This window comes from Rhinolophus sinicus, chromosome 5 (genome assembly GCF_057876585.1).
Source record: "Rhinolophus sinicus isolate RSI-liver-muscle chromosome 5, RSI-T2T, whole genome shotgun sequence".
Classification (NCBI taxonomy): Eukaryota; Metazoa; Chordata; class Mammalia; order Chiroptera; family Rhinolophidae; genus Rhinolophus; species Rhinolophus sinicus.
The window spans coordinates 110,054,843-110,176,738 of NC_142505.1; the positions used below are offsets into that span (position 1 = coordinate 110,054,843).

At 50.8% G+C, this 121,896-nt stretch overlaps 1 protein-coding gene across 4 annotated transcripts; it reads left to right on the top strand.

The window, feature by feature from the left end:
- Positions 1–28,533: 28,533 nt before the first annotated feature.
- On the top strand, positions 28,534–121,474 carry CARD11 (caspase recruitment domain family member 11). Of its 4 annotated transcripts, none has more exons than XM_074313986.2 (25): positions 28,534–28,674; positions 87,076–87,198; positions 90,177–90,389; positions 92,061–92,198; positions 93,246–93,571; positions 96,366–96,545; positions 97,358–97,510; positions 97,978–98,103; positions 98,652–98,849; positions 100,622–100,798; positions 101,645–101,696; positions 103,270–103,352; positions 104,428–104,525; positions 105,459–105,511; positions 107,510–107,642; positions 108,244–108,445; positions 108,821–108,947; positions 111,154–111,394; positions 111,901–111,997; positions 112,424–112,519; positions 114,097–114,232; positions 114,995–115,174; positions 117,493–117,617; positions 119,131–119,246; positions 120,837–121,474. In XM_074313986.2, exons 2-25 carry the CDS (start codon positions 87,192–87,194, stop codon positions 121,039–121,041), a joined length of 3,462 nt encoding a protein of 1,153 aa, XP_074170087.1. In that variant the 5' UTR covers positions 28,534–28,674; positions 87,076–87,191; the 3' UTR covers positions 121,042–121,474. The 4 variants fall into 4 exon arrangements, with proteins under 4 accessions (XP_074170087.1, XP_019613127.2, XP_019613124.2 ...); XM_019757568.3 differs by having other exon boundaries at positions 28,656–28,674; positions 90,175–90,389; positions 104,425–104,525; XM_019757565.3 differs by lacking the exon at positions 28,534–28,674 and adding an exon at positions 71,747–71,878 and having other exon boundaries at positions 104,425–104,525.
- The last annotated feature ends 422 nt before the right edge of the window (positions 121,475–121,896 follow it).

The window sequence follows — 121,896 nt, forward strand, 5'->3', positions numbered from 1 at the left end:
GGCCCCATTTCCAAAGAAGGTCGCGGTCACAGGTACTGGGAGTTAGGACTTTGCCGTCTTTTGAGGGGAGGATAGTTCAGCTCATAACAGGGCCCCTCCTTTTTGCCCCTCCCCACCCCAGTGCAAACCGCTGGCTCTCCTGGCCTGCCTGAGGGACTCCATCTCCTCACCGCTTCCCGTCCCCCACCTGCACCCTCTCTCGTCCCTTCTCCTGCTGTGGGATCACAGGTTGGGTGACCCAGGAAGTGACTCAGAGAGGGCACTGAGCGTGCAGGAGCTCTACCAGGGGCTGGTCTTGGGGACATCGCCTGTGGAAGGGGTGCAAGCACGCAGGCTTGGGCAGGGGCATAATATAATGGAGCTTTGATCTGGCCTCAGGAAGGCCTCAGACAGTCCCACTGGATTCTGGAGGTGGGGTGACCCCGCAGAGCTGGCCTGGGCTTCATCAGGTGCCAGAGGCTGGCTCTCCTGGGGAGCAGTGACATGGGCCAGCACCCTGGCTAACAGACGCCGTCCCTGAAGGGATTAGGTGCTGAGGGCCTTCTGCCAGCACCCTCCCGGGATCTGGGAGAACGGGCCTTTTTTCCGCAGGGCCCTCTGGACGGCACATGGCAGAGCCCACCGCAGGTAGCGGGACTGGTCGTGCTAGCAGGCTCATTGGACCACATCACCCCCTTTATCCACAGGGTTCCCCCTGCTCGTGGCATAAAGACTAAAACTTCTCAGCTAGGTCCCCGCCGCCTGTGCAGCCCCACTGTGCACCAGTCTCCACCCCGCTCCACTCTGACCTTGTGCTGCTATGTGCCCTCTGGCCACAGGGCCTTTACACATGCTGGCCCCAGGCCTGAATCGCTCTTCCCCCTTTTCACCTGCCTGTATGACCCCATCTCATCTCCAAGTGTCACTTCCTCCACAAGCACCCCAGCTCCTTGAAGTCACATCCTCCGGCTGGAGGCTGTTAGAGCGTGTGCAGCTGCCCAGGAACAGTCTGCAGTCCTCCATTCGCTTATGTGATTCTTTGGCTATTGTCCAGCTTCCCACTGGGTTGTAAGTGCCGGGAATATAGCGGCCAAGTCTGGTTTCTTTTCACCATTGTTTCCCTAGAGCCCAGCACAGCCTGGCACATAGTAGGTATTCAGTAAGTACCTACTGAATGAATCAGCCCATTTATAATATAATGATAAGTATTATTAAGGTATAATAATGTTAATACCATAATACCAGTGAATTAATGAGTATATACGTCCACCCACCAATCAATTACCCCCCACAATGGAGGGTTTTGCAGAAAGCCAGTGATGCATTCACATGCTCTGCTTTAAAAAAAGAAAAGAAAAGCAAGAGCTGCTGTGTTTTGGTCCCTGGAAGCTGTGAAAGATTGGCCCTCCAACAGGTTATAAACAGCAGAGGGCCTTGGAAGACGCGAGGGAGCCATTTTTCCAACAAGGACACAATTCACGGGTGGTGACGATTTAATAAACAGCCCCCTGGCGGACTGAAAACGAATGTGCTTTCCCACGTTGGGCCTGACCTGGCCACCTGGCGGGGCTCTGCTTGGAGGCTGTCAGCCTGGCTGCATGCTGGGATTCTTCTCTAGCACGTTTCCATCCCATGTATGCCCTGGACTAACGTTTCAAGAGCCAGAAGGAGAGAGGATAGGCCTTGGGGGTGACACAGTGGCCTTAGCATAGTTTCATGGCAAGTGACTCACGTGGCGTCTCCTTCATGTATCGCAGCAACAGGAGTTAGCCTTGACCGGGGCAAGGTGCCAAGGAGCTGACCTGTGGTTTTTCCTCTCTCAGCAGAATTCTTCCCATTCCATCAAATCCCATTGTTCCTGCCTCTTCCAGGGCCCCAAACCTTTCACTAACTGACAGCTCCAGCTCGTGGCTCCTGTGTGCCACCCCTGAGCTCCAAGTGCATTCTCTTATTTTAATGTTGGCAGCAACCCAGCAAGGTCAGCTCTGTCTCTCCCACTGTACAGAGGGGAAACTGAGGCTAAGCCACTTGCCAGAGCTTGAATTCCATTTGGCCTGCGGTCATCTCAAAAATCTCCCCTAGGGACTAGCCCACCCACGTGAAAAGTGCAGAGGGCAGAGGGCTGGCAGAAACGAGAGGATCCAGGGCAGGTCCACAGAAACACGGAGACACGTGGGGCATTCGAGCTTAACGTCTGCCCTCAGCAACCATTGTGCCTTCCCGGGAGTCCGGCGGGGAGGAAGGCGAGTGACCCGAGGCTCCCTGCCCATAGCAGCAAGCTCGCAGTGCAGGTGCACAGACAGGGCCCACGCATGGCCCATTTCTTTTCATTTTTAGATGTTGTTGTACCAAGATAAGGCTTCAGCCCTTCAGAGGCTGCTGGCCCCACTCCGGGGCCTGTTGTACGGTGGAGCCAGCCCCAGGCTGCAGGCCTCGCTGCTGCTCCTGGCCCGGGCACAGCTGCAGACGCAGAGATGCCTCTGCAGGCCCAGTGTTCTCACATCCAGGTCCTAACGGCAGGTCAAGTTAGGGGGCACCAGATGGAGACGAAGCGCACCGTGCCCCCCCCCCCCCGGCCTTCTGTTCCCAGAAGGTGCCTTCTGTGCGAAGGTAAATGTTATGCAGTCAGTTCTTTCCTACCAGCAGTACATGACCATAGTATTTCCCCCCAACCGATAGCATCATCCATCAATGCCAGTAAGTGGGATGCAGGTTTCCTGAGCTTCTGGCAAAAAACTGCAGCGAAAAGCACACACCTGTTTCAGGGTGGTTCTGCCAGGGCCGAAGGATGACAGCATTGGCCGAGAGAATTCCACTGAGGAGAGCAGTCTGGTCTGCGCAGCTCTTGCTCATGGTGAGAAGAGAAGGGTCTTTCTTACCCCAGGGGTGACCTGGGCTGGTGAGGCCTGGACAGGGTTCCTGGTTCTTCTTTGAGGTTTCAAGGACTTTAGTGTCAGCTAATTAGGGTTAAGGGTCAAGTTCTCTGTTTCCAGATACGTTCAAGCCACCTATCGGGGTGTGCTTAAGTCACGGAGGAGAACCTGTATCTCCTGCCACCCCATTAGGGGTCACCCCAATAGCCCACCCCAGCTTCCCCGGGGTGGGGGGGAATGCAAGTCAGGCGCCAAAGAACCCGCCATTGCAATCGAAGACACCTCAGCTTTTCTCCGGGAGAGAGGCAGCCTCGGCTAATGAGCGCAAGCAGACATGAGCTCCCAAAACCCCAAATGAAAACTGACAATCTTCAGCTCAGCAAAATAGAAAAGAAAGACCCCTCCTGAATCTCTCTGAATGCCTGCTTTGTAGCCTCCAGGCAAAGCTGTCATTCCAGACTAAACTCAGTCAAGGAGGAACGAATGCTGATGGGTCCTCGTTAGCTCCCTTTGTCCTGACTGTTCTGCCTTGTTAATACATCCAGAGCCATTCTCGCCAGAGTTAACAATGGCTTGTTTCCTGCCTGGGCCTTTCAATCCCGTGACATTGTGTTCCTTGGGAGAAAGTTCCCCTGTCAGGGTTAAATAAATAACTAAGGTGAAATCGTCCACTTTCCCTGGCCCAACACCCCATCTCAAAATATTAAATCCCTTGCTTTTCAAATATATGGTCGGCACCTCTGTACTCTGCAAAGACAAAATAGTAAATACTGTCTCTTTTCTGGCCATCAGCTGCGGACACAAGGGAAAGAGCGTCGTAATTCTTCTCTTTATGAAGGTGGACTGCCTTCCCCAAGGAGACTAGCTAAGTCTGACCTTGACTCTCCAGTGCTTTTGGCTCCATTGGTCTTTCAGTCATTTCAGTAAGGGCCTCTGAAGTGTCCACGTAGGGACCTGTGTCCCCGCTGCTGGCGGCAGCTCAGTAGCCAATACCCCTAGGCTCGTGGCTGGGACGCTTGCAGTTTCCTGATACTTTTAAAAATGAAAACGGACTGAACTTAATAGTAGTCAGAACTGTGTGGGCTTGATGAGAGTCAAAAAGAATAATAATAAGCCCAATAGAAGACACAAGGGTTGTATCAGTCAGTTCATAGGGTTTCTGTTTGGGTTGGTTTTCTTCTCTCGCTCTTTTCTAATTTTTGATCTGTTAGATGCCGCCAACTGTTTGGACTGATGTCCTCTATTATTTCCAGAATGCCTTGGACAGACACATGGGCGTTTGTACATTGATTTCTATTTCCGCTCACAGTGACTTCATTTCAGATCCATGTACCAGGCTGAGCAGGCAGTTCTCTCCATCCTGAGAGCCCTGGGCATAGAAGCAGGGACCTGACTGTCTTTCCAGCAAGTCCCCTGTTCGGAGCCCCAGTTTGTGTGCCTCCCTCTGGCCGCCATGTCCTCCCCTGGGTGGCCTTTCAGCTCCCAGTTAATGGGACTGGCAGCCCTCTCCTTGGCTGGAATGGGGCTTTGTCTGGCCCCCATCTCTATGACTGTCCTGTATCTCCGCATTCCATCCGTTTGATGAATTATACACTACAGACTCTGCTTATATTTGCATAGAAAGTCAGTAATTAGCTGTGGAGCTTTTTGTTAAACTTCCATGTGAAATGCTAGAGAAAAATAAATTGCACCGTGTTATACCGTACTCCTGAGCAAGCTGCACTGTCTGCCCCAGCCCTGCGTGCTTGCTGCCATCCTGAAAATTGCTATTCTTGTCTTGATTACCAGGTCTTTCAGCCTCAGAATTAGTTTGCAGGGTACAGAGCACTTTCTACCAACTCCGTCCTTTCTCAGAAGGGTCTTATTTACCAAAGTTAATTTTGCTCATATTGCAACGTGCTTGAAAATAAGTATGAATCTTGTTTATTTTCGTTTGCAGTGTTCCACCAGCAAGTAGCAATTGGAACTAAATTACAAGTGTTCAAGGAATGTGCTCACATATTTCAGAGCTGTTGAGAAACATCTAGCCAGACAAAGCCGGGTTCAAACAAAGCTATAAACCAAAGCATTGTTAGCTTTAGGACCCCCCCAGAGAGTGAGGCCATTGGTGCCACCACAGGCCTGCTGCTGGGGGCGGCGGAGGAGGCGTTTGTTTTAGTTGCAAAAGCCAGTCACAGTTCTACCGCATCTGTCTCTCTCTCATCCCTGGCAAGGCGGGCTAGGGATGGCATCAACTTAATGGTTCCTAGCCCATTAGAAATGCAAACCTTTTTATTTCCTTGGAAATAAATCTCCGCTTATTTCCAAGGCTGCCTGAAAGGAAGAGGGCCGCCAAGGAAGGACTTTGTACTTGCTCATTGTACAAGGTTACTCTCCACGTCTTCCCAGGAAGCAGGAGTTCTCTGCGCTGGGGGGGGGGAGGGGGCGGGGGGGGCAGGAAGTCAGCCAGTCTTGACTGCATGCTGGGAGAGCAGCCCAGGCATGATCCCTGTCCCCCAAGAGGTCTGAGCCCACAGAGCCACACACGTGACCAGTGCGGGAAATGCCGTGGGGTCTCAGAACCCATAGCAGGGACACCATTAGGCTGAGGCCCCAGACAAAGGCTTTCTGAGGAAGTGACACTTCAACAGGAGCCAGAAATCTCAACTCTAGCAGCCAAGGTTAGGGTTTTTCTGTTGGACTCAAACCAGGGATACCCACTGGCTTCATTATTTAGCAGATCTCCTGGGGTGCACCACAAACCTTAAACATCATGTCAGTAGAAATTTCGTGGCTCAATTCTCATTTTTCCACCCGACTTCATGTCAGGGTGCCTTATCTACATCTCTGATTCATAGCTGCTTGGGAGGGACCCCTAACTCTTTATTGCTAAGTGTTTCTGTCCCTTTTAACCAACTCTAAATTACTCAGACTTGAAGTTCAGATTTTTACATTCAAAACAAAATGTTTAGGAATCCTCTAGGTTAATTGCAAAAATGACCCTATTTCTCTACCCCTGCCTAAATCCACGCCTTTTGCCTCTCAACTCTGCAGTATCTCCCATCAAGAAGTAGGGACTCCGTCCGCTTCTCTGGAAGTGAGGCTGGTCACATGGTTTGCTTTGGCCGAGGGGATGCCCAGAAGTGACACCAGGCTTCTTGCCAGCCTGGAGAGACTCGTGCACTAATGCCGGCCCTCTCCCCTCTCCCCCGCCCTCTCCCCTCTCCCCTCCCTTGCTGTCACCGTGAAAACAAGCCTGGGCTCCCTGCCAGAGCATGAGTGACCACGAGGAGCACAGCCACTTGGCTCATCCCCTCTGAGTCCACTGAGGACCGCAGACGGCCCAGCCCTGACACAGGTGAGCTCAGCTCCAGTCAACAGAACCGCCCAACCCTCCTGCAGACCCCTGAGCAGTAACGGTACTCAGGTGTGTGTCAGTCAGCGGGAGCAGCTGTGACAAAGTACCACAGGCAGCGGCTTGGACAGCGGACATTCGTTTCCCCTGGTCCTGGAGGCTGGACGTCTGGTGTGGGCAGGTCTGGTCCCCTCCGAGGCCTCTCCTTCTCCCTGTGTCCCCACATGGTCGACCCTCTGTGTTCGTCGGGGTCCTCATCTCCTCCCATAAAGATACCTGTCAGGTGGGATCAGGGTCCACCTGTGACCTCATTTTACCTCATTCCCTCTTTAAAAGTCCATCTCCAAATACAGTCACATTCTGAGGTCCTGGGGGTAGGGCCTCAACGTCTGAATTTGTGGGGGACACACTTCCACCCATCGCAGGATGTTTCCTTTCATAGCATTATTGTGGCAGTTAGGTATGGACACCGTGCGTGGGTACCAGGCCGTGTGTTTGCACTGGGGTTACAGACAAGCAGCGGACAGGCTTTGTGCCCTGCCCAGGAGCTCAGGTCTGTGGGGTTTGCTTCCTGTGTAACCCATACCCATGGCCGACCACACACATGTGCACATACACATCTCAGTCTGGAACCAGCCATCCCCAGCTGGCCGGCTCCTGCTCTGTCTTCGCCAAACGGGGAGAGAGAAAACATTATACTCCCCTTGTATCTTAATATTCAGTCACATAATAAGCAGTTACATTTTGCTGCCCCAGGCAGTAGCTTGTTCTGTTTTAATTAACTTGCCTTTTATTGAATTTCCACATCCATCACCAAACACCAATGCACCTTTACGAGCATCTGTAAAGTCGGCGATCACACTGTGTGGTTCTCTGGGGCACGCAGGACCTCTGATCACAGGGAGGAACTCTGTGGCTCACATTCGGGACTTTATTTGTGGTTTGATCCTATTAAGCACGATTGGGGTAGTGGCTGCAGGGAGGGGAGGGAAGGGGCGAGGCGGGGAGGGGAGATGAATGGAGGGGAGGGGACGGGAGGGGACAAGAGGAGATGGGAGGGGAGGCCAGGCGAGGAGTCCAGCTTCAGCGTCCGGAGTGGCATGAGGCAGTGTTTGCGCTCGGTCATGCTGTGTGAAGGACAAGAGCCGCATCACACTGGTGACCATGTGTGACGTACTTCATTACTGCTTGTAAGAGCAAGACGCCAGTGGCAGTGGAGAGACACACTATGTACAAATCAAACTGAAACTGAGGGTCACCTTCTCCGGGATCTACCACGGCCTCGTGGGGATAAGGCTGGACTGACAGGAACAAAGTCGAGGCAGACGCAGGCGTTCTACCCCTAGCTCAGAAAACCCTGCTGGTTCCCGCAAGATGGCAGATGGCAGTGGCACGTGTAGAGGGATCTTTGCCTGTTTGCATCTCTGCTCTGCCCCCAGTGTGTGTGTGTCATGGTGGGCACAGAGCAGGTGCTTGGTGAATATCTGTTTGAATGAATGATGTGACGGCATCATTGCTCCTCGCTTCACGTGAGGGTCTCCTTAGGTTGGGTTTTCCAAGATGAGGATTCAGGGCTTGCAGGAGAAACTGGTGAGGGAGGAGGGGCAAGTGGGGAGCAGGCAGGAAGAGGGAAGGCAGAGCAAGGTTGGGCTGGAGAGTCGCTTCTGCCTGACCCCCTGGGGAGGGCTGGGGGTAAATCAGGCCTCCAGCTGTCTCAACGCCAGGAGAGAGGCTGGGCTGCCCACTGCTGTCCTCTTCGTCCACAGGCTAAGGGCCACTCAGGGGAAGGCAGACCCCCACGTGCTCCAGTCTCTGGGGCTCAGGCAATGAGCTCCAGCAGCCTGGCTGAGGTGAGGTGAGGTGAGGCGTGTTAGAGGCAGCAGCACGCTGGAGCTGGGACAGAGCCGCCAGGAACGGAAAAGCGTGCTGAGGGGCCTGGGTGAAGCATAGGTGGAAGGGTAGTTTGGGAGCCTGCGTGCCAATTGGCGGGTCACTCACTGTCAGTTCATTGCCCGCCATGAGGGTTTTTTATGTGCCAGCTGCCTGGGCCATGGTACCCAGATATGCAGTCAGACGCCAGGCTAGATTGCTGTGAAGGTATTTTCGAGATGAGATGGACATTGAAATCAGTAGATTTTGAGTAAAGCAGGTGACCCTCCATAATGAGAGGAGGCCACATCCAATCAGTTGAGGGTCGTAAGGAAGAAGGCTGACATCTCCTGAGAAAGGGGAAGTTCTGTCAGTCAACTGCCTTCAGACTTGAGCTGCAAAATCAACCCTTCCCTAAACTAAAGTCTGGCGGCCTGTTCTGTAGATTTTGGACTTACCAGCCCCCACAGTTGTGTGAGCCAATTCATGATAGATTAATTAGTTAGTTAGTTAGTTAGTGAGTTAGTTAGTTAGTTAGTTATAGATAGATAGATAGATAGATAGATAGATAGATAGATAAAAGAAAAGAGGAATTATGTTTACAGTTGACCTTTGAACAACGTGGGAGTTAGAGGTGATGACCACCTGTGCAGTTGAAAATCTATGTATAATACGTTGGCTATCTGCATAGGTAGATTTCTAACAGTGGGTCAAAACTACAGTTGACTGTGTATGTACCTGTATCTATGTATCTGGATACACAGACAAGTGTAGCTGTAGATACATAGAGTATATACATATTTATATCTATATCAAGAGATTATTATAGGCACAGCTACATGTGTCTGTCCGTATATTTATATGTATACAAGACCTCCACGAGCTCCGCGAGAGGGGAGCTGGGGGCACTAATGGCTTGCACGTGCCCATGGCTGCTGGGCAGCGTGGGCTGCTGCCCGGGGCTCCTCCAGGTGCCCTCATGTAGCTTGGCCTTTCTCACTGCATGGAATCTCGACTCTGAGAGGGAGCATTGTGTGAGCATTCCAGACATGGAAACTGCAGATGTCTTAAGATCTAGCACTGCAAGTTCCATAGTGTCACTTCTGCAGCCGCTGTGGTCACAGTCAGTCACGGGGCCAGCCCAGTGAGAGGGGCTGCGTGGGGCACGAAGAGCAGGGGGTGTGGCTTATTGGGGGAGGGAGGCGCATCTGTGCAGACTAAGAAAGACTCAGGATTTTTTAAAGCATTGCTTCAAATTTAGAATTTTTTAAAGAAAAGAAATTCAGGTTTAGAATTTTTTTAAGCATTATTTAGGCCCAATTAATCATCAGCTGGCCAAATTTGGTCTGCAGCTTGTGAGTTTGTAATCTGTTTCTGGTCCAACACCCTAATTTTCCCAGATGAAGACCCCCAACATCTGGTGGAGGTAGGAATAGGAAGAAGAGGAACTTTTCTTTCTTTTAATAGAGATGAAATTTACATAATATAAAACTCATCATATTAAAGTGAGCAATTCAACGGCCTGTAGTTATTCAGTGTTGTACAACCACACCTCTAATTCCAAACTGTTTGTATCACCCCAAAAGGAAAGCCCGTCCCCATGAAGCTGTCACTCCCCATTCCTTCCTCCCCCCACAGCCCTGGCTCCCACCCGTCTGCTCTCTGTCTCTGGATGTACCTATCCTGCGTCTTTCCTATGAAAGAAGCCGTACGACACGTGGCTTTTTGTGCCTGGCTTCTCTCACTGAGCGTCATGCTTTCGCGGCTCATCCACGTGGTACCTGTGTCAGTGCTCCCTTTTCATGGCTGAGTAGTGTTCATTGTGTGGCTACGTCGCAGAGCCACCCCATCCACGGTGGCATCTGAGTTGTTCCCATCGCCTGGCGATTGTGCGTGGTGCTGCTGTGAACATGCTCATATACATATTTGAGTCCAGGAGTTATTTCTGAGACGGTGCAGGCAGTTAGAAGCAGATTTTACACAGGAATTTGGGCTCTCTGGCTCCCAATCTAACACGTATCCCTAGACTGTGTGAGAGTTAGATGCAGCCAAGAGCCGTAAGGATGGAGGTGGGCAGTGTGCCTGCTCCTGGCTACTATTTCTGAGGTGATTCTGACAATGAATCAGAATCAGAAAATTGCTAGTGAGTCCATCCTTCCCAGGTGTTCTTACAAATGAAGCCATACAAATAGCTAATACGTAAACATCACACACAGAAAGACTCCTGGTGATGAGGATTCAAAGAACCTAAGGGGCTTTTATCTTATTCTTTCCTTTAAAACGTAATCTCTCTCTCTCTCCCTCCCTCCCTCTCTGTCTCTCTCCTACACTAATCTAAGCCCTGAAACAGCAGCAAACATTTGTCATACTTGGGAGCGGTTCTCAAAAGCTCCCTCCGAGCAGAGCCCCTCCAGGATGTTCCCCTGGGCCTGACAATCCTTTTCATCTTCCTCGACCCAGGAGAAATCCTACAGTAAATGACAGCTACTGACAACATATGAGCATTGTGGCCAGAACAGAAAACAACAGCATTTCCAGCTTTAAAACCTCTGCATTTCATGGGCCCCTGGAACTGGCTTTGTTGCTATATTTTTTAAAGAAACATTATCACCCCCAGAGGCCCAAGCAGGTTGCAGACTTTGAGTTATGGCTTTGGATCTTGCTATACGTTGGTTGTTATGCAAAATTAATTATCTTGGTCATTTGAATGTTTTCCCCAAAACGTAATATAATCTCATTACAGACTACTCCGTACCAGAGTGAATCTCAAGCCAAATTCCATTTAGGAAATTGAAGGTAATTTAGAATTATATGATTTGCAACAAAAAAAAACACAAAGAAGAAGAAGCCCCTTTCCCTGCTAAATGCTAATTTGGTCTGTCTCTCTAATGTAGAAGTGACATTCACTTGGCTGGGTAAGTATGCAGGGAACGGAGGCAGCAGGAGGGGTAGGTTAGAATTTTTGAGTAAATTATCTAGAAATAGCCTGTGCATAAGAATTCTGGAGTACAGGCTGCAGAGGACAGAGGACATTTGTCTGCTGGTGAGCAGGCAAGTCCATGGGAAGTATAGCCCTTATCTCCGAGAGTCAACTGTGAACAGAGGGAAGGCAAGGCATTTGAAGAGAGCAGAAGGGGACGAGACAGAGCCTGGGCCACTGGGGCTGGCCCGATTTTAGCTTCCATAGTGTGTATTAGCGTGTGGGAGCTGCCATAACAAAGACCACAGACCAAGCAGCGTAAACAACAGAAAAAGTGATTTTCTCACAATACTGGAGGCTGGCAGTACAAAATCATGGTGTCGGCAGGGCGGGTTCCTCCTGCGGCCTCTCCCGGGCGTGTAGACACCATCTTCTGCCTGTGTCCTCACATGGTGTCCTCTGTGTCCTCACATGGTGTCTTCTGTGTCCTAATCTTCCTCTCATAAAGACACCCATCAGGTAGGATTAGTGCCCACCCTAGTGACCTCATTTTCCCTTAACCACCTCTTTACAAACCTGTTCAAGCCAATTAGCCCTTCCACCTTGGAATTAGTGTTGTCAGTTAATAAATATCAAGGAATATAGCAACTTTATTCAGACTTGTGTAAGGATGACTGAGTATAACAAATTAGCGATTCCTTGAAACAGTGAATTTCTTCCTCTGTGAAATGAGCCTGTCAGAAGTGAGGTCCCCACAGAAGCAGACCCTGAGAGAAGGAGGTGAGTGTGACTAGTTTCCTGGGAAATCGATTCCAGGAAGCATTGACGAAGACCAGTGTGGTAGGTCGAATAGTGCACCCCCTAAATGTGTAAGTCCCAACTTCCGGAACCTGGGGGTGTTACCTATTATGGCAGAAGGGACTTTGCAGATGTGGTTCAGTTAAGGACCTTGAGATGGGGGTTCTGATTATTTGGGGGGCCCTTAATGCAGTCATGTGTATCCTTATAAGAGGGAGGCTGAGGGAGATTTGACTACAGAAGAGAAGGCCATGTACAGAGCAGAGATTGGAGTGTCGGGCCACAGCCAAGGACTTCTGCCAGCCGCCAGAAACCAGAAGAGAACAGATTCTCCCTAGAGCCTCCGAGGGCACGAGGTCCCGCTGACACTTGATTTCCGTCGCCCAGTGGTACTGATTTTGGACTTCTGGCCTCCAGAACTGTGAGAGAATAGTGTCTGTTATCTTAAGCCAGCAAGCTTGTTATGGCAGCCACAGGAAACCAGGACAGAAAGAAAGCCAGTGCTGTGCATGTCACCAAGCAGTACACCCATGTGGGCCACTGGGCTCCGTCCTGCAGGGGGACCATGGCGCACAGTGTGGGTCCCGTCTCAGATCCATCCCAGCTGGGAGATGAGGAGCTGGGGTATTTGCTCGCTGACTCTCATCAGCCACGGGTAGAAGGCTATTCCTGGGGCTCCATCCTCTGTCCCTTATGCAAACCACGCTGGTGCCCGCAACCAGAGAGAGCTCCCAGAAAGAGTTGTAGCTGCTGCAGTTTTAAGTCAGTGGGGTATCAGTGTGTGTAGACACAAGGCATTCCAGGAGCATGTGGGCAGGGCACCAACAATGTCCGCCACACATATGAAAATCACAAAAGTGAACACCCGACGGGCACCAAGGCTGAACCCACATTAAGGCCTCTTCCAGTGAATAAATCGGGAGGCCGACAGAGGGAGCTGAACACCAGCCCACAGCTCCACCGCTATACATTTAAACAGCACTAGTGGGGCCTTCACGTTGGTCACACTCGTGCATCCATCTTTTCATCTGCTGTTGCCACCCTTCTCCTCAGGGCAATGTATTTGCTTCCTAGGGATGCCATCACACACTGCCACAAATTGGGTGACTTGAAGCACGAGAAATACATTCTCCCACAGCTCTGATGTCAGAAGTCCAAGATGGAGGTGCTGTGAGGATTGGTTCCTTCTGGAGCCCCCAAAAGGATCTGCTCTCCCTTCTCCCCTAGCTCCTGGTGGCTGCCTGCAGTGCCTGGCATTCCTTGGTTTGTAGACACATCACTCCAATGTCTGCTCCTGTCTTCAAGTGGCCTTCCCTGGGCACGTCTCTCTATGTCCTGTCCTCTTCTTATAAGGACACCGTCACTGGATTTAGGGTCCATCTCATCTCAGATCCTTACATAAGTACATCAGCAGAGACCCTATTTCCAAACAAGTTCATGAATTTTGGATGGACATGAACTTGGGGGCGTCCATTTAACCCATTACATATAGTTGCTAGTATCTCCATTTTTACAAATGAGGGGACTGAGCTTGCTCAAGATCACAGAGCTGGTAGATGGGAGACGGGTGATTCCAGCCCGGGTTTACAGGGCATTGAAGTACTTGAGCTTTCCCTGGGCCCGTTGTATAGAGGCCGTGGAGCTGTTTGAAGCCTCTGAGAGATGCTCCAAGCAAAAGTGGCTCAAGGAGGGCCAGGCACATTTCGGGCTCAATATTTGTTGCATAACTGAAATGAATATTCCCAAAGACCCCCAAGACACCAGGCTCTAGTCACAAATAGTGCGTTTCTGTTTCGTGTCTACCTGATGGGGACTTTTGCCCTGGAAAACTGGGAGGGGAGGACTGAGCTGGCCAAGATCAATGGTTCATAGTTCGTGCTTCTGTCTGCTGCTCTTGTCCTTGGCATTAGAAAAACCCTCCGGCACAATCAGTTTCATATTTTATTGCCTTTTTAACCTGGTTCTCAAGCAGTTTCAAGTACACTGGAGTATCTTTTATCCTTAATGGTCTGTCCTCCCCAAATTTATTTTTGGAAACAAATGAGTAAACAAAAGAAACCAAACCCATCTTGATCCCAATAACTCTGAAGCAAACAAACTTCTTTTTAGTTTCTTTGTTGCTTCTAAGGTTTTAAAGGGTCTTATGAGTGATTATTTGTTGGCTCTTGTGGAAGGATTTACGCAGAGCCATTATATGGCACAAACTATGGAGGTAGGTTGGGATTCTTTAGGAATACGGCCTCTGACGCTGACTGCCCACCTCCTCTTAAGAGGGAGACACAGACAGGCTCTGGGGCTGCCAGTTCACTGTGGCCTGGTTTTCGATCCCCAGACAATCATTTTCCACCACTATTCTTCTCTTTAGTCAAAAACAGAAAACACAGGATCACAATTCAAAATCTAAGGGGAAAACCTGGGTCCCAGAGTAACGCTTAGCACCCCAAACAGTGATTTCTACAAACAAAAATGACAAATTCTCATCTATACTGTATCATGTTAGCCACGGCACAGGGAGAAAACACGTTGCAATACAATTCTGAGGCTGACTTCCCAGAGCTAGGTCAGATTTGGCGAGTTAAGACTTCCTCACTTCAGACACAGCCACAAGCTCAGAAGTCCCCAGGCCACCTGCACTCCCTACCATCAAGCTGCAGACTCAGGGCCCCCACTCAGGTGTAATAATACACGCGAACAAGTCCCAGAACTCAGGAAAGCACTGTTGCCAACTATTGCTTGTGTTATTATAAAGGATACAAATTAGGACCAGACAAAGCAAGAGACCCATAGGGCTAGGACTGAGAGACCCCAAAAGACAAGCTTTCCTGTTCTCAGATGCTTCATGCTGCCCACACTTAGATGTCAGCCAGCCAGACCTCATCTGAGCTTCAGTGTCCAGAGTTTTTATTGGGTTTTCACCAAGTAGGTATGATTGATTGGATCACTGGTTACATGATTGAACTCAATATCCAGGAACGAGCTGGCTGGGGGAAGTTTGGCAAGAGGGCCTTCAGAACAGCTGGAGAGTGGGGACAGGAGGGAGGGGCTTTAGGACGTGTTCGTGAGGGTTTTAAGGTGATCTTCCTGTAAGATGCTGGGAGGCACGATGTAGGAATGAAATTCATTTGTATTTCTTTTGACTGTGGCCCTGTGCTTTTAAATACCTGCTCCTTGCAGAGACTGAACTGCAAGGCTCATCCCCCTGGGGTGGATCATGATTTTATCCATATATCAATCTTCGTTTTCTGATAGTGAACTTTTCTTCTTTCACACGCCATCCTCATGTTACCAGTAGGGCCAGTTCAAATTCGTCAGGTGCTTCAAGCTCCAAGTACAGCAGGAAAGTCATGTGCCAGGCCAGGCAGAAGCCCAAGCATGAGAGAGCGAAGGCCCGGGGGCCTTGGGGGCTGGCAGTTTGGTCGTGGATGCTCTTTCACTTATAACACTGTTCCCGCGGTGCTTGAACATGACGCACACAGTGGAGGGGAGAGCCCACATCTACGGGACAGTGGAACCGCCATTAGGAGTCAGTGGCCCTGTTCTCATGACTGAACTCAGGCAGCATCAGTTTCCTGACCTGAAAAATGGGGACTGACTCATGTGGAGCACGCGGTAGACAGAGTCTGCAACCTGCCCTGGGACCAGACTGTTTTAGTGAGCACCTGCTGGCTCCCTTAGCAATATGTGTCTGCATTTCTGTGCCTAAGGGTGTTTTCTAGACACTCAGAGAGCCGGTATGTAAGTAACTCCAGTGCCCAAAGGTAAGGTCGTCCTGATGCTATTCTAAGCCGTCCCCCAGGATCCCCCGTGGGACAGAGCTCCCCAAGCTTACTGTGCTCAGTCTTCCCTTCCTGGCCTCGTTTCCCTCATCCCTACAGGTTTTTCCTGGGATCACCTCCCAAATAAACACTTGCACAGAAATCCTTGTCTCAGCATCAGCCTCCAGGGAAGCCCAAACCAAGATACGAAGTGATTGTGAGGTGAATTGAGATCCTGTGTAAAGGGCTTCCGTGGCGCTGGCACTCAGGAAGGTGGATGAAATGACAGGAGCAGTCAGAACCTTTGGACAGGCCAGATTTGGAGGGGACATCGCCCTTGGAGAGAGTTGGGAGTGGTCCAGGTGGGAAGGACCTGTGGGTGAGTCACCAAAGATGGCGCCGTGGTGGGAGGAAGAGCAGCACTGGGGTGGGAGGAAGACCCAGGAGAGGCAGACGAGGTTTGGCCACTGTCACTCAATGCAGCTGCTCATCTCCTCACTCCCAGTGGGAATGGACTTCATTTCTCCAAGTCTTGGTCCCCTAGCTCTGTGCAGCTCGGTCCTGCTGGTGGAAGGATGGGTCTAGCATTGTCCCCAAGCCCCAGTTCAGGTAGGACGGTGGACTCCTTCACCTACACTACGTCTTTGTTTTCCTTTCTGTACTGTTGTTCCTGTCATTCATATCCGTTTGGGCACAAAGCTCTATTGTAATCAGCAGCATTTTCTATCTATAAGCCGCCTTTCATCTGACACACCTGACACTCACCAAAGACTCTGGAAAATTTAAAGAAGCCACACAAAGCTGTGCTTGGCTCCACCTTAGTGTCAGGGGCAAGTGTGGGTGCAGGGAGGACACCGATCACACACTCACCATCCTCACTGACTTCTCACAACAAACCAGGTAGGAAGGAGTGATCAGCCCCATTTCACAGATACAGAAAAGAGCTGCCTGGCCGCAAATGGACTGGTTTCTCAGTTCCACGTCATGTGACCCAGACCTCACATTTCCCAACGGCTTCCCACACAGACTTGTGATGTTATCTGCACATGAAGCACATTGACGTCGTAGACAGAAGACAGCGTTCCTTGTGCAGCTGTAAATCCATCCTGTGGAATGAACCAACGGACGTCGTTTTAAAATAATCCTCCAATCAATTTGCAAAAATCACGACTGTTCTGCACTGTGTTAAAAGGGTTAATTTCTTTCAGGAAAATATTTTAAACGTGTAATTTTGTAACTGTTTGCATGTTGTCACATATTAAGAACAGTGGGAACTTTAAAAATGGAGGTGTAAAAATACTGTATTGTCTGTTTGGAAGTTGCTAAGAGTCTATCTTACAAGTTCTCTTCACAAAGAGAACAATCTGTGACTGTGAGGCGATGAATGTTCCCTAAAATTATTGTGATCATTTCACAATATAGACATATACCATGATGTCTCACAACTTAAACTAATGTACGGTTGTATGTCAGTTACATCTCGATAAAACCAGGGGGGAAGAACTTCAGTGAGATTCTCTAAGAGTGAACAGCTCCGTATTGTGAGATCATCAAAAAGAACAAAACAGAAAAGTGAAAACGCCTCTCAGCTCACAGACTGTACAAAATAGACCACGGGTCCGCTTGGGTCAGTTTGCTACCCCTCACCCCCACCCCCGACTATCGTAGATGATGAATTCTCAAGAAAAAAGATGGAGGCGGCCTGGCCTCTCCGATTTCTCACAGACCCTCTCTTAGACCACTTCCTTTTGCCCTTTATTCTATCATGGGTTGGGTACCCCTGAAACAAAGTTTTGAGGGCAAGTCACTTATATGGGGGGTGGCCTCAGAGCTCTCAATAGGGGAGTGAGGGAGTGGTGGGTGAGGGGAGGTGATGAGTGAAGGGTTTCAATCGATCCAGTTACATGGGGCAGCTGGAGCTGGGCCTGCTGGGACCTCTGGGAAACAGGTGGCACACACCCCCGAGTTACCCTGCTAGACAGGAGAGCGACTTGGGGACTGTCCCCCAGTTCCACCTGTTACTCGCGGAGAGCTGCTCCGGCTGCTAGGAGAATGCTCTCCCTTATTCAGAGCGATCCTTCTTTTTCTCCTAGAAATAGCTCATCTCAATTAGCGGGCTCACGTAAGGGAACCATACCCTCTCCGTTTCCCCCTAATCCGTGTGAAAAAATGAAACCTTTACATATATATTTTTGACAAGCCCAAGGGTGTGAGCTCCTAGAGGGCAGGAATGATATAAGCAGGTTTTTTTCTCTCTTTATTCAAAACACTCCTTCCAAAAGCTCAGTAACCAAAGCACATTAACAAAACTTTCCACGCTGAGGTGGCCAATGAGAGGGGAAGGAGGCCGAGGTGGTGGCAGCAGGTCAGACGGCGTCATTATCCCTTTCTGCAGAAAAGAAACTGAAAGAACTGTAGCCGTGGACTCAGGGTCCCATGATGAGTCACGGTAGAACTGTGTCATTCTCACATGCCTCTGCTCACCCAGGGGTGTGTTGACCCAGCACTGCAGCCCCCCCACCCCGGCACCGTTGTCCTGCGTGCTCCTACCACAGGCCCCCAAAAGCAGTGTGGAGACACAGCAGGGAATGCCACTCAGTGTGTCCCCAAACCATCTCAGAATTAAAATTTTTGTGTTGCAAACAATCCCCTCAGGAAAGTGAAAGGACAACCCACAGAATGGAAGAAAACATTTACAAACCAAATCTGATAGGGAACTTGTATCCAGAACACATAAAGAACTCTTACAATTCAACAATCAAATGACAGCCCCATCTTTTAAACGGGCAAAGGACTTGAGTAGACATTTCCCTACAGAAGACATACACATGGCCAAGAAGCACAGAAAGCAGTGCTCAGCATCACTAGTTGTTAGGGACAAGCAAATCAAAACCACAATGAGACACCACTTCATATCCAACAGAGCGGCTGTAACAAAAAAGACAAACAGTAACAAGTGTCAGCAAAGAAATGGAGACAGCGGAACCCTCACACACTGCTGGTGGGAACGTAAAATGGTGCAGCTGCTTTGGAAAACAGTGTGGCAGGTCCTCAAAATGTTAAACACAGAGTCACCATGTGACCCAGAAATTCTACTCTTAGGTATCTACCCAAGAGAAATGAAAACATGTCAACACAAAACCTGTACATCAATGTTCATAGCCTTATTTGTGATAAAAGTGGAAACAAAATGTCCGTCAACTGGTAAAAAGTTAAAACGTATCTTTATAGAAAGGAATACTACCCTGTTTCCCCGAAAATAAGACCTAGCTGGACAATCAGCTCTTATGTGTCTTTTGGAGCAAAAATTAATATAAGACCTGGTATTATATGGAGCTGTGTCCTACACAATTAGACTGAGAAACAACGGCTTGAACCGGAGTTGGGGGGGCGGGAGGCGGAAGAAGGGGGAAAATTATTATATGAAATATTAATTATCATATGAAAATAAACTTGAAATACAGAGATTATTAAAAATTACTTGCTCCAGGTGTCACATAGGCTGGTGCTACTACTGGAGGTGGGACGCGTCATGAAGGGTGGAATGCCACACTTTCAAGAAACTAACTGCACCGGGGCAATACTGATGTATTTCATGTTTCTGGTCAGGTCCTCTAGCACCGTCTGAGCCATCTCCACGTCAGAATTCCATCTCAGCGGTCCCGATATAAAGCCAGTGCTGGATGGACTCCATCACTGGCACGTGTCGAGTGTGTGTGCTGGCTTGCCGGGTTGTTGTTTTGTGTAGGTTTTGCTCTGTGTGTGTCCCCGCTCGCTGGGTGCCTCCGACAGTTGCCGAGTGAATCCTTCCACACTGACAGTACTTAGGGTACTCATTCCAGGTGTTTCTGTCGGCCTCGGTACTTTGGGCTGAGTATTATTGAAGCGTATGGATTATTGCCGGCATTTGCTTCTGTCTGACCAATCCTAGGGCTGTTGGTTCTCACTCTCATTTCCAATTAGGGTTTTTCTTTCTTCAGCACTCCAGTCTGACTTCCTCCTTCCCTTCTATTTGCTCTCTCAACTCATGCTTGATTGCAGCTTGCACCGTTTCTCCACATTCTACACATGGAACCCAGCCATTTTAATATGAGCATGTCAAATGAACACAGTTCTTTGATTAAGAAACTCAAAGGTCAGAAACACAAATCTTCCAAAAACTCTGTGCATGGTTAAGTTCCAAGTAGATAACAATGCGCTTAATTTTACAGAATGTAAAATATTCAAAGGCTTAAGCTAAAAGGATTAAATAATTGCATACTCAAAACTGCATATACTTCTAAACAGTCATGCATATCTGTCACATTTGGTGTCAACATGCATAAACAAGGCTTACTTCTTCACTGGCTGGAGTGGTCTTGTGCGTGCCATGCCCAGCTAAACCTCAGGGAAATAGACTGAAGTGCGTGATATACATATGTACTGAGAGACGCCTCATAAAAACCCAGCGGTTTGAGAACTACTGGTGTGTAGACAACCGTGTTTAAAGTGGCTAATTCTATAAGCTACAGCATTCATATTTTTAATGAGCCCTGACTTTCCTGCTCTAACATTGTATGCTAAAAACAGACATAACTCAGAGCCATTTATATTGCTTGGGTGTTTCCAGTTGCTTTCTCTAAAAGCAAAGGGAGGGGAAAAAAGCAGTTGGCAGGCATGGTGATTGATGAGCAGAGCTAACTATTTTCCATTTTTAAACAGGAGGACTGAGCGCAAATACTGGGCCACTCTTCAGTTCTGTGTGGAGAGAACAAACTCAGAGGTGATGGAGCACCTTTCCGGCCTCAGGTAACCCAGAGCGTTTTAAAGCCTAATCGGTTGCATGCTGGTAATACAGTTCCCGAAGACAAACAAAGCATCTATTATGTTCTCATTGCAATAGCTCGCCGATTTCTGCTCATTACTGCGATTATTCATTATTTATGGGGAGCCCCAAGCACGAAACCGCACGGTAAAATGGATGTAATGTGATAGTTGCCCTGATGTTGATTCACTGAGAAAGAAAATGGTGGTCAACTTTCAGAAACTGTCATCTATCCCCTTGGAAAAGAAAAAGGGACAGGGCACAGCATTCTGCAGTGAGTGCGCTCCGTCCACGTCTTCTCCACGTCTGCCTGCCACCCGAGTGGCGCCTCTGTGGCCCGACATGAGCCGCCGCCCTGGGCTGAGACCAGAAAGCCCTCAGTACCCAGCCCAGCGGCACCAGCATCCGCCTGCCATTGTTGTGCACGTTTGATGCAGAAATGCCTCCCCATCAGTACTGTGGTGGAGTGGATTTCAGGGTATCTTTCCCCCGTGAAATGTATAGACGCTATCATCGTATGTCATAGCTCGAGCAGCTGAAAGCTGTTGAATGTATATTACTAGCCTCCAGATGGGAACATTTCCCTCCTGGATTTAAGCCATGCTTTCGGCAAGCATTTTTTTTTTTTTTTTTTTTTTTGTAAATCAAGGGTCATTTAAGGTGTTCAGCATACATGAAAGTAAATGGACCTTTCAGTGGGTTGTTTTTTACTATGTGGGGAAATGTAGACACATTGATGCCTTTCTGGAATCGTCTCTGCACAGGGACACGACATGGAAACAATCTGAAGTTAAGATGAACGAGCTTGAGGGGAGAGAGAGCAGTAACAGCATAAAATTATAAAGCACGTAAAACATAACTAAGGACCTAGAAGGCTCTGTTTTGCTCTTGATGCTATTTTGGGGCGTACTAATATATACAATGGCAGTGAGGTGTGGCATCTGGGAAAAAAGCAATATATTAATTCTCAGATCAATAGTTTGTGAAATGCCTTTTCGCTGTCCCAAGTGGGTGACTGTTCCACTGATAAGGAGTGATTTTCTTGGAGTTGAAGGCAGCCGACACAGGATGAGATTGCTCTCTGGGGTAGGGGGGAGCAAAGGAGGGGTCATTTAGGAGACAGAACTACCTCAGCCCCCTCTCCTCGTTCCCATTCTCATTCCATTTCATTCTCAGTGCAGCACAGAAATGTCTCCAAACACAGCATGGTGACTGGGTCCAAGGCTTGGCTCTAGGTAAAAGCAGCCTCTCATTTTTTCCCCTTTCTGATCTTTTGCCAGGGCTCAGGCAAACTCTTAAGCTGCTGTCTAGAGCTAACATTTTTCAGGGGGAGGAAAATTGAAGTCGGGGAGCGTTGGTAGACATATGGAGGAGACCTGTCGGGGAACACGGTGAGAAGGGGTGTGGGGCGGAGCAAAGAGCTGACAATTTCAGGAATGAGACTAATTTAACGAACCAGATCCTGTTCTGCAGCTGTGACATAGATCCATGCTGTGTATGTCCATTTTGTTTCTAAGATGCCAGTTCAGGATGACCCGTCTTGAGAGAAGCCTTGTTCTGCACGCCTCCCCCAGACAGCCCTCAGTCCTGGGGTGATCAGTGCAGAGACTGTCGCTCAAGGGGGCACCACTGCCTTCTCCACCCTTCTGCTCTACTCTCCTTCCTGAAAGCACCCCCTCCTGAAATCACATGCACCCAAATCCCCACCTCAGTGTCTGCTTCTCATCTCTGTTGAGACCGGAAAACACCACGCAGACATCTGTGCGTGGATGTGCATGGGCACTGGGGACAGACCACTCTCCTTCCCCAGGACCCTGACAGTGAGGAGGGTGGGGTCTCCTGGAGCTCTCCCAGTGGTTGGACAAAGGGGACAGAGAGAGGATCCTGAGAGAACCAGACATGAGTTCGGGCTGCCCCCAGAACCTGTGTGCCACCGCGTGTCCTGCAGGGGAGGCCAGAGCCACGGGCTTTTGCAAGCTGGTCAATTCCCCAGTGCGCGAGCGGGAGCCTGCTCAGCACGAGAGATGACCCCGCACAGAGGCTGCAGGTGGACACGATGGCCACTGCTCACTGAAGCCAACAGAGCAGACCAGGGGACCTGTAGGAGGGGGTGTTACCCACCCATGGATCCCAGCAGGCCAGAAAGTCGTCCGACACCCAAGGGACCAGCAGTCAGAGGCTTGGGACCCACGTCTTCCCATGGCTGTCCAGGTCCTACAAGCCACCATCCCCTCCCACACCCTCAGATCCATCTTGAGGGGAGCAGAGGCGGCAGCCACAGGAGAGACTAAACAGTTTTAATTCCAGAACCCCACAAGGCCTGCCGAATCACTGGATGGGGCTACATATTAAGCCAGGTAGAGCTCAAAGTTTTAATTTGTCCTATTAACAGGGAGGAGGGGCCCAGAGGAAGACACGATTGCTTCCAGATAAAGGAGAGGTTTCCTCTGAACACACGTTCAGGGGTGCACAGATCATGGGAATAGATCATGGGAACTTGAATGCGGGAACTAAACTGATTCTCTCCCTGGGTTTTATTATTCAGGCCCCCTCCCAACACCCTATCCTGTAGAGATGATTTCTTTTTATTGTTAAAGAATTAGATGGATATGGAAATATACGTTTTCCACTATAGGATATCACGTGAAGAGAAGATACACCCCTTTGGCCCTTCTCTCTCCTTTCCTAGTTCAGTGCCTTAGCAATGACCATTTATGACCAAATAAGACTTTCAGATCAATCTGCCATCAAACTTAGTAAAATCCAGTAATTTCACAGCCATTTTCAGTTCTTTTGGTAGCGAGGCTCTTTTCTGGATGCGCACTGGCTTTCCCTTGGGCTCCCGCACAGTTACCCTTCCTTTGTATTGTTCTCGTGGATTCGTTTCAGTCTTTCTTCAATCCCACGTCTTCTTCCTCTTCCTTAGATTTCTTTTTCATGTGGTTGTAGTACATTCTCAAGTAATTTTTTTCTTGACAAGTGCTTGGGAAGTAAATTTCCCAAAGTCCCCGCATGTCTGAGGCTATGTTTATTTTGCTCTCACACTTGCTGGGTAATTTGGTTGGACACAGGACTGTGCATGTAAATACGTTTCCCTGCGACCATGGAGCCATCACCTCTCCCCTCCTTGCTGCCGACAGAACCCTGGATCCCATCTCACCCTCAGCATCAGCGTGCGTTAGTTGGCCTCTCTTCTAGGACCTTCTCATCGCCCATCCTTTTTTCTTCCTCCCTGAAATTTCATGAGGATATGTCTAGGAGCAGCTCTTTCATTATTGATCACATTGGTTCTCTGGGGTCCTCCCATTACAGAGAACCATGTCTCTCTTTGGCTCCGACAAATACTATTATCATTTCACGATGAACTCCTCTTCCATGTTCTCTTTTTCTGCCTGGAATGATTTTCAAATGGACACTGTTGGTTTGTTTTTTTTTTGTTTTTTTCTAGTTGATCATTTATATCTCAACTTTTCTCTCACACTTTTCATTTCTTTGTGGGCTTTATTTCATTTTGGCTTTTCAGCCTAGAAGATACCCATGACAGACATCTTTCTCCAGCCCTTCTATTGCATTTTACTTATTTATTCTGTTATTTTGGCAAGCACGTTTTGAATTTCCATTAACTGTTCCTTTATTCAAGAATCTTATTTCATAGCAATCCTCTCTTACTTTGTAGGTATGATTTCTGCTTGACTCTCACCAAGGATGCTCATTAGAGGGCTTTTGGGATCTCGTGCCCATTGCTTTCCCAGTATCCTCTGTGCCCTCTCTACCCATGGGAGACAGTCATTCTGTGTTCATCTAAGTCACACTCTTTCAAGCTTTTGTTTCTGCCCATGTTTGCGAGGTTAACTGGCTGGGCTCTCTGGGGACGACGTGGTGCCTCAGCAGCCCACCTTTATTCCAGGACAGCACTACACAAAACCTTACCTTGGACCCGTGTCCTTCCGAGCACCAGTCCTCAATGAGATAAGAACAGAAATGGAGACTGAGCATTTAGAAAATTGTACAGCATGCTGACATTGCCACAGTAACCAGGTGTGACCAGCGGGCTTGTATCTTGAATATCTTTTTTTAAGTTCCACTTTCTAGTACTTCATTTTTATTATATTTTATAAAAGTATCAATCCATAACAGATTAGAACTTTTTATAAGTGGTGGGTTTGGCGGGTGTCTTTCACTACAGCTAGATCAGAGGCACTGCTTTAGAGGGTCCAGGCAGAAAGAGGCCCCATGTGTAGACAAGCTGCCCCTCTGCCAAAGGTCACATGAGGGGTGTCTCTTTGGGCCACTGTCCTATTCTGAGAACCCTGGACCTTCAGCTGGGGTAAAAGTTAAAGCCACACAGTGAAAGTTTAGGGGAGGAAGTGCCCGGGGAATTAATTCTCCGGTCAGCCCTTCCACTCAGATGCGGCAAGTCTGAAGGGTCAGCAGTAGAGAACACTCCCATCTTGGCTGGCCCCGCTCCCGTGTGCGCAGAGCTGGGCTTCTGTGCTCCTGCCTTCTGTCTCTGCATCCTACCTCCAGTACTCACGTGCTTGCTTTCCAGACACCTCTGTTAACTTACCGCCCACTGTGCTTTGCTGTCATTTTAGCAGGTTTTCAAAAGAGAAGGCAACTGTGTGCATTTACTGGCTCACTGTCTTGAACCAGAAGTCCTTATTCAAAGACTTTCGAATCACCTTCGCTCTGGGGTCACAGAGGGATCAATGGCTGGGCAGGAGGTAACTTTCTCGGTAATGCTAATGTCCTGTAGTATATCAACACTGTCCCATAAAAGTGTAATGTATGATTTAATTTGTTCTAGTAGCAACATTAAAAAAGAAACAGATGAGATTCATTTTAATAATATATTTTACTTAACCCAACATATCAGGAATATTATTTCAACATTCAATCAATATCATAATTATGAATGGGGTATTTTGCATTCTCTTTTATGAAGGGATTCAGAACAGCTCTCCCCCAAGACGTGCCACTTTGGCACGTAAATTATTTTGAGCTGAAGGCAGTTGAGACCCTGTGGGCTCATGAGAAACATTTACCTCTCCCTTAAAGAATTTAAATTCTTGGTCCTTGGTCATAATAAGAGCTATCACCAGAAATAATGTCTTATGACCTATCTATAGGGCAGGTCCCCATCTAATCACTGGACATCTGCTCTTCTTATAGTCCTGCAATGACCTTCCTCAGCTCCCAAGCCACAAAGTGAGTTACCTCATCCTTAGCTCAGAATGTCACCTATATTTCACTTTCCCTGTCTGTCTCTGAACTGCTCGTGCATGTGGGTCTCTGACTCGGTCTTGTGTGTGGAGTTCCATATGTACGTATGTCATTAAACTTGGTCATTTTCTCTTGTTAATCTGTGTCATGTCTATTTGATTCTTGGACCATCCCAAAGAACCTTGAAGTGTAAAGGAGAGTTTGTCTCCCCCATATTTATATACCATGTTTTCAAAATCTGGTACATCTTTTATACTTGCAGTACCTCAAGTCAGACACTAAATTTTCCTTGAAAATATGTTACCTATATTTAGATTTTGTAAAATTTACAGTTGAAAAGTAGATTAATATACAGATGCTCCTCAACTTGTGATAGGGTTATGTGCCAATAAACTCATCATAAATTGAAAATATTAAGTCAAAATGCATTTAATATACCTAATGTGCCAAACATCATAGCTTAGCCTCACCTACTGTAAACATGTTCAGAACATTTACTTCGCTGAAAATTGGGCAAAAGCATTTAACACAATGAATATACAGTATTGGTTGTTGACCCTCATGATTGTGTGGCTGACTGGGAGTTGCAGCTTGCCGAGACTATCGTACTAAATATCGCTAACCTGGGAAAAAGATCTAAATTCAAAATTTGAAGTACTGAACGTGTATCCCTTTCACACCATCATAAAGTCAAAAGTTACGAATCTAACCCTCATAAGTCGGAGACCATCTGTGCTAAAATTGTTCCCAAAAACATACCTGAAAGTTTTCCAGTAGCAGAGTCACGGATCAGTTTTTAGATATAAATTAATTAAAATGAAATGAAATTTAGAATTTGGCTCCTTATTCCCATCAGTCACATGTCAAGCTCTCAATAGCCAGGTGTGGCTGGTACCTGCCGTGCTGGACCACACAATTCTTTATCTTCATAGGGGTTGGGTTACACGGTGTGCACAGTTGTGAAAACTCATTTCATGGTATCATTAAAATCTGTTATAAATTTTACCTTAAAAAACCCCTCTCTAGTTAATGATATGTATGAGGACGTATTGAAAGGTGAAGTAAACTGATGTCTTCAACTTACTTTGAAACGCATTTTAAAAAAACTGAAAATGAGGATTGATGACGAGAGGGCTAGATGGATTCATACGTGCAAAAGCAAACATCATAGAACATTCATTGTAGAATCAGGTCGTGAGATACATGGGTGTTCACTATACAGTCCTTCTAACTCTTCTGAATGTTTCAAAGTTCTAATAAGACGTGTCTTCAAGGAACTATACCTGCATGTAATACTACTGCTAAATCTCAAAAATAGACTGTTGAGTGAAAGAAGCCAGGCTCCAAAGAGAACCTATGCATGGCTCCAATTATATGGTTTTTAAACTTAATAGTCAATAGATCAGGCAAAACTGATCTATGCTGTTAGAGGTCAGAACATGGTTATCCTTGATGGGTGGCAGCAAGGAGGCAGAAGAGGGAGTTGGGGTGCAAAGTTCTATTTTTTGAAAAGGGTGTGGGTCTCATGGGTGTGTTCGCTTTGTGAAAATTCCTCCAGCTTTGAGCAGAACGTGTACACGTAACTGTCTGTGTACGTCAGCCGCCAGTTTTGTTGACTTAAGGCATGCCTATGCTTCACCCCCTGCGTGAAGGAAACCAGAGTTCTTCTTTAAAACCACACTGCCTGATTTAAAGGTTTTGCCGAGTACAAGGGAGATTCCTCGCTGGGCCGGCGAGTCACTGGGGACGGAGCACTTACATGCTGTGGGCCTGCGATTTATTTTAGGGACTGTCTCCCTTTGCGGTTCTTGATTCCGTTTTAGAACACGCTTTGCAGAAAGCCACCTCGCGTCTCCCTCGGCCCCCAGCCCCTGGGCATCAGTATAACTGCACTCCTCAATATTGCCAAGACCAAATTCTCCTGGGCTTGGCCCACATGCCGCTCGTTATGTCCGTGCTTAGCTGTTTCGTTTAGAGAATGGCACTTTCTCCAGGAGCTCAAGGAACTTTCCTTAGAGAACTTAAAACAGGAAAAGGAGGGTACGTTTCAGGGAGAAGAGTGGTAGACTAAGGCACAGTAGACCGAGAGCTGTGGGGCTGGGGACACAGTGGCAAATCGGCAGTGGGAAGACTAGAACCCAGGATTCGCTGGAGGTCCCAGTTCATCCAGATTTTTAAGTTCACAATTCAGATAAAGCTTCGGGACCTCGCCACCCATATAGTGCTTGTGAAAGAGCGACTCACCCAGGGGCCTACCTACTGTCAGCTTTGGGGATAAGTTATTAAAATGACGACATCCAGAAATCACAGTTTCTCTTACTGTACAAGTGAGGGTCACTAGAACCCTGAGAACACTCGTGGGGGAGTGGCGGTGGTGCTGCAGCCAGAGGCAGTGCCGAGGAAAGTGCAGGCCGCTCTGTCACCAGGAAGTGTCCAGGAGGGTGTCAGAGGCCTTAGAGGTCTACTGACCCATCCAGCCCCAGGAAGCTTGCAGAACAAAGGCTGAGGCAGTAAGAGGCCTGGGGTTCCTCAAGGCTGCAGGATGGCTTCCCACCCCTCGGTGCATCACTTCCCAAGGCCATGCCTGGGCTCTGGAAGGCTCTCAGAGCTGGTGGGAGCTGACGTGTGCAGGCTGGGGTCCAGCTTCTCCCCACCTGGGGCAGGTGGTGGCAGCCAAGGTCTGCGGATCTCCCCCACTTCCCATCCCTGGTCCACCAATCCCCTCCCTTTAGCGCCCCCACCCCAGGGCCCATCCCACCACACCCACTTCTTACCACCCTCCTCCCAAGGCCTTAGACCCAAACCCCGCCTCTCCCCCTCTTCCTTATCTCTTTTTCTAACCTTTTGCATTTTTTGCCTCATTTCCTGTCGGGTTTTGCATTTCCCTCCCCCGCCCCTCCCAGCCTGTGACACACTTTCTCTCTTTTTTTCTCTCTTTTGCCCTCCTCTGGTCTCCAGACTCCTGCGGGAAGCACATAGCCCCCTCCTGGCCCTGCAGCCCCCAGACGGGCGCGGTAGGTGAGGGCGGCGGGGACTAAGAGCCTGGGCAGCGAGAGAGAGGAAGCCGGCGGCCTGCGCGGAGGAGGTGCCCCGGGGCTGGCAGAGCATGAGCACCCCAGGTAGGTGCGGCGGACGCGCTGGGGTGTGGGGGGAAGATGGGGGAGGGGAAACGGTACTGGGGTGAGGATGGGGAACACACTGAGGGAAGGGGTGCAGTCGTGGTGGAGGAAGCGACTTGCAGGGAGAGTAGACACCGGCGGGTACAGGGGTCCGCGGTGTGGGGGATGCTGTGGGGGGTCGCGGCTGTGAGGGGCTGTGGCGGGAGCGTGGTTGGGGGACGGGAGTGATGACTCCGTTCGCCCGGGGGTGCTGGGCTCCCATCCCTCTCCCAGTATCTCTTTCCCCCTTTCCACTCCTTCTATTTCTCTCTCCTCTGTCCCCCTTTCCCCTTCCAAACCTTTCTCTTTCTTCCACTTTCCACATCCCCGTATCTTTCTCCTCTGTTTCTCCGGGACCGTCTCTGAGTGTCTCCATCTGGCGAAGTCCCCACTCCCCTCCGAGAGAAAAGGGATAAATGGGGGGTCGGGTGTTAGGGGCCCGCCAGGGCAGCCCTCTTGCACCTGCCCCAGAGGGAGGAAAAGAACCTTTTCTAACACCTGAAAGGACCGGAAGTTTCCAGACCACAGCCAGGCCTGACTCAGAGGCTCCTGAGAAGGTGGTGCCTCTGGGGTAGGGAGGGAGGGAGGGAGGGAGGAGAGGACAGCCCCTCCCAGAGGGGCCTAGGCAGAGCCCAGGTTCCCAGCCAAGCCAGGATGAGAATGAGGTCCTCGTGGGCTGGGGCCTGAGGCCACCTGCGCAGGACAGTGCCCATACCCAGCTTTGGAGCACCGGGGGTAGGGTGGGCTCAGCGCTCTGTTGCTGGGGCCGCAGGGCTGCAGTCATGCTGAAGGAGCAGCTGGCGCAGCTGGGCCTGGGCGTCATGCGAGTGGGTTGTCTGAGCCGGGGCTTCTGTCATGAGCTCACGAGTGGACGACCGCTCGCGCAAACTTGGTCTTGGACCAACTGACCTGTGTGCCTGGCCTGCTCTCAAAGCCTCTGATTTGTAGTTGAAAAAATTTCTCCTGACATTTATGACTCCTTGTGAAGGTATAAGGTTATCAACCCACCAGAAAGGAATTGAACATTGGTCAGCCCCTGGGCAATCCCTGAGCACCTTCTCGGGGTATAATGTGTGCTGGAAACCCCATGCACAGGAATTGACGCGAGGACAGGAATTTGCCTCCAGTTGGGCACGTCTGTCCTTTCCCTGAATCTGCACTTCCCTCCACCCTCACCGTAGCTGTACAGAAATAATGGTTCCGCCGTGGGCCGTGGTTCTGGGCAAGGGGAGCCGGGGACTCTGCCTTTCACGTCGCAAAATGGTTTGGACTTACGGGGATTGTATCAGCAGCGGTGTCAACAAGGGAGGCTGGTAGCCCACCAGACCAAACGGCATGGAGACTGCATGCAGCGATCCTTTCTGTGATTGTTCTTAAATTGTGGTACAGTACACATGAGAGTTAGCATCTTAACCACTGACAAGTATGCAGTTCATTAAGGTTAGGTGCATTCTCACTGGTGTGCAGCCATCACCACCGTCCGTCTCCAGGACTTTCCATCTTCCCAAACTGATACTCTGTCCCCGTTAAACACTCACTCCCAGCCCCTCCGCCAGCCCCTGGCACCACCATCTACTTCTGTCTCTATGAATTTGATGGCTCTAGGTCCTCATATATGTGGAATCATATACTGTTTGTCCTTAGGTGTCTGGCTTATTTCACTCAGTGTAATGTTCTCAGGGCCCATCCACGTTGTAGCCTGTGTCAGAATTCCTTTCTTTTTAAGGCTGAAGCATAATCCTTTGTCTGGATGGACTATGTTTTGTTTGCCCTTCCATCCTTTCTGTAACCTTTTAAAATGACTGTAACTCTTCTAAAGGTGATGGCTCTTGTCTGAATTAGTCAGCGGGCACCATCAGGCACACAGAAGGGATGGGAGACCCAGATGCCCTTGCCCTAAGCAGGTCGTGCCATGCGGGCTGTGTATGCCACCACCAGAGTGTGGCTGAGACTCAGACTAGATGGAAAAGAATTTCGGGAAGGGAAGACTACAGGAAGCAGGTAGGGCGCAGAGGACCCAGAGATGGGTAGAAGATTCCAGGCTGAGATTGTAGCCCCCTGACGTCCGTCTCCACTTTCCTATGTAGTGTTTCTCCACCCTTTTGAAACAAGACTTGCTTCCCAGGACTGAAGGACTGTGTGTGTGGTTGTGGGAGGACTCAGGGAGTGAAGGTGCCCCTGTGAGTCCAGCCCCTTGTGGCGCCTCATGTGTGAAAGGCCAGACTGAGCCCTGGTGTTCCGGTGATTCTGATGAAAAGGAGCATCAGTTGCTGAAAACAGAGCCTCCTCCCATTGGTTTGAACACGCCTGTGCTCTGTCTTGCCTGGCCCCTGCACTTGGCCTCGAAGACAGTGTCTCCTGGTAATCAGTGCGGGGGTTCATCCCTGTGGGCCAGAAGTCCCAGATGCCCACCCGGGCACAGCCTGACTGCTGCTGGTTTTCAAACCAAGATGGCAGCAGGAGGTCCATGCTCCACCCATCGGGCCTGAGGCTGCGTGAGAGCAGGTTCAAGTTGCCACGGCTCATCTGTGCTTGCCCTGTGACCTTGGACAGGCCTGTCGTCCCTTCGGCGCTCTGGGAGTCGTTTCTCCCTGGTGTGATCTGGATGTTAATACTGATTATTTTCAGGCTTGTCAGTTACACCAAGCATAAAATGAGAAAACGCGAGATGTGACATATTATTACCTTTGCTGTCATTCCTGAGATCTGGGGAGGGTAAGAGGTTGGGCCGTGAGTCCCAGTCTGGGTGTGGAATCGGCCTTCCCACACATGCCGGGTGGGCTCATTACTGGTCTCCTGGTCTGCAACCCCAGCCTTCCAGGATTGTGAGGATGAAGGGAAGCCCGCCCCGTGCATGTGCTCCATCGTCCGGAAACACTTGAATTGATTTAAATGCGAAGATGGAAAGGAAAGGAAAGCACAACTTTCAAGGAAGCCCCTTAAAAATGCTTTTCTAAAGAAAACTTACACCAGCAGGTTCCCAGAGGCCACCCTCCTCATGTGCCACCCTGGTCAGGAGGAACACGGCCCGTGCGTGTTACATGCAGAGAGCACAGCCCATGCAGCTTCCTGCAACCTCTTCTTGAGCCACTCCTGCTCTGGGTCTGTGGTTTTACAGAGTGATGATTTTCAGGGGGGTAGTTTTTTTGGTTGTGATTTGTTCAGGACTCTGAGATTATGATGGCCACTGTCAGATTTGTGGAGTGATGTCCATGGCGTGGGGGCAGGGGTAACAAAAGTTCTGTGCCTGCCTCAGGCTCCTGCTCGCTCTTTCCCCAGGCATTTCTGTTGTGTCACAGTTCTCAGCTCCTCCCTGCTTCGCTGGGGAGCCCCTCACAAGTGGGTGAGCTGGAGAGATGGGTGTGCAAACTCCATCCCCAAGAGAGGGCTCCATCCTCCCATGTGGTTTCTGCTTGGTGGGTGTAACCTTCCTTCCTGCCCCGACTCCAGCTCAGGAATGCGCAGTCTTCACACACAGTATGACGGTGACAAGGCGGGGGCTCCCCCATCCTCTGCCTGTGTCCCTCACAGATCCTGGTGGTGACAAAAGCAACACCCATCAGACTCTGCTTTTTACCATCACTGCCATCCCTGGGGCTGGCAGCGTCTATTAAGAGGCAAGATGCTCTCGTGGGGAGATCTGTGGCCTTGGAGCCAGACAAGCAGGGCATCCATCCTAGCTCCAGCACCTCTGGAAAGTCACCGGTGGCCCTGAGCCTCGATTGCCACATGTGTGAAATGGGTATAAAATACCACCCTAACTAAACTCACATAGACAGAGTGTTCGCAAAGGCACCATGTGCACACACCTGCACAGCGGTTTCTGCTGTTACGCTTGACCTTAGGTTGGTGTTGGGGGGTGGGAGGGAGAACAGAGAACTGAGTGATGAGTTAAATGCAAAGCAGAAACTATCTGACACAGAGCTATTTCCTTAACTTCCAAAGAACTCTTCCAAAGAAATCAATTAGATGCGGCGGTCAGCACGCTTTTTCTGTGAAGCTCCGCACAGTACAGGTTCTAGGCAGCCACTGCCGGCGCTGCTCAACGGTCTTGAAGTGTGAAAGCGGCTGCAGACGCTGATGGCGCTGATGGGTGAGGCCGCACCTGGGCCCAGGTGGAACATAGGCAGAGCCACTGCGCCCTGGATGAAGAGTACAACTCCAGAATGAGGGAATTCCTAATTCCACCCAAAAGATAGATAAATGCTTAAAGGATTTGAACAAAGACAATGTGAACCCACCAGTCAACGCACTTTGTTTTAGTTAAATAAGTGGAAAGTAACACAACAGGGACAAACCATTTTTTCACCTGTCAGACTGGCACAGATCAAACAATTTGACTTTGGCAGGGGTGAGGGGAAGCAGGCACTCATACAACGATCTGACCAGACGTATCACCAACGTGATAAATGAATAAAGCCTAGGGCCCAGGAAGTCCACTGCTAAGAAATTATAGCACAGATAGACTTAGCCATTTTGTTTTGCATGCATGCTGAGGTTAATTGCCGCATTGTTTATTCTGGGTAAAGCTTGAAACCACACAAAGGCACCTCAAGAGCAAGGTCCGTCTATACAGTGGAATTCTGTGAGGCCATGAATGAGACGGAGGTAGGTCTAGGATATACAGGGGTGCTAAAAAAATATATATATACACATTTTAAGAGATGTTAACACTTTGGACAACGTTGCTCAAGCAGTAGTTCGCTATAATCAGATGTATCTAAACGCTGATGGGAACCACTTTGAGCACTTCTTGGAATTGCAGATGTCAGACGTGACTTATAGTCGTCTTTTGTTATCAGTTCATATTAATACCATTTTTTCCTTTCTTAAAACGTGTATACAATTTTTGGCACCTTCTGTATATGGGGAGTTTCTGCTAGATAACTCTGGCACGAATAAGAAAATGCTTCCAGTTGGGACATCTGGGGAATGGGGGCTCGGTGGTTGAAGGAGGAAGAATTGGGGACTTATTTTGCGTCCTTCTCTTTTGTTTGTTTTTACCATGAGCGTCTACTATTTTTATGATTAAGAAAACAAGGGGAACCAAGGCTAAGAAGAGAGTGGCAGGCTGCTTGCTCCCGTCTCCTTCTGCCGGCCCCATCGTAGCTTTCCTGGTTCCCAACCTTCCAACTCGCGGGAAAAGGTGACTTCCAATTTCAGCCATTTCCCACCCAGGAAGAGATAGCACAGGGCCACAGTGCTCCTGCTGAAAGGCAAATCGATGGGTTAAGGAAAGGATTTTTAGGTGCTGAGGTGTATAGCACACACAGTCCACGCCCCAGATGGGATGAGTGTTTACACACACCCACATAAGCAATCACCCAGGTCAAGACACTGGTCCTTTCCAGGCCCCCACGGAGCCCTCACTGCCCTTCCCGGTTGCTAACCCCCAACGCCCTTTCCTGTCCTTGACTCTCACACGAAAGGCACTGCCCACTTGTTCTCTTTTGTCTGCAGCTCCAGTTCCGTTCGGGTTGTGTGTAGCCGTCGTTTGGGGTTTTTTCTTTGCCGCGTAGTATTGTGTTGTGTGGACGTAACCACAACGTAGTTATCCATTCTCCCCTTGATAAGCGCTTGGGGCGACTGTGCTGAAGCTGCTCTGAACACCCTTGGAGGAGTCTTGGTGGCCATGGTGACCCATTTTTTAAATCTGAGGACAAACAGAAACCCTGCGCCAGCATTATTTGAGGTGTAGTAAATGGTTATTTCAGTGGATAAATGTTGGTAGGAAGTAAAACCGAGTCTTATCGGCATTAGCGCTTCATTCCCTGCCTCTGAGTAAGGATTACGTGATTCACTGAAGTTTTCTCAGAAGAAATGGCCTTTTTTAAAGGGATTCAAGTCCAGTTGGTTCCGGGGAGAACGTTCAGTTGAATAATAATGATACCTCGCACTACTCTCCAGGCCTCCTGTTTTCAGTTCTCAGATGCTTTTCAGAAGCCAACTTGTTAACCTGCATTGAGCCTTAGGAGCTGAGCCCAGGGTCATCCCTACTTGGGGGTGAAAGAGGCGTGTGGAGAGCCCCCATTCCTGGGGGCATGGTCCATCTTTGGAAAGCGTGTCTTCCCACACTCTTAGGCACTGCTCTTCGTCAGGGGCTGGGAGGCACGAGGCTTCTGGGTTTGGGGAGCTTTGGGGTTGCAGGGGAAAGTGGCCTAGGCGGGAAGCAGTGCTTTTCTCTGGCTGCTCCCTGTAGGGAGACCACTCCACGGAAGCAGAAGCAGAAGCAGGGGGCTGTTCCCAGGGAATGGAGCCTTCGCTTTTCCCCTTAATTTTGTAGTTTTGTATCATTTTTAATGAATTTTAAAATACACTTTTTAAACCCAACCTTTATGTCGGTGGCAGACCAGACTGGCTGGGTCCACGAGGCCCTGCTGCCCTATGCCAATGACCAGCCTGCCCCTCCCTCACGACTGTGTCCACGGGCCCTCCCTGCCCTCCTGCTCGGAGCCCACCTGGGCCATTCAGAGATTCTTTCCTACCAGTTGTTTGTTCTCTCCTGCATCATCATCGTTTCTTTCTCTGCTGGGATCATTCCCATCAGAGTACGGGTGGGAAACAGAACCTGCCTTGCTTTCCTACGCCCTGTCTGCTGCCACTGCTTTGCTCTATACTCTTTTGTAGTCGTTTGTTGAGGCCAGACTGGGGGCTTAGACGATGGAGATTTAGTCTCACGGTCCTGCGGCCTGTGTCTGTGGCTTGTAGATGGACAGCACCTTCTCAGCTGGTCCCTCACGACCTTGCCTCTGTGTGCACGCGTCCGTGGTATCTCTGCGTCTGGTCTCCTCTTGTTACAAAGACACCAGTCCTGTTGGAATCAGGGGGGCGTCATTTTCCTTAATCCTCTCCTTAAAGGCTTTATCCCCAACTACAGTCATAGTCTGAGGTCCTGGGGTTAGAACTTCAACACATGGGCTTAGTCCTTATAGGACCTGCCCTCAGTGACATTCGACACAGTGGGTCCTTCTCGCCTCCTGGAGCAGGCGTTCATTTGGCTGGGCCCCCACTCTCTTGGTGTTTCTCCTTACTGGCCGTTCCTTCCTAGTCTCTCTTCTGATCTCCATGTCTGTGACCTCTAAGATCAAAGTGCGTTGGGGCTCTTGTCTGCCTGCTCTCCCTCCGGGGTGAACTCAGTGTCACTGCTTTAAAAGTCGTCCCTATGCTCATGACCCCCAAGTTTCTGTCTCCTGCTCAGACTCCCCTCTTGACTTCAGTAGCCAACTGTCTTGCCGTGTCTGCATGGACGTGCAGTAGATGCCCTGTTAGTTCGTCTTCCCAGGGAGACTTGCTCATGCAGCAGATGGGCACATACAGTGGTGTGCTGTCAAGGTCACTGGGGCCTGGGCCCTGGACCCACTGGGCAGTCTTGGCCGAGTCCTTTCTCCCTTCTGGTCTCAGCTTCCTCATATGTGAGGTGAGACGTGAGACAGGGCTTGGAATGGCAAATGGGTTTCATCTTGAGGACCGACCCAGGCACGCGGTGATGGTGTGCTTCAGAGCAACCCGAACTCTGTGCAAGAGAGTCCGTGACCAATGCCCAGACCTGCTGTGGGGTGGGGGTGGGGGGAGGACTGGAAATTGAAGGCTGGTGCCTGGATTAGTCATCTCTGCCCTTGCTTGTTGTGACCAAGAACGCTTCCAGCTTTAAAAATCCATGATTGCCCCGTGACCTCGAAGAAATCACTGTCCCAAGGTTTTGTTTCTTCACAAGCAAGATGGAGATAAATAATTCCTGCCTTCCCATCACACAGAATTGCTCTGAGGAGCACAGGAGATAGTGGGTGAGACAGTGCTTTGTAAATAACCAAATGTTACATAAATGTGAGGTTTTGTTGTTATTAATTGAACTCTCTAGTCAGGAATTCCTGTTAGTCATGCCTTCCTCCGAACTATCTTACTGGGCTGAGCAAAAGCCTTCACTTTCACTTTCCCCTCCCTCTGGCCAGTCAGTGGCATTTGGTTTCCCTGGTGATGAGGAAGGGGGTTACCATGGCTGCTGGGTGGGGGGTGTGATCTTTCTATGCATTTTCTACCTCCCAGGCCAGGAGCTTTTCTGCAGGGCCTTCCAGTGCAGTCGACCTGTGCACCTGGCATCTGCCCCATCCATGGTCCCCACCACTTCATGACGCACAACAGGGGGTCGGGGGACATCTTCCCAAAGTGAGTTTTTTGTCTTCCTTGAGGGTTCATCCTGATTACCCAAATGTCCGGAGTTAAGTGAATTCCCCAGTTAGGCAATTGGGGACTGCAGGTCTCCCTGGAGTGCCCCGAGTGCAGTTCTGGTGAATCTCAGGAGGGGGTGCGTGCCCTGCAGCCTGCGGGAGCCCAGCGGAGAGACCCAGATATATCTGCTTTGTCACCTGACGAGAAAGCATCCCCATCCCTAAATCTACAAGTCTCCCTTCTTTGACCTTGAATGTTGTTCAAATCCCAGAGTGTCTGTATGCAGCTTCCTGCGTGCATTGACTTTTCCCAGACACCCAGGGGAGCCATCCGTCCTCATGGTATTTGGTTTAAGCAAAGCTTTGGGGCGTTTCTCTTGCCAGTGGTGTGTTCTGAGTGGGATTCATTGCCGGCTTCTTATTTATTAGCGACTGTGTTTATTGTTTTGCACTTCATTTCCTCTGTCTTCTGCTTGGGCTTCATTCTGCAGTGTTTGTCGTGAACAACGTTTGGTGCGCTGTGAAATGAGAAGCATTCAGAACTCTGCTAAGGCATAAAGGGTTTTCTTTTCTGGTTTGATTTTTTTTTTTTTTTCAGTGGCAGAAAAATAAAGGACTTGAGTTTCCTGTAGGACTGGAAACAGTGAATCAGATTTTTTGTTTTGCTTAAAACCTGAAAATCTCAGGCAGGAGTTGAGAGGTTCTGGACAAAGCTGAACGCTATGTTTCGGGGTTTGGGGTGATGCCCCTTCCTGAGGGGCCATTCCACGGAGAGGGGGTGGCCACCCACGGAGATTGATTTGAGAAGGACCAGAAAGGTTGCCTGAGTCAGAACGCTGCCCGGGGCAGAGTGGGCGCTGACACTTCCCCCCTCGCCTTTCCCGTTCAGTGGGCATGTTAGTGATTCAACACCCGGTGTTATTGTAGAACAACGTGTATAGTGAGCATGCGCTGACTCCTGCCTGCCATGCAACCTCGGACGAGCCACTGCACCTCTTTCCTCATCTGTGAAGTGGGGTCACAGCACCCTTCTCCCAGGAAATTAAATGAGCTACCACTACCCAGCACTCAGCGTGTGCAGTGAGCATGTCACTCAGGAGGGACACACGATACGTGCACACTCATGATGCTGGCGTGAGCCACTCATTAACAGATGACCTAGAGCAAGTTCTGAAGGGTCCATCCAAATCCAAAATCTGGCATGAACCATCTGCAAAACACTTGCTTGATTCCTTTGCCCGATCCCCGTACATGTGTCCAGGACTACCCTTGTCCACTTCCTCGTCCCTTAACTCGTTCTCAGTGCCTGCCATTCACGGTCATCCGCTAGGTTCTAGGGATGGAAAGGTGAACAGCTGGGGTCCCCACCCCAGGAAGCCTGGAGCCTGCCACGGGATAGTCGGGTGTGAGATAACGTAGTTGTGATGAAGGTGGCACGCAGTGAAGATGGATCTGAGGGACAGGAGCACCCAGGTCGGCCTGAGCGAGGGAAACAGAAAGACCCTCCAGAGCCAGTGGGAGCTGAAGTGAAACTGGGGACGTACCTTCGGCAGGCTGAGAAGTGGGCGTCTTCTGAGCAGCACAGAGCCGCGGACGTGTGCGTAGTATCAGCTGGAAAAAAGTCGTGAGGATGTGGGGACAGGACGAGAGGCCACCGAGAGCCCCCAGATGCTGCACCAAGGACACTCGAGGCCAGCCGCTGGGGTTGTGGGGGGGGACCATGAGCCAGGATGGATGCACAGGTTCAAAAGGTCACGACAGCAGCGGGAGCACAGATGGGGAATGTGAGGCAAGAGGCAGGGCTCTCCTTCATGGGACACGGGCCAGGATTCGTTTTACTATTTTAAATAAGCTTTGTATTGAAGTATAACATATACAAAAGACATGTACAAATCCCAAGTGTGAAGCTCAGGGGATTTCCACAGCGTCACCTGAACCCAGATCAAGAGACAACATGATCAGCTGAAATATGATATTGTGATTAATAATAACGATAATGACTTTTAATGTAATATGAATTTTTGGTGTGAAGGTCTCCCAAATATTGCACAGGACATTCATGTTTTTAAAAATGGTTTATTCAAAATGCAGATCTAACTGGGTGCCCTGTATTGTGCTGCCAGCTGGCTTTATCCATGTCGTTGCATGTAGTTCTTCCATATTTTTATTGCCACTAAGTCTGTTTTATGAATAGTCCTGTTTTATCTGTGCTTCCACTGGTGGATGTTTGGGTTGTTTCCAGTCTGGGCCATTGTGTGAGGCTGCTCCGAGCATTCTGAGGCATCCCTTTGGAGGCACTTGTTTGTGTTTCCACAAGGGTGGATTTGCTGGATCCTCCAGTGTGTCTACAGTCAGCTCTCATCAGTGCCGCCCAGCAGTGTTCAGGGCCCTGTGCCGTCAACACCCATTGGCAGCGGTGAGGTTCCGGGGGCTCCATGTCTGTGCTCACAGCTGGTGGTGGCTGTCTCTTCATTTTAGCCACGCTGGGGTGGGGCAGTGCAGTCAAAACAAATAAGTTGGTGGTTTAAATTTGCATTTCACTTATGACTAAGTTGTGTGCCTTTTCATGGGTTCATGGGCCATTTTGGATCTCCTGCTTTGTGAATGGCCTGTTCGAGTGCCTTGCCTGCTTTTCTCCTGGGTTGTCTGTTTCTTATTGACTTGTCGTAGTTCTGTACACATGCTAGGCAGGCTCCCCTGTCAGATGTATTATACATATTGCAGACACCTTTCTTCAGTCCCTGGCTTGCCTTTCCTCTCAGTAGAGCTTGCTGATGAACAGAAGCTTTTTAAATTATTATTTCTTTTATTTTAATGTAGTCCGATTCATGTGGGGTTTTTATTTTTATGGTTAACTCCTTTTTGAGTTGTGTTTAAGAAAGATTTGCCTACCCCAAGGTTTGTGTTTCCTTGTAAAAGCTTTATTGTTTCATCTTTCATATTTAGATCTATAATCCATCTAGAATGCATTTTTCTTTTAAAAATCTACTTTATTAAAGAGTAATTTACACACAATAAGATACACCCATTTTAAGTATGCAGTCCAGTGAGTTTTGATAAATGTATGTACCCATGTAACCACGACCACAATCAAGATGTCAAACGTTACTGTCACCCCACAAAGTGGCCTCATGTCCCTTGCTCCTCAGTGTGTGGCCCGTGGGTCAGCAGGATCTCCTCACCTGGGAGCTGGTTAGAAACGCAGGTTCTCAGGCCCCACCCCACAGCCACTGAATTAGAATCCACATTTTAAAAGAGTCCCAGGTACTGTATATGCACATGAAAGGTGTAGAGACCATCTGAGTTCCTTTGGAGAAAGGTGACAAGCCAAACAAGCTGTCTGTGTTGTTACCAATAGCGTAGGCTGAAGCAGGGCAAGATAAATGGTAGGTTACCAAGTTTGGGGAAAAGACGAAAGAAGTAGGACTCAGGGGGGAAGAGCTTTTGACGTCGCAGGAGCACTGGCCCTTCCCCAGACCAACGCTCTTGCTGCTGGAGGCCTGGGCCCACTCATGGCGCAGGGCGCAGGGCGCGAGACCTGCAAATCTCAGCCACAGGCTTCGCCACTGGGCAGGCTGTGGGCTCACGGGGCCGCTGCCTCCTGCTCTGTGCCCTGGACCAGGTGGAGGAGCCACCCCAAAGACCAAGTCCGTAGAGACCGTAACTTTGGGTGGTGGTCATTATTTTTCTTTTTAAAGCTTAAATTTTATCTGTTTCTAAGTAACATATATATTGGTTTAAAATGTCAAATACTACCATATGGCTTATAATAAAAAAATAGCAGTTTTCCACTCCTGAGTCCCATTCCTTGGCTATTTTAATCACTACTTTTCTAGACGGTCCTTTACCCCCCATACCGGGTGTCCCCAGGCCATAGCCTCACAGGTCGAGTTTTCCAGTGAGTAAACCTCCCTTCTCCTGCCAGGGCTGGAGAGCGACCTGGGTGGGCCAACCTCTATTTTCTGGTGTTCTGCCGAGCAAATTTTTCTCGCCAGCTTTTTTACTGTTAGGCACTTAAGTTTTGTCCTTCTCTACTGTAAGTCTTTAAATATTTTAAATTATAATTAAATTTCTTTTAAAGATTCAAACAAAAGAACATCCACATCTATTATAAAGAATACTAACAAGAAGAGTTCACACTTAAGTCTGGAATTTGTTTTTTGTGAATGGACTGAAATCCAATTAAATTTATTAAATTAATTTCCCAATGGCTAGCCCAGCTCCATTGCCCTCGCTGAGCTGTGGTGCCCAGACTCTCATTTTCAAATCTCTGTATATTCCTGGCTCTAAATCTGAGCCGGCTGTTCTGTTTCTTAAGACTGCTTGTCTTTTGCCAAACAATTACCAGGCTATCTTCGTCCCTACTTTGCATTCTGCCTTCTCAGGTTTTAATTGAGCATTTCCTGATTCCAGTTTATCTCCTCTCTCAGTGTATCAATTATACTAATTTTTAAGTTGTTTAATGGATTGTTTTAAAGCAAATCACAAACTCCATATAATTTCATCTATAACCATTTTCCTCTCATAGAGTTTTTAACTTCAATCATTACAGTTTTTCATTTCTAATTTTATTTGGTTCTTTTACAAAGCAGCCTATTTATTTTGAATAGTTACTTACTTTTTATATTTTGGTTCTCTTTTTCATTTCCTTAAGCACATCAAAAATAATAATTCTATATTCTATATTTGGTCAACTTCCAATATCTGAATTTCTGTGGATCTGATGTTGCATTTGCTGTTCTGTTAACAATTGGTTATTGGGCCTTGTTTTGTTTTATGATTTTTTAAATTGTGAGCTCGTGTTTTTTGAAACTTTATCTACAGAAAAGTTTTGAGGCCTGAATTGAGAATGTGCTCCTCCAAAGATGGTGTGGGTTTGCTTCTGCCTGATGCCTGGGCGCCCTGTGTGTTTGTTTAGTGTAAACACCTTATTGAAGTATAACATACACACACAAAGGGATACAGATCATTAGCAAACAGCTTGTGTAACCAAGAAACAGAAAGTGATCGAACTGCAGAATTCCCTCCTGCTCATTTTGGTCACTTCTTCCCTTCAGATGACACTAACTGAGCGTAGAGTAGTTTTACCTGCTTTCGTATAAGTGGAATCTTCCAGTCTGTACTCTGTTTTCGTCTCTGGCCCCTTTGACTCAGCATGTCTGTGAGATGCCTCCACAAAGGTGGATGTGTGGTTGCCCTGTCCATTTGCATGGTTGTGTAGTATTCCACTGTGTTGATCCCCTCTGTGCTTGAGCACGTGTGCGGTTTCCACCGGGGCATGACGAATGCTGCTACTGCGAGCTTCCCGTGCCCGTGTTGTGTGACCGTGCTGTGCTCTTCTGTCAGGCCATATGCCTACGAGTGGAATCAGAGGGTTGCAGGATACTTGTCTTTCTGCTTTAATATGGACAACAGTTTTCCAGAATGGTTGTACTCGTTTATATTTCCACCAGCAGGGCAAGAGTCCAGGCTGATTTGTACTCATTCGCAGCGTGGTGCTTTTCGGTGCGTGAGGCCGGGTGAATTAAGATCCTCAAGACGCATGAAAATGGGGGCTGCAAATCCAGAGTGAGGCCTTTCCCCTCCCCTCAGCTCAGGCTCCAGGGGATGAATTTCCGCTCTGTCTGCATCTGTGGGCCCTGTCATCCCTCACTTCTCTGGACATACAGCCCTTGAGGGGCTGCAGGCTTTATGCCGGGCCTCTGATCTGACTCTCAGTCTCGGTCTGGCCCCAGGTTGGTTCACCTGGCTTGCGGGGGGCTGTCAGGGTAGCCCGGAGCAAACCCCAACTTCCCTGGGCGCCTGCTTTGCTTTTCCTTTCAGCCCCTGAGGACTCTCCTTACTCTCTGGCCAGATCACTTGTGCACTTTGATGAATATTTTGAAGTATTTCATCTGGCATTTTAGATCTATTACGGTGAAGTGTTTTCAGACTGCTGAGTCTCCCCAGAAATGGTGGGCTCTACCTGCTTTCCATCCTCCACAGTATCAGTGACACTCATGTGCTGTGGCCTTTGACATTCTCCATGTCCACGGGAACGTGTGTGTGTTTCATTCCTTTACTGTTAAATTGGTGCAGTTTCAGGAGTGAGTAGAGAGAAATGTGTGGGCATTTAACTGGAAATCCAGCTAAAAGCATTTTAAGTAATTTTTTCTCTCTCTATTTGCTGAACTTTCCCCCTGGTGCTCATCAAAGTGAGGTCCTCAGACCAGCAGCTCTGACGTCTCTTGGGCTCTTGGTAGAAATTCAGGGCTGCAGGTCTTCTGGATTGTTTCAGGCCCCCAGTGATTCCTACACAGTAACTTGGAGAATCACCGCTCAGCGCTTAAGGCTTCTCTAGGGCCCCTTCTCCTGGCTCTGCTTCTCCTCCCAGCCTGGCTCCCCGTCCCTTGTCCCCTTGGGTCCCTGTGACAGCCAGAAGCTCTGGTGCATTTGTTCCCACCCTGCACATTAGAATCAGCTTTCTAAGCTGACCCTGCCTGGGCCGTCGCATCCTTATTTGGAGCAGGGCCCTGAGCTTCCCGTTCTAAAAGCTCTACAGGTGAGCCAGGTGTAACCAGCAGATGCAGAGATAGTAAGAAACAGCCATGGCCTTCAGCAGTTCCCAGCCTGAATCTGGGAGAACATTCTAGAATCAGAAACAGCCCTTGAGGGCAAAGAGTAGATTTCTGAGCATTGAGTGTAAGTTACACGTAATCACAGGAGCAGCATGTCATTTTGCAGTCAGGTACCTGCACTCGTGGTGCCAGTCGCAGAGCCCTGTTTTCCTGGGATCTTGGATTCAGTCGAAGCTCTCAGAGTTGGGGGTAATCTAACAGGTTGCCAGAATTTTGAAGGTTTGACCTGGTTTGGTGTTGCTCAGAGAGGAGTGGGTCGTGCTATCTCTCTCTGGCTCTCCCCTTGCATTTCATTTGCATGTGAGTCATAACACATCTCAGCCTAAGCGTGGCCTGCTGAGTCCCCCACATGAGTCCAGGCTGGTCCCACACGTCTTCCCCACAGGGGTCTCCCCACAGTGCCCTCGCTGGCCAAACTCAAGCTCTGGGTGACAGTGTCATCAAATGAGCTTAAATCTTAAGCCGCCCAGACTGTGGTACTTTGTATGGCAGCCCAGGGTCCTGCAGACCCCTCCCTTCTCTGATGTGAAACCCCCCCCCCCCCCCCGCCTCACATGTGTACAGGCCCAAGGGCGCTCTGCCAGGACACCAGAAAGCGGGTGTGATGTTCGATACTGCAGCTGGCTGCAGTGCAGGGTCCTGGGGCTCTAGCATACGGGCGGCCTTTGGGTCCCCAGAGCAGAGCAGAAGGGTTGGCTGCAGGAGCAGTTAAGGTTCGTGCCACCCCTGCTGTTCCCCACGACCTTCCCACTGTTACAGAGCGTGAGCTGGTTGGTGGCCGTGGTGCTGAGCTCGTCCTTTCTGAACTGGCTCTGCCCGTCCTACTGTGGGAGCTTCCGGAGTTCATTTTAAAGTCAGAGCGAGGAGAAGCAGGAGCTGCTGAGCCCGCTGAGCTGCACGCGGACTCTCGTTCAGTATCTCCCCCGGCACATCTCTTCTATGACAGTTGGAAGCAGATGGATGACAGCTTTGGGTGCTCTGCCTCTGCCACCGAGGGGACAGGTCAAAAGAATGAGCTCACTGCCAGGCCTCTGCCCGCCTCTTACTGAAGGTTTTCCGTTATCCACTAAGCAGCAAAGGGGCATGGGTGTCAGGAATTGGTTTCCCTGGCAGAGGCCAACCTGTGTTAAAGGTCCCTCACACTGCCGATCAGGTAAACTTCCTACGACTTAATATATGCGCTCAGCCGAGCAGTTACCTGACAGGCCCGACCTGCTCTCGCTCCCGGCCCTGCCCTCCCTGCCAGGCCTGCCTGCCCTGCTCCTGTCCCCCATGGCCTGCAGTCTCTCTCTCGCGCGCCCCACAGCACCTCTTCTGGCCGCTTTCCTCAGCACTGCTGCCTACTTCTCTGAATTTCTATTGCATTTTAAAGAAGAAATCATGGTGGGAATGTAAAAAGGTGCAGCCACCGTGGAAAACAGCCTGGCAGGTCCTCAAAAGGTTAAACATGGAGGTACCATGTGACCCAGCGATTCCACTCCTAAGTAAGCACCCAAAAGAATTGAAAGCAGGTGTTCAGATAAATCCTTGTCCACAGATGTTCACGACAATGCTATTCGCAGGAGCTGAAAGGTGGAAACGACCCAAATACACATTAGCAGGTGAATGCATAAGCAGATGTGGTAAATCGTACAGTGGGCAGTCATCGGGCCAGAGAGGGTGAAGTGCTGACGCATGTCCCAGTGAGGAGAAGCTTGAAGCCATTCTGCGCCACGAGAGGGGCCAGACACAAATGGCCACATGTTGTCCCCTTACACCAGAGCGGCGCGTCCTTAGAGACAGAACGCGGACTGGCGGGTGCCCGGGGCTGGGGGAGGATGTGACTGCTGGGCATGAGTTTGGAACCAGGTAACGATGATGGATGCAGAACGCTGCGTATGTCTTCAGTGCCACTAGATTGTACACTTAAAACGGTTAGTTTTATGACATGTGGATTTCACCTCAGGAAAAAGGAAGAAATCATGGATTCTAGAGCTAAGCTACGTAATCCGGTCCAACCTTGCAGGTGAGGCAGGAGTCCCGTGGCCTGTCCCTGACCGTCCGATGACCCCTGGAGTGTGAGTGGTGCCACGCGATGAGCGGAGGGGCCCAAGCCAGTGAAGTGTGTGCCCACGTGACAGGCGTTCAGGTGTGGGAGGAGGTGTGGGCCTTACCTCCCTGCCTCCTTCCTCCTCTGCCCCCTACCTTGTTCACAGCCATGTGGGGCGTTATCATTTCCTGTTGCGGCCTTTCGCTGCCCAGCCATGGCAGTGTGAAGAAGCAGCATAGCTCGGTGTGAAGATTTGGGACTTTGGAGCCGCTCCACTTGGGTTTCAGCCTGGCCTCTGCCAGTAGGAGCTCTGTGCTGGTGGTCACACTGCCAAGGCCTCTGAGCTCCACTTCCTCTTCTGCCAATTTTGGAGCATATATGGATTCAAGTGACCACCGCACAATCCGGGTCCAGACAGCTCCATCACCCCAAGTAACTCCCTCCAGCTGCTCCTTTGTGGCGCCCCCTCCTCACCCCGGCCCTGGCGACCACTGATACGTTCTGACACGGCACTTTTCCTCTTTCAAGAATACAGTATAAGTGGAACCACACATGTAGGGCCTTGGAGACCTGTGGGGTGTCTCCACGGTACTGTGTCGCTGCTCTGTCCCTGTCATCGCCAAGTACTGTCCCATGTGGCTGCGCCATCTGGTTTGTCACTATTGCTGGACGTTTGGGTTGTTCCCAGGCCTGGGTGATCGTGCATGGACTTTGATTATAAGCCTCGGTGTGCCACTTTTCGTGGGCACATATGGCTTCATTTTTCTAGGGTCAATACCAGAGGGTGGGATAACTGGGTAAGTTTATGTGTAATTTTATAAGAAACTGCCAAAACAGTTTTCCAGAGTGGCTTGTATGTACCATTTTGCTGTCCCATCAGCAACGTGTGAAGAGTTCCAGTGGCTCCACGTCGTCACCTGTGCTTGGTGCCATCCGTGTTTTTTATTTTCGGGATGCTGACAGGGGTGTCCTGCTAGCTCTCATGGGTTTGCTGTGCCTTTTCCTAATGGCTGTCAGTGTTATGTGGCGTTTCGTGTGCTGATTTAGCACCCGTGTATCCTTTTTGGTCACGTGTCTATTCTAGTCCTTCGATCGTTTTAAAATTGGGTGTTTGTTTCCTTAGCACTAACTCTTAGCACTAATGTTGGAGAGTCCTTTGTATATTCCTGATCCATCTTTGCCAGACGGGTGATACGCAGGTACTTTCCCCCAGTCTGCAGCTCATCTTCGTGTTCCTTTATCAGCGTCTTTTACAGAACAAAGTGTTTCATTTTCAAGAAGTCCAGTTTGTCCATTTTTCCGTTAATGCGCTTTTGCTATCTTTCCTAAACATCCTTTGTCTAACCTATTGTTGCAAATATTTTCAATATTTTCTTCAAAAAGTTTTGTAGTTCTATGTTTTATATTTAAATATATGATCAATTTTGAGTTACTTTTTATACCAGGTATAAGGTATATGTTGAAGTTCATTGTTTTGCATAGGGATATCCAGTTATCCTGTCACAATTTATTGAAGACTTTCCTTCTATTAAGCTTTTGAACCTTTGTCAAAAAAAAATCAATTGGCCATATTTCTGTGGGTTTATCTCTGCTCTCTCTATTCTGTGCCTTTGATCCACGTATCTGTCCCTTCACCGGTACCGTCCTCTGTTCACGGCTGTAGCTCCATAGTAGTTTCAAAACCAGGTTTTCAGAATTGTTTTGACTATTCTAGTGTCTTTGCATTTCCATATAAATTTTAAAATAGGCTTGTCTCTTATCAAAAATCCTGCTGTGGTTTTTACTGGAAATGGGTTAAGTGTACAGACCCGTTTGGTGTGAATGTACGTCGTTACCATGCTGAGTTCTTTAAATCCATGAACACTGTGTGTCTCCCCATGTAGTTGGGTCTCCTCTGATTTCGTTCATCCTCATTTGTTCGGTATATAGATCCTGAAGCTGTTGAAGGAGATTTATACCCAAGCTTTTTTGTTTTGTCTTTGCTTTTTGTGTTTTTGGAGCGCCTTTAAATCAAACCAGGAAACTGTTGAGCATCCGAAGGGCACTGCTAAGTACACAGCAGTTGGCATACACCAGGGTTGTCCTGGGCAAATTGGGAAATGTCCCATGGATAGTGCACTCCAGTTGCAGATGTCTGTCTTCAAGCGTGAGGCTCAGATTGGACACAGAATTCCAGATGTTGTCTGATCCGCCCCCCACACAGTGGGGCCGTTACTTTGTATGAATCTGACACTTTGCTCTCGCTGTTAGGGAGTAGCCAAAGATTGTTGGTGTTTGGGTTTGTTTTATATTTTATTTATTCTTTTTTTTTTTTTATTCTTAGTTCTAAAAATTCATACATGAAAATGTTCTTTTAAATTTTTCAAGGAATGTCGACAAAGCTTCTTCTCTCTTTGCAAGCATAGCATCGATCCTGGTGTGCTCCCCTGAGGAACCAGCACTGTCCGTGCGGTGTGTCACATTCCAGACGTATGTACGAGTATGTAGCTCGTGCGAGGTCTAGGCACGTGTGCGAGTAGGTGGCTACAGGAATCGTGTTTTCATTTGTGACGTCAGACACTAGTTATTGTTCTGCAACTTCTTTTCTTCACTGAAACATGCATCTTGGAGATCTTTCCACATTACTAGAACCTCCACACCATTCTTATCCACACCTGCAAGGTCTTCCATGGTATACGAGCCCCGTGTTTGCTGCGATCAGCCCCCTATTGACGGGCATGTAGGATTCTTTCCAATCCTTGTTTTTCTCGTCTGCACATGCCTCGTATACAAAGAGGTGACTGTTTCTCTAGGTTAGGTGCCAACGTGGAATTTTCAGGTGTAAGGTACGTGCATTGTATGTGTTAATGGATTTTGCCAAATTGCCCGCCAAAATTAGCTGGACCAATTTATATTCTCACTAAGGCAGTGTGAGAGTATTATTTTCCCTGTGCCCTTGCCAAAACTTTGTATTACCAAGACTGAAAATGTCTGCCTCTCTGATTGCTAAAACATGCTGCCGATAATAGCAATAGTGATGCTAATGGACAGCTGACTATATTCTAGGCCCTTCTCCAAGAGCTCTGCTTGTATATACCACCTCATTTAACCCCACAGCGACCCTGTGGGGTGGAGTCCTTCACCGTCCTGTTTCACAGCTGAGGAATCACAGCGTTTCAACTGTTCTCTTGATTATGGCTGAGCCCAACGATCATTTCATGTTCGTCGGTCACACAAACCTCTGTGACTTGGAAGTTCCTTTTCCTTCTTTCCTTTTCTGCCATGTTCCTTGTCTTTTGCGTACGGATGCTCTGTGCATTATTCTTTATTTCATATATCACAGGTGTTTTCCTAAACCATATCTTACACTCTTAACCTGTTGCCCTGTTTCCCATCATACGGAAGTTTTAAATTAGGGTGTACTCAAATGCCAAATGACACTAGCATATTATGCCTTGTTTCGGAAGGCCTGCCCTATCCCAGGTTATAAGCATATTTTAAAAGTTGTTTCTTCTAATACTTTAGGAATTCATTATTTAATTTGTAAGTCATTTATCTTCCGGTTGTTTTTGCAAAGGGGCCAGATAAGAATATTAGTTTCTCCAAATTGTTAGCAAATTATCCCAACAGCTATTGAATACTCCTTTAATTCTCTGCATTGATTTGAAATGTCACCCTAATTGTGCACTAAATTTCTACACATAATTGAGCTGTTTATTAGACTTTTGTTCATTGATCTAATTATCTGTTTCTGTGTCTCTGTGGCCTATTGTTTTATAATATGTTTTAACATCCGGAGAGACATAACATTGACCTTCCATTCGGCCTCCTTGCTGACCTCTCGTTAGTTCTAGCAGTTTCTGGTCTCCTTGTTCCCTTTTAAAATAGTTTTTAATTTATGTTTTTACATTATTTTTGGAGGTGTTATTCTTTTGCAGTTTTTTCATTTTTATATTTTCATCACCAAATATGCCATAGGTTATTTCTGATTTGCATTATTGCTTGAAATGTCCTTTGTGGCTAATTCATGGTGAATTTTTGTAAAATCACCATGTGTATTTGAAAACAGTTTGTCTCCCTTTTGTTGGGCACAGAGTTCTGTAGATCCATTAGAGCAAACATGTTAGTTATTTTTAATCCTTTGTGACTGTACTTATTTGTCCCCGTCTTAGGGGCTTTGTGAAATCTCTTAGTATGATAGTGTCTTTGTCAATTTCTTCTTGTATGTCTCTCGGTTTTGCTTTATGTGCTTGAAAGCTGTATTGTGAGGCTCATAAGCATTAAATGGTACTTGATAGTTCCTCTTCATAACATAAAAATCTCCATCCCTTTTTGTTCTTTCCCTTAAATTCTGTTTTCTTGTTAACCCTTTTATATTTGTTGTAATTTATGAATCATTGGACTTAGTCTTAATATTTATCTTGTGGTTTCTATTTCTCATAATTTGTTTAGCTTCCTGCCTTTTGTAGAATTGATCACATTTTTTCGTTCTCTTTTTCCTGTAATGGTTTGCTCATCACTGTTTCTTATTGATCTTCTGCCTAGTTGTTCTCTTCATTATTGAAAGTGGGTTATTGAAGTTTCCAACTATTATTGTAGAGCTATTTCTCCTTTTAATTCTGTCGATTTTTGCTTCATGTATCTTGGGGGCTCTGTTGTTAGGTGCGTATATGTTTGTAATTGTTATATTTAATCGATTGATTGACCCTTTTATCAATATATAATGTCCTTCTTTGTCTCTTATTACAACTTTTACTTAAAATCTGTTTTGTCTGCTATTCATAGAGCTGTTCCAGCTCTCTTTGGTTACTATTTGCATGGAATATGTTTTTCCATCCTGATTAAGACCCTATTCTAACAGCCTCATTTTAATGTAATCACCTCTTTAAAGACCTTATCTTCAAATACACTTACTTTCTGAGGTACAAGGGGTTGGGATGTCAACATATTAATTGGGGGACACAATTCAGATGAGAGCTGGCAGGTGCCATTGTTTCTTATATTCCATTTCTTCTCCTTGGAATTGTCCCCTCCTTACTGGTGTACATTGTTTGTTTGGTGATTGTTTCATTGTAGATCTGTGGATGGTAAACATTTTGAGTTCTTGCCTATGTAAAAAAAAATTTTTTTTCTCTTTTTTCAGTTGAGTCACTGTTGAGCTGAACATAGAATTTCAGTTTTAAAATTATTTTTCCTTAGAACTTTGAAGAATTGCCCCTGTTGTCTTCTTGGATCTGGTATTGCCAATCGACCTATCAGATTCTGTTTCTTTGTGGATGATATATCTCTGCCAACCTTTACGATTTTTCCTTGTGAGGCTGGTGTTCTGAAACTTCAACACAATGTGAATGGTCTTTTCTCCTTCATCTTCCTGGCACTTTGTGTGTCCTTTTAAGCTGAGGACTCTTGCCTTTTTTCAGTTCTGGAAATTCTTTTCCTAGAATTTCTTTGAATTTGTCTTCCTGTCAGTCCTTTCGGTTTTCTCCTTCTGGACCACCTGCAAGAGAAATGTTGGAACATCTGGATCTATTTCCCATTTCTCTTGACTTTTCTTTCATTCTGTCCAGCCCTTTTTTTCCTAGATGCTGGGAGAATTCCTCAGTCCGATCTTCCAGCTCAGTAATTTGGTCACGAGCTCTGTCCATTCTGCAAATTCAGTCCACCTGCTCATTTTTGTTTCAGTGATGCTTTAAATCTCTGTTGGCTAAACCAATATCTCCTGTATCTTTCTGAGGACATTAAGTATGCATGTTCAGGGACTTGTTCTGCTAGCTCTGGGAACAGTTTCCCTCGTGAAGGTTCTGTGTGTTGCACATGGCGGTTTCTCTGTCGTAGTGTTGACTTTCCTCAAATGTCTGGTGTTTCTTGGTGAGGGGACAGTATCTACATTGGACATTTTCCATATCCTGTCTGCCATAGTTAACACCTGTTCACTGCAGCCTTTTTGTGAGAGACAGATGTTCTCAGGTGTGTTGTGGCTCTGAGGCCTCCTGTTCCTCCTGGTCTTCCTGACACCCATCCCCCAGCCCAGGTACTGCCCTGCCTCTCTGACCCCCAGGTCCACAATCACAGCTCCCGCCTGTGGGGAGACATCCTGTGATGTGCTGCCTGCACATGGGAGGTGGAGGGGTTTGCAAAGGGTCAGCCAGCCTGGCTGCTCCTGGGGGAGGGGGGGGAGGGGGCTTTTAACTGTCACCCAAGGGCCACTCCTGTGTGTGTCACTTTCAAGCTTGTAATTAGCCTTTTCTGCAGCCGTTTGGACTTAGGTTTTCTCTTTCGGTCTTATCGAAAGATTCCTCATAATTTATTGTCCACTGGGTTCGGTGTGGGAGGGAGGGGAGAATTGCATCATCTACAGTTCTCCTTCTTCATACGATCTTACATTATTTTTTAAGTACCTGTGTTACATTACTGGGTCACTTTGGAGATTTAGTTAATCGAAAGCCCAGTACTTTTTTTTCTATTCTCTTTTTTTCCTTCTACCCCCGTCCCCCTCATAAGCCTCTGCCATTGCCAGTTCTCCCCATCCTGTCCTTGTACACTTTTTTAAGGCAAAAATCAGCACTTTACATCTATTTTTATTGAATTCCATCTGTGGTTTGGACCTTATATTCTTGCCTGTCAAACCTCTTTGAATAATGATAAATGCATTTATCATATTAACTATCTCTTCCAACTTTGTGGGATCTGCCGATCTGATAAGATTCTCCTTTATATCTTCACTGATATCAGTGCCAAAAGTGCTGAGCAGTACAGGGCCCAGAAATGAGCTCTTTGGTTTCACCACTGGACCTTGCCCAAGGTTTATTTATTTATTCTGCAAACATTTGTTAAGATAGAGATGCTGTCAGTACCTGTCAGGTAATGCTGTTCAACAACTTGTGAGTTCACCTGTCAGGAAAAACAATCAACCCAAATTCTGTTATCTTATCCTCAAGGTTATCATAGAAAATTAGTCAGAAGCTAAAATCAGGACGTACTGTTTGTTAATCCTAGCAGATTAGCATGTAATTGTCCTCCTGTTTCCTGATTGCTCTGGCATGTGGGTTTTTCTCCCTAGCTGGAGTATGAGTTTCTTGGGGGCGGGGAGTGATATGACATCCTGGGGGAGGATGTATAGTTTTGCACACACACTCATTCTGATGTGGAACACTTGGTTCAACACTGAATAAACACTAACTCGCCACATCACAATGGAGGGAATGTTGTCATTTTGATTTTATAGCTGGAGGAATGCCTTGCCCAAGTTACCCAGGTGGTTATGTCAGGCCCCAAGCCCAGGCCTCAGCATTGCACATGCTCCCTTACCAGGCGTGGCACCACCATCCTCCGCATTCTACAATTTGGGAGTAGACTCAGGAAATGCCATCCTCTGAAATTCTACCCAACAAGAATTGAGGTGAAATGAATGAGGTGATCCGTAGCAGGGGTCACCCCCTCCACACAAAGGATGAAAGAAACTGGGTTGCTGGAGTGCCTGGGTCCTTCCCACACTTCATCAATAGACACCAAGCCAAATGGAACCAAATGCACAGTGATTCCGTTCATTGAGCTTATCCATCGTGAATGGGGTGCCATGACAGAAGGGTGCCATTTTTACGTAAAAGTCAGAATTAGCCACGAGTTGTCTGCACTGTCCTGGGGAGAGCATGGCCTGATGCTCCTGACAAGTTCCCATTTTCTGAATAGACACAGAAAGACCTGGAGTGCATGAGTCCTTCTCCAGGTCAATAGACGCATGTGGTGGAGTGTTTGTCAAAGTGTAGGCCACAGAACACCAGTCCTGTGAGTTGCTTCATACACAAGCGTTCCGTGGTCAGACAACTTGGGAAAGACTGCACACTGCACCCCCCCTCGGGGAGAGTCACAGAGGAAGGCTCTGAGAAGTCCTGCAGCGACCCAGGTTTCCCATCAAATAGACCATCTCACATGCCCCACTCCTCTCACTTTTTTTGGCTAAACTGAACACACTTTGAAAGAAATTCTAACCCTAGAGACCTACGTGTCCTTGCTCTCATTTTGAATTTGTCCATTGGGCAGCTACCCTACGCCTTGACACTCTCTCTCGTAACACTTGATGCATGTCCTTCAAATCTCTTATCACAATTTCTTAATATAGGTTTGTTAGTATGCCTGTTTATTTCATGCTGATGCCCCACGGGACCGTAAGCTCTATGAAGGCAGCGGTCACACCATTGTATCCACCATCATAAACAGTGCCAACCAAGTGCTCAGAGTATGTGCTAACAGAGCAGATGTGTCTCCAGACTTGGTTCTGGGCTCCTACGGGCAGAATTCTGTACAGCTAATAGGAAATATTAACTGAGTCTCCCTGGAGCAGGCCTGAGCTAAGCGCTTTGTGCACCTTGTCTCGTTTCCTGGCCGACCTCTTCCCTCTGGACAGCGCTGCCCTGTACTCCCACAAGCCTTTCACTTCCATATCTTTACATTTGCTGTTCTTTCTACCAAGACCCCTGGTCCCCGATGCTTCACTCAGGTGATCTCTTATCATTTGGGCCTTGAATCAAGACAGACACAGGCCTTCCTGGACTGACGCGTCTTCAGTGTCCTCTCCTCCTTGCGTTTGTTCCTTTCCTAGCACTAACCCCACTGTGTAATGGGCATATTTCATTGGCTCTGCTCTCCAATACTTACTGTGTGCTAAGCACTGTGCTAAGTCTTTCACATGTAGTCACTTTCTAAAGCCTCACCACAACCCTACAAAGTACAGCTGGGGAAACTGAGGGATCCCAACCCAAGGGTCTGGCCTCAGCCTGCTTTTCGACAGAGTGAGGGGCACGGACCCTCCGTGAAGGCACATATCAGTGGCAAATAAGTATTTGTTAACAATCCAAGTGTCCATGAATAGATGAATCAATAAGCAAAATGTGGTCTCTGCACACAGTGGATTATTATTCAGCCTGAAAAGGAGTGAAGTGCTGATGGGTGCTGCTGCAATGTGGGGGGATCGTGAACACATGATGCCACGTGAGGAAGCCAGACACAGAAGGCCACATATTCTAGGATTCCATTTATTTGAGATGTCCAAAGAGGGAATCCATAGAGACAGAAAGCAGAAGCGTGGTTGCCAGGGGCTGGGGGAGAGGGGAGGAAGCTTGACTGCTAGTGGGTACGGGCTTTCTTTGCGGGTGATGGAAACGTTCTAGATTTAGATGTTAGTGGTGGTCGCACAACCTTGTGAATATACTGAAACACACTGAATGGTGAACCTTACCATGTGTGAATTAGATCTCAATTAAAATAGAGAAATATGTAAATATGGTGTTGATGGAACAAATCCGCGGAGGCAAACCTGACAACCCAGCATCCGCCTTTCTCAGCGAGCCATCCGGAAGCTCGTGCACAGACGCAGGCTGAGGCCGCACCAAGTCACTCGTTCGTCATGCGTCTCGTGCATCTGCAGATACGCCGGGCGGTTTGCCAGGCATCGTGTTGCCGCTAGGAATAAGACAGATGGGGTCCCTGACCTCTGGGATCCTGCAGGGAAGACAGGCGGTTCTGAGAGTGCTTGCAAGGAAATGGCAGGGGTATGACCCTAGGGTAGGGTTTCTTAGCCATGACCTTGGAAGAAATTACATCTTTATTCTCATTAACTCTAACGAAAACTTAGGATTTCCTTCCATTATGATTGCAGGTGACAAGCCACAGTAGTATCAGCGGTACTTTTAACTGTCACCAACAGAAATCACAAATATTTTCATTTTTGCGGATACCTCAACATACTGTTTGCATATCCCTGTTCAAAACCAGGGGAGTTGTTCACCCCCAGTGCTAGATATTCTTTGATGCATTAATGAGGAAGCACACATACTAGATTATCGCAGTTTTTAAATGTTTCGTAAGTACTTCAATATAGTGGTGTTCCTTTGTAATCCTCTGTGTGTTATTTCACATATTTAAAAGTGGTGTTCTGGAAATGGTCCCAGATACCAAGTGGAGTCAGTAAAATTAAGAAGTGCTGCCCACAGGGAAGGGCTCCTTGCACAGAAGCATCCCAAGTGGTCCTTGCAGTGGAGGGAGCAGGCAAACCGGAGCAGGCCGAAGGCCGACAGACACAGGCCGGGTGGGAATGATGCTCGCACTCTTGGCGCGGCCAGCGGGCACAGTGGAGCTTGTCACAGCCAGCCCAGAAGAGGCGAGTTGCCAGCTGTGGAATGGAGGGCCAGATGGACAGTCCTGGAGTCCTAGGAGGGGACAGCTTCCTCAGAAGGAGAAGAGCCTTCTCACCAGCTTTGGCTTGTAGGCTGGGCCTCCGTCGCTTGACAGACGCTTTGAGGAGGTTGTGATGGAGAAAGCTGCAAGTGACTTTCTGGAATACACAGTGAGGGGTGGAGAGCCCGTCTCAGCTCACTGCAGTGCAGGCGGGCAGCACCCCTGTAAGTTTCCTGGTTGTATTGGGCTGTGCCATAAGCCTAGTGTTACTTAAATGTACCTCGGTGGTGTTTTTTATTATGGTTTCCCCTCCTTTTCCCCATGGCTGCTAGTATTTCGTGTCGCAGCTCCCCACTCTCTGTTGTCACCCATTATCCATTATTGTCACCACCCTGCCAGGATGTCCTTGGAGGGGACTCTTAATGGAGCTGCCTGGTTAAAGAAATTCAATGTGATTGAACTGCAAAGAATCAAAATCCAAATACTTGAAAGGGATGAATAATAACTAGGTATTAAAGCATATTGGTTATTTATTACTGGCAGAAGGCAGGAAAACATTAGCATGTAAAGAGCTGTAAATTAATCACGGCTGGTGATAGGAAACCTGAAAAAGTCACCTCTGTCTTTGTTAAGTCTGTTTCGTTATTCCTGGTGTGTGCCTGCGCCCTCACTTCTGTCCTCGTGATAGATTTTCATCCCAGCTGGCTAGCTGTAGACACAAAGGGGAGAGACAAAACCAAAAAAGGTGGCACTCACATCACCTGTTCAGAAGAGGGCGGCAGGGGAATGAGCACCTGTGAGCTGACCTAGACTCAAATCCTGGCCACACCACTCATTAACTGTGACCTTAGACACGTCACCTGACATCTCCAGATATTGGGCTTCCAAGTCTGTCAAGTGTGACTGATTCCAAAATTTTCCTCAGAGAGTTGTCATGAAGATTAGTTGAGATACTGCCTTTACGTGTTTAGTCCCATGGCTAATGGCAGCTGTTGGTGACGCACAAGGGGGGCAGAATGCCTTGTCACTCAAAATGCTATCAGTGGGCCAGCATCGTGTGAAAATGCAGATTCCCAGGCCCGGCCTCTGACCCCCGCATTAGAATGTGCATTCAGCAAGACCCCAGGTGAGACAACAGGCATTGATGTTTGAGCAGCACAAAGTGCTCTTGTAGGTACAGGGAAGTTTTAGTGACGTGGACAAAGCATGTTCTGTGTTATAATAAACCCAGGGAGGACATTCATTCACGTTGAGTATTTGAGCTGAAAGGTACCCTGCAAGTCTTTGAATCCTGCTGTTCACAGGTGAGGAAGCCAACATCCAGACAAGCTAAGTGTTTCCCGAGGCCATAGTGTTGGTGTTCTGGTTAAGTGTTGTTGCCTGGAAACTACCCAAAACCTCATGACCTTGAACAACACCGATAATTTCTTTAGCTCATGGATCTGCAGTTTGGGCAGAACGTGGCCAGAAGAGCATGTCTACCCCATGTGCTATCACCTAGGGCTGCGCACGGGGGCGGAGGGCCCTGTCCCACATGTCTACCCCACGTGCCGTCAGCTAGGGCGGTTCAGCGGGGCGGAGGGTCCTCTCCCACGATGGCTGTGGGCTGGGAGCTCAGCTGGGCCTGAGGGCTGGGAAACTGGACTCCACGTGGGCCTCCCCACAGCTACGTCGGTTTCTCACAGTGTGGTGGCTGGGTGTTAAGGGTGAGTGTCCCAAGAGACAAGCAGTGGAAATTGCCCGTTTTTCAAAGCCTGGGTCATCCAGACATGGGCACAGACAAGCCGCCTTTTTCTGTAGATCACGTGGTCACACAGATTCGAGGGGAGGAGCCATAGGCCCCACCTACCAATGAGAAGCCTGACAGAATTTGGGAATCATGCTTTAAGGCTGCAGCAGGTAGCCTTTAAAAGAACTGGGATTTAAACATAGAGCACGGAACTCTCTCTACAATCCCTAGTTCGAACTTCCCTCTTGGTCTTTCCTTGGGGAAAAACTAGACCCTGTCAGCTTGATTCTGCATAGAAATAAAAAATAAGCCCATCTTTTGACGGTGTAAGCTGAGTACCCAGAGCCCAGACCCTCGTCCTGGTCCCAGGGAGGGCCTCCAGGAGCTGCTGTGTGGGGTGTTTCAGCAGAGGAAAGCTCGTTTTCCACAGCAGGGGTGGTGACAACAGCCACCTCCGGCCTCAGGCCTGATCGTCTCAGAACTATCGCCCAGTTGGCACAAGCCTATAGTAAGACGGGCACCAAACTTCACCTAGTTCTGCTCCCCTGCACCCGCCCTGGGCCTTGCCCCCCTCCCTCATGGGCTGCGCTGCGGAAGCCCCTGGGCTTCCTGGCTTTCTTCCCCCTGAGAAATGGTACACGTCCATCTACCTGAGGCATTGGTTACAATTTGAGGAGCGTGTGGGGGCCTTTGTGTATGTTTAGTTTGAGTCCAAATGCCGTTGTCCGGCTTATCAGCGGTTTTGCTTTCCGCAGTTTCGGTTACCATGCAGTCAGCTGCAGTCCAAAACCATTAAATGGAGAATCCCAGAAATAAACAATCCCTAGGGTTTACATTTCGCGCCGCTCTGAGTAACGCGATGACATCTTGCACCCGCCCACTCTGCTGCCCGAGACGTGACTCATCCCTTCGGCCGCCGTCTCCACGCTGCAGACACTCTCGCCTGTGAGTCACTTTCGACTCGTCTGTTATCAGGTCTACGGTCCCTGATCACAGTGCTTGTGCTCGAGTCACCCTGATTTCACTTCATAATGGCCCCAAAGCCATTCACATGCTCTCCTTACAGGGCGTGCTTATAATGAGCCTATTTTATTCTCGGTTATTGTTAATCTCTTACTGTGCCTGGTTTGTAAATCAGACTCCATCACAGGTGTGCACGTGTAGGAAAACACACAGTATATGTAGGGTTCGATACTATCTGCGGTTTCAGGCATCCGCTGGGGGTCTTGGCACATGTCCCCGTGAATAAGGGGGACCACTGTAACCCCAACAAGCCTTTTGTCAAAGGTGGGAGTAGAACCCAGTTTCACCTGCCCAGAGCTCTGTCTGCCATTCCAGACCGTGGCTTCATTTGGGTTCCCTCAAAAGCTGTCTATGAGACAAGGATCTGAGTGCAGGTTTGTCTGGGGACCACAGAGTGGGGAAGTGGGACGGGGAAGAGAAGGCAGCCAGTCAAGAAGGGTGTGTTCTTAAGCCTGTCACCACTGTGGGCGCTGGGGCGCTAATCCTGTAGAGATACTCTGGTAACCAGGCAAAGCACGTGCCAGGGATGACCCCACCCAAGGAGCAGAGGGAGGTGGGGGGGGGGGCCAGGTATTAGTTATACACCAATTCCTGAGCGGCATTAGATAAGCACTTCTGGCTTATTACACACAGGCGCAGCCTAACCGTTCCAGGGAAAGGGCTTCAGGCACAGAGATGCAGAGAGCAGCAGGAGGTCTGATGGTGTCCTCGTTGATCTCTGGGACAAAACGGGCCTGTGGCCGCTTTAGGTCTGGACAGGGTGAGGGGAGGCTAGAACGGCTCTTAGATGAGATCAGACACAGGGAGAGCACCTACTGTAACAATGCTTTGGTTCCACTGGTGAAAAGACAGGTCTCCTCCCTCACAGGCAAATTGTGGAGAGGAGGAAACACGTGATAAGTGCTAGTCTCAGCGTCAGGGATTGGGAATCGTGGAGGAAGGAGCTGAGGGAGTGGTGCTCTGAGCCCTGAGGGACGTGAGGGGCTCACCAAGTGGACACGACGTGAGGGTCCATGCCGGCATAGGGGACAGCGTGGGCAAATGTGGGCGTGAAACCTCAGGTGCTTTGGCGTGGCTGCTGTGTGGGCGCACTACCTTTTCCAGTGATGGAGTCTTTGCGCACAGAAGGATTGGAGTCCTTTCCAAGCTTTGGGACTGTTATTTATAAACTGAGAGCAATTCAGAGGACATCCCATGATATGTTGAGCAATTGCAGCGCTGTTGGAAAGACCATCCCAAAGGGCTGTGTTCATTTGGGTGCTATCAGTGAGATCTCCTTTGTTTAAAAATGCCCATTTTGGTTCATGTGTTCTGTCATGACGGGGAAGAAGTGGCAGGCTTAATTACTGTTAGGGACTGAATCGTGCCCTCCCCCCCCAATTCATACATTGACACCCTAAGCCCTTATGTGACTATATTTGGAGGTGGTCCTTTAAGGAGGTGATTAAGGTTAAGTGAGGTCATAAAAGTGGGGCGCTGGGCCAATAGGATTAGTCTCCTTGTAAGAAGAGGAAGACATACCAGGGATGTGTGCGCAGAGAAAAGGCCATGTGAGGCCACAGTGAGAAGGTAGCCGTCTGCAAGCCAGGGAGAGAGCCCTCACCAGAAACCAACCCTGCTGACACCTTGATCTTGGACTTCTAGCTTCCAGACTGTGAGGAAATAAGTGTCTGTTGTTTAAGCCCCCAGCCTGTGGTGTTCTGTTATGGCAGCCCGAGCTGTCTAAGACAGTTACCAGTGGGGGACTGAGCATTTTTAACAAGGCCTCTGAACGTTCTTGCAGACTTCAGAGCTTCTCTCTGGCAAAGGCATTCTTGTGTAGAACCCATTCCAGTTCAACCCTCTAACTGTCCCTTGTGTATAAACAGTGTTGTTTTGAGGGCCTCCTTTTCCAGAAAGTACACACACACATACACACACACACACACACACACACACACACACACACACACACTCAGATCCCTGGCATTTGAAGTTCCTCAGTGAGGAATAGCTATTTCCTGCAGCCTGGAGAAAGGGAACGGGTAGGTTGGTGGGGTGCGTCAGGGACAGAGCTGCTGAGAACCAGTTCCGCAGCTAAACCTGCAGCAGGATACCCTGGCTGGGGAGCAGTTATTTACTTGTCCTGCTGAAGGTTAGTTCCTCTATGGAGACAGCAAACAGCCAAACTCCTTCAAGGAGAAAGGCCAAGGGCCTAACCTTTGTGGACGTGAGCTTCTCCCTGCACACCCCTACCCCCCTTCCTGTAGCGTTAACAAGTGTCAGGGGTGTGTTCTCAGTTTCTCAGGACCCATGGGTGTTCGTGATGCTTCTAGGTGGACCAGACACCAAGCCAGGAAGGCACTTTCCTCCTAAGAACCAAGAAATGCCTCCTACAACCCTGCATCTGATGGGACAGTGGCCTGAGTGTGTGCACATCTTGCTCTGTTCAATTTTAATGCAGAAAAACAGGCATTTGGTGCCCTTCCATTGCCCGGTCCTGCATATCCCGAACACAGACAGGGACTGTCCAAGGTCCCCATGCTGTTCCCTGAAGATGCTCCACCCATGCAAACGACTTTCCTGTCACCCTCCCATTGTTTGGGTGCCTTCGTCACATTACTTAACTATAGAGCTGTAGGTCTATTTTTGAACTCACTATTCTGTTTCATTGATTTATTGCTTATCTTTACACAAAAACCATTCTGTCTTGGTGATTATACTTTTGCAGTAAGCCTTGAAATTGGGTAATTATATCTATATTATATTTACATATAATATAAATTATAATTATATATAAATGTATAACAACAAATACATAATTAATACACATATATGAATATATATTATATTCTTCCAATTTTATTCGCTTTCCCCAAAAATTGTTGTAACTCTCTCGCCCCTGCCTTCCTATATAACTATTTGAATTGGTTTGTTCATACTGTGCCAAAAAAGCTTTTTGGTGTTTGATTGGAGCTGATTGGCGTCGTAGGTCAGTTTGGACCTAACTCACATCTTAATAATATTGAAGAGTCTTCCAGTTCATGAAGATGATGTATCACTCCATTTGATTTAGGGCTCCTTCTAATTTTTTTTTTTTTTTTAGCAACGCTTAGTAGTTTTCAGTGTAGACACTTTATACATCTTGCAGTATAATTAAATCCCAAGTATTTAATGTGTTTTTTATATTGGGGGGGGGGGTATTTTCAGATTTTGACATTGTATCCTGTGTCCTTGATAAATTAGTGAATGATTATTAGTAATGATTATCAATTCTCGTAGGTGTTTTATAGGTTCCTTTGGATTTTTTTACACAATCATGTCTGCAGATAATGACAGTTCACCTCTTCCTTTCCGATTTCATTCCCTTTATTTCTTTTTCTTCTTTGCCTGCGGCACTATCTAGAACCCCCAGCACAATGCTGAGTAGATGTGATTAGTGTGAATATCACAAAGTATCAGCCTAGCAGTTATCAGGTTGGGGGCAATCCTTTCTATTCTAGTTTGCTGAGAGTTTTTCAAAGAACGGGTGTTGAATTTTGCCAAATGACTTCTGCAAGTATTGAGATAATCATTTTTTTTCTACTTTAGTCTCCGTTTACATGATTAATTATATTGTTTGATATTTGAATGTTGGACCAACCTTGTATTCCTGGAATCAACCAATTTTTCAATCAAACAATATAAGAGGAGGAGATTTATTTTTTCTTTTTTTAAAAGACATTTATAATGCAATTTATTTTCTATGTACCACTCTGTTCTTCAAAAGAACAAAAACAAAGCCTGGCCAATCACTCCCACAGCTTGGATGTCATATGTCCATGGAACCAATACATGCAATGGAAAAAACACAACCCACGTGTATATACACAATATACCCCCTACACACACATCTGTGTAATCCATGACAATTAAGAATGTTGAAGGCAAACAAGGCAATTTTAAAAACATGAAGTACTCTTCAGAAAATACTCTTAAATCACGATATATAAATACATCTTATGAAAGGAGGGAAAAAACTGGCCTTGACTGATTGGTCGTGATGTATTATCCTTTCTATATATTTCTGAAATTTTATGCTAAAATTACATTTAAGGGTTTTTGCATCTATGTTCATGAGGAGTATAGGTTTGTACTTTTCTTATCCTGCGTTGTCTTTGGTTTTGGAATAGCTTACTGTTGGCCACATAAAATGAAGTGAGAAGTGTTCTCCCTCTATTTTATAAAAGAGTTTATGTAAGTTTCTATGAATAGTGTTTCCGTGTTTTTACTTTTGCCTGATCTGTGTCTTTGTATTTAAAGTGTGTCCCCGAGAAACAGCATATTGTTTAATCATCTTTCCATCCACTCTGATAACTTCTGTCTTTTAACTGAAAAGTTCCATTTCCCATCTAAGCATTTGTTTCCCCTCTGATCCATCTGTCCTTTGTCGCATCTTTCCTCCTCTCCTCCCTTCCTGTGGATGAATCGAGGTCTTTTTGGTATCCCGCTTTATCTCTGTTGCCTGGTTAGCCCACGGCTTTGTTTCGTGTGTGTAGTTGCTCCACAGTTTATAAAAATGCATCTTTAACTTAATCGCAGCCGATCTTGAATTCATGTTATATCACTTCACGTATAAAGACTTACAACACATACTTTCATTTAACCCCCCTCATCCCTTGTGTTATTATTATTACCGTACAATTTCTACGTGTTTTATAAACTGCACAATAGATTGTTTTTATTTTTGCTCTCAGCTATCAAGTCTCTTTTAAAGAAATTACAAATAAAAATATTTTATATTTACTCACGTTTCTACCATTTTGGGCTCTCTTCAGTCCCTGCAGATCCAAGTTTCCATCTGGTATCATTTTTCTTCAGTCTAAGAATATTCTTTAATATTCCTTATACTGTCGGTCTGCTGGTGATAAATATTTTTCAGCTTTTCGTTTATCAAAGAAAAGACCTTTATTTTGTCTTATTTTTGAAAGAGATTTCACGGGATAAAGAATTCCAAGTTAGACGTTTTATTTCAGCACTTTAAAGATATACTTCATTGTCCTTTTCTTTGCATTGTTTCTCATGAGAAATAAGCTCTGATTCTTGTCACTAGTCCATTGTATGGAATGTATCTTTTTTCTCTGTCTGCTTTTAAGATTGCTCTTTTTAATTGCAGCAATTTCATTAAGATGCACCTTATGCTTGGTTTTATTGTTTATTTTGCTTTTAATTCATTGCATTGTGTGTGTGGATATTTTTTACCAAATTTGGAGATTTCTTTAAAGTCGTCTCTCCCACAATTCCCCTTTTTCTTCTCCTCCTGGGACTCTAACAACATTAATGTTAGACCACTTGATATCATCCCACAATTCACTGATTCTTTGTTCCATCCTTTGCAACCTTTCTGTTGCTCTCTGTGCCTTAGTTGTATAGTTCCTTTTGCCCTGTTTTCCAATTCACTGCTTTTTTTCTTCTGCAAAGTTTAAATGGTCATTAAGCCCATCAAATGAATTTTTAATTCATACAGTCTCATTTTTATATATAAATTCATATATCCTAGTACATTCTAGAATTTCCTTTTGGTTATTTCTTGTTTCATGTCTTTTGCCTTTTTATGTTCCTATTTTTTTCAAATCTGACATATTTATAATAGCTGTTTTAAAGTCTTCATGTGCAAATTCCAACTTTTCTGTAATTTCTGGGTCTGTTTTCCTTGAGTCATTTTTCTCTTGGTTATGAGTCAAAGTTATTGGCTCATACACATGTCTAGTAAAATGTTCTTGAATTCTGGTCGTTGTGGATGCCAGGTTGCTAGATTTTGATGTTTGTAAGTTATAGGTTTTGATCTGGCAAATAGTTAATTTATGTGTGAATAGGCTTGATTCTTTTGAAACTTATTTTGAACCTTTGTTAGGTGCACCTAGAGTGGTCCTTTTTCTGGAGTTAGAATAGCCTACCCCCAAGGTATGGGCTTTCTAGGTCTCTAAAGGGATCACCGTGAGGTCCCTGTAGTCTGGCTAGGCACAACCCCGCATCTCTCAGTTCTGTGTGTCATCAGAAACCTCTCAGTTCACAGCCCCTGGGTGGTGGCTCCCGCCAAGCTCGTGGAGTCTTACCTGTGCGTATGTTCTTTAGTATTTAGCTAAACACTCTTTCTCTGTGTAGTTTCCTCCTCTTGGTATCACTCTCCCAAATGGCAGACCTCAGCAGCCCTGATCTGATCTGTGTCCTCAGTTCGGTGAGGCTGCTGTGCTCTGTTTGAGCTCCACCTCTCCGCCCCACCTATATAAGGTATACTCAGTCAGAAAGCCAGAGCGGTCGTGAGACTTACCTCGTGAATTACCTCCCATCAGGTCGACCTGAGCCACCTGTTGTCCAGTGTCTACAAACAGCTGTTTCAAATACCTTGTCCCATTTTATAATTGTTTAATATTTTCACTGTTATTCATCATGTGGTACTTGCCACACACCTCACAACTCACCTGAATGCACCAAGCCAGGTAAGAGGGCGTTGTAAAAGATTGCCAGTGGCTTAGGATTTATTGTAATCAGGATTCATTGGGTAGCCTGTCCCCAAGTAGGACTTCAAGCATACCCTACTATATTGTATGAAATACTAGATTTTCCTAAGAAATAGTTGTGGGACTCAATCCTTACTTTGCAAAAGAATCCTTACTTTACAAAAAGACTAGCTACAAGCAAGCAGTGTGCTTCCTTAAACCTTGAGAGATTGGGAGACGACTGAAGCAGAAGAAGGCGGTGGGCAGCAAGCCCCAAGTCCTGGAAGTTGCTTCCAGGTGGAGGTGACACAGGGATGGAGTCAACGGGCCACTGGAATGTCACAGCATGTCTGAACGCCTGGGCTCCCTGGCCAGTGCAGAGCCAGGTGAGGGTCATGTGGGATAAAGTCTGAAGATCTGGTCCCACTTGGGGCTCAGTGACCCGGAGGACTCTGGAGCAGATGCAGCCAACATGGGAGGACAGAAATGCCATCGAAGACGAGGCAGGGTGCAAGCCAGGAGAGACTGGCACGTGTGTCAAGCCAAGGTTCTAGAGGACTTAGGAGGGGCATGAGCAGGCAAGTCAACAAGGCCTGTGTGCCGACAGTGAGTCCTGAGTCCCAGCACAGCGGCTCAGGGTCTGTGACCCCCACTGGAGAACTTGTTAAAATGCAGGGTCCGATTCAGGGATCTCGGGGACCTGAAGGGCCATAAACAGCACTGTGATCAGTGAGGAACTGAGTGTGGCCAGGGCTCCCATTGGGACAGTCCACGTGAGGGCGGCCAGCTGATGCTTGTAGTATACGGCAGACCACAGCGCGACACCCAGCAAAGGGAGAGAAAGGGCTTGCTTCACACAAACTTAGTTCCCCCGTAACACTGAATCCCCGAAGCCAGTTGCACCTGTTGGGGCTGACAGTTATACCTGAGGGGTCAGGCTCCAGCATCACAGAAATCTCAGCTGTGACCCTAAGAGAATCCCCTGCAGAGACACGAGGAGCCAAAACGTGTGCTGTTCCTGCTTGCTCAGGAACCCAAATGCCGGCAGCATGGCACTACGCTTCCATTTCAAAGAAAGAAAACAACCTGCCAAAACTCTACTACCTTCTGCCAGAAACTTTTTCTAGAATGTGATTTGGGTGCCTTGACTACAGAGTAAGTCTCAGGTTTGAGGCTGCAGACTCCATAGGAGGGCACGGGGCCTGTTCCCCTGTGTAGCCGCTGTTCATGTTTGGGGTGTCAGTGCACCTGCACCCGTGTGCACGCAGGGTGTGTACCCACCATGACTCTGCACATGCAGGGGACACACCCTTGCACCGTCCACACACGTGTGCGTTGTAGACACTGACGTGGAACACGCTGGGTGACATTAGCGTTAGTTCACCACCCACCACGTGGGCTGGGTTTTCCCTGTCTTGTTCAGGAAATGAATGAGATTTAACTTCAGCTTCTTGGATAAGGCTTGGAATAGCCCCTTTCCTTCAATAGAACTTCAGAGCATAGTGAGTTCTGGACTTTAGATGTCACTCATGAACTCATGCGAGGATGACGATGACGATGAAAGCTCCCCAAACTGAGCACCTGCTGTCGTCCAGGGATGTGCCTTAGAAGTGCTTTTGACCAGCGTCAAAATGCCTCCAGCCCTGGGTGGGTGTTAATAGTCCTACTTCATAGAGAAACTATTTATAGATTGTATAGAGTCCTCTCTTAGAGAAACGGAGGCCAGGGGTAGTTGGAGGAACAGGGTGGGTGTTCAGTTGTGTGTGTTTCATGAAGCGTGAATTGTTCACCTGCTGATGTCCAGCGGTCAAGCCGAGTAACTGGGGTCTTTCTAGCTCTGGTGGCTTTTCCTTCAGGTTTTTTGCGTAGACTCTGGGTTCTTCCTAATCCCTCCTTTCTGCCGTGGACAGTGGGAGTGGTAGAGAAAGACAGAGCCGGCCTCTGACCTGGCCAGAGTGCCCAGGCACCTCCCACAGACCCGAGGAGGGGACATGTGACTCACATCTGACTCTGCCTGAGTGAGGGGTCCATTCGTCCTACCAGGCCGAAGGCGGCCTCTCTGCTGTCCATCCAGGCTTTGCGGGGACACAGCAAGGGGCGGGGAGAGGCAAGAGTTAACAGGCAGCGCTGCTGTTTTATGCTGGGCCGTTCTCCTCCCCTCTCTGCGTCTTAGGGTTGGCTTCCACTGTGACTTCATTAGCAGCAAGCTGCTAATTAAATTTCATATTTATGATCAGAAAATAAAATCATTGGACCTTTTTGAAATAGGATTTTATGAGTTTGGGCTCCAGCAGCTGAGTCAGCAGTCAAGGGCTTGCACTGTTTAGAGCTGGGGTTTCAGAGCGGAGATAAATAAAACAGCGTCGGGGAGGAGGTCGGATCCTGAGTTCTTGGGCAGGCCCGGTCCTGAGCTGGTTTTGGGCTTCGGCAGGACAGACCTGGCCATCCTGGGAGCGGCAGCGGACAAGGAGCTCCTCCCCGGCCCGCTTGCGTTTGGAAGGGCCAGGGGCCGGGCCGGCCTCACACACCAAAGCCCCGAGTCCAGTGGGGTGTGTTTCATCTCCAGGGCTGCCAGGCTCCTGCGGGGCTGATCTTACTGCAGAGCCAGCTGGTTGTGCTCTTTTTCTTCTTGCCATGCCAGAAAAATCATCCTTTCCCCACAAGCTCAGACGCCAGCCTCACTGGCTGTGTGTGCAGGAAGCACTTGGATGCCACTTCCTTCCGCGTGTGACTTAGCCAGTGCCGACTTCCCGGGGGCGTTCTGAGCACCCTTTCCTCCATGGCCTCAAGTGACCCCCTCTTCTCAGCACTGCTCGGGAGAAGTCGGCTCCTCCTACTCTTTAGTGGTGGTGTCAACCGTTGTGTGGCATCCATGACAAGCCCAGTGGGATCTCTTCAGGCGGTCACGGAAAATTGTACCTTCGGTCTCTCCGCGAAGGAGTGTTTTAGAATCCCAGAGGTGGAAGGGACTTCAAGCCTTGGTGTGTCTACCACCCTCCCGCCGAGTGTGGCCAGAGCCCCCGGGACTGGGCAGCTCCCTGAGCTTGCTGCTGGCCGGTTTCAGCTTCCCGATATCATCTCCTGTTTAAGCTGGTAAGGGCCTGCTTGCTCCGTGGGAAGAAGGGAAATGTGGGGGCGAGGGAAAGATCTGTGTACAGGCCTGTGAGAAGATCAGGATTAGTCCCTGCTCCTCCCCAAGCTCCGTCCGGGACCCTGCGTTCAACGCCTCCACCTCCAGACCCTCTCCTGCAACATGGAGGCCAGAAGGACCTATTCCAGGGCGGCCGTCTGAGACCGACAGGAGAGTGTGCACACAAGGGGCCCATGACTGCTTGCAGCAGGCCCTGGGCCATTCGTGGGCAGTTGTGATTCAGCCAGTCGTGCGTTTTACCTCTTGGAACATGCACTCCCTCAACTGTGCAACAGTGGTGTGGGTGGTGGAATGGCATCTAAGACCCCTCCAGCCCTGAGAGTCCATTGCCTCATGCTCTGACCACGGAAGACTGAATCTTCACTCCGTACCTCCCTCTGACCGATTCGCTCAGGGAGTCGCCACCCAGTTGACAACGTCCCAGCGGTGCCCACAGCACAGCAGGTAACCGAGGGAGGCCCTGGCCCTGTAGCACAGGCGAGTGCTCTCTCCATCCTGTGCAAGCCAGGGCGTCAGCACTTCCTGCCACTCACCACGCGCTGTGGGCCCAACACGTGTGCCCCCAGAACCGTGTGTTGAAGCACTGACCCCAGTGGGACGGTATTTGGAGGTGGCCTTCAGGAGGGATTCTGGTTAGAGAGGCCGTGAGGGTGGAACCCTCAGGGTGGGATCAGTGATCTCATGAGAAGAGCTCTCCGTGTCTGGAGCATGCACCAAGGAAGGCCATGTGAGGACGCAGCAAAGTGGTCTCGACCAGACACTGAATCAGACTCAGCCTCCAAAACCAAGAGAAATAAATGCCAGTTCTTTAAACCACCCAGCCTCTAGGACTTAGTCACAGCAGCCCGAGCTGACTGACACCACGCGAGCTCGGGCAAATCCTATGGCTTCTCTGCGGTTCGGTTTCCTGATCATAACCAGAGCACAGGACTGTTGGGAGAACGAAACTAAAGGAGGCGAGATTCCCGGGGCTTCCCTGTGTGGCGCTCCTGTGAGGGACAGCTTTCAGAATCAGAGGCCAAGAAGCAGGAAGCATGAGGCGCTGGCGTCTTCTGAGGATTCCTCTAAAGCTGCTCCCCTGCCCAGAGACGGGGCGGCTCACTTCTGCCTCCTCATTTCAGTTCAAATCAGCAATTATACTGTAAATGCCTAGAACGTGGCAAGGTGACCAGGAGATGCCAGAAACCCGTCTGGCCTCAGGAAGGAGGCTGCCGTGCTGAGCAGAGCGAGGCGGGGCCCTCCCCACGCGGCCTCTCATCGGCCAGCAGCGTCTCTTCATCCTCACACGCTCCTGCGAGGTTGCACTGTCGTTGTCCCCACTAGACAGGAGAGACCCAGGGCTCAGAGAATGTGCTGGAAGACCTCCCTGGGCCCTGCAGACCCACCCCACCTGCTGTGCCCAGAGGCTTCCCTGAATAAGCCCCATTCATGGGGGAACAGGATGGGGCAGGGGGCAGGCATTCAGTCCCCCAGCCCCCTCGGGGTGGCCGTGCCCCTGTCCTGAAGGCTGGCTCCTGTGCAGCAGCCTTTCCAGGCTTCACTGCCCACTCCCCTCACCCCCTTGAGTTTTGGCGGGAACTCCAGGGGTTACAGCCCCAGGAGGCCGCACTGTTTTCCATGGGCTCCCAGCCGCACCTTTACAGATTGTCCCCTTATTACACTCCTCCTGGACCCAGCTTTGTGATGTCTGTTTCCTGCCAGCCTCTTATTGAAATAGAGTTCACGTGTTGCCCAAGGTCACCCAGCTGGTCAGTGGTGGCTGCAGCGTCCTGCCCTTAGCCGATGTGGGTCCTGTCTGGAGGTGCCCAGGGAAGAGAAGGACGTGTGAGGTGAGGGCAGTCAGGGAAGGCTTCCCGTGGGAGGAGGTGTGGCTGGTAGGAGTTTGACTGGGAAACAGGGTTGGGGCTCTTACGGGGTCTGTATGAGTTTCCCGACGCTGCCGTAACAAATTACCACAAGGCGGTTGACTTAAAACCGCAGCAGTTTCTTCCAGACCCGTGGAGGCTGGAAGTCTGAAACGAAGGAGGAATCCAGGCAGAGCCCCGCTTCCTCTGAAGGTACACCCACAAAAACCTCATTGCCAAATAAGGTCACTTTCTGACATCCCAGGTGGACATGGGTGTGGAGGGACGCTGTTGAGCCCAGAACACGTGGGAACGTGCGAAAGGATAGGAAGCCCCGGTGGAGGGAGGGGCAGGATCGCGGTGTGAGGTGGGGAGCGTGGGGCGCGCAGCGTGAAGGGACAGTCACTACTCAGCGAGTAGGAGGCCTGGCCTGGCAAAACCTAACGGCCAAGTGTTGACGAGGATGTGGGGGAACTGGATTTGCCCCCCACTTCTGGTGGAATGATGGGGCCGCTTCGGAAAGCCGCGTGGCGCTTGCTTACAAACTTAAGCGTAGGTGACCCGGCAGTCCCGTCTCGGGGTGTCACTCAAGAGAAAGGACAGCACACACAGGCAAAGGCTGTGCAACAATGTCCCACTCAGTGCATTTGGGGAACACCCCAAATGTCCACCAGCAGGTGAGCCGATAAACAAAGTGGACCACATGTCAACGGAACACGGCTCAGAAACAAAAAGGAACAAGCTGCTGACACACACCAGACGGACGCACCGCCAAGCACTCAGTGAAGAAACCGGCAGCCCCGAAGGAGGGCTCCTGTGCCTTCTGGTGTCTGAGGTTCGAGAAAAGGCAAAACTGATGGAACTCACCGCCGCAGCGGCCACCTCGCGGGTGAAGGCCCAGGATGGGAAGGGCCGGGAAGAACTTTCTAGGTGGTGGCCTTGCTGTGTTCTTGGCCAGGTCTTGCTCTCAGGAGTGTGTTTTTTTCCGTTCTCATTGAACTGTATGCTTGTGGTGCGTGCAGCTTGCTGATCAGACCAAAAAGTCTTTAGAGAAGAAAAGGGAGCAGTCAGTTCCCTCACAATCAATGCAGGCTGGGAAATAGAGAGGAATTGGGCTTTGGCCAGTGGTAGATTGGGGCTCTGTGGGAAGAGCCGTGGAGTATAGGGGGAGACTTGTGTCCGGCTGTGTAGGACTGGAGGGGACGGCAGGCCTCTAGGAAAGGGGGCAGGGCTAACCTTTGTGGATCCCCTCTGTGTGCGGGAAGCTCCATCCACCCACCCACTGCTCAGTCTTTCTCCCTGATAGTTGCGCTAGCTCATCCACCTCCAAGCATCTGTACTGCAGGCCTGCCAGGGGAATGGGGTGTTCAGGTCTCTGCTGCAGACGGGGGAGTCCGAGATGTCGGGAAGAGAAGCACGTGGTGGTGTGTTTGGCTCTGGGCGTCACGGTGTGAGGCTTTCGGAAGCATCTTCCAGGAATGTTCTAGGTCCTGCACTTCCTGCCAACCAACCTCCTCCTTGGTGCAGTTCAGTCAGGGGACTGTGGTCTCCTGGGTGACATCTGTCATAGTGGCAGGGCCAGCAGGACAGGCAGATCTGGGGTGATGCCTGGAGCCTGCCCATTCCTCTCTCCCCTCTTGCCCCCCCCCCAGTGACAGACATGGCCCCCAGTTCTCTGCAGCTCCCGCCTGACATGCCTTCCAGAGAGCACAGCCCCCTTCTCTCCTCCCAGCCCGCCCCCACCCTGTGGAAAGTCACCCACAGACTCTGCTCAGAACAAAAATAAAAAGGGAAGTATGGCAGCCCACCCCAGCCCCCACTTCTGCCCCTGCTAAAAATAGAGGTGGCTTCTGAGTGGGGTGTGTGTGGGCTTCCGGGAGAGGCTGCAGCATCAGCGTTTTCTGGGGGCCTGGCTGGCAACGCACTGGAGGAGAGGGTTTTGAGAGGACCACGGATAGACCCCCAACCAAACCAAGGGCGAGCTAGTTTGCAGACATGTGAGTATACTTCTCACCTGGCCGATCCCTTTGCTCTGGAGCAAAGCGAGTGGAGCCCCACTCTGTTCACAGAGAATATTCTGCAGCAGATGGGGGGCTGCTGTGTAGGCCCCCCACCTGTTTCTCTTTATCTCGTCCACACTGTGCTCTAATGGCTTCATGCATGTTCCTTTCATTTCTTATTTTCTTAAAATGGTGGCCCCTCAGCAGCTGGTGCTGGGCAGCTTTGCATGCTGCAGCTTCGATGGCACAGAGCATTAGACCTGAGCCAGAGAGGGCTCTCGACACACGCCTGGTAACTGATCTGGGCAGGCAGAGCACTCCATTGTGATGTGCTGGGTTTCTCTGACTTTATCCGATGGAGGATGGTGCAGAGAGCTGAGAAGTGGGCTGCGTGCACAGAGGGTATTCTTGGTGAAGCTGTGAGATCCCGCAGCCCCAGTGGGTGAAGAGGGCTTCTGGAGCGTGTTTCCAGAAGCTGGGCCTTTGCCTTCACCTGGAGCCCCCAGCCTTGGCCTCTCTGGATTCCTGCCCTTCTTGGGGAGCACCTTCCCATCAGTTCCTCGGAGGTTTATTAAGACTCTGTATGCAAAGAAAGAAGCCTGTTGTATGACATTCACCGAGGCCCAGCCCCTGCCCACGAGCAAAATGGAATGAGCAGGAGTCACTGCATAGCCGAACCAGGAGGGAGACCTTGATCCACAATTCCAGGAGGAAAGGCTGGCCAAGGGGGCAGAAGGACCGGGGAAGCTCGCCCAGGACCTCGTGGAGGCATCATTGAAGGTTCCTGGTTTCCTAATGAAATGTTTCAGGAAGCCGTGAAGTCCTGTGGGCTCGAAGAAACTTTTGCAGCCCCCACTCCCTGCTCCAGGGGGCTTTTGCTGACTAGAGACTTAGTCTACTTTTCAGGGGTCAAACTGATGTCACTGGTTTGAGGAAGTCGCCTGGGGCTTAGAGTCTTCCTTTACAATGAGAAATGAGTGATAAATTCATGATATCTGAAAGTCACCCCACAGATAACATCCCTCAATGCAGAAATTTCACCGCCCGTCCGATGAAGCCCTGGCCTGGCCTACAACATGCTTGTGTGACGCCGGGTGGCCAGCCTTCGAGCCTGGCTTCTTACAGAGCTCCTGGCACACAGGCAGCGGAGATAAAGGACCGTGAAAGCAGCGGGTTGTTCCTGCCAGCCTCGGTGTCTGCTGTCCGGTGTCCTGGTGCCTTATGTAATCACTGGCGATTGTTATCACTTGCCCCCCCCCAAAAAAAAATGCTTTCCGGTGTACCTCTGATTTACAAGCTTTCGTTTCCGTGGCAAGAAGCCAGACATTATCTCTGAGCTTAAAGATTCCCTACTTCCATTCACTGTTAACTTCAGAGACTTGTTAAAGTATTTCCATCACAAATGTGTAGGAAGCCTCCAACCCCATCTGAAAAACCCGATCTTGTATTGCTGGCGCGTGGTAATAGAGAAAGTGAAAAGAAACACCCACCAGCCTGCAACCCCGACAAATTCATTTAAAGACACTTTTACACAACAGATCACTAAAAGAGAGGCGAGCTACAGAACTCTCTCCTTAGAGGGAAAATCAGTGTTGTATTTTGAGATGTTTTGCCACAATCTCCTCCTGACTCCTTTATCTCAGTTACGTGGAAAATATGAGTTGCCGTATTTTTACACTTCAAGCTCTCTCACGGCTTTAAAACAGGTGAGCCGGCCTACAGGAAATTTCTCAAGTTTGTGTGAAAGATGCATATGGTGGGGGGCTTGCAGGAGGAGGGATGACTGACAGGAGCTGACACTGTCCAGCCGCCCCCCCCCCCCCCCCCCCCCGGCCAGACCCGCTGTTCCTTTCACACCCCTGCGCCCAGCACTCACCACCCCCACCATCTTCCCTCCGTTTGCTGCCTCTTGCTTCATTTCTCTTCCCTTTTCTCAGCCGTGCACCTGTGGGCACTAAAAAAAGCTCTGAGTTTCTGTTCCCTTTTCTGTCCTCATCCTCTCTCCTACCCCTCGCACCGCCTTCATTTGCTGCCTCTGCCTCTCTCCAGCTGTTTCCGTGACACCGTGGCACGCAAAAGTCACTCGCCCGGCTCCCATAACTTCCAGAACCTCAGGTTTGAAAACCACTGGAGTGATGTGGTGACATGCGTGTGCTTGCCACATGGGGCTCAAATCTAGCCTCACCCCATGGTATCGTCTCCCTAGGCCTTTCTCCTTTCTTCATAGAGTTGATGGTGCCTCCCCAGCAGGGCTCTTTAGGGATTGGGGTTTGCACTGGTTGAGGACCGGGCACTACATATGTGCTCAAGAAAATGTAGTTGTTTTTATTTGTTTTGTTTTATTGATCAGGTGAAATTCCCTATTTTAATGTGAACCGTTCAGTACATTTAGCACATTCGCAGCATCATGCCACCACCACCTCTGGTTCCAAAGCATTTTGTCACCCCATAATAAACCTGGTGCACATTAGTGGTTACCGGTTCCCCCAGCCCCTGGCCACCACCGTTCCACTTTCTGTGTCTATGGATTTACCTACTGGGGACATTTCACACAAATGGAGTCGTAAAATGTGTGGCCTGTGTCTGGCTTCTCGCTTAGCATCATGTCTTCAAGGTTCATCCACGCTGCAGCGAGAGTCAGAACTTCATTCCTTTTCATGGCTGAATAGTATTCCTTTGTGTGGATAAGATGTCTTTATTTAAGGACCACTGGCATTGAGGGTTCAGGGCTGCCAGGACTGGGAAGGGAAGCTGGGCAGAGGACTGGGAGCAGTGGGCACCTTGCTCAGCACCGTGCTACAGCAAAGATGCCTGAAGCAACCCGTCACCCTGCCCGCCCCGCACCCCCACCCCATCCGGCACCCCTGCCTGCCCAGCACCCCCACCCACCCAACACCTCCACCCGCCCCACAGAGCAGCTCCATCTTGTCATGAAGACCGGGCTCCGAGTGGTCTATTAGAGGGGCACGTGGGAGACACGAGCCGCTCTGGCCAGCCTTCCCAAGCTGCCATCTGGCTCGGCTCCTGAGGACACTATTACAATTAATTCTGGCCGGCCCTTGATGATCTGAAGTAATAGGGACCAGAACAACGCAGAGCTAATTGAAATGTGGGTAGCGGGCGGGGGTGGTAGGAAAGGGGGGCCCATTCCATGAGAGAACTGTTTATTTGCAGTTAATTATGACTAAAGGGCCCCTTTCAATGTCTTGGGCCTCCCCCTTCTCCCTCTCCCTCTCAGAAGCCTACCGTTTGATTGGACGCACAAACCTATTTTGCTCCCAACATAGTGGGTGCTTAATGAATGCATTTTAATGAACTTATTCTCTCGCCATCTCTTTGGCAGAGCACTCCAGGATAGAAAATCCAAGTGGTTTGGATTTCACTTCTGAGCCCACCTAATAATCGTGGTAATGAGAGCAGCGGATATAGACGTCCTGCTTTATTCTTCTAAAAGTGTCTCCAGTGAGTGGTGACGTTTCCACGGGACACACAGAAGATGGGGAAATGGGGCAGATAGGTGTCTGGAACTTCCACAAACTGGGCCATCGGCCCCAGAAGGACTGGGCGATGGTTGTCACTATTTGGCACTTCCCTGAGGACTAGCGAGACACCTCTTATTTTCCTGCCCAGCTGAACACTAACAATCACTGTTGTGTCCTGCAGTTTCCCATCACCAGCGTCGCGATTGTTTCTCTTCTCCCAGATCAGGTGACAGGACTCGGCGCGGCCACACAGAATTTGTGGAGCATGGTTTTCCAGCTCTTCTGAGCAGCAGCAGTTTTTCATTAGACTCGGCCTGCCGCCGCCCTCCGCGTGTTGCGGGCTCTGTTCCTGACTCATTCTGTCCCCCTTCTCTGATGTTGAGGAGTGCCCACTGCACTTCAGACACCCACGGCACACATGGCATTGTGCCCTGCTGGTCCAGGGAAGTGTCTCCTGAAGGTGAGCCGGTGAAGTTTCTGGAGACTTCCCCTTACTTTACACAGCAAGGCAGTGTCATGTGAGGCTGGCTGCTATTGGGTTATCAGTTTTCACAGGATTAGGAATCCACAAACCAAACTGGACCCCAGGATACCAGTGGCTAGAACGGACCCTCCTTGTGAATGCCAAAGGCCTTCAGATTCTGGCAGTGCCCCCGGCAGGGCACATCGCAGAAGTCAGCCGTGGCCTGGACACTGGTGTGGTGTTTGGGGGCACTGCCAGAGAAATGGTTCTCTGGGAGAATGGAGGAGCAGCTGGCTGTTCTGCATTCCGCCCAGTTAAGATGGCTGGTGACAAGATGGCTGTGTCCCTGCAGGTCAGAGATGGCAGGGACATGTATTCTAGGCTTCAAGTGCATGACTGATCGGGAGAGCAAGACAGATTGGAGCTCCGATCCAAATTGCAGGCACAGCAAAACCAGCTGGGTACAGACGAAGGGCATATGATCCCGTCAGCAGGCTGTCATGGTGAAAACTCTCACCACACATGCAGAGATAATGGTCTTGCCTGCTGAAGGGAGGAAACTGTAACAAGGAGAAGAAAGCCGGTGCTTATCCATTGGAAATCAATCACTTTATAAATATTAAACGCCTATTTGTGTAAGAGTCTTGCGAGGCCACAGGGCATGCGAGGAAATGTGAGCTGGGTTCCTGCCCAGAGGATGGTAACTACATGGTCGGCAGACAGAGATGCTATCACACCAGGAGGGTGCGTTGTAAGCCCGAAGCCCAGACAAGAGGGTTGAGGCCAAACCTTTTAAGTTTTTCTCTGAATTCTTTTTGGTGTGGAGGTAATTATACAGGACATGCAGGCAGAGACTTCTCACTTCTGTCTCGAGTTTGCCGCTGGCTTCTGAAGGGGTGGCCTAAGTGACGTTGATTTAGTGCCTAGAATGTACACGGCAACAACCGTGAGATGTAAGTCCTGCTTGTCAGTGGGGCTTAGAGAGGTTAAGCCACATGCCCAAGGCCACACAGCAGCAAGTGGCAGAACTGGAGCTCAAACCCAGGACTCTTAACTCAGGACCATGTCCTTTCCACTAGAATACAGAGAGAAGGCGTCAATTTTGTTTCTTTAGGCAAAGGGTCTTTGGTTTGACTCTTTTTGTTTGATGCGAGTAGATTCCCGTGATCCATCTGCCACAGCCCCTGTCTTGTGGGGCGACGATGTCACCTCACACCAACAAGCACAACATACTGTAACCTCTCGAGGCGGGAGCTCCACCTTCCTTGTGTGTAGGTGCCCCGCACATGGACTCCAGCCCCCCACTCTCTAACCCGACAGCAGACAGACTCCAGAGACAGCCCATCTTACCAAAGTCGTTTCAGCCCCCACACCTCCTCGCTCTTCCTTTTTCTGCTGCCTGGAAATTTGCCCAGTGTCCTGATGTATGAGAAAGTACACTTCTGACCTCAAGCCTGAGCACCTTGGGGTAAAATAAGGAAGTCTGAGGTCTGCATAAAACTCAGGTCTGCTGCTTCCTGCACCCGTGTTTCCACCAGACCTGAAGGCCTTTGGAGAGAGAGGCGCTGGACGCCCTGCTCGGACAGGGCCTGCAGCCTGCTGCTCGGGCGTTCCCGCTGCGCTGAGGTGCCTCCCTGTAGGTGTTGACCTTGGACGCTGAGGGGAGAATTAGAAAGCTGGAGGCAGAAACACCCCACCCCCAATACTCCCACCCTGCTCCCAAGTAAGAAAACCTGAAATCTGCATTTTCCTAGATACTAACCTTCTAGTTGATTGAAATAGTTGGCAGAGTTATTTTCAGACACGTGGAAATGTGTTTAGAAGTGTTACCACATTTACCTATTCCCACGACATTTCATAAAATAGACAGCCCCACACTGGAAATGCATTCTAAATTGATCGCCGTGTCGATTCTAAGTGTATTTTTGGCGTGTCTTATAACTGCGGGAGGGAGAGGCCAGTGCTCGTTCTGTGTGCAGCTCACTGCCGAGGCCTCAAAGGACACTTGGGACGCTGCAGGGACCAGCTCTGGGCCCTGGAGATTCCTTCCTGGGAACCGCAGGGTGCCCCTGGCAGGTTGCTGTCCTGCGCCTCTGATTGGCATTCTCTGAGCTAAGGTACGCCTTTCAAGCGTGGGCTCCAGGGGCTGTCACCAGGCTTGCTCCTTCCTGCCTCTCCCTTTTCATCAGGTTGCCCCATCTTCCTCACCTCTTCTTTCTTCTTCCTGTGAACCTGCGAGGCTTCCCCACCCTTGTTGCTTCAGGGTTCCCTCTCCCTGCCCCCGTTACTCTGCTCTGGACACCCTCACTTCCTCACTTGTCCTTGTCTTTTTTTCTCACGGACCTTCTCATAGTCAGTTTCTTCCTTTATCTTACAGCTAGTAATGTTGTTGAATCAAAGGAGTGAGTGAACGAACGAACAAATGAATGAATGAATGAATGAATGAATGAACAGGAGTCCCAGTCTCCTGCTTCAGGTCTGCTCTGCAGTATCCTCATCACCCAACTTTGCAGACGTTCCTCCATAGACGTCCAAAGGCCTCGGGCCCGACCTGGTCTGCCACTTGAACCTACCTCATGCTCCCGTGAGATTCCATTGCCAGCCAAGGCAGATGAGAAGAAGATAAAAAGGGAGGATTTAAGTCGGAATGTGGCGCCCGCACAACTTTCCAGTTCTTGTTCTTGGCAGCCCTCGGAGTGGGGCTTTCGTCTGACAACGCTGGTGACATTTTCTGTGAAATGCAAGGGCCCAGCCTTTTCTCTTACAAGCTCCTTGGGCCGCTGGGCTCCTCCCTGCACAGGACTCTGCTCGTTAATGCTCAGGTTTAGGGCAGAGCCTGTCCCATGTCCAGTTTCGTCCGTTCCAAACTGTCTCCAATTCCCAAAACCAGAAAGTGTTCCGTCTACCTCTCCTATGAAACGACTTAATTTCTCTGCAGTTTATGCACCAACACGCATGCTCTGTGTCTGTCCACTGTGGGGTTGCTTTTGCACAGCAGAAAGCCCAGGTCTCCAGACTGGACTCTGGGAGGGGGTTTGTGTGTTCGCTCACTCGGCAGATGTGTGGACAGCTCACCGCGGGCTGGGCAGTGTGCTAGAGCTGCACAAATGAGCATGACTCAGCCCTCGTCTCATGGACTTTGCAGCGGGCGTGGAAATGAGGCTGAGAAGGAGGGGTCGGAGGGCACATCACAGAGGGCCAGCCCAGGCTCACCCACATTGCGTGCTCTCCCTAAGTTCTTCCTGGTTGACTGATTACTGCATACAGTTCTGTGACAATGGATGTTCTTATCATCAAACCTTAGGTCATAAGAGCATGCAATTCAGCAAACATTCAAACCCCACTGCACGCTAGATAGCATGGTCTCAGGACTGACATGACGAATTCGAAGAGGGACCATGGATGTTCTCCGAGTTTTTTCCAACCTAAATAATAAAACGGTGGCCAAGACTTTGAAGAATACACCAGTGAGAAGGAATTTCATGGGCCACATGAAGCGGAGGGTCTGTCTTTGAAAGCACAGACAGCTCCTGAATTGCAGCCAGCTGGTGGTCTCAGTGACGTAAGGCCCCGTGGTGAAGGGGCATTGGTTGACCAGGCTTCCAAGGTGCCCCAGGAGAGAGGGCATTTCATACAGTCAGGGCCGGGCTTGCCCCTGGCCAGACGCAGGAGGCTGCACTGCCCAGGAGTGAGAGGGTGACCCATTCTGGGATGTGGGTTTGGCACAGCGGTGTAGCCAAGGCTCCCAGAGACCATCTGAGCTGTCAATTTGTTGTGTGCATGGCTCTGGAATCCAGACGGAGCAAATGCTCTGAAAGAGCCAATGTGATAAATTGATACCCATTTCAGGGCAATTTAAATCTGTCATTCCTAATTATGCTTTTTTCAAAAGCTTTCCTGCAGTAGTGTAAAAAATTGAGAGCTGGAGGAGGGAAAGCAGTTTCCTTTGGTGATACACGAGGTGCATGCTCTTCCAGACCTCTTTGCCTTGGTTTTTGTTGAAGTCACTAGGGAATCAATTTGGACGTGTGCAAGGTCTGGGGATCGGGAGGGGTTGGTGTGGCCATGGCCTTGGGCTCTGGCTTCACTGAATGTGCCATGCCTCACCCCGTCACACACACCCCTGAATCCTGATTTCCTATTAATGCTTCCTCTTATCCTAAAAGATAGCAAGTCGAGGCATTTTTATTCCCCAGAAGCCATTGGCCCTTTGCCTGGGTCACCTGAAAGTAGGTGGATGGAACACCTTGAGAAGTTCCAGGTATGAATATTCTAGGTGCCTGGTGCCTGGGGACACAGCCGGGGTTGGTGGGCAGGGCCTGCCTGGGACGATGGCCGAGAGCCCGGCTGTTACGGGAGATGCCAAAGGTTGGGTGCACGTAGAAGAATGAGGGCTAAGTGAGAGGAGAGACAGATTCTAGTGGATGTGGTAAGTGGAAGCTGGAGAAGTGACCTGAGACTGACAAGTGAGGGCGCAGACCAGGATTGGAGGCAGGACAGTGGTGACACGCATCGTCGTGCCTGTGCACTGCAAGGCAGGAATGGCGAGGCAAACAGATGATGGTATCGTCTGTTAGGTACCATCTCCTGGGCTGTGCTTTATTTCCTTGTGGCATTGTAACCCCTCGGAGTCACACAGTCTGTCTGTCCCCTGCAGCACTCCATCCATGGGCAGGGCTCAGTCTGTATCGATTCCCTGCTCACTGTGGGAACAGGAATGGACAGACAGATACGGCAGCAGCTGCTCAGATGGTAGGGCTCAGAAGTCTGTGGCTGGGACCAAGGTGACTTTCTTAGATGGCTTGGATCTTATTTGTCACATGTATCTGTTAGGATGGTTTTCCTAACTGCAAGTCATAGAAACAAAATCAGAGTTTTATACTAGGGATTTAATTCTTCTCATGGGTCATGGACTCAGGTTAGCTTGGACTCAAAGCCCTTGTAGCAACCCAGGCCGCCATACTTAGAGTGTGGTCTCTGTCCTCATGCTCACAAGGTGGCTGCTCTGCTTCAGAGCATTGCATCCACGTTCCAGGTAGGAAGCGGAGACAAATAGAAGGCTCTGCTCACCTGAGTCTGCCCCACAGACCAAAGAACCTTCCTAGATGTCTCACCCAGAAACTCCCACTTACGTCTTATTGGTCAGGATTGTGTCACATAGCCACCTCCCTAGCTGCAAGGGAGGCTAGACATACAGTTTTTCAGATGGGCACAGTAACACTCCCAGCAAAACCAGGGCTCTTTTAATAAGTAAGAAAGAATGGATACTGGGTCGGAAGCTGGCAGTGTCTGCCACTCCTCTGTGAATGTAAAATGGTAATTGCTGCTTTCAAAATACGTATCAGTGAAGCTCTGTTGATTGCTGTACACATGTTAATTGATGGGAAATATTATCTCAATATTTCAGTTGAATGAGCTGAGATAGACAGAGGTTAAAAAGTTAACTGGGATACCAAGGAAGAATCCGGCAGGGGAATTTTTTAGCTGCTTCTCTAAGTGCCCTTTTTGCAGCAATGAAAGGGAACGAGGGGGGGGGGCGGGGCTGGAGACGCACAGGAAGGGACGATTCTGGTTCTTTTCCATAAAGAGCTATAAACACTGTACACGGCTGGGATGCTGATGGGACCAGTGTCTCTTCAGTCCTTTCTCACAGGCAGTAGATCATTCTTTTAAATAATCTTTTTCCCTTTTTTTGCCAGAAGTCCTTTCAATTAAGTAAAGGTTTCATTGGAATAATTAAACCCTCCATTTCAATGAAGCCACTCACTGCAATCATCCAGGCAAATCAATTAACCAGACATGCATTTATCTGACTGGCTGTTGACTCACCCCCTCTTGGTTCCAGAGCTTTTGCCCTGGGGCAACCCGTAAGAGAAGAGGTGTCTGTCCCACAAGGACAGCTCATTTCCAAAGGGCTTGGCACTCTCTGGATTTGAAGTAATAGCAGCCTCACTGTTTATTTTATTCAGGATCTGATTTTTATTTATTCATCCAACAAATACATATTGAACACCTACTAAGAGTAAGGCCCCATGCTAAGTTCTGTGGAGGAGGCCGAGATGAGACACGTGTGGCAGACAGCTGAACCTCCCTAAACCTGTTTCCTCTTCTATAAAATGGGGATGATAGTAGTAGCTACCTCATAGGTTGGTCGTGTTAAGTGAGATAATCCACATGGTGTCTGCCTACAGCAACTATCATGCACCTTTCATAGACAGCTATTACAGAATACGCTCCAGCAAAATGAGGGAAGAAAGCAGTAAAGAGGAAGAAAGGGAGCCCAGGATGCAAGTAACCTAATTGGTTAGATTAGATGTATGCTTCATAAATGTTAGTGGTGATATTTGCTAGTTTAATTAAGATCAGAGGGCATGGAGTCACTGAGGGCCGAGTTGGAATCTCTGCTCTGCCACTTAGTGGGATCTCACCCCATTATTTATTATAACTCTCTGATCCTGCCTCCTCGTCATAAAATGGGAACAATAAAACCTATCTTATCACAGTCCTATGAAGGTGAAGTGAGGTGACATCTGTGAAGTGCCTAGCACACAGCACTTCTGGTTTATGAAGGTGTGAGCCGTCTGACAGGCATTACAAAAGATAGAATGTGGTAAGTGTGCAGAGAAGGGAGGTAACTGTTTGGTTCTTTTATACTTTTAAGAATTCATGTTTCCAACTATTGACACACGAAGGTCGGACAAATGAAGTTCGTGAACTTTCCACCATGTAAGTGCACGGTGGAAAGTTTGCGAACTTAATTGTCCCATTCATGTATTATTTTTTTTATTAATTTTTTTACCAAGATAATATGTGTGTCATGCAGAGTAAAGTGGTGAAATGTAAAGAAAAACATCAGTTCCCAGCCTGGCCATCAATATCCCTAGTCCTGATCCCAGAGGCACCCACTTCTAACTCTCTATGTACCTGTCCCTAATTGTTTCTCCATCTGACTCTCAGACCTGTTCTTTGCTTAACAATATCATTTCCTAAATTATCAAATATATCAGATAATCATTCAGTGTTTTCCTCCAGGCAGCCTCCCTCTAATGGGCCCTCCATCGTCCTAGCATAATCTTGGCAGTTACTTCTTGCTGCGTCCCTCTCACCTTGGACTTTCCCTGGTGTTTTGTCCAGTTAGATTCTGTTTTCTGGGCTGCATGCCTTTTTATTGTTTTATCCCCTCATTTTACTAGAGTATGTCCTCCAGTAGCTTCCTAAGAAAGGGTATAGAGTCCTTGCCTTTCTGAAAATAGTATCATTCTATTTTCACACGTAATAGCTTGGGTGGGTTCACAATTCTAGGTTAAAAGTATTTTCCATCAAAAATTGAAGGCATTGCTTTATTGTCTCCCAGCTTCCAGTGTTGCTAGGGAAAGATCTGAGGCCAAGCTCGCTTCCCGTCCTTTGCAGATAACCTGATATTTTCTCTCTGGAAGCTTTTAGGGTCTTCTGTTATTCCCTGGTGGCCTGAAACTTCACAATGATGGTTTGCGAAGGTTCTTTTCCACTGATTGTACTGAATGTTCAAAGTCTCTTTAAATCTGAAGGCTTATGTTCTTACATTTGGAGAATCATCTAATATTATTTCTCTGATAATTTCATCCCGTAATTTATATTATATCCTCAAAAGATATACAACAAAGGAAATATAACCTCTGTAATCTCTTCCTAGGATTTCTATTTATTGGACATTCGACCGTCTGAGTAGATCTCATCCCTCTCTCTTCTTATCTTCCTTCTCTTTTTATTAACTTTTTGGGAGATTTCTTCAACTTTATCTTCCAAACCTTTTATTAATTATGAATTCCTGCTACCTTATTTGAATTGCCAAGAACTCATTCTTTGTTCCCTTTTTATAGCATCTTACTATTGTTTTATGGATACACTATTTTATCTCTTAATGGATTTTAATTATCAAATTGTGTTTTTTAAAGTTTTATCTTATTCTGTGCGTTGTCTGCTTCCTGGATTCCTTGTCTTAGTTTATCTCCTCTGATCTCTTCCTTTCACATAGAGCTGTTCCTCAAACATCACGTGATCCTTGGCTGTCTTTATTCTTAAGTGGGAGCAACACAGACAGTGTGTACGAGTGCTTCTCTAGCGGGCTTCACTGTGGGGTTGAAATGGGGCTTGAATTACACACTAATGACTAACTCACCAAGCAATTGATGCCTTTTCCGAGAAGCTGTAGTTGTTCTTTTTAACCCTGAGCCAATATCCGCCACCTTAAAACTTGTTTTTAGTTCTGTCTTAAGCTTGTCTGTTTAAGTGATGTTTCACAGAGCTTTTGTATGTATACTTTCTGGTTAGTGTCATTTAAATGGTAAACCTGAAAACAAAGGCAGTTGTAGGGTCTATATAGCAGTGATTAAGAGGAAGTCAGAGAATCGTGGGTCCAAATCCTGCTTTCCATGCTAATTATAAGACTTTGACCTCTCCCAGCTTTGATTTCCTTGGCTATAAGACAGTGGTGATGATGATGATGATAATGATGATGATGGTGATGGTGATGGTGATGGTGGTGATGATGGTGATGGTGATGATGGTGGTGATGGTGATGATGGTGATGATGATGGTGATGATGGTGATGGTGATGGTGGTGATGATGATGATGGGGATGATGGTGATGATGGTGATGGTGATGATGTAAGACAGTGATGACGGTGATGGTGATGATGGTGATGATGATGGAGGTGATGGTGATGATGATAATGATGATGGTGATGATGATGATGATGGTGATGGTGATGATGATGGTGATGGTGGTGATGGTGATGATGGTGATGATGGTGATGGTGGTGATGGTGATGATGATGGAGGTGATGGTGATGATGATAATGATGATGGTGATGATGATGATGATGGTGATGGTGATGATGATGGTGATGATGGTGATGATGGTGATGATGGTGATGATGATGGAGGTGATGGTGATGATGGTGATGATGATGGTGATGATGGTGATGATGGTGATGATGATGGAGGTGATGGTGATGATGGTGATGATGGTGGTGATGGTGATGATGGTGATAATGGTGATGATGGTGGTGATGATGATGATGGGGATGATGGTGATGATGGTGGTGATGATGATGATGGGGATGATGGTGATGATGGTGATGGTGATGATGATGGAGGTGATGGTGATGATGGTGATGATGATGGTGGTGATGATGATAATGGGGATGATGGTGATGATGGTGATGGTGATGATGATGGAGGTGATGGTGATGATGATGGTGATGATGTAAGACAGTGATGACGGTGATGGTGATGGTGGTGATGGTGGTGATGGTGGTGATGGTGGTGATGGTGATGATGGTGGTGATGGTGGTGATGGTGGTGATGGTGGTGATGGTGATGATGGTGATGATGATGGTGATGATGGTGATGGTGATGGTGATGATGGTGATGATGATGGAGGTGATGGTGATGATGGTGATGATGATGGTGGTGATGATGATGATGGGGATGATGGTGATGATGGTGATGGTGATGATGATGATGTAAGACAGTGATGACGGTGATGGTGATGATGGTGATGATGATGGAGGTGATGGTGATGATGGTGATGATGATGGTGATGGTGATGATGATGGTGATGGTGATGATGATGGTGATGGTGGTGATGGTGATGATGGTGATGATGGTGATGGTGATGATGTAAGACAGTGATGACGGTGATGGTGATGATGGTGATGATGATGGTGATGGTGGTGATGGTGATGATGGTGATGATGGTGATGGTGGTGATAATGGTGATGATGATGGTGATGGTGATGGTGGTGATGATGGTAATGATGACGATGATGATGATATAAGATAATGATGATGACGATGATGATAATAATAATGATAGTGCCTATCTTAAAGAGCCCTTGAGATAGGGCTCTGCTTAGCAAAGTACCAGGCACACAGTTAATGATCTGTAAGCATCAGGAGAGATGCTTCAGCTTGTTGAATGTTCTACCCATAAGTCAGTCTCTTGGGACACCTCATACGCTATACATTTTTCCGGCCTTAGGGCCAAGTTCTCAAGGATGTAATCAAAACTCTGAGGGCATAAATAGTGGGTCATCCTCACAACTGGTTGTCCCGTGCCTCGGTTTTCCCCTCCTCACCTATGCATGCCTGTTTTCCCTCCCTCACAATTAATGTTTTAAAAACTTTCTGATTATAAAAGAAACACATGTTCTCTTTTCTAACGCAAGTGCAGGAAAGGCTCCTTTCCCTTTGCCCCTGCTTGCTGGCCTGTGACCAGCCCTACTGGTCTTGGCACTTGGCTCTGTAGGTCACCCCCAGCTCTCATCCGCAGTGCCCACAGCAGTGCAACTGCTCTTGTCCCCGCTACAGAGCAGGGAGGCCATGAGGACACCAAGGAGACGGTGTCCTCCAGAGAAGCATGTCACTGCCACTTCCCCGGGGCCGAGGGCCGGTGACAGCTCACTCCAAACCAGCTGACACCCTACAAGAACAGCTTCTGTCAGCTCTGAGAGAGCTGGTGTCACCTGTGATTAATCCTCAAAGCCAAAACCAAGCAAGTTGCTGATTAAATAGCGTCATCCCAGTGTCCCCATCACTCCCAAGTGGAGCAGTCGTGGAGCAGCTGCCTGCGGCCCCACCACAGGGACCCTGGCAGCTGTCAGGACAGAAGTCAGGCCCCTCTCACCTTCTCAGAGTTTGAGCCCCACCTTTCCCCCTCCCTAGCCTCCCATTCTCCAGAAGGAGAACTGGCCCTTCCCGGTAAAACCCACAGTCAGGCTCCTAGAGCAGCCAGGCATTCCCACAACCTTGTCAGTCACCATAAGAAATGTCACCTTGGGGAAATCACAGAGTGTGCCGTGGCGTGTTCCTGCTCAAACCCACGGCCAGCCGGGGGCTGAAGACATAACTCACAGTGAAGGGAACTCGTCTGGTCTCAAGAATGTGGTTGCTGCTTTTGACCTCATGAATTAGTGGCTGGTGAGAAGGTCTCCACTCTGCGTAGAGAGATCATCCCCCGCCATGAGCAACCCCCAGGCCATGTGTGTCCCTCCCTCTGTTCCCAGGGGTCTTAGAATGTGCAGCCAGCGTGGCCTTCCAGACTGCCCACAGGCTGGCACAAAAGCCCTGCTTCCCGGCAGCTCCTGGGCAGGTGCGCCTCATCACTGTCACCTGGAAAGATGCACTCAGCATCACTTTCATACCTGAATGCTGCTCTCGCTCTCTGACCACCTCTGTGCCAAGTCACATTCTCTCTCCTTGGACAGATCCCGGCCATCGCAACTCCAGATTCAGGAGACTGGCTCCAGGAGGGACAAGCCCCAGGCAGGAGTAAAGTCAAACCTCCATCACAGGGGACCAGCTGCCGTCGTGAGCCTGCCACATGCCAGGTACTTTTCATGTCATCTCCTTTAGAGCGAACAATAAAGGGGAGGTTACCTGAGCCGTGACGGGGAGCAGTGAGGGGAGGTGCAGGCAGGAGTTTGGTGGAGAATCAGAGAGGCCAGCGTGCGTGGGACACCGTCAGGATGAGACCGGCAGGGCTGGCAGGAGGCAAACCACACAGGGCCTTGGGGGTCAAGATCAGGACTTTGAACTTCACGGTAACAGCCATAGGGAGCCACACGATAAATGTTTCCAGTGAATGAGTGAGGGACTGAGACCAGCAGCTGCCACGGAGTTTGTCCACAGGCAGGTAGTCTCCTTGTCCCGAAAAAAAGATGACAAAATGGCCCACCTGTAGGGCCTGGCCCGAGAGCCTTGATCTTGTTTTCCCTGCTGTTGAATAGAAAGACCAGTGTGGTCCAGGCTTTGATTCAAGACCAAGCCAGACCCTGCTGAGGGTTGGGTCAGAGTTGCCACCAGCTCTGGCTGAGACGGGGGAGGGAGGACCATCCAACGTGGGTGCTGCCTATTTGGAAACAGGAAAGGAAGGTACATTTTCCTTAGTGAATGGAAGTGATCATACTGATTCGTCAGTGAGCGGCTGAGGTGGGCGGCTTTTATGTGGCATGAACCCAAACTCACCAAGTGACCCAGGTAGCCAGGGCCCTACGTTAGCAAACGGGCTTGCAGAGGTTAGGACTTAAGTCTGTAAAGCCAGGTTGATGTCTATGCAGAGTTTACTATAGTGAATGGGACTGACTCCTCATTTTTACTCACTTAAAGTCAGCTGTTGCTCGTAACAGAAACAGATATTGTGACTCAAGCCCTCTGGCTGCACATAGCAGAGGCCCACGCAAAACAGCTCAAATTAATAGGGAGCTTGACAAAGGCCTAGAGTGAGGACCAGATGCCACGTGCAAGGACCAGATCCCCCACGAGGCCAAGGCTGACAGGCGGGAGCTGCAGTTAGCTCCCTGGAGGGACGGGCCGCACACTTCTCAGGGTCTCCCATTTCTCGGGCTCTCTCACTGCAGCTCCCTCTGCCTGCCTGGCCTCCTGCCTGTGTGTGTGCTGTACCAGACCGAGCTCTAGCCTCCGCAGCCATCCTGGTGCCACCTCTAGTTCAGGTCCCTACAGCACACACACCTAACCAGTCTCTGTGGCCTATATGAAATCCCCAGGTCAAGGTGCAGGTCAGTTGGCCTTGGCCAAAGGGTGTATTTGGCACCAACAAGGAGATATCAGTGCCGTGGCCTTCTGAGGGGATGTGAGTGAGAAGGCACATACTGCATCCTGGAGCGTCTGTTGCCCTGGCCGTGACCTTTATCTCAGTTAATTTCACAAGCCTGCGCCCACTTCAGATGCCAGCTGCAAGTCCCAGGGGCCACCCGTACTCTCACTGGGCGGCTGTAAATCAGGGATTCCCACAGGCCCCTCAGCAGGTGCAATAATTTGCTGGGATAACACAGAACTCAGGCAAACACTGCACTTATTAATATACCTTATTTCACAAGATACAAATGAAAAGCCATATGGGCAGGTACATGGGGCAAGGTCTGGAGGGTCCCCAGCACAGGACCGTCTGTCCCCGTGGAGTTGAGGTGCCCCTCTCCCAGCATGTGTGTGCATTCACAAACTTGCAAACTCCTGGAAGCCCATGGTTTAGGGATTTTGACCAGGGTTTCATTCCGCGGGTGTGATTGTTTCAATCAGCCCCCATTGAGATGAAATCAGTGTCCAGCCCTCTCCTCCCCGCAGGTCAGGCTGTGAGGCCCAAAGTACAACCTTCCAGTAACTTGCTCGGTTTTTCTGGCCACCAGCCAGCCCCATCCTAGGGGCCCTTAGCAACTAGTCGTCTTGTTACCATGCAAAAGATACGCTCTCACCACACAGGAGTCCAAGAGTTTCAAGAGCTCTGTGCCAGGAACCTGGGACAAAGACCAAAACTTTTTTTATTATACATACTACATGCATGCATTCTGAAATTTACTTTTTTGAAAAACAATGTGCCTTGGGATGTTTTCATGTCACCACATCTGTGCTATATGCTGTGGTATAAAAGGGTCCTGGAATATCTCCTGACGAATATTTAGGTTGTTTCCATTTTCCCCTCTTACAAATAGTTCTAAATGGTCAAGTAAACACTTGGGGGGAAACTAATTATCCATCAGTAGGGAAATAGAGAAGGAATTTTGGTATATCCTTCCAATGGAATAATATATTCAGCAGTTAAAGACGAATAAGCCAACTGAAATTCAGAGATTGTTAATACTGACAATTGAATGAAACGACATTTTTCAAGAGCCTGTTGTACATGAAATGTCCAGAGCAGGCAAATCTGTAGACACAGAGGTAGATTAGTGGTTGCCTGGGGAGGGGGGTGCGGGTGGGGAGGGGCAAGTATTGGAGGGAAATGGGAGTGACTGCTGAGGGATGTGCAGTTTCTTTTGGGTTGATGAAAATGTTCTAAAACTAATTGTAATGATAGTTGCACAACTGTGAATATACTAAAAACCTTTGAATTGTACACTTTAAAAAGGTAAATTGTATGGTCCATGAATTATAGCTCATTAAAGCTGTTTAAAAATGAACACACTAGATTTATATGTATCAACCTAAATAAATCTCAAAAAATGTAGAGAGTAAAAAGCAAGTTTTAAAAGGAAACAAGGAAGCATATGGTATGACACCATTTATGTGACATTGTAAAACCAAAAATAATAGTATGTATTGTTTTGGGAAAGATAAATTCTTAGTGAGATGCACAAATTGGGATGGAAAGAATCAACTCCAGCTGCAGCCTGTCCCCTCTCCCCCCATAAATCCCTGTACTCCTGTGCCCTCCTTTCTTAAGTAGGTAAAACACACCCAGACTTCCCTGTACTTCTCCAACTTCCTGTACCCTAGAGAGCGCTCTGAAGCACTGGACAGGGCTGCCCAGTGAAGCCCTGCTGTTGACCTTGTTGGGGTTTCTGTCTGAGAGGGGGAGGGCCCAAGATGGACGACTACATGGAGACCCTGAAGGACGAGGAGGACGCCCTGTGGGAGAACGTGGAATGTAACCGGCACATGCTCAGCCGCTACATCAACCCTGCCAAGCTCACGCCCTACCTGCGCCAGTGCAAGGTCATCGACGAGCAGGACGAGGATGAAGTGCTCAACGCGCCCATGCTGCCGTCCAAGATCAACCGGGCAGGTGGGTGACCTGCGGGGCCCCAGGGGAGGGGACAGGGAGTGCCCTGGTGGCCGCTGCAGGAAATGCCCTTCACCTTCCGTTAGCTGTACCCACATGACATGTCTCGACGTCGTGAGTTTTTCGGTTGGGGTCCACAGACAGACCTCTGCCCACCCCTGTGCCCCCACCAAGCTAAGTATGGAACTCAGAGGGTCCCGAACTTGGATAGGGGGATTATGGTTATTTTACTCACCTAACTGGGCTTTAGCGTCCCCTTCAATGACGAATGTAGGTAGGCAACAAATGACAGTAATGACTAGCAATACCTGTGACTTTGTCGCCAGTAAAACTTACAGACATCTTCATATCATATCACATCACATTACAGCTGTTACAGATCTCCCCAAATATCATTTACACTCATCTCTGCCTTGAAATTGTAGTACTTATTAGACCTGTCGTGACACTGTGTTATTTAATGTGTCAATAAAGGAGCACATTACTGAGTCGTAACTTTAACATTTGATCGCTGTATTTTATTGCAATTGTTTCCTGTTGTAATCCAATGCATTTTATCTGTTTAAAAGTATTACTCTATCATCACCCCAATAGATTTTAATTAAAAAAAGGAGAAAAAAAAAGTATTATTCTGAGAAGGGGTCTGTAGACTTTTCTAGACTGCCTAGTTAGTGTCCATGACACTTTATCACATTCATTCACAGTAATAAGAGTGGTTTGTGAAACTTGTTCTGGGTTTATATATGTATGTGTATGTATACACACACACGTATATATATATGTCTGTGTATTTGTCTTTGTGTGTGGGTACGAGGTCACAGTGTAAAGTATATTTCTGCGGCTCATGGTTTAAAAGGTTTGAAAATCACTTTCCCGCAGTGTGACTGGTGATAAGTAGCTCATACGCTGTGACTCTCGTTTGCTCACATGACAGACATCACTAATCACAGCATGCTTTCCTCCTGAGCTTGGATGTAACTTTAGACGCCTTCTCCACACAGTGCTCCAGGCAGCTCCGCCAAGCAATCCGTTGACACGAGATGAAACTTACTTATTATGTCTATCCTACGGAAAAGGTAGTTTTAGGACCTCAAGGGAAGAAACAACTGAAAATAAATTGTTTAAGGGAGGGCCAAGAAATGTAAACAATAAGTGGATCCAGTAGGGTGGAAACTGAAAACCGCTGGGCAAGTTACATTCAGGTTAAAGATGTTTCCAGACTGTGTGATAATCCCAAAGAGCAGGGAGCTGTGCCTGCTTCCTGTGACTACCCCTAGCTCCCACACAATGTTTGTCTTTCTGCTCTGAATCCCAGAGAAGCATGTATTATTCTGTAATTGTTATTCAGTCACATACGAGCTGATGCCTCTGTGGTTCATTTTAATCCTGGTCAACTGGGAAGCTCTTTGAAACTGTTGGTTTCCCGAGGCTGCGATTCCGTTTATCCTGGTTCTACCAATTTCTTAGAAAAAGGAAACTCACACCCACTGGATCCCTGTTGCGAGCCTGGCACTTTGATTTACATTATCTGGACTCCAAGATACAACTCAGGAGTGACAGAATGTGGTGACAGAATCTGTCTTCCTAGAGTCCAGGATGAGATTGGACACGGAGACTTGCATCCAATCAGACATGTCCTCTTCTTCTCACTGAGTGATTTGGCTTTTCCCCTAGGCCGATTATTGGACATTCTACATACCAAGGGCCAAAGGGGCTATGTGGTCTTCTTGGAGAGCCTGGAATTTTATTACCCAGAACTGTACAAACTGGTGACTGGGAAGGAGCCCACCCGGAGATTCTCCACCATTGTGGGTGAGTGGTTTTGCCATCCAGAGCATTCAGACTCTGGTAGATGTGTGTGTGTGTGTCCCTGTCTTGTGGTGAGACAGTTCTAAAGTTATGAGTCCGTGGCATTAGGACTGTGCCCCTCTGGCACTTATGGGCTGTCAACCACTTATTTCTGCCTGATGATGCAAAGTAGGTGACGGGCAAACTGAAGCAGGAGCCGAGAGAAGTAGGTGCTCATGGAACATCCCCATGGACATTGGTGGGGCCGAAGAGATACTTGTACTACCCTCTGGATCTCGTCCTTGCCTTGCCTGCTCTCTGGCCAGTATCCTGAGCCAGAGCCCTTGCTCGTCTTGTTCTCTGAATTGTCCTTCCTAAATATTCCGGAATCAGTCTTCTCTCTTTCTCCACCACTACCCAGTCCAGATCCCTACAACGCTGTCCACTCCACATCAAGGCCTGTGCTCGCCAGTGCTTTCTCCTCTCCTCATATAAACCTCCCCTGCGTAAGACCTTTCCGTGGTTTTCCATTGCTTCCATCTAAATACCCGCATCTGTAATGCAGCCCACACAGGCTGAACGTGGTCCAGCCCCTGCTGACACTCCCAGCCTCACCTTTCTGCCTCTGTCTCTCTCTAGGTTCCCGCCACTTTGGTCTTCCTTCAGTTCCTGAACTGTGCCAAGACCTTCCCGCCTCCCGGTAGGGCCTTGGCAATGCTCCACCTTCTGGAGTGTGTTTTTCTCCTACACTTAACATTGCAGCTCAGCTGTCAGGAGCCTTCTCTGAGCCCTCTGCCAGCGGCTAGGCCTGGTCCCGGGCACACACTCTCCCAGTCAAATCCTCAGTCTGTAGTAACACTGGTGCGTGATCATCTGCTTTCCTACTGTCTGTCTCCCTTAGCAGACGTGAGCGCTGCCGGGCCCAAGGCTGTGTTGCTCACCCTGAACCCCAGTGCCTAACGGTAGTAGTGTTGCTGAGCGAATGAGTGAACGAATGGCACCTGCCCCGCGTCCGGAAGCCCCCTCCTGCGCTCCCCGGCCCCAGGCCTGACCGGCTGCCCCTCTCCACAGTGGAGGAGGGTCACGAGGGCCTCACGCATTTCCTGATGAACGAGGTCATCAAGCTGCAGCAGCAGATGAAGGCCAAGGACCTGCAGCGCTGCGAGCTGCTGGCCAAGTCGCGGCAGCTGGAGGACGAGAAGAAGCAGCTGACACTGATGCGGATGGAGCTGCTGACGTTCCAGGACCGGTACTACAAGATGAAGGAGGAGCGGGACGGCTACAACGACGAGCTGGTCAAGGTGAAGGACGACAACTACAACCTGGCCATGCGCTACGCCCAGCTCAGCGAGGAGAAGAACATGGCGGTCATGAGAAGCCGAGACCTCCAGCTCGAGGTGAGGGCCGCGGGGCTACCGGGCGGGGCTGGGCGAGGGGCGGCGGAGGCTGCTGGCGCTCGAGACCACCGCGCGGGCCTTAGGCCGCCAGAGCTTCGTGCTTCTCAGCTAGCAGAGGGGGACGGGAGGCCGCGTGATTCCGAAGGCCCAGACCCACCCAACGCGTGCACACACGGACCCAGGAAGCTTAGCGCGACAGTTAGAGACCCACCTCCACCATCCGCATGTGTGCGCGTGTGCACACAGCACAAGTGGGGCTTCCTGCCACCACATCAGGACCCAGATCACATGTGCATGTGCAGACCAGGGGCACCGGAACCCAGTGGCACTTCCATCCTGCTCAGGAGATTAGATCTACCACACGCAAGTGCGGACATGCCCACGTGGGCCCCGTGGGGTTTCCCTCCTGCTCTGGGTCCCAGATCCACCATGAGCATGTGCACATATGCACACAGAGATACTGGACCACGCCAGGGGAGGGGGAAGGTGGGAACACCCAGGGGACCAGACGGTGGCCCCAGAAAGGCAGCGAGGAGATGGACACAGCACCTGTTCCAGGGAGGCATGAGGTCCTCGAGGCTGGGGCTCTGCCTTTCACAACTGTCTCCACAAAGCGCAGTGGGGTAGCCAATATACTTATCAATGAACAGTCTGCCCGTCAGATAATTGATGTCATTAGTGACTTCACCATCAAAATGGAGAAAGGGAAGGGACTTGGCTTAACTCACTCATTCTTTGTGCTTATGGACGGCCACCATGCACCAGGGTGTTTTCCAGGGACACATAACTCAAGACCAAGGAAGGCCCTGCTGTCATGAGGCTTACATTCTAATCAGAAGACAAATAGATACACGCCTGGCAGTACTGAGAGGAAAATAAAGAGTATGAGGATTGTGAGGGATGCTGTTTTAAATAGGATGGCTGGGAAAGGTTGGTGAGAAGGGGACACGTGACCGGAGATCTGAGGAAATGGAGGGAGGCAGCCATGCAAAAGGTCCCAAGTAGGGGGCATGTTTGGTGTTTTTCTGGAGCCAAATGAGTAAGGGGCGTGAAAGGTGGGAGAGACGGCCAGGGTCCAGATCACGGGGACCTGGTAAGAACTTGGTAATATATTCCAGCTGTGGTAGGAAGCCACTGAAGCATTGAGAGCTGGGGAGTGACAACTGATTTATATCTGGAAGGATTACTTTGGCTACTGGGTGGAAAATAGAATATTTATTAAGCACCTGCCATGCATAAGACACGGTGCTTAGCACTGTGGGGGACATGGGGATAAATAACCTGATTTCTGCTCAGGTCACTTACGGTTTAGTTGAAGCAAGCAGATCAGTAAACAATCCACTGAATTCAGATGAATTGAGTCAGTGGCACAGCGGGTAACAGAGTTTCTGTTAAGAGCATGAGCTCTTCAATCCTATAAATTTGAGTTCAAATCTGGCTTCTAGTTTCACCATAGTTGGCTCTTGGCCTCAGTTTCCTCATTTGTAAATGGCAATAATGAAAATAATACCTACGCCCTAGGATTGCTGAGACACTGCACCATAATAAGCCTGGTAAAGTGGGTGACCCAGTAAGCACCCCACAGAGCTGCCACTCCATGCCCACTCGGGTGGAACTGAGGCTCTGTACAGGGTACTTGGGTGGATCTTCCAAGATTCTGTTTTACCCAGGATTTGGGGAGTTAACCTCTGGCAGGGACTTATAAGTTTCTCTCCGAGAACTTTCTCCTGTATTTTCTTGCCCTGGAGATACATTAATGCTGAGACAGCGTGTCTAGGCCTATGGAGTCCCTAGGTGATTGCTCAGCCCCAGGCTGCTTCCCGGGCGGGCCTCATTCCTCCTCCCCTCTGGCCATGGGGCTGCAGCAGCTATCCTTCCTTTGTTAAAGCCACCACCCTTACCTGCCAGATACCTCGAAGCTTTTCTCCCATAAGCCTAGAATTTAAAAGGGACAGCCACTCCTTTGGTGCCTCCCTTCCCTGCAGCCCCTGAAAACAATCCCCTTGTTTTGGGTGTTTTACCAAGCCTGATCCGTTTGGGGGAGCAGACACTCTGAGTCACAAAGGCGTAAGAAGTCTTTTGATCCCAGTTCCTGACGCTCACCTCTTGAGATTGAAGCCCAGCATAGCTCCAATGGTCCCGCTTGTAGATGTAGTAACTGCTTCCTCCAGGAAACCACTCCTTCTAACACTAACTCTGGGCAGGTCCTTTGGACCAGAGGTCCTGTCAACTTACAGTCCAGTGGGTCTCAAGCCGTTCTTCTAGCAACAGCGCCGTTTGTTCAAATAAAATCTTGTGTGAAACCCAAGAGAACAAAACCTGTGCAAGCAGAGCTGCTCTGGGGGGTGGAGTCGGGATGGGGCCCTGCCCCCTGACTTCCTGTGGATAACCCTAGGGCGCGTCAGGGCCGTCCTTGAGTTCTGAGGATCAGAATTTGAAGCCCATCATACAAGGGCATTGAAATGGGTAACAGACCTCAGGGAAACACCAGTGGGTATCTTTACCCTCCTGTGTAGCCTGTTCCACCCCATAAAAGTTACCTGAGGGCATTTTCTAAGCGCCTTTAGAACTATTCTAAATTAACGAATCAGGAACTCTTCACCAGCAAGGAGATGGTGGCTTGTTTCACTGGAAGGGGTTTCTTTGCGCCCTTCTCTGTCACCACCTGGAAGGAGGAGAGAGGGGGCATAGCACGGGTTCTGCTGCAAGTTCAGGGCCATCTGAGGAAGCGTGGCCTTTCCCGAGTGTTTCCTGCCAACTGCCTGCTCCCCTCGGCACTGTTGGGGTGTTGCAGATCGATCAGCTGAAACATCGGTTGAATAAGATGGAGGAGGAATGCAAGCTGGAGAGGAACCAGTCACTGAAACTGAAAAATGACATCGAGAATCGGCCCAAGAAGGAGCAGGTTCTGGAGCTGGAGCGGGAGAATGAGATGCTGAAGACCAAGATCCAGGAGCTGCAGTCCATCATACAGGTGAGCCGGGGGCGGGGCCAGCGCCCGCCAGGACGCAGGCAGCTCGGCATCCTGGGCGGCGGTTTCCTCCTCTGTACACGGTGTGAGCACACACCCGCTTCTCACAGATATGACATCACGTGAAATAACACTTGTGAAAAGTTTCCTCAATTGACGCACTCCACAAAAATCTTACACACGGATGCCAGTTTCCCGGGCGCCGTGAGGAAGGTACAGCCGAAACCCACTTGCCCTTAAAGAGCTGAGAAATCAGCCACAAGCTAGCTCCGTGTGGTTTGTTAAAACGTCCAGCCTGCCTGCTTTTGGCGCCACAGAGTCAGGTGTGGGGGTTAAACAAGTCACTGTGGACCAACGCCCCAGAATATATCTAAGGAAAGGAAACAGGCAGCCCCGTAGCATTAATCCCCCAGGACTGGCTGCCTGGTGTGCAAGGCTCTGGTGTGGAGCAAGGTTTGATCAGGGCAGATTAGTTGATATTTCAGGGGAAGCGTCTAGAAGGCCGATCAGCCCTCTCTGTTGTCACCTGTGAAGTGTTTGAGGAGCAGTACATTCTTCTCCGGCTCTGAGAAGAGCTAGGGCAGAACAACAGGCCACGGGGTATTCCTGAGCACAAGTGGGTTTTATGCTTTTTTCCAGGTGATAAAATTCTTAAACAATAAGCTGCTTAAGGACCCCAAGAGACAGCGATTCATGCCTGTACTTTCCTGGCACAGAACCTTCTGGTCTCTCAGTGTCTGTCGCTGGCTCTTTTGTTCCCCGCCTTCTGGGCCCACCTTGCTCCCTGCCCTAACCCTTCCCGCCCGCCCGCCCAGGCCGGGAAGCGCAGCCTGCCAGACTCAGACAAGGCCATCCTGGACATCCTGGAGCATGACCGCAAGGAGGCGCTGGAGGACCGACAGGAGCTGGTCAACAAGATCTACAACCTCCAGGAGGAGGTCCGCCAGGCCGAGGAGCTGCGGGACAAGGTAGGAGTGCTGGGCGGTGGGGCAGCCTCCGCTCCTGGTGCCCCTGGGCTGCCCCTGTCACCAGGGAGCCCCTGTGCACTAACGTGAGTCAGCACGACCCCGAGCCCAGTCTCTTTCTGACCCGGGCATAAATTCCCTGCGCTTCCAGCATCCGCACCCTCACAGTCATTTGTCAATGACTGTCTTCCCCTCCTGACTGAGGGCCATGGGATGACACGCACAGTATCTGCACTGTGTCCCAATACGTTCCTCGGCACATAGTAGGTCTGAAGCAAATGTCAGTTAATTGACTGGCCCACTACCGTGCTCCCTGCTAGTCAGACAGCTGGATCTCGGAAGGATAGGCGATGTAGGGAGGGACAGGCCAGCTCTGGCCGGCCGGCCAGCAGAAAGGCACTGGAAACCCACCCCCAGCCCTGACCAGTGGGTGCCCTGCCGCGCGTGCTGATTTCCCGTGTGGCCCGCAGTACCTGGAGGGGAAGGAAGACCTGGAGCTGAAGTGCTCGACCCTGGGGAAGGACTGCGAAATGTACAAGCACCGCATGAACACGGTCATGCTGCAGCTGGAGGAGGTGGAGCGGGAGCGTGACCAGGTAGGTAGGGCGGCCAGCGGGGCGTTTCGCCCAGTGTCGTGTCCATGCGCAGGAGATACTCATGAATCCAGCTTCCTTGTTGCCATTTCAAGATGAATTCCATCCAAAAGGCTTTCATAATTCACAGGCATTTGATTATGGTGGGGGCCTGAGCTGAGCTCCAACAGTGTATGTGACAATGTGGTCTCTAGAGTAAGGCAGCCACATTCAGGCCCTGCCACTCATCAGTGTGTGACTGCAGGCAAGCTCCCCTTCCCCTGCCTCAGTGACCCCCATCTGTAAAATGGGAAGAATAATAACAGCACTAATGAGACACTGCACCAGCGCTCTGAGCACAGGGCCTGGCTCATAGCAGGGGCCGGGCAGATGGCAGCCGTGGAGCAGTTTGATGGTGGTTGGCACCCAGGAGAGGGCGGCAAGGAAAGAGCAGGCGACCGTGCAGCTGACGCCTGGGCGGGGCAGCGGGTGTCTGGGCAGGGCCACGTCCCGGATCTGATGCGCTTTGCGTGGGGTGAAGAGCTAAGCGGCCTTCTCCTCCTCGCTGGCAGGCCTTCCACTCCCGGGATGACGCACAGACCCAGTACGCACAGTGCCTAATCGAGAAGGACAAGTACAGGAAGCAGATCCGCGAGCTGGAGGAGAAGAACGACGAGATGCGGATCGAGATGGTCCGGCGGGAAGCCTGCATCGTCAACCTGGAGAGCAAGCTGCGGCGCCTCTCCAGGGACAGCGGCGGCCTGGACCAGGTGGGGCGGCGGTCTGCGGCCCCGCCCGGAGCCCAGGCCTCCCAACTCCCCAGGGGCGCCCAGGGGCCTCACCCCCCTGCTGTGGCTCTTCAGACATTTGAAGCCAGAAGTCCACCCTTCCTGCCACACCCAGAGTGATCCATGTCCTCGAACCCTCTGTGTGTCTGTGTAGTGATGGGTGGAAGTGATTAACTTGGAAGTTAGAAAACGCAGGTGAAAACCCTGCTGGGCCACGTGCAGGCTGGGCGATGTCAGTCAGGTCACTTCACCAAGTAGCTGCATCTCCTCAGCTGACCACAGCCAGCCACTGGCCTCCCATTGGGGTCCCCCCACCATCTGGACGGTCACCAGGTTTAAGATGCCCTGCTCCCATTAAAGCCTATGGGGAAACTGCCATTTATGGGCAGGGTGACGTTCACAGTACACATCACAGCAGGGACTGGGAAGTCAGAACTGAGTGAACGCAGCGCTCAGCGCGGTGGAACTATGTGGCGTGGGTTTGAGTGCTGTCGTGTGCAGACGTGGCGCTAAGTGCCCTCTGTGCGTGGTGCTATTTAACCCACAGGACTGTCCTCCCAGGAAGGTCCAATTCCTGCCCTCAGTTGCCACGGGAGGAACCCAGCCGCAAGCAGCCGACCAGCTTGCCTGAGGCCCCGAGTCAGTGGCCTGGGGAAACCAGTATGAGAGCTCCCCCGCCTCAGGGCTCCCATTTAGCGCTGTAGGCAAACCCAGGAGCGGGGCGTTTCAACAGTGTTGCAAGTTACACTGAAGGGGTGCTCTGGAGCGGGGTGGAGGGCTGTGCTCCCAAGGTTTCAGGAAAGACTCCTATAGGAGAAGCCCTTGATTGCCTTGGGACCTCCACTTGGAACCCTGTCCCAACCTCACCTGGCCGCGTCCTGCCTGGCTGGACTCGGCCTTCACTGGCCCCTTAGTGGAAACCAGGAGCTGCTGTGTCATGGGCTCAGCCTTTCCAGCATTTTGTGCTCAGGCAGGAACTCCCGGAAGGTCCCTCTGTTTGTCCAACACCTGGCACACTGCCCGATGCAGGGTAGACCCTCAGGACATCTGCGAACGTATGAGTGAAAGATGGGGCCCCAGGGACAGCGTGAGCAAAGGCCTGGGGGTGTGGCACCCAGGGCACGCCGTCGGCAGCCAGGACTGGCAGTTCTGTCATCTGTGGCGTGGGAGACGGGGGCAGGCTGGAGGGGCAGCAGGAGGGAGCAAGTGGGTAAGGACCTATGAGGTCGGTGGCTCTGGGACCATGAAGGATTGGTGCCAGAAGCAGGGCAGAACCCTGGCCTTGGGGGCAGTGCAGCATGAGGGTGCTGTGTGGCGTGGGGGGCAGTGGGAGTTACTGAATACTGTTGCCCCTCAGCTTCCGACGAGGGATCCAGAACCCTGAGGACAGTGTCTGAGCTGTTCGTACCATTACTCTGTCATTCGGCAGTCCTTTATGTTTGTAGCGTAGGCCTGCGGCTGGAGCTGGGAATATGACATGGCCTAGAAGGAAAGGGCCAACGGCAGCCCATGGCAGTCCCTTTACTAAGGATGCGAGGCCTGCTCCAGGCCCCTGGCCAGAGGCTTGTGAGGAGAGAGACTGGAGCTGGAATGATAGCCTTGCTGTGCGGGTGGCCGCAGGGTCAGGGAAGAGGTGCAGGCCCTCCAGCGTTTCAGGCTTGGGTCCCCACGGAGTGATGGCACCATTCGCAGAGCGGTGTCTGCCTGCGGGCTGCTTCTCACGCTCCATCACCAGCCCCGGCTTTTCTTTGCAGAGTCTGCCCAGGAACCTGCCAGTGACCATCATCTCTCAGAACTTTGGGGACGCTGGCCCCAAGACCAACGGTCAGGAAGCTGACGATTCTTCAACCTCAGAGGAGTCGCCAGAAGACAGCAGATACTTCCTGCCGTACCACCCACCCAAGCGCAGGATGAACCTGAAGGGCATCCAGGTACTTACTTGCCTCCGGCCCGGGTCAGGGGTCCTGGAGCCCCGGCAGGCGGGCGGGCGCGGCACTGCCACACGGGCCTCCACTGCTGCAGCCCTGTCGATGGAGACTGTGCCAGCGCAAGCTTCACTTGTTTGTTTTGACCAATTCTCCCGTTTCTTCTAAATATAGTAGGACAGGGAGAGAGAGAATATGAAATAAGCATTATTTCCAAATTCATTTGTTTGTTCACATGTCAACTGAGCAAATGGCTGTGCCGGGCACCATTCGGGAGTTGGGCTCCAGCAGTGATCCTGTCTGCTTTGCTCAGTATCCATGGCACACGGCTGACTGGATGGGGAGAGAGGGAGTGAGATGGTCCACGTGATGGGCCATGAGCAGCAGGGCTTCCAGGGCCCTGCTCCCTGCCCCACCCCGCCCTGCACACATGGAGCCAGAGGCAGCATGTCGGACATCAGCAGGGGAACCGCTAGCCCTCGTGCCCAGTACGGCCAGGACAGCTGCTCGAAAGCCTCGTCCTTTCCTGAAAATTCCCCTGCATCATGTGCCAGTTCTGCTCGGCCTGGCATTCCCACACCTCCCCTCTGCCACTCCGGGCTCCTCGTACCGTCTGAGCCACATCGCACGGCCTCCCGAGAGAGAGCTTGTCTGTACCAGCAGCTGCCACACTAGCCCCGGGGAGCAGTGCCCCCGAGATGGGCATTGTGTGGCTTCTGTGACTCCAGTGGCCACATGACGAGGGGCAGCATGGGCTCGCCTCCGTTTATTTATTTCCGTCTCTCCAGTGCCATGTGTCTCAGGCCTTGTTTGATTTGTGTCCTCTGTCTTTTCTCTCCCCTCCCCTTTCAGCTGCAGAGAGCCAAATCCCCCATCAGCCTGAAGCAGACATCAGATTTTCAAGGTGAGTGAGACGCCCGGGTTCCCTCTCCTGTCTGTCCTCTGTCTCTCCCACTGTAGCGATCGCTTCTGCAGGGTAAACTTGGGACGGCCTCGGCGCCCCAGCTAGCGGGTATGCACAGAGTAATTAATGTTGTTTGTCACCAGAGAGGGCAGGGGCTGTGACTGCAGCCACGTCACATCTATGGTTCCCTCAGCCTGCCGCACCGCCCTGTGGGCCCTTCCGGAGCCCCCAGTACTTAAGCTGAACTTGGAGTTTCTGCTCATAGCTCGTCAGCCGGGTGACTGCTCGACCTTCCTCCCCCCGTTTTGGCCGGCAGTCCCCGGAGCATGGGGCTATGGTCCTTCCATGAAACCTGGTTCTGCAAGACACACTGTCTTCAGAATTCCCTCACTGGTCCTCACTGTGACCCTGGAGTGGCAGCTGGCTCGCGTGGGTTTGCCCAGGTGACTCAAGCACCTACTGAGTGCCAGGTGCCAGCAGGCCCAAGTGGACACTTGGGGAGCCCGTGTACTCAGGGCCGTCAGTGAGAGGTGGGAAGAGCTCTGGACACCTGAAAGAGAGTTTGGAGGAAGGCTGGAGAAGAATCCATCAGGAAAGGGGCGTTAGACTGGGCCTGGAAAAGGGAGACTCTCTGCCAGTGGACACAGTGTCTACAAGGGCAGCCCAGGACAGAGCGGGGAGCAGAGAGCGGTGTGGAGCCCCACACTCTGCCATGGGGAATGCTGGGAGTGACTGCAGAGGCTGATGGGACACACGGACAGGCCTGAGGCGTGGACCTCATGCCTCCTAGGGACCGTGAGGAGGGCAGGGGAATGCGGATTCCAGTCGGGCTGTAGGCCATTCTCCGGGGCCCAGAGGAGGGCAGAGGAGAGGCACCTGGGGAAGATGGCGCCCAGTGCAGGGCACATGTTCACATCCCTGGTGGCCAGATCAGGTTTCTCAAGGACGTTCTTTATCAGAAGGGAAACATAAGGGGCCTGGGGCCTATGAGAAGGAGAGAGGGTGTTTGCCCAAGAAGAGGCAGAGGGAGCTCATTGGTTCCTCACCAAGCCTCTGCGGCTGCCCAGTACAAGGCGCTGGGGCCAGGGAACTGCAATGTATGGCCCGTCCCCTCCAGAAGCCCGCAGGCGAGGGTGCGTGCGTGCGTCCGTCTGCCTGCCCACACACAGCAAGGCGGGACACGGATGGGAAAGCTACCTCCCAGGACAGGGCCCCAGACCGCCCCTGGAGGAGCGGGAGGGGTGCCCTCATTGGCCCTGCCCCCTGCTCAGGTGGCCCTGTTCCATAGGGGCCACGGGATTCGTTTTGAGGATGGGGTAATGGGCTGGGACATTCCCCCCAGAGAGTGAGTGCTGGCTGGGGACCTTGACTGAGGTCCCCCTGGGCCTGGCTGGGGACGTGTTGGTGAACAAGACCAGGCTCCCCTCCAGGAGCCTGCAGTGGGACAGGAAGTGAGAAGGAGGAAGTCCTCATGGGAGACAGGAGGTCAGCCCCCAGACAGGTCAGCCCCGGGCTCAGTGCCCCCTGTCCCCTTTCCCTTTCCGCCTCTCCTGCTTTGTCTGGGTGAGGACAGGGAGAGGACAGGAAGAAGAAGGCCTGGACGTCAGCCCCAGCTCCTCCCGGTCCCTGCCGGTCACCACCTCGTTCGCCAAGATGGTAAGCGTGGTCCCCACCAGCCCCTCCCCCGCCCACATTCCCCCCCAAGACCTTGGCCCCCTTGCTTTCCCCTCCAAGCTGGGCCTGTGGCAGCATCACTCGTGTTCTGGGCTGCAGCCCAGGTCATCCTTATGTTTATTTAAAGATGTTTCCACAGCCTCATGATGTATTTACACCTTCTTTCCCAATTTAACACTTGGTGGGAGGAAGAGATGGGCCTCCAAGGGGCTGTAGCGAATTGCACAGGCGGCAGAAAATTCTGCTGCAACTTCTCAGCCGCTGGCAACTCCGGCTGCCGAGTGGGGAGAGGGGGAGCCTGGGCCAAGAGCAGCAGGAGCTGCAGGCACCACAGAGCAGAGCTTCGGTGCCCTCTGCCCCAGCCCACAGCCCCCCTCACTCCAGCCCACCTGGGCAGGGCCAGCCAGGGAGTCAGACACTATATCCGGTCCCTCCCCGCAGCCAGGCAGCATAAGGCTTGGGATTTAGCGTTCTAACCCCGAGGGAAGCCTTGGGAAGCTTGTCAGCTCAGCTTCCAAAATCAGGCCCTGGGGTCATAGAGATATGACGAGGATGACTCGTCTGATTGCAGCTGGTGGGGGGCAGGGGGACCCGGGCTCTTATTTAGGGCAGTCCTTGCCAGGAGCCGGCAGGCCTAGTTTCAAAAGGTCTACCTCTAGCCCCCATGCTGTTTAGGGGCTTCTGTTGCCCCCCCCACACACACACACACATCAGGTCTTCACCTGGTCCAGAGCCAGTGCCCAAGACTGGCACAGCCCGGGGACGTGGAGCTCAGCCTGGCTCCTGAGCCTTGGCCATTCCCGCCTGTGTCCTCCCCACCCCGCTCCTGAAGGGAGCAGCTGTGCAAGCAGATGTGCACCCAGCTCGGCTGCCCCAGGCTGAGCGAGCCTTCTCCGGCCAAGGTTACTCTGAGAACCAGCTTGCCGACCCCCACGACTACATTAGCGGGGATACATCTGAGTTACATTTAGTTCCTGTGTATACAATATTTATGCCCACGGAGGCACGGGTGTATAAATACCAGCCCATAACACACCTGTATGTGCGTCTGAAGCAGCCCCACCGGAGCCGTTCCAGCATCATGTCAATCACTGCCGAGCCCCCAGGAAACGACTCCATTGTCAGACGCTACAAGGAAGATGCACCTCATCGGAGGTGGGTGACAGGTGGCGGAAGGAGGTGGGAGGTTAGCCGGTACTTGCATGTGCCACTCAAAACTTACTACCTCAGCCGTCCTCGAGGCCACCTGAAAAGGGAGTCAGGATAGTACCCATTCTACAGATGAGGAGGCTAAGGCTCAGAGAGGGGACATGCTTTCCCAGGGTCACCCAGCAGCTATCAAATGATGAAACCGGTGTCACTCTGCCCCATGCTCCCCAGAAGTCAGGCTCCTCTGTCCCAGGGCCCCAGGGCTTGGCTTTTCCTGCTGAAGAGTGAGAGACCTGTGAATGGCCCCCCAACTCCTCCCTGTACCCCTTACCTCTCGGAAACCATCGGTGTCCCCAACAAGGAAAACTACAGGAGAGGTATGCCGGGGCATCCAGATGTTTCCGACCAGCCGGATATTTGGCTAATCACATTCAAAGTCTGACATAGCTGGGTGGTTTCCAAAGGGCCAAGAGCAAGGAGTGGCCAGAGGGGCTGGGTCCACATCTGCAGTCCTGCCAAGGGCCTGGTGTGGGCCTCGAGACACACGTGGACAACGTAGACCTCTGGGGACACACTGACGAGCCAGGTCCCTTCCGGTCCTGGCTCGGGACGGTCAGCTGCTTCAGGCCCGTCACCCAGGGCAGCCCATGGAGTACCAGTGGATGTTAGGTCCTTATGTCAGAGAAGACGAGTGAGTGGGAAAGAGCTCGTGGGGCTGATGAGGACCCTGCCCGCCTGCTCTTCATGCCCATCCACAGCCTGGCTGACGCAACCTCCCAGCGGCGCGTCCAGCCTCATCCAGCTCTCCCTTGGTGCATAGGCCTCGCTCCACCTACTGACCATCCTTTCCCGTCTGCCCTGCCCACTCTGGAAGCTTCCTTCCCATGACTATCTCTGACGCACACGTGTTCTCCCCCATTCTTCCCTCGTGTCTTGCAGCACGCTTGAAGAAGACAATGACAGCGGTGGATTCGATGCCTTAGACTTTGATGGTAGGTACCCAGCAGATCGGAAACACTTCAGGTGACATTCAGCCAGGGCACGGACATATCGCTCACACCCCGACCTGGGAGGAAGCCCTGCACACAGTAGGTCCTCAGAAAATGGGTGTGGAATGGGTTCCGAGACAGCAGTGGTCAGGTGCTGTCTACACGCAGAAGACAGGCCTCTGAGCTGCCTGTGGCCGGAGGCAGACACCTGGAGGAGCCTGTCCTACGTTTGGTCCGCGGTGGGGATACCCCAGCTGCTGCACACGCGTCCAAGTTAGCCCTGAGTTTTGAAGAAAGGATACATCTCGTGACTGTAGACAAGCACCATGGAAGTTCTGGGCCTGTGTGTATCTGATCCAGTTTAATTGATGCTCAGCCACTTTGCAGAAATGCTATTGTCCCCATTTTGCAGAAGAAGAAACAGAGAGATGAAGGAACAGTAGGGTGGGAGGCAGCCTGCAAGCAGGGAGACCTCTTCAGGACCCATATACAACCATGTTTCCCCCAAAATAAGACCTAACCGGAAAATAAGCCCTAGCATGATTTTTCAGAATGACATCCCCTGAACGTAAGCCCTAACGCGTCTTTTGGAGCACAACTTAATATAAGACCCGGTCTTGTTTTCGGAGAAACACGGTAAACTGTTAACCAGCCTCAACCAGACAAGTACTAGCAGGGAGGGCAAGGCTAGAATTGGGGTGGCGTGGCAATTACGGTTATTTCTCGTCCCCTGAAGTAGGGGTGTGGGGCAGGTGAGCAGCAGGGAGACCGAGAGTATGTAGTCTCCCTCAGGCAGAGCTGGTGTGACCAGGGGATATTCCCTTGGCCCAGAATGTGCATGCAGGGAGCTGGGGACGGGGGCTCGGTCTCCAGGGACAGAGTGTGTGGCACCAGCCCCCGCCCCTTACAGCCAGGAGGTCCAGTTCAGCCCAGTACACATGGAGCCCCCACACCTCTCCAGGCCATTACACGTGCATAGGACACAACGATGGATGTGTCCTTGCCATGGCAGAGCCTTGTGGTACAGCTATGCACAGCAGGCACAACCAGTGCAGGTTTACAGACATGGAGCCCCTGACTGGAGGGGCAGCAGTGGAAGCGGGAAGGGCTCAGGCCGCTCCGGAGATAGCTGGGCGCCTTGGGGGGGTGGCAGTGCCCCTGGCCCCAACAGGGCTGGCAGCACGGAAACGGCCTCCCCCACCCTGCTTCTACTCCTGCCAGCTGAGGCTGCCAGCAGATAAAATGAAAGATTAGTGTCTCTCCTTAATTGGGGGCCATCAGAAGCTATCAAGTGTTAAAGAGAGGTTAGCACCTAATGGAGGCTGGGTAATGAGAAGAATTGAAGGAGTTTGGGAAGGGGAGAGCTGGAGAGAATTCTGGGCAGCCGTCCAAAGCGTTCTGCAGTGTCGGGACAAACTCCCTTTGCAGAGGCGCCTGTTATCAGCCCAGAGCAGGGTTCGCAGAGCCTCCAGCGTGAGCTGTGTGCGGTGGGCGTCTTTACCCCCGGGTCCTTGGGGTCCCACTGAGTTGGGAAGAGGGGCTTCTGTACAGGCCCAGTCTCTGCAGTGCCTGCCCCACCCCAGCCCCACAGGCTAAGAGGCTGGTGGATGGTGGTGAAACCTCATGTGGTCCCAAAACAAAAACACGGACCCCAATTCAAAAACAGAACTAGCAGCTGCTAATGGAAGTCCCCTTTTCCAGATACAAAAAACGGCTCCTTAGAAACCAGCTAGAAAAAAAAAAGAAAAAAAATTAAAAAAAAAAAAAAAAAAAAAAAGAAACCAGCTAGCTGGCCAGCTTCCTACGAAGAGGGGCTCCTGGGGATGGGATGTCTCTATGGAAGGGGATGCAAGGACTGGACCCGGTGCCCCCCGGAGGCCGTAGGGACAGCTGCCTGATGCCACCCCATTCTCCAAGCTTCCCCGCCCAGGGGAAGAGTCCCCAGATAGAGCCCAGGGGCCGCCGACTCCTGGGTCCTGAGGGTGCCTGGCTCCTTTGCAGATGACAGCCACGAGCGGTCCTCCTTTGGACCCCCCTCCATCCATTCCTCCTCCTCCTCCCACCAGTCCGAGGGCCTGGACGCCTATGACCTGGAGCAAGTCAACCTCATGTTTAGGAAGTTCTCTCTAGAAAGGTACTGTGGTCGTGGGAAAGGGGAGGCTGGGCTGGGGGCAAGGATGGGGGCAGGGCGTGCCCTGCCTAGATTCCCCACAAAGGAGACCATCATCGTCACCCTGAGCTCCCCTAGAATCCGGGGATCCCAGCATCCCAGAGTCAGCGGTCACTTCCCCTGACCCGCAGTCAGGCCCAGAAAGGAAGGGGCTTGTCCGGGCCCACACAGCTTGGTAGAGGCAAGGAAGCAGGACTCCAGTGTCAGGATGGCCCCGCCAGTGACACGCCGAAGGAGTGGGCCATGCCCACAGCGGCCCCCCTGGTGTGTGAGGAGAAGCAGAGTAGCCAGTGCACCTGGTGCCAGGATCGGGCCCGTGTGCCACCTCAGGTCTCCCAGCCAGCGTCTCCCATTGGTCACGGCCAGCAGCCAGGAGGGCAGCTCAGCTGCTTGTCTGTTTTCCCAGCAGGAGCCAGTTGCCAGCTGTCTCTCACACTGGCTGCTATTGCAGCTCTCAGGGCAATTGACAGCCCCAGAGGCTGCACGTGAGGCTTGCCCTCTGGTGTGCCCTGGAAGAGGTGTCCTGACTCCAGCTGCCTGACTCCTGTTTTGTTTCCTGACCTAGACCTTTCCGGCCATCTGTCACGTCCGTGGGGCACGTACGGGGGCCCGGGCCCTCGGTGCAGCACACCACGCTGGCTGGCGACAGCCTCATCTCCCAGCTCACCCTGGTCGGGGGCAACGCAAGAGGCTGCTTCATCCACTCGGTCAAGCCGGGCTCCCTGGCTGAGAAGGCAGGCCTCCACGAGGGCCACCAGCTGCTGCTGGTGAGAGGCTGGGTGCTGGGGGCGGGGGGCAGTACCGCTCAGTGCCCTCCCTGCCTGTCCCTGTGTTCTCTGCCCAGCTGACAGGACCATTCCCACACCCAAGCCTTGCACTGAGCTGGGATTCCTGGCCAGGAGGAGGGAGCTGGAAGGTGCAGGGCTGTCAGCGCCTCCGCAGGGGTCCCTGGCCAGGCTCTTCTCTCTGCAACTCCTCACTTGCTTCTGGAGCCTGTGCACATGTATACACGTGCGCTCCGGGTTGCAAATGGCCCATATGGGGTGCGCTGAGCTTGTCAGTGTTTTGGGGAGGTGCTTTTATTTCCCCTGGAGCAAGCGGTCTCACCCATGGGACCGAGGAACAATGTCTTTGCTCTCTAGCTAGAAGGCTGCATCAAAGGTGAGAGGCAGAGTGTCCCCTTGGAAACGTGCACGAAGGAGGAGGCGCACTGGACCATCCAGAGGTGCAGTGGCCCTGTCACACTGCACTACAAAGTCAACCAGGAAGGTGAGGCCCACCTGCAGACCCCCCTGCCTCCCTGCACGGCCCCCAGACCCCCCTGCCTCCCTGCACTGGCGGGTGCCCTGGACAAGCGTCCTCTGCTTATTCATCTGTTCAGTGGGAGGCACAAGCCGGTCCAGCCCCGTCAGGAGGATGTGATGAGCAGGAGTGGGAGGGTAGGCAGGGAAGGGCACAGACACGAGCACACGCACACACACCTGCCCTGGCACACCTCTGGCTGCCCGCCTGGCTCACAGAGGAGACAGCAGATCCGGCCACAAGCAGACTGCCGGACCCAGCAGGAGGAGGCGAGGGCCCCCAGCCAACGGCCGCATCCCTGCCTGGCCCGGTGCGTCCTCGCCCTGCCAGGTTGAAGCTTGCCTTCTCTGTCAGGCTTTCCAGCCTTGACATCAGCAGCGCCTGTGGGGTGGCCTCTCTGGCACAAGCAGGGCCACTGAGCCACACTGAGGGCCAGGTCTCGCCCCGCCTTCTGCCCTGGCCCCCAGCAGCAGCTTCACTGAGCCGCCTCTTCCTTGGCCAGGAATCCTGGGCATCGAGCACTGAGCGTTGTCTTCCATTTCCACAGCCTGCGTTCTCCTTCTCACCTCTGGGTTTTTTCCTGCATGATTATCTCTGCAGCTGGATCTTATTTTTAACCACCAGGGCTCATGAATGTTTCAACAGAGCATAAATAGCCACTTTCCTCTAGCCGTTCCCCACTGCCGCCTGCCCACCCGCGTTCCCTCCTGGCAGTGCCCAGTCGGTGAGGAAGGTGTAATGCTGCTCTGTCCCCAACAAAGGGCCCCCCTCCGCACAGGGGGAGGTGCCTCCCGTCGCCCCAGCCTAGCCTTTCAGCCCAGCAGAAAGCCTCTGGGCGGTGCCCTGGCCACGGATGGGCAGAGCCAAGAACACAGTGTGAGCAGTGACCCCAGAGTTGTGCAGTGGCATCGCCCTACTGTCTGGAATTCACTGAAGCCAAGCCTCCCTCGGGCAGGGTCCCTGCTCCCAGGTGACAGCTCAGATAGTGATGAGCGTTCATGTGATCCAGTGGGTGGGAGGGACCTAAGCAGGAGTCCCCCATTTCTCCATGAACATGATCAGAGAACCCCGCTGGCTCAAATCTCCCGGCACATGTGCTGTGAACACTCGATGAGCGATTTCTGGGCCTGGCTATGAGGACCATTTGAGTTTCCACTGTGTCACGCAGCTCTACACATAGGGCTGATTTCAGGAATGATACAGATTTATGTCACAGACATTCACTTTGCAGCATTTATTGTGTTCGTGATTTATGCCCTGCTTCCTTCCAGAGGGATCTGTAAATAAGGTTAACACGATGGTGTTAAATAAGGTTAAAACCACACACACCATGGCCCCACCACTTCAGAAAACCCCTGGGCAGTATTACAAAGGCTAACTGTATACACAACAGTGACCTGACAATTCTACTTCTGTGATACACGGAGAGAAATGAGCACATGTGTCCACCAAAGATACACATGAGAATGTTTACAGCAGATTTATCCGTAATAGCCCAAAACTGGCAATGGCACAGATGTGCACCTGAGAAAGGAGAAAGCGACACCGGAGTACTATGCAGCAGTGGAAAGGAGCACAGGCTGCTGCAGTGCCGCAGGCATCACGTGACGCTCACACGTGGCATTGAGCAGTAGAAGCCAGACACAAAAGAGCACCTACCGTTTGCTTCTGTTTATGTGCAGCGAGGCACAACTGCTCTGTGGTGACAGGCTAGCGGTTACCCGGGAAGGGTCAGTGAGACAGGGGCGTGAGACAGGACTCTGAGTGGTGCTTGCCCACGTGTATACATTTGTGGGAATTTATCAAGCTGAATACTTAAGAATGATGCCGTTTACTGTATGTACATTATGCATCGATTAAAGGAAAGAAATGAAAATATAAGCACCGTGTAGTTGGGGAGACGCGGACATTGTGGCACAGATAGATTTATTGCCGCGTGGCACAAAATGTAACTGAGCTTCTTGGCAGCCAAGACAAAGAGGGAAACCGATAAACACCACAGCTGCTCATTCATGGGGAGGACAGGTGTTTCCCGGGCCACCAGCTTCAGCGGGAATCTCTGGCTGCGTTATCGGGGTAGCAGCAAGGGGACTTGCTCCAGGAGGCGACCCGGCGGTGGGACGCCCTTCCCCGCTGATGGCTGGCGCTGCTTTTCCCTTCTGCCCTTCCACAGGGTACCGGAAGCTGCTGAAGGACATGGAGGAGGGTCTGATCACCTCCGGGGACTCCTTCTACATCCGGCTGAACCTGAACATCTCCAGCCAGCTGGACGCCTGCTCCATGTCCCTGAAGTGTGACGACGTGGTGCACGTCCGCGACACCATGTACCAGGACAGGCATGAGTGGCTGTGTGCGCGGGTCGACCCTTTCACAGACCAGGACCTGGACATGGGCACCATACCCAGCTACAGCCGGTGAGGCCAGGGCCTGGGCGGGGCTGCCTGTTCAGCGCAGAGGCCCCCCTTCCCGCCTCCTCCTGGACGCTTCCCCTCCCTCCCCAGGGGTGTTGCTGTCACTCAGCCCAGCGCACCCTCTCTCTGTCACTCCCGGACAGCTGGGTGCTCGGTTCCATAACTACACAGTGGTAACTACACGTAACTACTCTGGGCTGAGCCTCAGCGCCCCCCGATCAGATGCACAGGCATCCAAGAGGCTGTAGCCTCTGAACAGCACTGCTCAGGCCAGCCCTGCAAGGGCAGCTGAGGCAGACTCCACTTACAAACGAGGAAACCGAGGCTCAGAAGTGACTGACGGCTGTGGTAATGAGTCAGTGCTGGGGGCAGGATTCAAGGCCATGGCTCCATGTTGTCCCCGGGTGCCCAGGGGCACAGAGCTCACACCTGCACAGGGCCCCCTGCCCAGGGCTGGCCTTGGGGTACGCTCCAGCCTGAGGCGCCACCCACCCCTCTTGCCTGCCCAGAGCCCAGCAACTCCTTCTGGTCAAGCTGCAGCGTCTGATGCACAGGGGCGGCCGGGAGGAGGCCGACACCGCACATCACACCCTGAGGGCACTCCGGGTAGGTCACCAGCGGCCCCGCCCCCTTCAAACCTCCTCCTGCTCTTTTTTGGAGGGATCACCAATGAGAGCCGTTAATTGCACTGGGGTGAAGGGTGGCTGGGGACTAGGTTCTCAGGAATGGGACACCCCCTCCAAAGGAGCCCACCCTCTGCACCCTCCCCAGCCTCTGACTTTAAAGGTGATGGTGATGGCTGAGCCAGGACTCTCGGTCCACGTGGGCCTCTTGTCGGCCGCCGGGTTTGTGGGAACAAGTCTCAGCACCTCTACCCTTCTGACCCCCCCCCAACACTTGACACTTGATCCCATGACTGTCACTTTTCCCCCTTCAGCACGGAGGGGCTTCGGGACACATTTCTGGTTTACAGTGCTGCTCAAGTGTCCTGCCAAGCCCAGTGGGACTGACAGATGGATAAACTCATTTCAGAACACTCTACAGCCCGAAGAAGCGCTTTCCACCAGTGACCCCCGGGTCAGCCCCCGCCTCTCCCGAGCAAGTTTCCTCTTTGGCCAGCTCCTTCAGGTAAAGCCCTGCAGAGCACCTGCCTCTGGACTGCAGTCCCATTTTCTGTGGCTCTGCCCTCGACCTAACGAGAGGAGAGGCTGTACCAAAATGAGAGCACACCACTTGCAGCTCTGCACAGTGCCTCTCCTCTCCCATCCCGTTTTTCCTCACAGTGAAAGGTCAGTAGATGGTCTCTGCGCCTGTTGGAAGCAAACCCCTCTTTCGTAAAAAATGTGAAGAAACTTATGGCTGAAAAACACTTAACCTCGCTGTTAAAATATTAATAGAAAAATCAGAAACCGTATATCAGGAAAGGAAAACATATGTCTGGCTCAGTTTAGTCCCTCCAATTGAGCATTAAATTTGTCTGTGAGCATCCCAGCAGCCCAGGAAAAAAGGGAATCCCAGCAGATTCTGTAAATCTTATCTAACCACTGAAATATTTTAGCTCTTTGGAACCAAGAGCTAAAAGAATCTTCCCTTACACTTAATTCTAAAAGGAATTTTGTTTCATGGCTCATTAGCCAGGGAACACCGAGTGGCGTAGTGAGAGCTTCAGAAGTGACCCTACAGAAATACTGTGAACGCACTGTGTGGCCACTCTGTGTCACGCGCTAACGAAAGTTGAGAGAGTAGTATTAAGATGTGACCCTGTGAGGATGTTCCTGTGTAGATACTGTGCTAATTAGGTCCCCGTGGAGCTAGTGTGGCACTCCACTGCTTTGTCCTGATGTTGGAGCAGAGGAAACCCAGAGGGAGCTAATGGTGAGACCCCAAAACCCAGGTGGATGCAAACAGGCAGGAGGAAGACACAGGCGGAAGGGAAGCTGCCAGAGCCTGCGGGGCTCCTGAGGGCAGGGCCGCATGAGACCACACAGTCTGCCCACAAGCCACGAACAGTCCAACACCTTGAGTGTCTGGGTGACTCGTCTAAGGGCCGGCGAGCAGAGCTGGCCCGAGATCCCAGCTCCCTGCTTCTTCTCCCTGCAGAAAGAGTGTGTGGAGAGACTCAGAGTGCCCCAGGGAACACGGTGGGGACCTGGCTTCTCTGTCCACCATTGGGGCGTCCCTTTCCACCCTCCAGGACTCATCTCTGAACTGTAGAAGGGAGCAGGCACGCCCCCGGAAGTCGGGTACCGAGGCAGGGGCTGTGGAGAGCAGTATCCTGGGAGGTGAAGTCATGCCCGCACCCACTGGGCAGGCTGCCAGCGGGGGCTCCCAGCCAGGGCCTTTAGCCGCTGGGCACTCCAGGTCCCACCGTGCCCACAGAGACTGCCCCCCAGTTCCCCAGGAAGGTAGCAGGCCCTGCAGGAGGGACCTCGGGGGGCCTGCTGAGGACCAGCACCCACAGGCCCCATGTCTGGGTGAGGAAGGACGTGTGGGCGTTTGTCCACTTGGTTACCTAATGCCACCCAAACAGCTAAAGGACCCGTGCGACCTGCTAGGTACCTCCTGTTTTCACAGGGCAAGTGACAACCCAGGCCCTGGGCAGAGCTGGGACCTGAGCACAGGTCTGCCCAGGTCAGGGTCGAGGCGGCTCGGTCAGGTTAGACACGAAGTGGGGACAACAGCTGTGTCCGCCCCTCTGTCCTCAGTTCGTCAGCAGGTCGGAGAACAAGTACAAGAGGATGAACAGCAACGAGCGGGTTCGCATCGTTCCCGGGAGCCCGCGGAGCGGCCTGGCCCGTCCCTCGATGGACGCCACCAAGCTCCTGACCGACAAGCAGGAAGGTAGGGCCCCGAAAGCAGGGCCCTCCTGCTCCCACCGTCCCAGTGGCCTTGGGTCCTGTGAGGAGGCCTGGGACATCTGCTCCCTCAAAATGGGGTGCTGCCTGGGGAGGACCTTCCGGGCCTCGGCTGGGGGACCACACAGCCCATAGCACAGCATCCCGCCAGCACCCGCTGCAGCTGGTTTGAGCCCAGACGCATGTTAATTGGAGCTGTTTGCTGTGGAGTGTTTGCTTATTGATTTCTTTCCCCAGTGCGTGCTCTGGCCATTTATCAAGCCGGCGAGGGGCCGCCATTGCACAGTTCTCTGTGGAAGGCCCGGCTGATGGCCAGAGGAGGGCCTGGGCTTCGGGAATGGGGACAGCCAGGTCAGGGGTGAAGTAAATGCCAAGCCTCTGGTTTCTGGGGAGGCTCCTTCAGCTGCTGGGGCCCCTACACCCCTGCCAGGGAGGATTGAAAAGGTGGAAATGAGGCCCTGTGACTCCCTGCCTCAGCCCTGGAGGCCTTCCAGGCTTCCTGCAGTGAGCCATGAGCCGCTGCTGGCCGGCCCTGCCACCTCATGGGCTCCCACCATCCCGTCACTGTCCTTCCTCTGCCCAGGCCACTCTCGCTCCCCCTCTCCTCACTGTCCAAGCCCCTGCTCAGAGCTCAGCGCCTTCCGAAGTGACCAGACTTGGTGTTTGTGACACACTGCTTGCCTGTCTCCCGCCACCACGGGCCTCCCTGGTAGGGGCGTGGCAGCCAGCTCTCTCCTGTCCCTCCCAGAGCTGGACCCCGAGAGCGAGCTCAGCAAGAGCCTCAGCCTGATACCCTACAGCCTGGTGCGCGACTTCCGCTGCGAGCGCCGCCGGCCCGTGCTCTTCACACCCACCATGCTGGCCAAGGCGCTGGTGCAGAAGCTGCTCAACTCGGGGGGCGCCATGGAGTTCACCATGTGCAAGCCGGGTGAGCACCCCACATGCAGCCGGAGCCCCCACTAGGTCACATCGCTGAGCGGGGGCAGGAGCAGGTGGAGCAGCCACACTTCCTCCTGGCCCGGTGTGGACAGGGAGGGCTGGGCCCCACGCCCACCTCTGCAGGTTCACTGTGGTCCCATTGTCCTCTGAGGATGACAGGGCGAGGGTGGCAGGGTCAGCCAGGAGACTCAGCCTGGGGCTCCCACTCTGGGCCATTATGTGGCGGCGAGCCACCCGCCACTGTGGGCTCCTGCATCCCCAGGTGACGGGAGGACAGAGTGAGGGGCCCCGGTCCTGGCAGCACACCAGAATCGCCCTCGGTGCCATCTGTACTTAGCACTGACGGCCAGGCCCGCCCGGACCGATTGCATGCCAGGCATCCAGGGATTATTGTAGCTGCGACCAAGTCAGTATAACATACAACTTCCCATCTTAACCGTTTCTAAGTGCCCAGTTCAGTGGCATTAGGTGCATTCACATTGTTGGGCAGCTGTCCGTCTGTTTGTCTCCAGAACTTTCTTCCCAAACTGGCATTCTGTCCCCATTAATCCCTAACTCCCCCTCCCCAGCCCCAGGCACCACCATCTACTCTCTGTCTCTATGAATGTGACCCCTAGGTCCTCATGTCAGTGGGATCACACAGTGTGTCCTTTGTGACTGGCTGGTTTCATCAGCAGTGTCCTCAGGGTCCATCCACGCTGTAGCAGGCGTCAGTGTCCTTCCTTTTAAGGCCAAGTAACGTCCACTGTGTGGAGGGACTGCATTTGTCTGTCATTCACCCGTCAGTGGACACTGGGCTGCTCCCGCCTCCTGGCGCCTGTGCACAGCGCTGCTGTGGACGTGGGGTGCAGGTATCTTTGAGACCCCGCTTCCGGTTCTTTTGGGCGCAGACCCAGGAGTGGAATCGCTGGGTCACCTGGTGGTTCTATGTTTAATTATTTGAGGACCCTCCACACTGTCCCCCACGGCAGCTGCACCATTTCACATCCCACCAGTGTGCAAAGGGCTCCATTTCTCCACGTCCTCGTTGGCACTTGTTATTTTCTGTTTTCGCTTTTGTTTTTTTATAATAACCATCTTAGTGGATGTCAAGTAGGGGTGTCAAGGTTTTAAATCAACTTTTTGGGGTGTAGTTTACATACAATAAGATGCTCCATTTTACATGCAGTTGAATGAGTTGGAACGAATGTATACATCCCTGCCACCACAGCCATGACCAGGATGCAGAACATTGAGTCTCCCTAAAAGTTCCCTTGGGCCACCTTACAGTCATGTCCCTTCCCAGGCACTGGGGACCTGTGCCATGTCACACATTAATTTGCATTTTCTACAGTTTTTTGTTAGTGGGATCACACAGTGTAGAATCTTTTGTATCTGGCCCCTTTCACCCAATAGTGATTTTGAGACTCGTGCAGACGTGTCCCTCAGGAGTCATTTATTTTAAGCTGCCCCAGTGGTTCTCCTGCTGTGGGCTCCCACAGGCCAGCCTGGACCTGCTCCATCCTTCTCATTTCACAAACAGAACCTGAGACCCAGAGAGGTTAAAGACATGTTCAGGGTCACCCAGCAATATGGACCTCCTCCTCCAGGAAGCCTGCCTGCTCCCCTTCCCCCAGACCCCCATACTTCCTCGATTCTTCCACAATAAGTGGCCCAACATGAACCCACTAAACTGTTTTATAATTATCTGTATCCCATATTCTTCTCTGCTAGGTTGCAGTTTTTCAAGTACGACAGCTACGTTTTTAATCATAGTTTTATTCTTAATGCCTGGTCCTCGGTAGGTTTTTTATAAATATTAAATTATTAAATTAATAGGTAGGTGGATATATGGGTGGATGGACAGAGTAATGGATCAATGTATGGGTAGGTGGATGGATGGTGAATGGATGAATGGTGGGTAGATGGACAGATGATGGATGGATGGGTGGATGGACGGACAGATGGATGATGGATGGATGGATGAGTGGAGCGGGACATCCTTAATGATACGCAAGTGGTGATCAGTACTGCATCACAGTGTCTAAGCTGCTTTGTCCAATAAAACGTATTGCTGAGAGACCAAACCACAAGTATTTACTAACCAGCGGTTCTGTGGGTTGCCGGGGGGAGTGTGCACAAGTGTGTCCTGACCCTGCCCCCGAGAAGCCTTGCGTTCTAGTGGAGGAGACAGGATTCGTTTAAACGTGTCCAGAAGGGACCGGGATGCAGTGCTATGCAGCCCAGAAGGTGGAGGCAGAGTCTGGATGGGACAGTTGACCCAAAATCACCTCGTGCCGCTCTCAGAACTGGCCCATCTCCCCGCAGATGTTGTCACGAGGGAAGAGTTCCTCAGAAAACAGAAGACGGACACCATCATCTACTCCCGAGAAAAGAACCCCAACACTTTTGAATGTATCGTTCCTGCCAACATTGAGGCTGTGGCAGCCAAGGTGAGGGGGGGCTGGGAGGCTGGTCGGGGTGACACCTGCCTGATTCTTTGTGAGGCCCCCTCAGCCATGAGCGAGCTCGGGCTGCGGGCTGGCTCTCCCTCTCCTGTTCCCCTTCTCTCTCACCTGCCCCATGTGAACTCTCTCCACACCCTCATCTCGGGCTCTGACACACATTTATATCTCGAAACCTTCTATTCCTGACGGCTTCCTAGTGCTGGTGTCTTAGTTCGCATTGCTTAGGCGTGCGTGTGTGTGTGTGTGTGTGTGTGTGTGTGTGTGTGTGTGTCTGTGATAACAAAGGCCAGAGATAGAGCAAGTGTGTCAGGGCGAGAGATGGGGAGAGCAGGAGTTGACAGATAGCATGTTCGCCAAACGAGGGAAAATGGAGTATCAGAGGGTTACTGGCAGCGATACAGAAAAGGTGTCAGCATGCAATTTAGAGTCTTCTGGAGCCAGGTGACGCACCCCTCACCAGCGCTCAGCATGGGGTTCTCTCTCGGTCAAGGGTTTGTGAAAGCACAGCTCCCTGCCTGCAGCAGTTGCAAGCTGGACCAGAGTCGGGGGTCGGCCTCACTGTGGGCAGCGACCTTGGGGTGTCAGGAGCAGGTACCCAACCAGGAACTCCGCATTTGCCGTCCAGCTGATGGTCACTCCTGCATCCTCCCTGCTGGTCATACACAGACAAAAGCATGGGCAGAGCCATCAGCCAGCCTTGGACGGTTTGGTTCTAAACTGTGGGCCGTAGCAGTTTCAGGAATTCTGACAGCGGAGTGGATGGAAAATGCATGTGCGGGGCTGGAGCCGAGGTCGTAGTAGCTGAAAACGTGATACCGTCCAACAGATCCAGGCAGTGGCTGCACTGGTGGAGGGGTGAGGGCAGTGACCAGAAGGAACATGGGCGGTTCTACCTTGGGACCGGGGCGCAAGCTCCACGCACGTTCAGTTTGTGAAATCTGCGAGCTTTCGGCTGAGGAACACGGGCCCTTTTCCATACTCATGTTTCCATGCAGGGGGTTGTTTTCTTAAAGTGACACGTTCAGCAAAACAGGGATTGTCCCTTTTCAGAAGTAATGGGCTTGCGGGCGCCTGGCAGCCCTTGCAGGTGCTCCCAGGACAGTCCAGCCTCTGCACCGCGAGGTGTTTCCCAGCCCTTGCCAAGTCCCAAGAACGTAGCAGGCGGCCTTGATGCCAACTCTGACCTTTATTAAGACTCATTCACACCGCCTGGCTCACCTTGGGCCTGGTGCCTGGGCTCTGCCAGCACCTGCCTCTGTGCACAGCAGAGTGGGACTGAGTGTCCACAGGAGCGGGGTCTTGTCCAGAGGAGACCGGGTTCTCTGTCGGCTCTTTCCCTGGCTCGGGCAGTGGTCCTCTGGGCTCTCATCCCCACTCTCTGTCCCCACCCTCTGCCCCTGCATCACTGCCCCTCCTAAGCCCCCCCCCACCGACTGGAGCAGCGGGCTGGGCCCGCTGCTGACCGCCGGACACTGACTGCCAGATGCTGTGCTTGCAGAACAAGCACTGTCTACTGGAGGCCGGGATCAGCTGCTCCCGGGACTTGATCAAGTCCAGGATTTACCCCATCGTGCTCTTCATCCGGGTGTCCGAGAAGAACATCAAGAGGTTCAAGTAAGGAGGGGCGGCCCGAGCAGGCCTGCGTGGTGGGTGCGGTGGTGCGAGGCGGCCTTGCAGCCAGTGGGTCTCCAGCTCACGCCAGGCCATTTGATTCCAAATGAGGCGGGAGCCGCGGCAGGTTTGAGCAGCTTTGTGACATGATCTAATGAGGGTACCAGGCTCCCTGGCTGCTGTGTGGACATGGGCATTAGGACAGCCGGCGAGAGCTGGGACCCAAACCCTGTCGGGCAGGTGATGAGGAAAGGTGCAGTCTGGATCCACGCCCAAGGCTGTGCGATTTGCTGAAAGGTTAGCTATGGGGTTGGACAGAGGAATCGGGATGCTGCTGCTGAGGTTTGGGGCCTGAGCGTGACGTGGCATCATCTCTGATCCCACCCCTCCTCGCACAGTAGACTAAGAGGCCAGCCCACTCCATCCTTTCACCAAATATTTCCTGGGCGCCTAGCAAGTGCCAGGCACTGGGGATCCCGTTAGTGAGCAAACGGGACCAAAATCCCCACCTCACACAATCAGCATGGCCGTTATCCAAAACCCGAAACTAGCAAGTGTTGGCAAAGTTGGGAGAATTGGAACCCTGGTGAAGCTACTGTGGAAAACAGTGTGGTGATTCCTCAAACATTAAACATAGATGACCGTAGGGGCCAGCAGCTCCACTTCAGGGCCTATACTCAAAAGATGTGAAAGTAGGGACTTGAAGGGATATTTCCACGCCCACGTTCACAGCAGCAGTATTCACAGTAGCCAAAAGCTAGAAGCAACCAAACGTCCCCTGATGCATGAATGGATAAGCAAAATCGGGTCCATCCACACAGTGGGGTGGTCTTCAGCCCTGAAAGGAAGGCCAGTCAGACACCTGCTCCAACGTGGATGCCCCGAGGACATGCTCAGTGAAATCGGCATAATGTTTCACAAAAGGACGCACACCGTGTGATTCCACTTATATGAGGTTCCTAGAGGAGTCAGATTTATAGAGACAGGAAGTAGATGGTGGTGCCTGGGGATGGGGGGGGTGGGCATTGGGAGTGACTGTTTCATGGGTAGGAGTCTCAGTTTTGCAAGATGAGAAAGTTCTGGAGATGATGGTGGTGATGTCTACACAACAGTGTGAATAAAGTTAACACCACTGAACTACATCCTTAAAAATGGTTAAGATGGTCAATTTTATTCTTTTATTCTATGTGTACTTTGCCACAATTAAAAATTAAAAAGAATGATCTTCTTTTATGTCCCCACCTCTTGGGGTTTCCATAATGAACAGAATGAAAGGGTGCAGTATATAGCGTGCTGGAGGGGAACAGCCGCTATGGAGAAAGCACAGGGAAGGTGGCGGTCAGCCGGTGATCAGGGGTGGCCCCAGGAGGGCTGGGCAGGCCTCCTGCAGGGGGTGGCCGGGGCGCCACTGCCACTTCCCGAGGCTCTCGCAGGTGGGCAGGCAGCGGTCCTACAGCCCAGGGACAAGCCCAGCAAGCATGCAGCCTCGCCCCCAGCCTCCCCCCACCCGCTGGGTGTCCCCCTCTCCCTCTGCCCAAGGCCCTGCAGCCTCGCCCCCAGCCCCCGTGCGTCCCCCTCTCCCTCTGCCCACAGGAAGATGCTGCCCCGGCCCGAGACCGAGGAGGAGTTTCTGCGCCTGTGCCGGCTGAAGGAGAAGGAGCTGGAGGCCCTGCCCTGCCTGTACGCCACAGTGGAGGCCGACATGTGGGGCAGCGTGGAGGAGCTGCTCCGGGTCATCAAAGACAAGATCGGCGAGGAGCAGCGCAAGACCATCTGGGTGGATGAGGACCAGCTGTGAGACGGGCCCCCGAGCCTGAGCGGGACACGGCAGAGCTGTGGGGTGTGGGCAGCCTGTGCCCACAGAGCCGCCCCAGCCTGGGGGTTCCATCCCACCCAGTTAGAGCCCCTCCAGGAAGTCCAGGGGGCACAGGCGAGCGTTTGTTCTGCCAGGGCTGACCCGGCTGACCTGGCATTAGTGAGCAGTCAGGGCCCCACAGAGGACACAACGCGAGGCCAATGCCAGCAGCCCCGAGGGGCCAAAGCAGCAGTTGAATGTAACGCAGGGGAGAGGTGAACCACGTGTTGGGCAGGGACCCTGGGAGCCAGGCACCCGCCTGCCCTCAGGGGGCACAGTGTGCACATCCCCAGGCAGCACAGGTCTGGTGAAAGGGGAAGTGTGCCATACTGTGGTTTTTCTTGCATTAAAATTTATCCCATTTCCTTGTTTTCAACCATCTTTTCAATTTACTAGTTTGCAGAGGTTTTCAGCTCTTTCATCTTCCTAACCTGCAAACCAGCAGACTTTGTTCAGGATCCGTGTCATGTGTGGGGTGAAGGGGGCAGACCAAACATCCCAGTTTTCCCCGGACAGGCCTGATTTACTCCTAACTACTAACAGCACCCCCTTTGCCTAAGATGTGTCCTGATTTGGACAATAAATTATACTTACCCTGGGGAAGGCCCGTGCTTTCATGGGCTATTTGGGAGGTCTCGCCGTCTGTGCTCCTGCGTCCCCTGCCTCCAGCCCTGAGCCCGGCCTCCCCTTACTCAGCTCTCCCTACATGAGTTCTCCATGTCTGTGTGTGTGGTCTTCCTGTGTGCAGCCTTGCTTCATCCTTCCATTCAGGAGGGAGCCTTCGGGGTAAGGCTTTGT

Coding starts and splice junctions, on each gene's coding strand:
- CARD11 (XM_019757565.3), top strand. Junction 92,199..93,245: donor GAGATTCTCCACCATTGTGG/GTGAGTGGTTTT, acceptor CCCTCTCCACAG/TGGAGGAGGGTCACGAGGGC. Junction 93,572..96,365: donor GCCGAGACCTCCAGCTCGAG/GTGAGGGCCGCG, acceptor GGGGTGTTGCAG/ATCGATCAGCTGAAACATCG.